This window comes from Nicotiana sylvestris, chromosome 1 (assembly GCF_000393655.2).
Source record: "Nicotiana sylvestris chromosome 1, ASM39365v2, whole genome shotgun sequence".
Lineage (NCBI taxonomy): Eukaryota > Viridiplantae > Streptophyta > Magnoliopsida > Solanales > Solanaceae > Nicotiana > Nicotiana sylvestris.
The window spans coordinates 180,993,165-181,111,187 of NC_091057.1; the positions used below are offsets into that span (position 1 = coordinate 180,993,165).

A 118,023-nucleotide genomic window follows, 5' to 3' on the forward strand; every position below is an offset into this window, starting at 1 on the left:
AGTTGGGGCTATTAAAGGACTATGATGTCACCATCTTATATCATCCGGGAAAGGCCAATGTGGTGGCCGATGATTTGAGTAGGAAGTTAGCCAGTATGGGCAGTCTTGCTTATATTCCGGTCGATGAGAGACCGCTTGCTTTAGATGTTCAGGATTTGGCCAATCAGTTCGTGAGGTTGTATGTTTCTGAGCCCAGTCGCGTGTTAGCTTGCATAGTTGCTCGTTCTTCCTTATTGGAGCATATCCGTGATCTGCAATATGATGATCCCCAATTGTGTATCCTTAGAGACACGGTGCAGCACGGAGGTGCCAAGCAGGTTACCCTAGGGGATGATGGAGTTTTGAGATTGCAGGGTAGAGTTTGTGTGCCTAATGTGGATGGGCTTCGAGAGTTAATTTTAGAGGAAGCCTATAGTTCTCGGTACTCTATTCATTTGGGCGCTGCTAAGATGTATCAGGATTTGCGGCAGCATTATTGGTGGAGAAGAATGAAGAAGGATATCGTTGCGTATGTGGCTCGGTGTTTGAATTATCAGCAGGTTAAGTACAAGCATCAGAGGTCCGGTGGTTCATTTCAGAAGATTGAGATTCCTGAGTGGAAGTAGGAGCGTATCACTATGGACTTTGTTGTTGGACTCCCACAGACTCAGAGGAAGTTCAATGCAGTGTGGGTTATTGTTGATAGGTTGACCAAGTTAGCACATTTCATTCTTGTGGCAGTCTCGTATTCTTTCGAGAGGTTAGTTGAGATCTATATCCGAGAGATAGTTCGTCTTCATGGTGTGCCCGTGTCTATAATTTCGGACTGAGGTACGCAATTTACCTCACATTTCTAGAGAGTTGTTCTGCGAGAGTTGGGCCCACGGGTCAAGTTGAGCATAGCGTTTCATCCTCAGACGGATGGACAGTCCGAGCAGACTATTCAGATTTTGGAGGATATGCTCCGAGCTTGTGGCATTGACTTTGGAGGCTCGTGGGATTAGTTTTTTCCTTTAGTAGAGTTTGCCTACAACAACATCTACCAGTCGAGTATCCAGATGGCTCCTTATGAGGCTTTGTATGGTAGGCGGTGTCGGTTGCCGGTTGGATGGTTTGATCCAGGAGAGGATCGGTTGTTGGGTACGGATCTAATGCAGGATGCCTTGGACAAGGTTAGGATTATACAGGATAGGCTTCGTACAGCTCAGTCCAGGCAAAAGAGTTATGCCGACTGCAAGGTTCGTGATTTAGCATTCATGGTCGGTGAGCGGGTATTGCTTCGAGTGTCACCTATGAAGGGCGTGATCAGATTTGGGAAGAAGGGCAAGCTTAGCCCTAGGTTTATTGGCCCGTTTGAGATTCTTGATCGAGTGGGAGAGGTGGCTTATAGACTTGCCTTGTCGCCGAGCTTATCAGTCGTGCATCCAGTGTTTCATGTGTCCATGCTTCGGAAATATCACATCGATCCATCCCATGTGTTAGATTTCAGCACTGTCCAGTTGGACAAGGACTTGTCTTATGAGGAGGAGCCGGTAGCTATTCTAGACCGGTAGGTTCGTAAGTTGAGATCAAAGAGTTTTCCTTCTGTTCGTGTTCAGTGGAGAGGTTAGCCTACTGAGGCATCGACCTGGGAGTCCGAGTTCAATATGCGGAGCTGTTATCCCCATCTTTTCCCCGACTCAGACACTTCCTTCTTCTGTCCGTTCGAGCACGAACAGTTGTTTTAGAGGTGGAGAATGTGATGACCTAAAACCTTTTAGGTCATAACTTGTTTTAAAAATAAATTTTGCATTCTGAGGCCTTAAAAACCTCTTTCGGCATCACCTTAATTTGCATGCACAGTCCGGGCACGTAACCGGAAAGCCATTATGTGAAAATCTGTAAAAAAAAAATGATAAATTTTGACTATAAAATGTATTAATTGACTCCGGTCAATATTTTAGATAAACAGACCTGGACCCGTGATTTGATAGTCCCAGAGGGTCCATAGGAAAATATGGGACTTGGACGTATGCCCGGAATCGAATTCTGAGGTACCAATCCCGAGAAATGAATTTTTAAAGAAAATTGTTTTCTGAAATTATTTATGAGATTTGGAAATGAATTGTGATTAAAACTTGATGGTTTTGGGCCCGTATTTTGGTTCTGGCACCCGGTACAGGTCTTATATGTGATTTAAGATAAGTTTGTGAAATTTGGTAAGAAACGGACTTGAAACGACGTGAATCAGATCGTTTTTGAGAAATTGGAGATTTGAAGTTCTAAAGAAAATTTCATAATTTTGATGCTAAATTCATAGACGTTGACGTTATTTTAGTGATTTGAATGCACGAGCGAGTTCGTATGATATTTTTAGGTTGGTGTGCATGTTTGGTTTGGAGCCCCGAGGGCTCGGGGTGAGTTTTGGATAGGCTACAGGGTGAATTTTTGGACTTAAGGAATTGCAGGCTTCAGCTATTTCTATGCAGGCATGCAGGCTTCGCATTTGCGAAGCTTGGCTCGCAAATACGATGTCGCAAATGCGAGGGCTATGTCGCAATTGTGAAAGTATCCCAGGCCAGCCTATCTCGCAATTGCGAGGATTTTGATCGCAAATGCGATCCCTCAGCTTGTGGCCAGTCGTCGCAAATGCGACATGTGGATCGCAATTCCCAGCTCGCAAATGCGAGCCCTTTTTCGCAAATGCAAAGGTCAAGATTCGCAATTGCAAACCCTGGTCGCAATTCCCATATCTGCAACCTGCAATTTTATAACTTAGCCGAAAATCTCCCATTTTTCACACTCTTTCAAAACCAAAACACTCTTGGGCGATTTTTCAAAGACAACGCTTCTCCCAAATTGATTGTAAGTCAATTTTAACTCATTTTCTTCAATCATTAACATCTTTTTACATGATTTTAACTCAAAATCAATGATTTTTATAGGGAAAATTGGGTGTTTTGGGTAGAACCTAGGTTTTTCAAAAATTGGGGATTTAGACCTCGATTTGAGGTCCGATTTCAAAACAAATGATATATTTGGGTTCATGGGGGAATGGGTAATCAGGTTTTGGTTCGAACCTCAGGTTTTGACCATGTGGGCCCGAGGGCGATTTTTGATTTTGGGTAAAACTTTGGAAAACTTGTTTTCATGCATTGAAATTGATTCATTTCGCATTTATTGATGTAATTAAGTAACATGTGGCTAGATACGAGTGAATTGGTGGTGGAATCAAGAGGTAAAGCGATAGTATAGACTTGAATTGTGTTTGTGGCATCGATGTAAGTGTTTGGTCTAACCTTAGCTTGAGGGATTAGGAGTCGAGTCCTATTTGCTATGTGGTTTTTGTTGAGTACAACGTATAGGCATGGTGACGAGTATTTATACGTTGGTGTCAAGCATGCCCGTGAGTCTTATATTGTGATTATTATGTCTTTGTTGTATTTTTCATGCTTTGGTGATGATTTCTATTGTTGGGAAAAGTTTGTGGAAGTAATTGTGGCATTTGAATATTGAGGAGCGTTAGCTCAAGTCGTATAATAAAATGTGAAAGTGTAAGAGGTAAATTGAACCCTTTTAGAGCATTGGCTCAAGTTGAAAAGTGAGTTGTGAAGTAAAAGTGAAAAAGAGGAAAGAATCACTATATTGTCTCCCTTGCCGGGATATTGTTGTTGTTTTGATGTTGTCCCTTGCCGGGACTTGTTGTTGAATTATTGTTCCCTTACCGGGATTCTTATTGTAATTTTATTTATTTCCTTGCCCTATTGTTTGTGATTGTTGTTTGGGTGAGGAAGAGAGTTAAAGAACCAAGGGCGATGTCGTGTATTGTTTGGTGAGAGAGTATTAAAGCACGAAGAGTGATGCTGTGTATGATTTGTGAGGAAAGAGTGTAAAGCACGAAGGGTGATGCCATGCTGCACGATGTACCATTCCATGCCGATTGTATTGATTATATGGTGAGGATGAGAGTAAAAGCACGAAGGGTGATACCGTGCACAATTTCATTACTTGATTGCTTTGGTGAGGACGAGAGTAAAAGCGCAAAGGGTGATGCTGTGCACTTATTGATTTCTGGTTCTTTGTTGATATCCGAGATATATTATTTCTTTCAATTACCTGTTGTCTTTCTATTCTGAATTGATATCTCCCCCGCAGCATGCTACCCCTCCCATACTTGATTGTCTATTACTGTTCTTCTTTTCCGCTTTATATAGTTGAATTGCACAGGTTTATTTGGTAGTCTAGTCCTAGCCTCATCACTACTTCGCCGAGGTTAGGCTAAGCACTTACCATCACATGGGGTCGGTTGTGCTGATACTACACTCTGCACTATGTGCAGATCCCGGAGCAGCAGTATTTGGACCGTAGATTGGGTGGCTGTCTTCAGTCCATGCGGAGATCCAAGGTAGACCTGCAGGCGTCTGCAGGCCCTGGCGTCTCCCTCTATCCCTTTATCCCCATTTCATTTCCTTAATTCAGAAATAGTGTGTCTCTTATTTTCAAACTTTGTATGTAGTATTTTTAGATCGTTTGTGGTATTGTGACAACAATTCTGGGTGGTCGAGGTTCAAATAGTTGTATTGGATTCATGTTCAGATAGTTTATTGCTTTTCTTCCGCTTATGATAAATTCCGCTGTTTAAACGTTATTGCTTTATAATTGTTAATAAGTATAAAATGCTTAAAGAAGTAATTTTCTCAAATAATTGGCTTGCCTGGCTCACATTAGTAGGTGCCATCACGACTCCCGAGGGTGAAAAATTCGGATCGTGACATTTTCACCTCCAAAATGCCACTCAGTTCCAGCCTGTTTGGCCATGAAAGTCGAACCTTTAGCTATAAAAAAACTCAGCTGAAAACAAAGCATATTTTAGCCCCAAAACACCAGCTAAATCGAACCAAAAAATTAGCATTAAACCATCCTAAAATCCCCCCAAAACACAGCTCTAAACAGCTCCAAAAACCGCCCTCAAACAACTACCAAAAGCTATTATTTTCCACCCAAAACAGCCTCAAAATAATCTCCCAAAAAATGCAGGTAACAGTCATCTTCTTCACTAGGAAGAGCTAAGCTAACAGCAGCCAAAAGATCTCCTATCTTCTTTTATTTGGACACCAAAAAATGTAGCAGCAAAAGACCTCTGAAAAACCAGTCCAAACCAGCCCCATCTTCCTTCCTAAATTGCATGAAACCCGTTGAAATAAGTTCAAAAGAAAATGCAGCTTGAACAGCTGCATTTGGATTTTTTCGTCACCGGTCGAAGTCGATAGTCTGAGGTTCCATTGGAGGTCCTGATTGCTAGCTGATTTTTTCCGGTTTCTTGTATTCAGAGATGGTTCATCATTGAAATTGCAATTTTGAGGTCCATTTCTCTTAACATGTTCTTATTAAAGATGATGCACTTTCAATGCCCTACATGCTTTAATGAAGTAAGAATTTTGACATTTTCTGGAGTGTTTACTTTACTGCTTATGTGTGTCAATATGTTTCAAGACTGGCAATTATCATGTTTGATCTTGTCTTAATGTTATTTCTGATTTGTTGGTTTTAATTTGTTTTACTCTTTACTAATAGCGTCAATCTCGAGCGGTCGTAAGTTTTTCTTTTGTTGTTAGGTGAAAAATCAAAATCTTGGGCAAAAGGACAATTGGGCTTGGGATTGTTTGTTAATGAAATAATTTTTGTTTCAATTAAATGAAGCATTAGCCAAGAAGTAACAGGTCACGTGAAGTCACTAGGCCAGGCCCAATCTTAAATCCATTATAATTGCCTAATCATATGCATTGAATTTAGTTAGGATTATCACTGTAATGAAGTAGCACAATTCACGTTACCCCTTGTCTTTGCTATAAAATTGTCTGCTGAATTTATTATTTCATCCACACTTCTTTTACTAGACTAATCCATTTCCTAAGAACTTCGTAATAATCTCAAACTTTAGGAAATAAACAATTCATGAACATTGTAGCTTGCTTTACGCGCGATTAATTAATTATCGTGACTATGAGTACAGTTTCTGTGACATAGTTATGATCATAATTCCCAAATTCGGGTGTGCATTTCATGTGACCCGATCATAACAACTTCGAATAATAATAAAATAAACATATCGCAAATCGCTGGTGCATTTCATGTAGTGTGCTTTGCAATGTGTTCCAAAACGGCAAGATTATGACAATCGTGACTTGTTCCAGAATAGCTCCATAAATAAATAAAAGCGGTTATAAAGTTAAAATGTACAATATGTTTAAAACATGTAATTAATCAGATAATTAGGCCAATTAATAATAGTTGAGCGACCGTGCTAAAACCACGAAACTCGGGAGGGCCTCGCACCTTCTCCCAGGTTAACAGAATTCCTTACCCGGTCTTCTGTGTTCGCGGACCATAAATAAGAGTCAATTTCCTCGATTTGGGATTTAAAATAAACCGGTGACTTGGGACATCATAAACTATCCCAAGTGGCAACTCTGAAATAAAATAAATAATTCCATTTTGATTTATGTCACTTAAATTGAAAAAACTCCCTTATACCTCCTTTCGGGTAAAAAGGAGGTGTGACAGCTCTGGCGACTCTGTTGGGGATAAGAACTCAGAATCTCTGGTTCAGGGTTAAGAATCCGAGCTTAGAATAATTGTTATAGTTGGCTTTTTTTTATTATCTGATTTTATGTGTTTGAGTCTAATGTGCTAAATGTCGCTTTTTACCGCTTTGATATTGTGTGAACTATATCTAAACTATTACGAAACCCTTTTTCTCTCTAAGTGTTCTAAATTTTGTAGGAAGTGCATGCTGGCATGCCTTCTTTTCTCTTAGAGCCATACCCTAATTTAGAACGAGGATCGGATCAGTTGTAAAGCTGGATGACCTTTTGGTTACCGGTACGTTGTCCCCCCCTCGGCTCGAGTTTCCGCTCGGGTAAGCCAGGTCTAGAAAAATACACCCAGGATTTAAACCTAGAATAACATAACTTCATGCCGGATCCCTAGTAGGAACGTTTATTTGCATCATGTGCATTTGACTTTGGGGACTCAACACAGGGGTTGGGTCTGTCTAGGACAGGTGTACTCGAAATAAAAAGACCATCCTGATACATTTTACGTGCTACTTGCGCATATGTTGTTTCGGCTTGCATGTTGACTGGCTTCTATAATAGACAAAGAAAATAAAAAAAAAACAAGAGTGAGGTAGGTATTTGAAAATCCTGAAACTCTACCGAAATTCTGGAAAAAAAAAATAAAGAAAAAGAAAGTCATTTCAAAATGAGCTAAAATTTTCATGTCCCATGTTTCCATTGTTCCGTCAATACTGACCGAACTACACGGGTTTGATTCTCATCGGATGTGAGATACGTAGGCAAACCTCATCGGTTCCTGCCCCAATTTTAAAAAAGTCAAAAAATACTTCCTTTAATTCCCTCCTTAGAAGCATTTCCTTAGAAAATTTAAAAAATAAATAAATTTTAAACTCAAAAAAAATAGTTTCCTTCTTTCTAAAGTCTGTCATATGGGAAAAAAGAAACAAAAAGAAAAATCAATAAAAAATCAAAATCCAAAATACGTGTTTCCTTTATTTTGAAGTATTTTTCCCAAAAATTCAAAAAAAAATCAAAAAAAAAATTCTTTTCCTTTTTAAAAATCTTTCTTTCGTAAACGACAAAAAAAAATGAAAAATTGAAGGCCAAAAATATTTTCATTTTTCTTTAGAAGTACTTTTGTAAATTTAAAAACAAAAAAACTCAGAAATCCAAAATATTTTTCTTAAAAAGTCCCTCTTTCGAAAATTAAGAGGCAACATCCAAAAGCCAAAAATATATTCTTTCTTCTTTAGAAAAAGAGAAAAAAAAAATCAAAAAAATATATTTTCTTTTTACTTTTGAAATTCCCAAAGGGCAAATCAAAATAAAAGGAATTTTTAGAAGTCTTTTTTTCAAAAAAAAACTATCAAAATCAAAAATCCAAAAAAATTATTTCCTTTTAAAGAATTTATTTCGAAAAAAAGAACAAAAACAAATTCATAAAAAAATATGTTTTTCTTTTTCTTAAAGCTTTTATGGTCCGAGTTTTATAAAAGTATACAAAATTAAAAAAGAAAGAAAAAAAGAGTTAGCTATTTACTCCATTCCTGATTTTTCCGAACTACGCAAGATCTGATTCATGCGGCGTCATGATACGTAGGCAATCTCCATCGGATTCGATCATAGCTATTAAATAAAACTGAGTGAAAAATAATTTGAATAAAAAGAGAGAAAGAAAATAATTGAGTGAAAAAGAAAGAAAAGAGCGACAAAAAAAAAGTGACCGACGAAAAATAAAAGATTGACAAACAAAAAGAGCAAAAGAGAGTGCCAAAAATAAAAGAGCGGCAAAAACGAGATGAAAAAATCAAGAGTGATTAAAGAGAGGCAGAAATAAAAGAAAAGAGGTACATACTTAAAGGGTTAGTTAAGGCCGGGATGAAACATGCAATCGGTCAAACACATGGTAGAAGCGTTTAACTGTTTAGGTGCATTGCATCCCAACATGCGATTTTCTATCTGTTAAGTGTCTCAAAACTAACAAGGTTGTTGGGTGTGCAAATTAGCCAGGTTCTGTTCAGGTGGTTGGTTTAGTTGGTAATCTGGCTTCCCATCCTTACTTCGCAAGATCCAAAGGAAAGGTTCTTATGGCCTCTGAAAGCCATCTACAAATCATCAATCCTTAGGATAGTCCAGCACCGGCTATTCCACAACCAAAATCAGCAACTGCTGAAGAGAATAGGATGTTGCGTCTCCGTATATTGGAAATGTGAGATGCCTGGTCTAATGGTAGGGAATCGTCAAGTGCAATTCCTGGGTCCCCTGAGTTGATTCCCTGGTTAGGTGAGGTTACCGACACCCTAGTGCCCAACCCGCTCATCCCATGCGGGCACCCTCCAATGCCATACAATGTTCCTGGCATGCCTTCTGTGGTTCGCCCCCAGGCGCCAGTTTCCTGGGAACCTCCAATATTGTTCTCTGCAGCACCAGTCTGCACCAGAGCACAACCGACTTTACCACGGCCGTATATTGAACCTCCAATGTTCACCTTTCAGGGCCCATAACTTCAATCAGAAATAACATATGTGGCCCTGTACTCTTTCACTCAGCCTCCACAGTATGATCTCTCAGTAGAGCAATAAAAGGTTGTTAAAAATCCCGAGCAAGAGGAAATGGCTCGGAAGATGAAGAGCTTATAACAAAGCCTGAAAAACATGCAAGGTCTGAGTGCCCAAAAGAGTGTCTCATACTTTGACCTCCATATGTTTCCCCATGTCCACTTGCCAGCTGGCTTCAAGATGCCAAAATTTGAAAAGTACGACAGGCATGGAGACTCGTTCGCTCACCTGAAGCGATATTGTAACCAGTTGAGAGGCGCTGGTGGAAAAGAGGAGCTGTTAATGGCCTATTTTAGGGAAAGCCTCACCGGAATCGCTTCTGAGTGGTATACTAATCAAGAAATTACTCATTGGCACATGTGAGACGATATGGCCTGAGATTTTGTCAGCCAGTTCTAGTATAATGTGACATCTGCCAGGGTAAAGACTCCAATGAACGAAATTGAAATGGTCACGGTCTTTCTACAGGACCTAGAGGCGGACTACTTCCATAACATGATGTCCGCTATGGGTAAGTCGTTTGCTGATGCTATCAAAATAGGGGAAATGGTTGAAAACGGTTTTAAAATAGGGCGAATCTTGAGTCATGTTGCTTTTAAAGCCACATCACAGGCTGCTCAGAATGGTTCAGAGGGTTTGATGAACAGAAATGGGAGTGAAGAGGGAGCCATGATGGTTTCAAGCTCGAAGGGGGGGGGCGCAGGTCATTCAACCAATCATATGTGCCTCCTATGGTCCCACCACACTATTATCCCTTTTAAGATGCTGCTTATGCCATGGCACCGCCTCCCCATGAGGTGGTGAATGTGCAACCTTACATGCAGCCACAATATTATACACAAAACCGAGCTCCACCTCCCAGAAATGCCCATCCTTACCAAGCTCCATATAATCCCCAATAAAATGTTCCCCAGTACAATCCTCGCCCAAACCGGCCAAACCCTGATTCCCCCTTGCACCGAGCTGATGCTAAATGTGAATACCACTCTGGAGCAGTAGGACACTGTACAGAGGACTGTTGGACCCTCAAGAGGGCAGTTGAAAACTTGATTAAAGCTGAAAGAATCATTCTTCGGGACGAAGAGGCTCCTGATGTGATGAACAATCAGTTGTCTGCTCACAACACCGGGTCAATAGTAGGAATGATTTGTGAAAATAAGGATTTTGATCCTTCATTGAAGGCCATTGCAGCCATTGCAGAGAAGAAGAAAAGCTAAAAAATGATCGCCAAGCCTGAAAGTTCCCTATCATACGGGAGTCTCGGTAGTCAGTCTTGCTATCATTTCTACGTCCGGATTATCTTAGGGTGTGATCCGGATGTTTTACTTTATTGTCTTACTTTCTGATGTAAACCCTTCTATATTTGAAATTCAAAAAAATCAAAAATCAAATGAAATTAATATTTCATTGTCCAGGAATGTCTTCTTAATCTTTTCACTTTTCTTATTCTCTTTTCAGTTCTGTTAAATGCAGATTTCAATTATATGACATGCTTGCGGACTTCATGACCAGATCCTGAAATGCTGTCAGACCTCGAAATAGTGAATCAAGAATTTGATCGCAATGAATATAAGTTTAAGGAAATAAAAGAAAGAGTTGGAACAACTGAAGGAAAATTGGTCCCAGATTGGAAAGGTCCATACATTGCAACAAGAGTACTGCCAAAAGAGTGCGTTGTACTTGGGACACATCGAAAGAAATGTCCCTGAGACAACTGTCAATACAAATGCAGTAAAAAAGTACTATGTTGGATCCTCTATATAGCATTAATGTTCGCCGATTGGGATGAAGAAGGCTTTCTTTCTCACTATCCAAATATTCAACCCTTTGCAAACCCTTTGAGCCGGCTCACATTCTTTGATTACCCTCTTTGGAACCTAGAAGTTATTATTGAAACAATGATGAATGAAAAAAAATTAAAGAAAAGAAACAAATATACAAAAAAAATGAAAAAAATGAAAAAAAAAAGTGAAAAAGAAAGGGAATAGAAAGAGAAAAGAAAACAAAACAGAAGAAAAACAAAAGAAAATCAAAAATAAAGTTTTCTGAACTACGTTCGACTTGATTCCGAAAGGATACGTAGGCAGCCTCTCTCCGAGGTTCAGTCACACCAAAATCAAAATCCAAATTCCCCCAAAAGTAAAACTAGGGAAGATGTTATAATGTTCGACGATGGTTTCGCCTGAATGGTTCCGAAATTATAATTCAATCCAAATTCTTTTTAGCCCAAATCCTATTCAAGTTCTTCCGATAAATAGGTAAAGATGTTCAAAATGAGAGGATACAGTTACTTGGATCTGATACAACCAAATGAGAGAGTCTTATCAGCGAAAACTCCCACGGGCACCGTAAGGCGATGGTAAGTAGAGAAATTAAAATGAGAGAGTCTTGTTAATGAAAACTGATAACTAGTCCCAAAAGGCTCACAAGTTGTGCTTGATTGTAGGTTTGATCAACAAGGTGACAAGATGTCAAAGATCAGCTCAAAAAAGAGTGAAATTTGCACAAGTACCAAGACAAGACAAAGCTCAGGCAAAACAGGGCCAGTGCGGCCGCACACCATTCTATGCGGTGCGAACAAGTGAAGTTCAGAGAGGCTGCTATTCAGGAACAAAGGCAATGCAGCCGCACGGGGCTTTGTGCGGTCTGCATTGGGATCAACGTGGCCGCAAACAATTTAGTAAATTGCGGTCCGCAGAGCCAAGGTTCAGAGATTTGCCAGTTCCAAGTTTGAAGCCCAATGCGGTCCGCGCTCCATTTCATGCGGACCGCACTAGAAGCCACCGCAGCCGCACTCGATTCTGTGCGGTCTGCATTGCCCAAGTTCAGAGAGCCGTTTATTCAAGTTCAGAGCCCTAGTGCGGCCACACGTGATTTTGTGCGGTCCGCACTAACCCCGCAGGGGTATTTTTGTTCAGATTTTTCAGCTTAGTATATATAGCTTATTTTCCCATTTTTAGGTCATCAGATAGTTTGTACTGAAGGTTGTGCTCGCGACTTCGATATTTTTAGCTGTTTTGAGTAATTTTAACTTTATTTCAACATTGAATCTTTAAGTTTAATTTAGCAATTCATTAATATGAGTTTTTCTTCATCTTTTTCTTTGTTTTCTTCTCTAATTATGAGTAGCTAGACCCATAAGCTAGGGTTGTGGCTCAACCCTAGTATGGGTAATTGATGGGTCGTGTGTTTTAGGGCTTGATTGATTATGGGTGTTTGATATTTGGACTAATTTCATGTTTAATTATTGAATTAGTGGTTGCAAACACTAGTTTGTGTTTAGTTGACTTTGGCTCCTCTTGAGAGAGCCCAAGTCTCTGAAATTGGTCCAACAAGGAATTGGGGCGTACTCAAGAGATTGATAGCCCCAATTAAAGGGTTAAACCTAGAGATAGTAATGCCAGACTTGAACCGTGATTGCTTGTGCAAATTTGCATACCCAATTGGTCTTGAAAAAGTCAATTCGGGCAAAATCACTCGAACTACCGAGAGGTGTAGAGTGAGTAGAATCGTGCAATAGTTATATCATACTCCCCTAATGTGACAATCATGTCTTAGATTCAAGTATCCGTCAATTGACCACCTAGGCGAAAGTCACTACCCTAGTGCCTTTTAATCATTTGAACAACTCGCAATAGTTTAAGCTTAGCCTATTTTAGTTTAATTGATCATTGTAGTTCTATACAATTAGAAGTAAATCAAAACCCAAAATGTTTAGAAGTGCAATTAAGAGCAAATACACAACTCCACTTTAGATAGACACCAGACTCCAACTTCTAGCTCCCTGTGGAAATCGATTCCGACCTTAATCGGGTAAAAGCTGCTTCGACCTCTCTCGCTACTCAATTGTAGTGCAGGGTTGGCCTCGATCACTTTTTGGCACCGTTGCTGGGGAGCTAACGATTTTGGCTATCTATTTAAATAGTTTTGTGTATTGTTCTTCTTTTCTTCTGTGTTACTAATTTGTTTGTGTCACAACTTCAGGTACAAAATGGCAGCGAACTTAAACAATGCATCTCTTGGAGATCTTCCGCTAGGGGAGGAAGTAGATGATAATTTTGAAGATGAGGTCCCTGTTGTGCCTTACGGACAAAGGAGAGGCCGCCAGGCCAATGATAATATTCCAGACCCTCCCCCGCTACCTCCAAGAGTGGCTCCTAGAGTGCTTCCGAACCAAGGCTATGCAAGTGCTATTGTCCCACCCCGAATCCGGGCAGGCATTTTTCAAATAACCAATGTGATGTTGACTTTGCTAGAGCAGCGTGGGTGTCACACCTCCTTTTTACCTACACCCCTGGAAGGGCATAGATACAAGGGAGTTTTCCCAATTAAAGGACAATCGAAACGGGATCATTTATTTATTAAAAATCAGAGTCGCCACTTGGGATAATTTAGGGTGTCCTAAGTCACCGGTTTAAAATCCCGAATCGAGGAAGTTTGACTCTATTATCGGCCCGCGAACATAGAAATTCGGGTAAGGAATTCTGTTAACCCGGTAGAAGGTATTAGGCATTCCCGAGTCCCGTGATTCTAGCACGGTAGCTTTGATCATACTTGGCTTATTAAAATGATTTAATTACTGATTTTAGATCCTATGTGTATTTACCCTTTACCGCTTTTAAATCACTTGAATATTCGTAGTTAAAGAGTTGAGTTACGCGTACAAATACACTTTTCCTTTGGCGCGTCAAAAATCATGTCACGCGAACGTGTCCATAATTAATAACGCTTTGTTTTAAAAAACAATTGGGCCGAAGTAGGCGAACGTATACGCGGTCATGATAGTGTATTAAATGTGCCTAGAGCAAACTACCAACATTTGTCATATTTTATCTAGGCTATTAACATGATGGCCATGAATAATTAAATGGCACACTTCGGAACTCTTAAAATTGATTAGTGGCCATTTAGCAACTGTTTCTATTGTTGCAGGGAGTTGTTCGAAGTTGCGCGAACGCTTATTCAAATTTATTTTTTTAGAAACCGTAATCATGTCACGCGAACGTGTCCACAACCACGATAGTATTTTTAAATGACCCTAAAGGTTTCTCTATGAGTATATGTTATTTTACATCTATATTATGAAATTAACACAAGAGCCATTTGTTACTAAGCGTCTAATTGTAGCTTGCCTCAAATTAATTACCACAAATAATTGAACTAACACGATTTAAGGCCTAGGTGTTCGACTATTAGGGAAGGGGGGAAAGGCGTTAGAAGTTCAGAAGCTGGGCCACCCTTATTAGTAAACATTAGCAACAATAAAACTTTGGGCTCAAGAACAAGCCCATGATAAGCGAAGACAGCTAAACCAAATTAAACAGAAGCCATCACTGCGAGGGATGGGCTAATACAAATTCTGCATTTACACTATCAAGCACTGATTCTCTTTAGCCTTATGTTCGCACCTTATTATGATAGTATGCAGAATCTAAAACTGAAACATTAGTCAATTCGTGGGAATAAAGCCTATATATTTGATGGAAACATGCTGCAAATTTTCACGACAAAGCATAATGATGCGTCCATGCTGTTATACTTAAAGAATGAATATCTCATAAACAAACAAACTAATTCAAAACTCTTGTTAAGTTCACAAAGGGCTCAACCGATCAAATAGGAGAAATTGGAAGCACACTCTGTTTTCTCACATTCAATATCAAATCCTTACATTTGCCAAAGCCATGAAACATACATTCAAACCAAACAAATTTAATTGGTTAAGCTAGTAGCCCCAGTCCATAATCAATACACACATAATCGATTAGTACTATGGACTCAATGTACTCCTGACAGTCCAAATCTAGCATAATGTTAGAAAATCCAGCTTTAAGTTTCACATTACATAGCTATCAAAGCAAGTAAGGTACCAAACCCCCTATTAAATACAAGAACCTTTTCTTCATATTCAGAGACTAGAGATTCAGAGGAAGAAAACAGAAAGAGATGAACTAATGACTAACAAACTAAGGCCAAGCTCATCAACTCCATTTCTATTTCACCTTTCAAGTCAAGCAATTCACATTATACAGGTTTTAGAGCATGTACCTGGAATTTGCAAAGAGGAAAAGAAAGGTGAGAAGCAATAAACAGCAGCAGCAATATGGCAGGATTCAATACTAACAGCCCAGTTTAACCAAAAATGATATGAAGCAGTCCAAAACAGCTCCCAATCGAACAGTACTAAGGCTAATTTCAAAAACCAACTTCCGAAGACCAAATTCCTCCCATTCCACACTCATATGAGTCCATATTATTTCAAAAATTGAACCAAATCAAAGATTTCTGAAGAAGTTCAATGAAGCAGTAAAAAGAGCTCAGTCATTTGTATTTTCTGTATTTTTTATCCGTTAAAATCTGAATTGAGCCCCAAGTAACAATGCCTTTATAGGCAAGCTACTAGGGCATCCTCAAAGAGTTCAAAATTTGCACTTAAAACCTTCTAAAATTTTCATTTTAGCTTAGAAATCCCTAGTGTAAACCTCAGAATTTCAAAATAGACCCTACCCTAACTTCTAGGAAGCTTCCTAGTTCAGTTATATAAGATTCTCCTACCTATACTACCCATATTACCCTTAACAACCATGTTTATTACCCCTGAGACCTTAACTGGGTCATGGGTCATATGATCCAATGATCAAATCAGACTTGGGCTCAAAAGAAATCCATTCGAACTTCTTTGGAATAACTAAAACAACTTTCAGAAAACTTAAACCTAAGTTAAGGGACTAAATTGTCATATAATCCTAATTAAACTAACAGCGCTAAACAAACAAAATAAAATCAGAAATTAATCGTGCTGTCAACAAAAGAACTAGACCGACCAAACAAAAAATCACAGAACCAACTTGGAACGGAAAACTGAGACGGAACAAAATGGACAGTACTCGATCTCAGCTAGAAAACTCGTTCAATTTTATTTTAATTAGCCGGAGGGAAAGAGAAGAAGAGAAGAGGAAAGAAAGATGAAGGAATCACAAGCGTAAACGAAAGGAAAGAAAGAAACTCACCAACTCGGGCTCGACCCTTCGACTGACTTTCCGATTTAAACCCTGAACATCGTCAACTACTTGTTCTTTACCGAATAATACCATTATGTGGTAGAACTGGCCCAGAACACTCATAAGAACTGGGAAAACACCATTGCATGCGCAGCTTTAGCTTTAGCTTCTGAGGCTCGAACCTTAGACTTAAGATTCGAGATGTTCTAGCAAAATTCGAGGGGAACGGAGTGTGGATTTGGTACCAGGGGGTCATGGCGATTCTATGGTGTCAATTTGGTGGTGAACAGCGGCGGTGCCGCCACCGGAGGAAATGAGGGCGGCGCTAGGGTTTGTGACTTCAACCTCAGATTCGAGGGATTCTGAGTGTGTTCGAACGAAGTTGGTTATGGAGTGGGATTGTGGAAGGAATGAGGAGTTTAAGGTGTGAATATGGTGGTCATCGGAGGTGGCACCGCCATAGGACGGTGGTGGGATTTTGGGGTGGCTACTAGGGTTTGGGGGTAGGTTTCTGAGGATGGGGTGTTGGAACGATGAAATGAGGGAAGGTAGGGTAGTGTTTGGACATATATATATTAACCACCCCCCCCCTCCGGTTCTGATCCGTTGGATTAGGCAATATCAACAGCCCAGATCAATCTTAATGAAACGGCGTCGTATGGTACTGGGGGGGAAACCGACCGGGTCAAATCATGGGTTTGGGCCGGGTATTGGGTGATTATCCGTTTGGGCTGGGACGGTTGGATTGGGCTTGAGCCCAGATTTAGTCTTCTTATTCTTTCTTTTCCTTTTCATTTTCACAATTCTTTTTTCTTTTTTTTCTTTTTTCCAAAATTACAATAAATCCTAGCTTAATTAATAATAATTTTTAAACTAAATTATCCTACCCAATTAGATTAATCACTCATCATGTTATTTACAATAACTAATTAAATCCTAAATTTAAAGAAAAATTATACAATTCAAAATTAAAAAGTAAAGTGCAAAAGGAATTATTTTTGTGATTTTCATTTTTTCCTAAAACAAACTAATTTGCTAATCAATCTAAAATATAAAATTAAATTCTAAATGCAGATGCAACATATATTTTTGTATTTTTCATGAATTAAATAACATAAAACGTGCACAGACAAATGCAAACAATTAACAGAAAATGCCACGAAATCCAACAAAATTGCAAACACTGAAAGAAATTATTTTGTTTTGAATTTGTTGGAGTAAAACATATAGGGCAAAAATCACGTGCTCACAGCTGCCCCTCTTTGCCCGAAAACACAAAGAGTTTTCGTGCAAAGATAAGTGAGCGGATACGAGCGACTTTTGCCCGTTTGAATACTCCGTGGGAAGCATTTTTGAAAGAGCTGACCACACCCTGCTTCTGAGGTTGCCTACATATCCTTGGCTAAAAAAGAAATCAGGTCAGTGTAGTTCAGGAACGTTTGGTAGCTGGGACTACCATGAAGCTGGGCTTTCACTGTTGTTGTTGATATTGCTACTGCTTACTGAACCCCTTATTACACCATGTCAAAAATAAAAGAAGCTAGACTATGATCTATGTTTTACAAAATCCTATCTAGGTCTTCAAACTTGCTCTCGTGTTTCTTGTTGCCTTGTTATCCTCTATTCTCTAGGTGATATCCATTTGTTGTCCCCATGAATTGTAGGCTGAGATGTCTTCCCCTTCTTCAGGTGGTTGCCTGACCGCTGAACTTGATACGTATTCTCATGCTATCCAGGCGGGCTCCTGACTTCAAAATGTGAACGTATTCCTATGCTATCCGGGCGGGATCCGCATATCAGCAAGAACTTGAAAGCTAAAACTTGAATTGTACTCCCTTGTTCTCCAGGTGGGCTCCTGATTGCTGACTGAAAATGTGTTCCTAGTTCTCCAAGCGGGCTCCTGACTACTGAACTTGAATGTATTCCCTGCTCTTCAGGCGGGCTCCTGACTGCTGACTTGAAATGTATTCCCTGCTCTCCAGGCGGGCTCTTGACTGCTAACTTGAAATGTATTCCCTGCTCTCCAGGCGGACTCCTGACTGCTAACTTGAAATGTATTCCCTACTCTCCAGGCGGGCTCCTGACATCAACATAAACAAAGCAAAGAATTTGAAAACTAAAACTTAAATTGTACACCCTTGTTCTCCAGGCGGGATCCTGATTGTTGACTTGAAAGTATTCCATGTTCTCCAGGCGGGCTCCTGACTTCAACTTGAATGTCTTCTCCCTGTTCTCCAAGCGGGTACCTGATTTCAACAAAATAGACAAAAACAAAGAAAATTTTCTGCCCCAGTTTGGTGGCTGGGGACAGATGTGATTGTAAAACTAAGTCATATTATCAAGTATTACTAAGGATTTGAAAGCTAGGTCCCATTATTCAGGGGGTCCTGACAACTATTAACTAAACGACAATTTTAAATCTAAATTATATCTTCTACAGGTGTGACTTCTGCTAAATCTTGCTATCCAAGAGAATCTTTAAACTACTCCCGATTATCCAAGAGGGTCCTGAAAATCAAAAAGTCCAATTTTATCTTAAGAGTGACAACTTTTATGGCTGAATTATACTACCCTACAACAGACTTTATGCTAAATGTTGTTATTAAATCGAAATTTTAAAGCTAAGTCCTATTATTCAGGAGGGTCCTGAAAACTTTTAATTGATTCTTATCTCAAGCATGCAAACTTCTAAACCAACTTATATTCCTTTGGGATACATTTATGCTAGATTATGCTATTTCTGAACTTTAAACTAGGTCCCATTTTCCAGGAGGGTCCTGAAATTTTACGGTCAAACCTGTTTTGGTGCTTGCTCTTTTCCCCTACGGAGAGCTTCTCCGGATCAAACGAATTTTCTGCCACTGTTTGAATCAAAGAAAATTTTGTCAATTTAAAGCAGTGGTTAGCTGATGGCATTCTTGCTGAAGATCTTTTTGCTGCAATGTTTTGTTCTGACTGGCTTCTCCGAACTGGCCCTGAACCACTTTAACTTTCTGACTGACTTTCAAACCCCATAACCTTTGATGAACCGAGTGTTCTATACCCATGTTGTTGTTTTACCACTGACCTTTTTGTCTGAACCTTTGCATCTCCCATGCCATTACCAATCCATTCCACCGATGAAGCTTCCGGCGATTCCTTGTACCCTCTCTTACATCATGTTATCCTTAGTGTGCTTTGACCACTCCGTGCTTTACAATTTTTGGAAGTCGGTAGTGAGCTTTGAAATACTTTTCACTTGATTTTGACAAGATTGATATTGAAACATCTTTAGATAAATACCCAAAAGAAAATAAAATGCAATAACTTTGTGGGTTAAGGATAAGAAGAATCCAAAACCAGATGACTGCTACAAAAGGAAAAGAAAAAAAAACTTATCTGAGTGGAACAGCTGGTACCAATGATCATGACATGCATTTCGGATTAATCGGCCCAATTTGTCCAACCAATCAACTTTCAGTTGCCATACTTCGTTGCCCCAGAATTTCCATGACCTGATTATTTTAACCAAACCTTGACTTTGTTCGTCCTGCGGTGCCTTGAAAGGCTTTTACCAGCAAACCTCTTTCATTCGTTCATCTCTCAACTCACTTTCGCCTTACGGTGCCCGTGAGGGTTTTCACCAATAAGACTCTCTCCTTTTTATTTCTCTCATCTCCCGTCGCCTTACGGTGCCTGTGAAGGTTTTCACCAACAAGACTCTCTCCTGTCGCCTTACTTGCTCGACTTGGCATTTCTCAAAGATTGATCAGAAGGTCTTTCTTTGGACCGTAATGTGGGCTTTTGGACAGGGTTAGAAGGAAAGGATATAAAAGGCTCAAAATAATTCAAATAGGTTAAAGTTACAACTTTCGGAATCAGGTTTCTCACAACAAACACGACTTCTGCCCCAGTTTCTTGCTTGGGGATTTTTGGATTTTTGTTTCGATGAGACCGAACCGTGAAGCTGCCTACGTATCCTTAAAAGGAATCAGGTCGAACGTAGTTCATGTCATAGAAATTACTTCGTTGTTGTGATTTTTCTTTTCTCTCTTTCTTTTCTTTCTCTCTTTTTTTTCTTCTGTTGTTCTTCTACTTTTCTTTTTTTCTCTTTTTCTCTTTTGCTTTTTTCTTTTCTTTCTCTTTCTTCTCTCTTTTCATTTTTCTTTTCCCTTTTCCTTTCTTATTCATTCTTTCTTTTCCTTCTCTTAGCTTGTGATTCGTGGGTTTTCGGGTCTTGAAATTAGATATTGGTTTTGAGATCTATATAAATATGGTGTACACCGAGCAGCACATTTAACACTGTTATCGCCTTATTTCTATTTTAAAATTGTTTTACTTCCGCAAGTTTTGGTTATCTTCCGCAAGTTTAGGCTTACCTAATCGTAAAGACTATGTGTCGTCACGATGGTTCACGGAGGGTGAACCGGGGTCGTGACATATATATATATATATATATATATATATATATATATATATATATATATATATATATATATATATATATTGAGAAGTGGTTCAACAATATATGTCTCACGAGATACAAAATTAAACCCTCTCTCAACTCCTCCTTTCCTTTACCCTTCCCTTTACTTAGCCACTAGTAAATAAAAGAAATAAAAACCACTAATTACAACATCACATTAATGAAAATCTTAGATAGCAACTTGCAGCTTCTTAAATGGAAACATAGTTCTAATGTTGGTTTCTGCCTCAACATTCTTCTCATCATCTTTGAGAAATTCTTCAACAATTTCCAAGCAAGGTTTCACCATTTCATTCCAAACATCATCAGCTTCTTTTCCAGATTTTTTGTGCACATTGGTCGCATCAATTTGGTGAATTGGCCACATTTTCTCGTTCCTCAGACGTCGAATTTTCTCAAGTTGGCAACACACTAATTTGCACGTATTCAGCTTAATTTCTTCACTGGCTGATTCAACGAGTACCTGTTTAGCTGCTTCATCAATATTTGATTTGTTTTCCTCTCTTAAATACCTATCCATTTCTGGAACACCAATGGATCGTCGGATTCCTTTGGTATAATCTGCCTCAGAAACAAATATTCCTCGTACCTCATCCACTAACCCTGCACCATAATTAATTCAATAATTATTTGATTAAAAACAGAAAAATTAAAATAAACTAAATTAATGCATATATAATTAACCATGGCACTAATACGTTTAAACAATGATTGTGCACGTTCCATGCATGCATGTAGTCAATACTTTTTCATATATGAGATAATTGCAGGTGAGATTAGATGACGAAAAGAAAAAAGTTTAGAACGTCTCAAATTTTATTAGATTTTTGATACAATAGCAATTTTTTCACATTGTAAATGTCAAATCTCTTAAAAGACAACTATTTATAAATTACGATTAACAACTACAAAAAATGGAATTAGCTATAAACTCCATTGCTAATTTGTCGCTAAATCATTAATAATTCGTCTCTAAATAGAATTAGCGACATATTTTTCTATTTAGCTACAGATTAATTTGTGCGTCGCTAATTCTTATTTTTTTAGTAACCTATACAAAAGGTAAATGTGTTAATGAACACCAAAATGAACATCATATATATAAAACGAAGAGAATTATAAACTGACCTGCATGGACCATGTGATCAACTCTTTTGGAAACAGAAGAGCGTAAAACAGGCAGAGCAACATCAAACCAAAGGAAGCAACAATTGTAGTTAGATTTAAACTTGAACACATATTCTAGGAATTATAGGAATATGGCCAGAATTCAACACATATTCTATGTAGTAAACAGCTTGATAACAGAAATCCTCAGCCGTGAAGTCAGCTTCGGGCTCAATTTCACCTAGCAAATAATGCAGAAAATTGAAGTTAAATTACTATTTATTCGTTTGGTGTAAATACTGAGTTGAAGATAAGTTTTTACCTAGCAAATGGTGCGGTACACCTTGTTTCTCAGCGTCTGTAATTTTGTTTGTAACAATGTCAAGTCCCTACTACACTTGCATTTTGTCAGAGTTGATGATTTCTCCTGGAAAATAAGTGGCGAGGTCAACTGAGAGACGAGATTTTCCAGCACCGGTAGCTACCATTATGAACACCACGTTATTGATGAAGGAGTTCATCCTTCTACATATGTAAAAAAATTCAAAATATAGATGTAAGATTAAAATATTATAGGTAAATTACATATATATATTTGAAAAAGAAACAACGATTGCTGTCGAACCCACGTTTCTATATATCTGCCAATGTTCATGAGGCCACTTCAAATTAAGTGAAGCATAATAATTAGTAGTAGTATAATTTTTCTTGCATAAATGAAGAGAATACTATGATCATGATAAAATGACATATATAGTAGGACACTACATATTTACGGCATCAAAGTAAATAAACAATTGATTTCACATAGAAAGAGAATTAATATATCTATTATAGAATATTATATAAGAGGTAAAAACCTTGTGAAAACGCAAGTACTAGTGTATGTTGATGTGTATCTTTTTGAAGCAAGATATATACTATATATGTAAATATGTTTTGCTTGAATGTGGTTAAAGAAAGAAATTATATTCAGCTTTTTATACTAAGATGTGGGTGTGGACTAATTAATAGTTGAGATATTTTAAAATTTTCTGGATTTGAAGATAATTCCTTGAAAATGTGATACATGGTCATAACATGACTTTATCCACTTTAATTTTCATCCTTATCTAGAAAATGTATATTAGTGGCATTAATGATCTTCCTTTTCTTTTTTTCTTGCTCCTAGTTTTATCTCCTAATTTGTTGTTTTAGTTAATTATGTGAGAAAGGGGTATGTATTTTAATTCATTCCCTTCGATTTTTATGATACTAGTCTTATGGTACGCGCGTTGCGCGTGTAATCTATCTAAATGAGTATAAAGCTTTTACAAAACCATATAAACGATATTTGAATTATAAAGTAAAAGTGTAATTTATATTTAAAAAAATATTGATTTTATATAACTGACTCAATAAAGAATATCGATTTATACCTTCTTTAATTATGTTTTCTTTTTCTCTTTTAACTGTTTCATTAGATTGAGCTCATATGTTGTTATATCTTAAGTCTTTGCAAAAGCTTCCAAATTCTAATCTTCAATTTTTGAAGACTTAAAATAAGATCTACAGTTTTATTAGCAGATTTCCAACGTACGTTTATATGCACTTTATCTAAGACATATATGAAAAAAGTCATAATTACTTTATATAATTCAAATAAGCAAAAGATTTATAATTAATTTTCTATTTGATTTTGAATTCCTAATAATTAGGTATACATATGTAGTTCGAATAAGGTAATATTTAATAACTATAATTTTAGATTATTTTAAAATCTTAAATATTAGGAGAATAACTAAATTACGATTATATCCAATATATAACCTATTTTTAAAGGGTAAAAAAGGCGAACGATATTTCGCTAAAGGCCTTCGTGTTTTTAATATAGTATAGATTATTACCCTAAATACCCAAATATTTAACAACGACATTAGGAGTCGGCATTTAGGTGCAGGGCATTTGTTTAATGTTTTTGAAATAATTTTCGGTTTGACAGTTTTTTTAAAAAAATTTGAACCAAAAGCTACGAATCCATTACTCATATGGTCACTGCACTAATAGAAATTATCTATGAAAGTCATTGTACTTTGTTTTGTAACTCGAAAGTCATTATACTTTTCACATTGTAACTCAAAAGTCACTCAACACTTTTAAGGCATTATTAAACATTATTTTCATATTTCTTTTCAGCCCAACCATTTAAAAAAAAAACATTTAAATCAAACTCGACTGTTCCATGACCCGGCCTATTTTCTTTTGTTTCTGTTATAAAAAACATAAATATTACTTTGTTGTAGTATATTATATTCGTTCTCAATATAGTTATACTGAACGTATACATTGGTTTAAGAGTATTAAATAGAGAATAAGAAAATAATATTAACAAACTCGAGGAGTTAAATTTGACAGTGAAACAAGAAAATTAGCAGCATTGAAGTGGAAGAAAATAAAAAGGAGGAAGGAAAACTGAAAAAAGTTATTTATGCTTGAATTTTGATTGAGAAATATTAATATAATAATATATTAAAAGACAATATTCTTGATGTTTTAGAACAAGAACGCGCATTGCTTGTAGTAAAGATAATGTTACTAGAAGACTATTTATAGTCAAACTGATTTAATACTTTGCTTAAACCATGAAAACCAAGATAATTAAACAGCAAAGTAATATTTACATTTTTTGTAACAAAAATAAGAGAAAGTGGATCGGGTCAAAGAGCGAGTTGAGTCACGGTTTAAATGGGTGTCTTTTTAAAATATTTTTTAAATGATTGAGTTAAAAACAATGTGAAAAATATACCCTAAATGTATTGAGTGACTTTTGAGTTACAATGTGCAAAGTATGATGACTTTCCGGTTACAAAATAAAGTAAAGTGACTGAGAAATTGACTCCAAAAGCTACTATTCCTATTTTCACATTTTCTATCTGTGAGAGTAAAATTTTCTATCTGGAAGACGGCGGATCAACCACTTTTATGATCCAGTGGTGTAAACTGCAGATTAGTGTTAATCATATCCCAGATATAAGTCTACATCATGCATGAATATTTTCGTGACTAAGAGGATACATATGAGATCAAATCTATAATGAAAATTCATGCTTTTAGTGTCCTTTTACATTTATATATTACCGATGGAGTACGACATAAGTATCAGTTATTATTCTATCAAAACCTCGCTACTTGATCTTTACAATGCTTAATTGCATAAAAAGCACTATGAGTTAACATAATTAAATATTCAAATTATTTAAAAAGAGTTTGACAAAGTCGTAATTACTGAAAAACTATTTAAACTCCCTAAATAGTACTAACACATACACATAAAATAGGGCGGAGAAAATATTTTTTTTCTTCTTTCTATATAAGACACAAAATAACCATCCAGCTTCATAGAGATAAACCTTAAATAATTTTATAGAATTTAACCCACAAAGAAAATAATAGAATCATCATGAAATCCCGGCTAGAAAGAAAAAAAAAAGGGGGGGGGGGGGGGGGAGGATACCAAGAGAACTTAGAAATCCCTAAAAATTGCAAATTGCAGAGAAAGAGTAATCTTTTCAGAGTTACCTTTTATATTTGATGAATAGATATTGCAAATTGCAGAGAAAACCTAAAAAATTTATAGTTAGAATTTTAAGTTTTTTGAAATAATTCAATTTCAGAAGAAAACTGTTTATCGTCACATTGAATTAGTTTTCCTTGTCAGGTAAGACGACGTCTATTTTATGGCAGAGAAAGTTACAGAAAATTAAAACACACACAAGCAAGGTACGCAGAATCGAACACGAGACCTCACTTTTAAAGTTTTTGCCTACAATATGCATAGACATATTAAGTAGATTTTCCAGGCAAAGACGCCGCCTTCATGTTAATATCGAGTGCTTTCTTCGTTTCGATTATTTGAGACTACTAATGTGGAGAACGTAACAGTTTTTCTCCAAATGTGATATTTCTAGCACTTTATTATATTTTCAACTATTTATAAATTTATTTCTCAAAATTAGTGTAAGTTTGATATAAAAAGGTTGAGAAATGATGCCTGAATATATCAAATAGACAATTAGATAACTTAATCGTAACGATCCGACTGGCCGTTTTGAACTCTAGCGCGTCGTTCAGCAGTTTGAAGCCATGAGCAACTTCATTTCAAGTATTATGACTTGTACGCGTGGTCGGAATTGAAATTCGGGAAGTTCGGAGTCAATTTGGAAAGAGAATTTTCATTTCGAAAACTTTAAGTTGGAAGAATTGGCTAAGGTTGGAATTTTGAGTAAACGACCTTGAAATCGAGATTTGAAGGTTTCTGGAGGTTTGTATGATGATTTTGGACTTGGGCGTATCTCCGGATCGGGTTTTGGATGACCCGGGAGAGTTTTCGGCGCCCATGGTGGAAGCTAGCATTTTTGGAAGAATTTCAATAGTTTGGGTTGAAGTGCCTTTCGGTGTTATCGATGTCCGTTTGGAATTTCGAGTCTGAAAATAGCTCCGTATGATGATTTTGGTATTGGGGGCGTGATCGGAAGTGGATCCAGAGGTCCGTAGGTCATTTTGGGAGTCATTTGACTAAAGTTAAAAATTTAAAGGTTTTAAGAAGTTGGACCGGAAGTGGACTTTTTGATATCGGGGTCGGAATTCGATTCTGGAAGTTGAATTAGGTCTGTAATGTCGAATATGACTTGTGTGCAAAATTTGAGGTCAATCGGACGTGATTTGATAGGTTTTGGCATTGAATGTAAAAGTTTGAAGTTCTAAAGTTCATTAAGCTTGAATTGGAGTGCATTCATGGTTTTGGCATTATTTGATGTGATTTGAACGCTCGACTAAGTTCGTAATGTGATTTGGGACGTGTTAGTATATTTGGTTAAGGTCCCGAGGGCCTCGGGTGGGATACAGATGGTAAACGGATCGAGTTAGACTTGGAAGAAAGACTGAGGGCTGATGTCACCTGGCGCAAACGCACCTGCGAAGTTTTGGCCGCAGGTGCGGAGCCGCAGAAGCTGCCGTGAGGGTCACAAATGCGATTTTGGCTGGGAGTGCTGGGACCGTTGATACAGTCATCTCGCCGCAGAAGCGAGACCGCACCTGCGGAAGAGAAGGCGCAGAAGCGGAAATGAGCTGGAGCCCTGAACCGCATAAGCGGTATATTGTACGCACCTGCGGAACCGCAGAAGCGATCAAGTGACCGCAGGTGCGAAGAATCGCTGGGCAGTGTGTTTGTTTAAAAGACGGGTTTTTGGCTCATTTCATCTCAAATCTTTCATGGTAGCCGATTTTTGAAGCAACTTGGGAGTGCCATTTTCATCACCAAGCATGAGGTAAGTGGTTTATGCTAGTTTTGAGTTAAATACATGATTATATATAGATTTGAACATAGAAATTAGTGAAAATTGTGGGATTTTGGTAGAAAACCTAAAATTTGGTATTTTTAGATTTTGACCACGATTTTGGGCATGAAATTGAGAGTAAATTATATATTTGAGTTCGTGAGGTTATGGGTAAAGTTTATCTTCAAAAAATTTCGGAATCCGGGCAAGTGGGCCCGAGGGCTATTTTGTCAACTTTTCGAGCGGAGTTGAAAATTTATCTAAATTAAATTGGTGTGAGTATTAGAGCATACGTTTATGAATTTTCTCATTTATTGACTAGTTGTGGGAGCGTTGAGCATTGATTTGAGTTGATTGAAAGGGCTTGGAAGCCGGTTATGAAATTTCGAAGCGAGGTAAGTCTTCTTTCTAACCTTGTAAGAGGGAATTAACCCCATAGGTGAACTAAATTATTATGTGCTTCTATTTGTGGGAGCTACGTACGCACGAGGTGACGAGAGTCCGTACATAGCTACTAGTTATGCATATGTCCGAGTAGTTTTAGACTTACATCATGCCTTGTTGATATTGTTATTGATTTATATTTATTGCTTGCCTTGAGAGGTAGCGAAATTGAGTTTGCTTATTAAATGTTTTGAAAGGAGTGAAATTGAAGAATATAGGATTTAAAAGGTTTCATTTGAACTTCGTATTTTCGAAAAGAATAGAGAAATATTATAAAACCCAAAAATCGTAAAATAAAACCCAGAAAGTTAATGCAATGTACCTGTGATTAAATCGATCTCGGGCCCGCATGGTCAAAATACGAGGTTCAGACCAAAACCCGATCACCCATTCACCCATGAGCCCGAATATGTAATTAGTTCCAAAATCTGACCCAAAACGAGGTCTAAATCGGCTGATTATACAAAAAGCCCTAACTCTACCCAAATCCCTAATTTTTTACCCTTAAGAACATGATTTAGGCCTATAAATCTAATAGTTGTTAATGGAAATTGAAGAAAATGAGTCTAAGATTACATACCTATGGATTTGTGGTGAAGTTCTCTTTCAAAAATTGCCCAATTTGGAGTTTGGAAGAAGAAGTTATGAAATTTTTGTTAAATCCCGTTTCTGTTACTGTTTTAAATGACTGGTCAAAAATAAACTACGCGATCGCGAACAAGCTTATGCAATCACATAGGTTTGACTCTCCTGACCTACGCGTTCGCGAGCTAGGGGCAGCGTTTGCATAGGGTTAAAACTACCCAGCCCCCAGGCCCCTTCCTACTTTGTGCATTCGCGACTGACCCGGTGCATTCGCGTAGAGTAAATTCCCAAAGCTCCACATTCGCACCCAGGTCTATGCGTTAGCATAGTGAAAACCTGCCTCCTCCCAATTTGTGCTCTGTGTTCACCAGGGTTACCACGTGATCGCATAGAGTTAAAAACTCAGACACCAGCAACAGCAGAAATACCGTATTTCTAAGTCCAAAAACACTCTGACGCCTATCCGAAACTCACCCGAGCCCTCGGGGCTCCAAACCAAACATGCACGCTACCTCAAAAATACCCTACGGACTTACTCATACGATCAAATCGCCAAAATAACATCAAAAACTATGAATTTAGCATCAAAATCATGAAATCACTTAAGAACTTCAAATTTTCCAATTTTTCTCAAATACTGTTTGATTCACGTCATTTCAAGTCCGTTTCTTTTCAAATTTTACAAACTCGACTTAAACCACATATAAGACCTGTATCGGGCTCCAAAATCATAATACGGGCCCGATACCATCAAATTTTAAACACATTTCATTTCCAAAACTCATAAATAATTCTAGAAAACAATTTTCTTTAAAAATTTATTTCTCGTGCTTAGGACCTCGGAATTCGATTCTGGGCATACGCCCAAGTCTCATATTTTCCTACCGACCCTCAGGGACTATCAAATCACGGGTCCGGGTCTGTTTACTCAAAATGTTGACCGAAGTCAACTTAAATTCATTTTAAAATCAAAATTCATCATTTTTCACAGATTTTCACATAATGGCTTTCCGCCTACGCGCCCGGACTGTGTACGCAAATTGAGAGGATGTTGAAAGAGGTTTTTAAGGCCTCGGAACGCAGAATTTATTTCTAAAACAAGTGATGACCTTTTGGGTCATCACATGCTCCACCTCTAAAACAACTGTTCATCCTCGAACGGACATAAGAAAGAAGTACCTGAGTCGAGGAAAAGATAGGGATAACGACTCCGCATGTCGAACTCGGACTCCCAGGTCGATGCCTCAGCAGGCTGACCTCTCCACTGAACAGAAGGAAAACTCTTTTATCTCAACTGACGAACCTGCCGGTCTAGAATAGCTACCGACTCCTCCTCATAGGACAAGTCCTTGTCCAACTGGATAGTGCTGAAATCTAACACGTGGGATGGATCGTCGTGATACTTCTGAAGCATGGACACATGAAATACTAGATGCACGGCTGATAAGCTCGGCGGCAACGCAAGTCTGTAAATCACCTCTCCCACTTGATCAAGAAACTCAAATGGGCCAATGAACCTAGGGCTAAGCTTACCCTTCTTCCAAAATCTCGTCACGCCCTTCATAGGCGACACTCGAACCAATACCCACTCACCGACCATGAAAGCCAAATCACGAACCTTACGGTCGGCATAACTCTTTTTCCTGAGCTGTACGAAGCCTATCCTGAATAATCCTGACCTTGTCCAAGTCATCCTGAACCAGATCCATACCCAACAACCGAGCCTCGCCCGGCTCGAATCATCCAACCGGCGACCGATACCTCCTACCATACAAAGCCTTACAAGGAGCCATCTGGATACTCGACTGGTAGTTGTTGTTGTAGGTAAACTCTGCTAAAGGCAAAAACTGATCCCACGAGCCTCTAAAGTCAATGACACAAGCTCGAAGCATATCCTCCAAAATCTGAATAGTCCGTTTGGACTGCCTGTCCGTCTGAGAATGGAACATTATGTTCAACTTAACCTACGTGCCTAACTCTCGCTGAACTGCCCTCCAAAAACGTGAGGTAAACTGCGAACCTCAGTCCGAAATGATAGACACTGGCACACCATGAAGACGAGCAATCTCCCGGATATAAATCTCAGGCAACCTCTCGAAAGAATAAGAGACTGCCACAGGAACGAAATGCGCTGACTTGGTCAGACTATCAACAATAACCCACACTACGTTGAACTTCCTCTGAGTCTGTGGGAGTCCAACAACGAAATCCATAGTGATCCGCTCACACTTCCACTCGGGAAGCTCAATCCTTTGAAACAAACCACTAAGCCTCTGATGCTCGTACTTAACCTGCTGACAATTCAAACACCGAGCCACATATGCAACGATATCCTTCTTCATCCTCTTCCACCAATAATGCTGCCGCAAATCTTGATACATCTTCGCGGCGCCTGGATGAATAGAGTACCGGGAACTATAGGCCTCCTCTAAAATCAACTCTCGGAGTTCATCCACATTAGGAATACAAACTCGACCCTGCAATCTCAAAACTCCATCATCTCCTAAGGTAACATGCTTAGCACCCCAGTGCTGCACCATGTCTCTAAGGACACACAAATGGGGGTCATCATACTATCGATCTTGAATACGCTCTAATAAATAAAAACGAGCGACTGTGCAAGCTAACACATGGCTGGGCTCAGAAACATCCAACCTCACGAACTGATTGGCCAAAGCCTGAACATCCAAGGCAAGCGGTCTCTTACCGACCGGAATATAAGAAAGACTGCCCATACTGGTTGACTTCCTACTCAAAGCATCGGCCACCACATTGTCCTTTCCCAGATGGTATAAGATGGTGATATCATAGTAATTTAATAGCTCCAACCACCTTCTCTGCCTCAAATTCAACTCCTTCTGCTTGAACAAGTATTGCAGACTCTTGTGATCCGTGAACACCTCACATGACACGCCATACAAATAATGCCTCTAAATCTTCAATGCGTGAACAATGGATGATAAATCCAAATCATGGATCGGATAATTCTTCTCATGAATCTTCAACTGATACGAAGCATAAGCAATGACCTTACCATCCTACATCAACACCGCTCCAAGTCCAATACGAGATGCATCACAATAAACTGTATATGGCCCTGAACCTATGGGCAAAACCAACACCGGTGTCGTAGTCAAAGCTGTATTAAGCTTCTGAAAGCTCGCCTCACACTCATCCGACCACCTGAACTAGGAACCCTTCTGGATCAACCTGGTCATCGGGGCGGCAATAGATGAAAACCCCTCCATAAACCGACGATAATAGCCTGCCAACCCCAAAAAACTCCATATCTCTGTAGCTGATGCTGGTCTAGGCCAGTTCTTGGCTGCCTCTTCTTCGGATCAACCTAAATACCCTTTGCTGATATAACATGACCCAAGAATGCAACTGAACTCAACCAGAACTCACACTTTGAAAACTTGGCATACAACTGACTATCCCTCAAAATCTGAAGAACCACTCTAAAATGTTGCTCGTGTTCTTCCCGGCTGCGGGAATAGATCAAAATATCATCAATGAAGACTATCACGAACGAATTCAAGTAAGGCCTGAACACTCGGTTCATCAAATCCATAAAAGCTTTTGGGGCATTTGTCAACCCAAATGACATCACCAAGAACTCATAATGCACATACCAAGTGCGAAAAGTTGTCTTAGGGACATCGGATGCCCTAATCCTCAACTGATGGTAGTCAGATCTCAAGTCAATCTTCGAAAATACCTTGGCACCCTGAAGTTGGTCAAACAAATTGTCAATCCTTGACAATGGATACTTATTCTTGATTGTTGTAACCTTGTTCAACTGCCGGTAATCTATACACATTTGCATCGATCAATCCTTCTTCTGAAAAAACAACACCGGCGCACCCCAAGGCGAAACACTAGGTCTAATAAAACCTTTTTCAAGCAAGTCTTGCAACTGCTCCTTCAACTCTTTCAACTCAGGCGGGGCCATACAATACGACGGGATCGAAATGGGCTGAGTGCCCGGAGCCAAATCAATGTAAAAGTCAATATCCCTGTCAGGTGGCATACCCGGCAGGTATGAAGGAAATACCTCAGGGAACTCACGAACAACAGGCACAAAATCAATAGAAGGAACCTTGACACTATAATCATGAACATTTGCCAAATAGGCCAAACACCCCTTCTCGACCATATGCCGAGCCTTCATATAAGAGATAACACTAGGGGTAGAATGACCAGGAGTCCCTCTCCACTCTGTACGAGGCAAACCCGACAAGGCTAAGGTCACAGTCTTGGCATGACAGTCCAAGATAGCGTGATAACCAGTCCATCCCCAATATGACATCAAAATCAACCATGTCCGGAAATAATAAATCCACACGAATCTCAAGACCCCCAATCACAACTATACGTGAACGATGGACTCGATCTACCACAATAGAATCACTCACCGGTGTAGACACATATACAGGAACACTCTAAGAATCACTAGGCATGATCAGATATGGTGCAAAATAAGATAACACATAGGAGTATGTAGACCCTGGATCAAATAAAACTGAAGCATCTCTACTACAAACCAGAACAGTACCTGTGATAACTGCATCGGAAGCCTCAGCCTCAGGACTGGATAGAAGAGCATAACATCGGGGCTGGGCCCCACCACCCTGGACTACATCTCTGGGATAGCCTGCAGTTGGCTGGCCTCCACCTCTAACGGCCTGAGCTCCACCTCTAACACCTCTACCTCCACCTCTAGCTCCACTACCCCCCTAGCTAGTTGGGCGGGCTATGGAACACTCGGTGCCTAAACCATGGCATGGAAACCCGAATGCTGAGAGTTGTTCGATGCTTGAGGACAATATCTAGCAATGTGCCTCGTGCCGCCACAAGTAAAACAAACCCTCGGTTGTTGGGGCTGACGACTCTAAAAACTCTGAAGCGACAGTGTACTGATAGGAGCTAGTGGTGCACTGTAGGACTGCTGATCAGAATACTGCATATGAGAACCACGGCCATCTGAAACACCATGAGAAACCTGAAGTGTTGACTAAAAAGGCCTAGGAGGATGGCCTCTACCATACGAATCCCTACCTCTAGACGAGGCGCCAATGAATCTGCTTGAATGACGAGGCCTCTTGTCGGACCCCTAACCATCTCCCTACAACAGAACTATCTCCACTCTCCTGGCCACATTGGCCGCCTCCTGAAAAGAAATCTCACTCCCTGTCTCCCTAGACATCTAAAGTCGAATCGGCTGAATAAGTCCTTCAATAAACCTCATCACCCTCTCTCTCTCTCTCTATGGGAAGTTTGATAAGAGCATGACGTGCCAAGTTGATGAATCTGGTCTCATACTGAGTAACGGTCATAGAACCCTGCTGGAGACGCTCAAACTGCCTCCGGTAGGCCTCTCTCTGAGTGTTGGGAGAAACTTCTCTAGAAATAGCTAAGTAAACTGCTTCTAAGTCAAAGCTGGTGATTCGGCTGGTCTAGCCAAGCAATAATCTCTCCACCAAGTCTTGGCGGATCCCGACAAGCGAAAAGTAGAAAAATCGACCCTATTGGTCTCCACGATCCCCATGTTCCTGAGAATCTCATGACAGCTGTCTAGATAATCTGCTCTCCATAAGGCCCACTAGACGGGACCAGAGCATCCTGGAGTACTAGGGTAGCAATAAACCCCTCTGGGACCTGAGCTGGGCCCACTAGAACTGTCTGGTCCGGAACCTCATCATCAAAGTCCACCTGAGGCTCCACTGCTGGTGCTGCTGCTCTGGGCTGAGCACTGCCCTACCTCGTCCTCGCCCTCTGCCCCTCATAGGAGTCGCTGCTGGGGGCTCGGGCTGCTGGTCAGTGGATGAGGAAGCGCGTGTTCTCGCCATCTACAAAAGAATAGAGTAGAAATTCGATTAGCATTAAGAAACCAAACCGAACGACGGGAAGGAATAAATGTGAAGTTTTTCCTAACTCTGTAGCCTCTAGGGATAAATACAGACGTCTCCGTACCGATCCCTCAGACTCTACTAAGCTTGTCTTTGAACTGTGAGACCCATGTAACCTAGAGCTCTGATACCAACTTGTCACGACCCGGATTTCCCACGCTCAGGAGTTGTGATGGCGCCTACTCGTGGAAGCTAGGCAAGCCGAATATTGCAAATTTATCTCCCTTTTTTTTATTTAAACATATTAAACAATGTAAAATACTAAGTAGTTAAACAACGGAATAAGATTAAACAATCGAAAATGCGGAAGCCAAAACTTAATATATTCCAACCAAATACTGCTACATAAGTTGAAGTACAATACTACCCAAAACTGGAGTCACAGCTTCACAGACAATCTAAGAATACTACAAACAAAGTCTGAATGAATTACATAAGTCTATCTCTGAATAAGTAAAAACAGAAAGAGAAAAGATAGGAGGAGACGCCAAGGCCCGCGGACGTCTGCAGGACTACCTCGGATTGCCTGTGTGGACTGAAGACAGCACCCTCACGGCGGTCCAAGCGCTCCGGTATCAGTATCTGCACACAGCGCAGAGTGTAGTATCAGCACAACCGATCTCATGTGCTGGTAAGTGCGTAGCCTAACCTCGGCGAAGTAGTGACGAGGCTAGGACCAGACTACCAAATAAACCTGTGTAGTTAAATCATATACAACGGAAATAGAAGCCGATAATTACAACTAAGTTGGGTGGGAAAACATGTTGCGGGGAGTAACGGCCAACAGGTAACAACAGAACGACAATAGAGAAACATAAGGAATGTCATAAATCAATTACCAGCAAAATTAAGGAAATAGAAGAACAGGTACACACGTAATATCGTTGCAGGCGTGTAACCCAATCCCATTTCATATAATATTGTTGCAGGCGTGCAACCCGCTCCCATTTCTTATATTACCATTGCAGGCGTGCAATCCGCTCCCATATCACATATTACCGTTGCAGGCGTGCAACCCGCTCTCATTTCATATATTACCGTTGCAGGCGTGCAACCTGCTCCCATTTCACATATTACCGTTGCAGGCGTGCAACCCGCTCCCATTTCTTTTATCAACACCAATCATAAAAGGATCCCGGCAAGGGAACAATAATATCAAAACAAATATCCCGGCAAGGGAATAATAACATGACAATAACATTCCGACAAGGGAACAATAATGATAATAACATCCCGGCAAGGGAACAATTTTAATAATTTTTTCACTTTGTCATGTCAAATCTCTTAAACGACAACTATTTATAAATTACGATTAACCACTACAAAAAAAAATTGAAGAGAATTATAAACAGACCTGCATGGACTATGTGATCAACCCTTTTGGAAACAGAAGAGTGTAAAACAGGCAGAGCAACATCAACCCAAAGGAAGCAACAGTTGTACTTAGATTTAAACTTGAACACAGGATTCTCCACAAGTGCCTCAATGTAAGTATTAGATCCTCCAACAATTATAGGAATATGGCCAGAATTCAATACAAATTCTATGTGGTAAACAACTTGATAACAGAAATCCTCAGCCGTGAAGTCAGCTTCCGGATCAATTTCACCTAGGAAATAATATATAAAATTAAAGTTAATTAATATTGATCGTTTCGTGTAAATACTGAGGTGCATATAAGTATTTACCTAGCATATGGTGCGGTACGCCTTGTTTCTCAAGGTCTGTAATTTTGTTTGTAACAATATCAAGTCCCTTATACCCTTGCATTTTGTCGGAGTTGATGATTTCTCCTGGAAAATGAGTGGCGAGGTCAACTGAGAGACGAGATTTTCCAGTTCCAGTAGCTCCTATTATGAACACCACTTTCTTTTTGTTCAATCCGTTATTAATGAAGGTGTTCATCTTCTACAATTAAAAAATATACAAAATATAGATATTAGATTAAAACATTAGATAATCTAATTAAAACTAGTCATGCAAGGTAACAAATTCAAAATTTAAATACCATTAGTTCTAAGTTAAAATGCGAATTTAAAAAGAGAGTATATATTTAATTAATTATAATTATATTTATTTTTGACATATATAAGTATTTTTGAACAAGAATCAATGGTTTTTGTCGAACCCGCGATTTCTATATATCTATACTGTTCATGAGTCAACTTCAAATAAAGTGAAGCGTGATAATTAGTAGTAGTATAATTTTTCTTGCATAAATGAAGAGAATACTATGGTAATGAAAAAAATGACGCATATAGTAGGACACTACATATTTACTGCATCAAAGTACATAAACAATTGATTTCATATAGAAAGAGAATTAATATATCTATTATCAAATACTATATAAGAGGTAGAAACCTTGTACTAGTGTATGTTGATTGTGTATCTTGTTGAAGCAAGATATATACTATATATATATATATATATATATATTGCTCGAATGTGGTAAAGAAAAGAAATTATATTCAGCTTTTTATACTAAGATGTGGGTGTGGACTAATTAATGCTTGAGATATTTTAGAATTTTCTAGATTTGAAGATTATTCCTTGAAAATGTGATACATGGTCATAACTGTTATAAATATATTATATTATGGATGTTCATTTAGTACTCCGTTGTAAATAAACTTCCTGAAGAAGCTTATCCATATGGAAGTCCACCGTAAATATGTTTATCTATTTAAGTACTCTATTGGAAATAAGCTTCCTGAAGAAGCTTATCACTTCGATACCCGGTTATGGATAAACATTAACCCCGGTAGAAGACTATCCATACCAGATATAATAAGCTTATCACTTCGGTACCCGGTTATGGATAAACATTACCCCCAGTAGAAGTTTATCCATACCGGGTATAATAAGCTTATCTTTTCAGCACCCGGGTATGGATAAACATTACCCCCGGTAGAAAATTATCCATACCGGATATAATAAGCTTATCCATTCAGTACTCCGTTATGGATAAATATTGCTCTCAGTAGAAGATTATCCATATCTGGTACAGCAGCAGCTTACACAGCAGCTTGTAGCAGCTTACACAGCAGCTTGTAGTAGCAGCTTACACAGCAGCTTATAGTAGCTTACACTGCAGCTTGTAGTAGCAGCTTACACAGCAGCTTGTAGTAGCAGCTTACAGAGCAGCTTCCTTTCTTCTATAAATAGAAGAGATTTCAGTTCATTATGTACATCAGTTTGAGTTCGAATAATATATCAGTTTCTCTCTATACTTGTCTTTACTTTACAGTCTTTGTTTTATAACACGTTATCAGCACGAAGCTCTACCATCTCGAGCAAATATTTTGAAAGTATCTGAGGTAAGAACTTTCTTTTCCTAAATAATGTCAAATCTTTCTAAACTTGAATTTGTAGCCCTGGATATATCAGGCAAAAACTACATGTCTTGGGTGTTTGATGCTGAAATTCATCTTGATGCGATGGGTCTGGCAGACACCATCATGGATAATAATCAGGCATCGAACCAAGACCGTGCCAAAGAAATGATATTCATACGTCATCACCTTGATGAGGGCCTGAAAATGGAATATCTCACTATTAAAGATCCAGTCATACTGTGGAATAATTTGAAAGATAGATATGACCACCTGAAGATGGTCGTTCTTCCACAGGCACGTTATGATTGGACTCATCTAAGGCTACAAGATTTTAAATCTATCAGTGAGTATAATTCTGCTATGTTCAGAATTATTTCCCAATTAAAATTATGTGGTGATAATATTACTGATCATGATATGTTGGAGAAAACTTTCACCACTTTTCATGCCTCGAATATGCTCCTGCAGCAGCAATATCGAGAGATGGGATTTAAAAAGTATTCTGAACTTATCTCACATCTTCTTATAGCAGAGCAACATAATGGGCTATTAATGAAAAATCATGAAAGCCGACCTATTGGTTCTTGTCCATTCCCTGAAGTGAATGAGACGAACTTCCACCAAGCTAAACGTGGAAGAGGTCATGGCCCCAGTCGTGGTCATGGCCGTGGTCGGGGAAGAAACCCCAATCATGGTAATAATAATGCACCAAAGAAGCCTCCTCACCACCAGCTGTGGAAAAGGAAGGAACAAAAGCATGAAGCGGTGCAAGCGCCAAATGTAGAAAATGCATGCTATAGATGTGGAGGAAAAGGGCACCGGTCACGTACTTGTCGTACGCCAAAGCACCTGGTTGAGCTTTATCAAGCCTCCCTGAAGAAGACAGAGAAAAATGCTGAAGCAAATTTTATTTCTGAAGATAATTTAGACTTCATGCATTTGGATGTAGCTGATTACTTTGCACTCCCAGAAGGAGAAACAAGTCATGTAATCGGTGGTGAATCTGTAGAAATGTAAATATTTTAATTTTTGTTATTTGTAATAGATAGTATGGTTATGTAATTGTTGTACATAAAGAAAAATTATGATTTGATAATGATGTTTACTATAATATATCTTATTTATGTCATTTTAAAGAATATGGATAATATTATTAGATCAACTTAAACTCTAGCAGAGTTTGCAAGAAATATACAACCACCAGAAGTAGTTATATTTCATATATCTCATTGTAATTATATTTTGTTAACCACCAGAAGTGGTATATGTCTATGATCACCAGAAGTGATAATTTAGGCTTTCTATAGTTACAATTGAAGATAAGCTACATAAATATTCTCTATATTAAATGCACGCCTCGATTTGCTCCTGAAGTAGTAAATATTTTAAAAGAGGTTGAGGCATCACAATTTGATGTGATTAATGCGCATTCAGATAATTATGTTCGATTTCCTGAAGGATGAGAACTTTTGATAATATTAATCCATTCCCTGAAGTGAATGTGACAATACTAATAAGTCGGGTAAATATGAACGCGCTCTTGATGTGAATACATTACAATTCACCTCCAGAAGAGTTAATATAATTGAGAGAATATATACTCAATATTTCGTATTTTAAATTTGCTCCTGAAGAAGTAACACAGTTGAAATTGCCTCCTGAAGTGGAAAAATATTATGAAGAAGAGTTTTCGTGTGCTTAAACAATTGTTTTACATTGTTTATTTGATTGTGATTTTCTCTCATGACACCAGCAGTGTCTGAGCAATATTTGATAGTACAAAATGTATCAATAACTCCTGAAGAGCTAAATGTTTGCCTAAAGAATACATGACACCAGTAGTGCCAGATAAATATTAGATTGTGGATAATAAATTAAGGCTCTCGAAGAGCTTATATACAAATATGTCATTCATATTATATGATTATGGTCAAAACATATGTTGTAGTAAACCTGAAGTTTACTAATACAAATGGCTATCATATTGAGACTACAAATGATTGGAAGATTGATAATCTTCATGTTTCCACAATCATAGGGGGTAAAATAATATGTATGTGAGAAGTTACCTGCCTTATTCTTTAATTTGTACTATATCATGTATCACAGTAAACCAGAAGTTTACTAAAGCAAAAGTTTATGCCATAGTAAACCAGAAGTTTACTAAGAGATAGCACATGACATGATAAACTTGAAGTTTTCATTTGCCATTTTTAAATGAGCTATTTGAGAATTCAGATAAGCATATACTAAAGAACTAGAAGATTCTTCAGGAATTCTCATGTGTTGCTTGTTCTCATAATGAATTGATTATACCAGCTAAAGTTGGGACTAAGACCCCTGATTCTGAAATATATAAAAGGTGAATATGGGCCCGTTCACCTATCATGTGAACCACTTATAGGTGCATATATGAGATGGTTACATGTGTAATTATTGTCAACCTGCAGTTTGGCATTTGGAATTGCTTTTCTCGATTAAGAGCATAATTTTCAGATTATGAAATCAAGACAGTTCATCTTGATAATGCTGGTTTATATCCAAGCTGGTTTAGCATTGAATACCTCCTATTAATGTCTAAACCATTGCTTATGAGAACAAAGCTTCATGTGTTGGTCTAAGATTTTCTAAATTGCATATAGCAGCACTTGTATGCATCAGATCAACAATATATGATAAGTCCTCCCTTCACAATTGGTTTAGGATCAGAAACCAAATATTTTTACTATCTTTTGTTGCGTGGTATATGATTAATTTCTCTACCATAATACACAAAGATATGTTTCCCAAAGATGATTGGGGATATATGTTAGTTTTTCTAACATTTGGGGGATGGAATAAGCAGTTGAAAAATATGCTATATGAATCGAATTATCATGATCCTCACTTAGAAGATAATTCAAGTCGAATGTCAGAAGCATTTGCTGATCTAAAATTAAATATCATATTTCAGCTACAAATGCTCCTATTAAAATTAAAGTCCCTGAAGGATAGAGTTTACTGTACGCATGAAGCGTGGTAGACCAATCGGTTCCAAAGGTAACAATCCTTGAAAAATAGTAGGAGCTAATGATCAAAATGATCATAATGAGGAGGAAATAAGCTCTAGAAGAGCCCACGACATAACATTTCATGAAACTCCCGAAAAAGTTCAGGTACCTGAAAATAAAGAAAGTGATGAGATCTCCACAAGTTATGTCGCTTCGGAACTGACACAAAATGATCGTCGACGATACATTTAATACAATATAGTGCACAATATTGTAAACGATTGTGAGGATCGGACTAGCAGTCCAGACACTTGAAGATGTCGTACCATTTAGATACAAGTCTTAACCTATATGACTTATTTGGCTAAATCTATATGAAGATCCTTGAAGGATTGAAAATGCCCGAAGCATATAATTCAAAGTCTTGAGAAATGTACTCGATCAAATTATAAAGATCTTTGTACGGTTTAAAGCAATCTGGGCGCATGTGGTATAATCGCCTTAGTGAATATTTGCTGAAAGAAGGTTACATAAATGATGTTATTTGTCCATGTATTTTTATAAAGAAAATGGCATCAGAATTTGTTATACTTGCTGTTTATGTTGATGACATAAATCTTGTTGGAACTCCAGAAGAGCTTCAAAAGGCAATTGAATATCTTAAGAAAGAATTTGAGATGAAAGATCTTGGAAAGACAAAACTTTGTCTTGGTCTGCAAATTGAATATTTAGCAGATGGGATCTTTATCCATCAATCTGCCTATACAGAAAGGGTCTTAAAACGCTTTTACATGGACAAAGCGCACCCATTGAGTACACCAATGGTTGTTCGATCACTTGAAGTAAATAAGGATTTGTTCCGACCTCCAGAAGAGGACGAGGAACTCCTTGGTCCTGAAATACTCTATCTCGGTGTAGATGGTGCACTTATTTATCTTGCTAATGCTAACAAAAGTGGTGCAGATCATATTGGTAATGCAGGTTATTTATCCGATACCCATAAAGTTCGATTTCAAACTGGCAAGCAGGGAATGCATATGATTGAGATCAGTGATTCATTCGAGAAACATGTGGGTTGGAATGTGATAAAAGACCCACAATATTATACGAAGACAATGTTTCATGCATAACACTATTAAAAGGAGGATTTATAAAAGGAGATAGAACGAAGAACATTTCACCAGAATTATTCTACATACATGATCTTCAGGAAAATTGTGACATTGATGTGAATCAAATTAGTTCAAGTGACAATCCAGCAGATTGTCTTTACCAACATCAATTTTTGAGACTATGGTGTACAAGATTGGAATGCGGAGATTCAAATATTTGAAATAAGGTTTTCTTCAGGGGGAGTAAAATGCGCGTTGTACTCTTTTTCCCTTACTAAGGTTTTTCCCACAGGGTTTTCCTTATAAGGTTTTTAATGAGGCAGCCAGCAATGCGTATTACTAAATATGTGTACTTTTTTTCCTTCACTAGAATTTTTTCCCACGTGGTTTTTCCTAGTAAGGTTTTAATGAGGCACATTATCTTTTAATGAACATCCAAGGGGGAGTGTTATAAATATATTATATTATGGATGTTCATTTAGTACTCCGTTGTAAATAAACTTCCTGAAGAAGCTTATCCATATGGGAGTCCACCGTAAATATGTTTATCTATTTAAGTACTCTATTGGAAATAAGCTTCCTGAAGAAGCTTACCGTAAATATGTTTATCTATTTAGTACTATATTGGAAATAAGCTTCCTGAAGAAGCTTATCACTTCGGTACCCGGTTATGGATAAACATTACCCCCAGTAGAAGTTTATCCATACCGGGTATAATAAGCTTATCTTTTCAGTACCCGGTTATGGATAAACATTACCCCCGGTAGAAGATTATCCATACCGGATATAATAAGCTTATCCATTCAGTACTCCGTTATGGATAAATATTGCTCTCAGTAGAAGATTATCCATATCTGGTACAGCAGCAGCTTACACAGCAGCTTGTAGTAGCAACTTACACAGCAGCTTATAGTAGCTTACACTGCAGCTTGTAATAGCAGCTTACACAGCAGCTTGTAGTAGCAGCTTACAGAGCAGCTTCCTTTCTTCTATAAATAGAAGAGATTTCAATTCATTATGTACATCAGTTTGAGTTCGAATAATATATCAGTTTCTCTCTATACTTGTCTTTACTTTACGGTCTTTGTTTTATAACAATAACATGATATTCTCCGCTTTAATCCTTATCTAGAATATGTAATCTGAGTGACATTAATGCCCTTCCTTTCCTTTTTTTCTTGCTCCTAAATTTATATCCTAATTTGCTGTTTTAGTTATGTGAGAAAGGAATATGTATTTTAATTCACTCCCTTCGATTTTTATGACATTATCTCCCTAAATACCCAAATATTTAACAACGACATTAGGATTAGGCATCTAGGTGCAGGACATTTGTTTAAAATTTTTGAAATAATTTTCGGTTTGAAACTCTTTTTGAAAATTTTGAACCAAAAGCTAGCTAGTCTCTTCTATTCCTAATTTCACGTTTTCTTGAAGAATCGTTTTACTCTCACTGATAGAAAACGTGAAATTAGGAATAGAATCTATCAGTCAATTAACGCATAGATTCTTCAAGTATATTAAATTAAATCTTACATATATCTTGTCAACATTTTTTTGGACACAATTCGTACTTTCCAAAATTACCGTTACTCCGACATTTTTCCCCTCGGTCATGAACCTCCTTTGAATTTTTAATTTATTCAACTCTCCTATTTTGGATTCAAAACGAAGAAGGATAAAATAGAAATTACTAACTTGAAATCCAATTCTAAAAATAAAAGATTAAAACCAAGAAAATAAAGTAATGCAATTAGCATTTCTTCCATTGTGACATAAGTATGCAGTTATTATGTTAAAGTCTAACTATGCCTTATAAAAAGGATTAAGCGGTCGGCAAATATATAATCCGGTTCAAGTCCGGAGTCGAATCCCACAGGAAACTAACCTATTTACTACAACTTTTAACACTGCTAATAATAACCTCGAACAATTCCCGGATGCAAGATTTTTTAATGGATAATGAGTAGAATTTAGTTAACTAAGGAAAAATGACAATAAACCTAGCAATAATCAAGAATAAAGTTGAATTCAATGGTAAAATGGTCTAGGGTTATTGATTTCCCCAATTATCGGATTAATTACTGACACGTTAGCTATAATCTCGTCGTAACACTCTATAAGAAATATGAGTTGTGAGTTACCGCAATTATCTCTCGATCAATTACAATAATTTACTAGAAGCATTCTCTCGAACTACTCTAGCTAACAATTTATGCAACTCAGAATTATCCCACCAAAGCTTCGTTATCTCTAACCTTGCTTTTAAATTCAAGTAATTAATCTCTTTAACTTACCCGAAAGTGGTGTTGTTCAACAACAATCTAACCGAGTGTTCTTTCTCAAGCAACACAAGATAGCTAGACACTATTAATCAAGGGCCCTTTCAATTAATCACAAGACAACACGTAGTTGAACAGTCATAGAGTAAAACCGACTCAATTATATCAAAACAGAGTCAAGACTTCATCCAACAATTAGTTCCATCAACCCTAGATAATGGTTTAGCTACTCATACTAATAGATAACAATTTACTATAGAAAGTCATAATTAACAATGGAATTAAAAAGAAGAAGATGAAAACTCTAAGGAAATTCTCTGTCTTCCTTCCGTGTTCTTGCCTTCAAAATCTCTCTAAAAATAGCTCCTCCTCTTTTTTTGACGAATTAGGCTTCATATAGGTTTAGGTTAGTCGCCCTGGAAATTACATATTATTGGCTTCCATCAGCTGGTCCGTGGTCGCGGATCTGACCGCGGATTTTGCCCATGGTTTTGTCCGCGACCGCGGATTGGACCGCAGATCTGACACTTGCTTTTCTTTCTCCTTTTCGCCCGTGCTATCCTCCGATTGGCCTTCCACGCTCCATATTGACTCCAAAACACTCTTTAGCTTCCTCCTAGCTCGGAGTGGCTCCTGCAAAACGTAAAACTCTTAATTAGAGCATTTTGTTATCTTTTAACATTCAAACATTGATAAAGTGCGGCTAAATTAGAGTGTAAATAGTATTTAAATTGCATAATTATCGTCTACTATTATTAATTCATAGTGCTTTTTATGTAATTAAGCATTGTGAAGATCAATTAGCGAGGTTTTAGGCAAATAAAATAATTAAATATTAAAATATATTTAACATATATATATCAACAGAAGATACAGGTCAACTATTCTTCTCTCATGTTGTCAAATATTGGGGCCTACCTAAAGACATCGTTAGTGATCATGGCTCTCGCGTCACTAGCAACTTTTGGACTCAACTTTTTATGTGTCTTGCATCCAAGTTGAGTCACAATTCAAGTTTCCATTTGTAATCTGATGGTCAGACAGAGCGGTTCAATGGCATACTGGAGGAATACCTCCGTCATTTTGTTACCGAATCGCAGAAGAATTGGGTGAGATGTCTTGATACTGCTCAATTGTGTTTCAATTCAATTTACTAAATGAAGCGACGATTTAGTGAAACGCCTAACCAATGGATGACCTAATAAATATAATTAGGGGGGGGGGGGGTTCGGGAAGGACCTAATAGTCATTTAGTGAAGCGCCTAACCTATGTAACAATCAATTGTAGATTTACCATGTTGTATCTAGTGATTTTACAACTCCAATATTTACTTTGTTTGTAAGATGATACTTTCTTCTTCATTTTTTATACCTTGTTCATGAATCATGATACTACCTGGCTCTATCTTCTTTCCTTTTCTCTTAACATCACGTGTTTAATCTATAATCTGGTGTTCCTCTTGTTTTAATCTTTGGTTTTTTAATTAATTCCCCAATTAGATACTGTCAGCCTAATTTTTTTTATTGTGATTTTTCATATGTCTTTTAGGTATTTTGATTTTTTATGTTTTTTTAAAATATATAAATCTTATTTTAAAATTTTAAAGATTTTATGTTCGAATTCACGATCAAATTAAGAAGTTTGACTTTCGAAATTCGAACAGTGCCGCATAAATTGGGGAAGAATGACACTATTTTTTTATCTATTCATTTCAAAAAAATACATGATATATCTATATTATATTTGGAAGCAATTTAATAATAAACTCTCTATTTTCTCCTAAATGACATGCTTTTATTTATACTATATTAAAAGCACGAAGGCCCTTAGCGAAATGTCGTGTATCTTTTTTATCCTTTAAAAATATATTTTATATTGGATAAAATTGTAATTTAAATTATTTTCCTAAATTTTGGATGTTAATTATTTTCTACTATTTAGGTCTTCAAAATTTTAATATTTAGTATGGAGTAAGATTTTGTTTATATTCTTTCCTTATTTGAATACAATTTAAGACTCCAAAAAGACATATACTTGAAATTATTTGATGATTTTACTTATTAATTTGGATGCCTACAGTAAAGTTATTGCTCTTTGAAGTTGATTTCAACGTATCGTGCTTTTTCCTCAATCATTACAAAATTGACACTCAGACAAATATATTAAATTTTTATTTCTTTCAAGTGAGTAACCTGTATTTATACTATATTAAAAACACGAAAGTACTTAACAAAATGTCGTTCGCCTTTTTTTTATCTCTTTTAAAGTAGATTTTACATTAGATAAATTTGTCATTTAAATAATTTTTTAATATTTAGAACTTTAAAATCAACTAAAAGTTTATTTATCAAATCTTTCCTCATTCATCTAGAAGTTCTAAAATTTAGGACTTTAGAATCAAATAAGATTTTATTATAGGTAGATTCTTTCTTTATTTGTAGAGCCCAAGCAAATTAACACTTTAAAGCCAATACTACGTTACATACTTTTAGAGTCCGAATTAGGATCTAATATCAAAATTTAAGAGAGTTACTATATTTACACATACTTTTAGAGTCCGAATTAGGATTTAATATCAAAATTTAAGAGACCTACTATATTTACAAACCTTTCTGATACTATTTAAGGGATCAGATTGTACTTTTCGGGCTCCAATAGAAGTATGATTTTTCAATTAGACATTTTTTTGCAAGTAATGCGTTTACATTCTAACACTATTCATACTGCATACTAGTGATTCTTATATAATGAAATTTTCGAATCATTAAAATCTTAATTCTTGTTATGTTTTGCAGGTTAACACGATAAACGATGATGTTTTACGTTAGATTTCGAGTTTATGTTACCTGTGTTATTGTCTATGACTAGATTCAAGTACTTGCTTATGATGTACATATAATATACCTGGTGCAAGTTGTTTTCTCAATATGTCTACGCTGCAGGAGCCTAAAGAAGGGTAGAGAAGGCAAAGTTATGCTAGAGTACATTCTTGAAATTCTTTTACACGTGAATACTCTTATTTTGCGAATTTATTTTTTCAATTGTTTTGAGTATAATTTTTATTTTCACCTTTTTTGTCTCTTTAATAATAAAAATGAGTGACACAAACTACTTGTTTCACAAATATCATGATTAGGAGGTATTTCTCGTTATAATTGTTTTAAGTATAATTTTTAGTTTCACCTTCCTTCGGCTTTTATGATTCTAGCCTATAAATCAATTGAGACGAACTACTTGATTCACAAATATCAAGATCAACGGGGTTCAAACTTTCAATTTCTCTTATCTCGTGTTCTTTTTCTTATTTCTTAGACTTCCTCGTTGTTATTTTTATCTATTGATTTTCTATCACATGAATACTAATGCTAATTATAATTTTCGTAATTACTTTGTTTGTGCAGACAAAAATTAATTCCAAGTATAAAGTCCAACAGTTATGACATATCTCCTAATTTCCACTTTGGTTGAGCAAGGTTGACCAAGCCAACCAATTGGGGAGTGAAAAGAAAAGAATAATAACTTATGTGTTGAGCTTAAAAATTAAAATGCATGTGTTCCAGAATAATTTTAAAAGAAAATCAGAATACCTTCTTTGTAGATAATCATTGTTTGTAAGTTCGTAATTTTTTGTTAATATAAATTAGCTTAGCCTAATTAATATTCATAGCTACTGTAAGATACTACGTATGGAACATTTTCATAGTAAATTTGGAAACATTACATAATTAATATTGTAATCATAAGATTTATAAAAAAAATACATATTTCAAGAGACTCGATATGCATCTACAATTACATCTACTTTATTAATTTATACAATTATAAAAGCACAAGATTTTAACTCGAAATGTTGGTTGACTTTTCTACACGTGCAATGCACGTATCCTAAAACTAGTACTTATTAAAAACACGAAGGCCCTTAACGAAATATCGTTCGTCTTTTTTGCCCTTTAAAAATAGAGTTTACACTAGACAAAACAATCATTTATATTAATTTCCTAGTATTTAGGAATCATAATTGAATTCCCTAATATTTAGGAATAACCATTTAATTATCTCCTAGATACTTAGGATTTTAATTTTAACTAAAATTTGGTTAATATTTTTTTCCTTATTTGAAACAAGTAAAAGTTTTTGTATTTAGAAATTCAAATTCAACATATCTCTACTTACAAATATGGTAGTCAATATTTGTGATTTGAAATTGAATAGGCACGATCAGAGAAATGCACTTCCAATTTCTATTTTTATATTCAGAGTTTATTATTAAATTAAGACAAAATGTTGATTGCTAATCTTATTAATTTCTAAGTCAAACAAGCTAACAAAACTATTAATTTGTTTCTTTTATCAGTAGACAGGACTTTTTTCCAGAATTTAAGTTTTCTCCTAATATTTAGAAGTTTTTATATCAACTAAATTTTATACATTAAATTCTTTCTTAAATATTTATGCAATTTTTGCTTTTTTGAATTATGTAACATAATAATTTATAAAAAAAAAATAATACAGAAAATAAAACATTCCGCATAGAATAAGTAAAAAATAGTTATTACGTGTTATATGTTTGAATTACTCTTTGGTACAGAGTTATAACCAATTAATTCTATTTTAGTAAAAGTAAAACATAAAATTTAGAGAAAGAGAAAATAAAAATTATACCTAAAGTCGATCAGCAATTCACTAATTTTCTTATTCTTAATTTTAGATTTATAATCGATCATAAAAATTAAACCCATAAATTTATGTAATTTAGTTATCTTAGTAAAAAATAAGAAATAAAAAAACACTTTGCGTGAAAAATTATGATTGATCTCTGGGGATATAATAAAATATCTATTATCCTTTAATCATACGCGCCTTCTATAAAATTAATGTACCAAAATATAAATATATATTCTAATAAATACTATAATTTGATATAAACAACCTAATTTTCACAATAATGATTTTTTTTAGCTCAACATCAAATTCAATAAATACTTTCAAAATGACAAATAACAATTATATGCCAAATATATACTATGAGATAGATGCACAAAGCGTCTATTCTAAAAATATGAAAAAATGTTCTTTCCTTGACGTAGAAAGTCCAATTTTGTAGGACTTTAAAATCTATAAAAAAAAAACAATTAGAAATAGTTACTTACTAAGTAGAAAGTCCTCTTTCGACCAATATTTATCATTTTCAGGAAGTTATATTTTTATTTTATAATTTAAAATATTTGTATAATTTTTAATATTATATACTCATCAATATGGGTACACGCGCCTAAGACTAGTACCCTAAAAAATTCTCATGGCTTTTTGAAGATCACAAGTTTAAAAAATATTCTTTAAATTTCACGTCCAATCAAATCACAATATTTGAAACAAATATAGTACAAAAATATTTTATGAAATTGTTGCATAATTTATCGCGTAAAGTAATTTTTATTTTGGTATTAAGTACGTTAATATGAATCTTCATCCTCAAAACTTAATTACATGGTTCTTTCTTTATTTGGATACATAGTTTGTACCAAATTGGTTCGGATAAAACGATTGAAGGGAGTATGAATGTATATATAATAGTCAATACAGAAATAGTTGAAACAACCGGGGCGAAAAGTGAATATGAACAAATTAAGGGGTCAAAATGAAATCGGCGTTAGGGTTCTGGTAGTATTTCTCATTTGATAACTATATAAAGCATAGCTCGCTGCACATTACCCATTACTAGCCGTAAGGTCTCGACAGACAGCAGCTAAGGTTTCATGTCCGCATTTTCTGTTTTGTCCATTATTTTTGTTTATAGTTCTTGATTTGATCTGCATTAGTGTAAATGGCCTTCATAATCCCAATTAAGCTGAGATTTGATCAGTGCTTATTTGATTCATGGGAGGCCTAAATCAAACTCACAAAATGGAGGTTTCGCTGATAACGCCTTTTCTCTTTTTTCAAGAAGGCGTTTACTAGTAACCATTCCCATATATATTTTATCTCTTTTCTGCTCCTTTTTTTCCTCATTCTATTTCTGTTTGAGATTGTTTTTTGGTTCCTCGTCTAAATCCGTTGTTTGCAATGCCGAGTAAATGCTTAACTATCTGAAAGGCGTAAACAGACTGAACATCTATCTTACTTTTCTTAATAAGAGAGAAATTCACATACATCAATGTATTTAGAATTGCTTAAGAAAGAAATTCATATAGATGTATTTTGGATAGATAGATAGATACATTTAGCATTACTTTGTTGCTAGTGGCTTACTTTTGTTGAGAAGAAACGGCAAAATACATTAGATACTCTATTTTAAGTTAGCATTTTACAATAAATTTTTAAATTTGTTTTAAAAACCTGATTTGGATTTAATTTGGTTCGAAGGTGAAAATTTGTTCATTTTTTAAAACATATTTAACTTTTTTTTTCTTTTCAAAAAGTATGAAATGTGACTTATACCCATAAGTTTTAAAAACAATAAAAAATATCCAATAATATCAAACAAACAAACTTGTTAATCCTGTGTACATGTAGAACCTTCGTTGATGTCATTCATTGTTATTATTATCACAAATATAGTTATTATTATCACAAATTATAGTCTTGAACGTAGATAAATTTGGCACAAAATAATTATAATAAACTACATAATACACTATCCTAAAAATTTAACTTGATATTTTAATATAAATTGCTAATATCATAATTATTAGCTATTACAATTTGTCACATTGTAATAATATTATAACATTTATTAGTAAAAAAAGTAAAAAAATGATAGTAACTAGCTAGTGGATTAGTTGGGCCATAATAGATGGTGAACTTTTTTATAAGATACAAAAGTTTGGGTGATTTTTTAAATTGTTAGAGAATTCGTATAGTTAGTTTTGCGATTTGGAAATTTTGTTTTCAAATTTGCCAAAATATGGATAAATTATAAAAACAAACAACTTTTGTCAAATATTTTTTGCAAAAAATTTATGGCCCAAAGGGCCTAAGTATATTTCATTTGAACACTTTAATTAAGTTATTAGTAAGGGTGTTCATGGTTCGGTTTGGATCGGTTTTCTTTAAAAAAAAACCAAATCAACCAAGTCGGTTTTTCAAATATTAGAACCAAACCAAACAAGTAAGTCGGTTTTTTTCTGGATTCGTTGGTTTTTTTCAACGATCACATTTTCAACGGAACACTATTAAATCAATTGCCCTTTGAGAAATATATTATTTACCAAGGTATATTGATGATAATTGAATCAAATAGTGATGAATAATTTAAGAACTCAATTAAAAATTTATTATTTTTAACATGAAATAGATTCTTACACTTAACAAAAGAAAATTATCAATTAAATTAGAATGTAAAGGTAAAGAACTGTACTAAAAGTGCAAACGATTAATATTTACTATAAATTTTTTAAAACTTTGTATAAAAATATACATATATATATAGGTGTAATAATAAATTTAAAATATCTACTTCTATATTCGATTTGGTTCGGTTTTTTTTAATTAAAATCAAAGTCAAACCAAATTTGATCGGTTTTTAAATTTTAAAACAAATCAAAACAAAAAGTATCTTTTTTTTTGGTTGGTTTGGTTCGGGTTTTCAGATTTTTATGAACACCCCTATTTATTAGTGTGTCATTTAGACACAAAAAACTGACTTAGCAAGGTAAGTGTTTCTCACATTTTTCGAGTGGGTAAAATGGTCCGAAACAAACTTCTCACCCTTCTCATTAATTTTTTTTCTTTTCTTCCTCTCTTGCCTCACCCCTCTTCATCGAAAATATGGAGTAACAAGTGAATTTTCCAGCAACTAATTTCTTCAATTTTTTTTAATCTCCTTCCCCCTTTCACTCTCTCTCTCTAGAGTCGCACTAAAAAAATTGCAATGCAGCATGAGCCCAAATCTGTAAAGGAAAGGAATGAAAAACATGCCAAACCTAGGTATTCCACCATCACCACCAATAAAGAAACTAAAACCCAATTTGTTTTCTTTTCGAGAAATCTGGGCAAGAAGCCAAGAATCCCCACTATCACTGGGAACAGTATAGAACAATACTCACATTCATCAGATTCGCCAGCGAAAAAAATGTCTCAATCGACGAAGACCTCTGTCTCCTCAACAACAAGAAAAAACAACGTATACCATAAAACTCTGGTACACAAAATGTTCAAGGTCTTGAAAACAATTGTAAGAACATTTCTTCTTCCAAGTTGGTAGAACCTATGGCTGAAAAAATAGCAAAAATGTGGCTCAAAAGTTGATTGAGAATTGCTGAAAATGGCAGAAATAGTTTTTTGGGAATTGACGAGAAAATGTTTGAAAAAATGAGTTTGGATCTAAAAGAAAGAATTGGACGGCGTGAGGAAGAGGATAGTATTGAATCTATGACTTAAAAATGGCAAGAAGAAATGAGTGTGGAAGACATGACGGAGCAGAACAGACATGGCTGGAAAATTGATTTTCCTTTGATTATGTAGTGGTGATGGCTTTAAGGTTAAATTGTAAGGATTCAAATAAACTACCTGTCTTGTGCCGAAGGTGGAGGGCTAAGACCAGGTTTTGCAACTCCTAAAGCTGCAAACTGCCTCATTGCAGTCAAGGTCCTTAATGGAAAATAACTTTGGGGGGGACATGAAGATAGGCTACACGGACTAGTTTGTTCTATTACTCTCACATGATCCTAAGAGGAGGGGGACTTTTCTAATAAACAGAGGGGCATATCCCTTAATTTGACGATAAATTTCTATATCCCACTATGAACTTAAACTTTAAGAGGATGCACTGAATTAAAGGCTTGACTTGAATTCTTTAAAATAATATATAAATTGACTCATAAGTACAAAGCAACTAAAAAGCTATCAAGCATGGCATTAGCTATGCTAGTTTTACTGCATGAATAACTCCCTAACCAGCAACTGTGCATGTATAATGGAGATAACTTCATGGCAATTATGACACAATGGTAAATCATCATAGATCCAAAGAAACAGGAAAAAGGAGCCAAGAAAATGTATTTGGACGCATATAAAATTGTTAAACTAAAAGTTTTACTGCTAAGAAACGTAAAACTACACCTTTTTTGTTTCGAAAAATACTACAGGCTTGAGACATCATCTATTTCTATCTTGGAGGTTAGAACAAAATCTGCACTTGATTCTTCAAGTACTCTTAGTTCCAGCCATCTTGCATCTACTTGTGGTAGAGATATACCAAGGAGAAGAGGAAGAAACCACCCATCTGTCATACAGAAAATAGAAATCATATAAAACATTCTTGTGGATTGAAACAATCAAAATATCTTAATAGCATAAATTTTTTAATATCATCAGAACCACCAAAGTGTCGTAATAGCACTTTTATGTTAATAATTAGAACGAAAGTATCTTAATAGCCCATGATAGAAAGAGATTAACACTGAATCTTCAGGATTAATAAGATCATAAAATCAGAAAGGGAAAACCTTCTCACATAGTACGTGGGTACTTCACTTAGGTCACCTTATCCAAATACCACACAGCGGACAAAAAAATTACCCATCAAGCACTCGGCAAACTGTTTTAGAAGCAATACTATCAAATTCACATTTTTCTGCATCTCTAAATAAAACTTGTAAAGTTAACTAGTAAAACTATTCAAAATATATTTTCACAGTAGGACACCTACTGCAACAAATTTCTGATTAATATTCCTAACAAAATCAGGTTGAACTCACCATCATATATACAATTGTTTTAGTTGTTATAAATTTGGTTACATGCCCTACTTAAACCAGATGACATGGCTTCTTATTTTCAAGTCTCAGCAACTTCAGGAGAAATTTGTCTAAACAGAAAAGCATGGGTTATAACTATTTTTTCCATAATACATAGCAAAGAGGGAGGGAGGGAGATAATGTACCATAGAGAAGGATGCTCCATAATAAGGAAAGGCAGTTGTTATAAATCTCTCATATTCGTTGTGTCTGAAGGGGCGAACAGGAATCTGCAAGTAAGTTTTCGCCAGGGCATTAATGCAAACGAGTATACAAAGTGCCGTGCAATAATCTTCTTTTGTTACATATCATTAAACCGAAGGATGACGTAGCTAACCGAAACTAAGTGCAGAAGCTGTTAATCTTGCACTTCAAAGCTCAAGCAATATGAAATAGCTGTCAATTAAGGCCTAACTGGGCTTTTATAAATCAACCTCTGAGACAAGTAGTATCTCTTATGAACAGCAGGGCACTGAGGGACAAATATATGCATTGTTTCATCCAACAATGTCAAAGAACTAGCGCAATAAAACATAACAACTTGTTTGGATGGTTGTTACCTATTGTATCGTATTGTATTGTTACTTTAAATACGATGTTTGTTTTGATTGTTACTTAAATTTTATTGTATCATATCGTAAAATCCGTCGTTACGTAACGACGAAATGTGCCACCTTATGTAACGACCGATTTGATGTGGTCGCGTCGTTACCTTGTCTTTTTCTCTCAATATCACCCTTCATTATAATTAAATAATTTTATTTTATCATTTATCCTATATTTTCATATAATAATTTTACCCCGTATCATAATTTTTTTTTATAATATTGCAAGTTTATTCTTCATATTGCTGGTATGTGATATCATGAAACGACGTCAAATGATATAATCTATCCAAACATTGTATTCATCAAACACAACCATCCAAACAAGCTGCAGATACATGAATATTTTCATGATAAACTTATCAAAAATAAAAAGGAATGTCTTCATAATAATTTGCATGCTGCTTCTACAAATATCATTGGTAAAAGGAAGCATACAAAATACCTAGTCTAAGAGAGAACCAAAAGTTAAGTATCACTTTGTAATTATAAGAGAATTTTAGTAATTATCTCACCAAATATGTGGAAAGAAAGTGTCCTAATTATAGCTATGTCCAGAATGACTAATTCATCATATATATCAACTCTTCACCAATATCTATTAAGTATGAAAATAATGACCACATCCTACCTCTTCAAGCAAATAAAATGCTTGCAATATGACTATTCTAAACTTATAGATGCCCCTATAAGAGATAGTGCCTGCAGATTTTAAAAGGGAGTACCTGTTTTGCAAGGCTCAAGCTTGTGAATCCTAATTTCTCGTACTCAACCTTAAACTGGAATACTCCATAAACATCTGGAACCTTGAACGATGTATAATAGACACCCTGTAGGAAGTGGAATTAGCAATGCTAATCTAAGTGATGGAACAACTATCTTACCATGTCAATTCTGGAGCACTTAAGAGTACCTTCTGATTGGTTGACAGGGTTTTCAGAACATAGGGGCTCATCATGTAAAACTGAACTTGAACATCATCTGCGACATAAGGTTCCCAACTTGTTCCAGACCATTCATAAATCTCAACAGAATATTCCTTCAATTAAAATTTCGGTTTCAGCACACATCCAAAAGTATACATTATATAAGAGTGACAAATTAGAACAAACTTATGGTGTAGCTGTACCAGGTCATCATTGATTCTGTATATAGAAGGTTCCTCTGCCTCCTCAACTTTGTGATGTCTTACATTCACAGCCTATATATGAAAATTTGTATAGACATAAATACCAATTCATATACTGAAAACGGCAAATATGAATGCTGAAAATGCAGCCAATTGACTAGCATTCCTTTTACATGACTACAAGGTAAAGATAAAAATGGAGAAGGCGTGAATGTGAATTAAGAAATTAGTTCTGATGCTGCACCTTGAGATGACCCCTTTCATGGAAGACCCACTTGCTAGTCTCAGTCACAAACTGCTCATTGCCAGATTTATCATGGCTGTGATCATGGGAGAAAATTTATGGTCTATCACGTCAGAAGCATAGAAAACGTAGAAACGGACAGTAAAAGGCGCATTGGCTTCAAGCTGTTGCTTCTCTAGCATTAAGTGAAAAACAAGGAAATCAAATAACAAGACATTACATATCAAAGCAACCTTTAATTTTATTATTATCCCTTTATACTGACTTACTTCTTCCAGTCCACATAATCATGCAAAATTGAGCAACACTAGCAGGTTGCACTCATATAGCCTTTATAGGACCAAGGCACCCAATTTGGAAAGGACAGTCAATTTCTAAATTGAGCTGCCCTCAAGTTTTGTATTTGAGGAATCTTTAGATCATTTTCACATGCTTCTCCAAGATGCATCACAATAAAGACAATGGTTTTTGGGCCAAAGGGACCTTTAGGCTAAATCACTTCTTAAAATCAAGTTAGAGCAACGGAGTGCTAAATACCAAGGCAGTCGCTTGACAACAAAGTGGACAATATGAATCCAAATGAATTCCCCAGTCATTAATTAATTTATTAGAACAAAATGCAAGATGGAACTGTTACTATTCCAGCAAATATGTTTAGCAGTCAAAATACTGGGCGATTATAAGTACATAATGCCCACTATACACAATAAAGTATCTAACTTCTAGTATAAGAAAAGCTCAGTAAGAAAGTTAATCCAACAAAGATCAAGTTAGGCAAAAGCTACACACAAGTGACTTCTACCAAACGAGAAAGCATGTATTCAACAAGATCAAATGTGAACATGGTTTAGGTTGTCAAATACTTTATGAGACACATGCAAACTCAAAACATAATCCAAATGCAAGGTGAACCACATGTTTCCCTGTGCCACCAGTTTGAGGTTTTCCCATTCCAACCCGAGGTCATCTTTATCAACAACAAAATGTCTAAATCTACAACAAGTACATCCTAGTTATTGTTCTTATCACTTTCTACCAATTTAAACAGTGATGGACCTCCTAATATAAAAAGCCAAATACTGATCCAATTCAGGACACCAATAGTTGGGAAACCTTTTCCTAGATGATGGATATCTTACTGCCATATTAATGATGTTCTTAGCACCTGCTTCAACTGGAACACAAAGTCTTAGAGAAATTCACCTAATAGTATGGCTTTTAGTTTTTGTTTCTTTTTCCTTCTTTTAAGCCAATTGATGCTGAGGCCTCAACACCCATCACACTCAGGGTATTATCATTTCAACAAACAAAAGCAACAGAATATCTACAATTGCTTACTTGATTGTGCTTCCAGCCTTTTGCACCCCAGATCTGAAGAATCTGCTCATAAGAAAAGAAGAGTTTCTCAGTTCAAGCAATTCAGAGTAGATATACTCCACCCAAAGTCTCAAAAGGCACTTACCGATTGCCAAACATGCTCAAGGAGCCAGATATAAGAATTCGAGCATTATTTCTTGCCTGCAAATGGACACAATTATCACTAATTTATTTACAAGTTGTTGATTGTATCTTAAACAACATCATTAATGTTCAGCTACAAAAAGGAAGAAGGAAGATGGACCGAGGGTGAGGGTGGGGTTGGGGGGAGCATTATGAGGCGAAGATTGTCAGCAAGGTATGCAGTGCATTACATACATCAATGAGATGGTCCGACACCTATTGCCTACACCTTTCCATCTCCTACTGTTTTTTTTTTTTTTTAATTTTAAAAAAGCAATTTGTGATTCTTTTTCTGTTACATGTTTATGCACACATTGTGCATGGTTTCATTATCTTTAGAAGCTAAACAGCACCCATTGGACAACTTTTGAGAATCAAGGTCAACAATCTGAAAGAACAGAGAGAAGAAAGAAGACTGAACAGGAAGAAATCAAAGAACACGATTTGAAATATCACACATATTGGATGAAACACCTGCACGACTGAAACGAGACTGATTGCGGATCCAGTGAGTGTTGGCGGAGCTGATAATTTGGATTTAGGATTAGCTGAATATGCTGAAGGAGAAGCTGAGAGGATTTTCATCACCTGCAAGCGTGATGTATGCACCCTTTTGACATTAAATAACTATACAGAATGTTTCTTCCCTTTTTCATGTTCAGAAATAAATAACTCACAGAAACTTACCAAGCTATTGGCTGGATTTATAGAATGACCAATCCCCTTGAAGAGTACAGGAGCCTGAATTGATTTCACATAAAAGTATAGTTAAAAAAATGCTGCTTTTATCACAGCAGGACATGAGAGCTATATTCTCCTATATACAATCACATATGCCCAATGTAAAAGGAAAAAAGAAACAGGCGAAGTTTGTGCATAAAATTTATGACCCAACATATATCAAAATAGCACCATAAATGCCTCAAAAAATGCACATTGTGAAATTCAACGATAAAATGGTACGAGCCTATAGGACACATCATGTTCAAGGTAAATAACACGTATGATCGTCCTAAGCTCACATCGGTTGGAAGGTTCGACACCTAGATACTTCTTCCCCACTTGGGCTTGGTCTGTTCCTCCGCCCATTAAAGTGATACTTGAATTGGGTTCTACGGTCTATTTTGGATCCCTCTTACTAACACAAAACAAAGAACTAGTAGTCTATTTATTGATTATGTTCACTCAAAATATGAATGGGCTACGATTATGAACTAATATAGTTTATTTACCCCACTTGTGGGATTACACTGAGTTGTTGTTGTTGTTGTTGTATAGTTTATTGATCGAATCAATTAAGGATTAAAATAGAAGAGAAAACACAAATATCATGATTAATAAAAATAATCCTCTGATGAAATATAGTGCTTTACCTTGATCTTTTCTCCGCCCAAGATTACATCAGATTGTATGAAATTATCACCAGCAATCAAGGTGTGGTCCCCTTCTGTATCAGAAACTGCATAGCTTGTATGATCGACGACCATAGCTGCCACATCCTATTATGCATAATATAGAGTGTAGAAGAACATGAATCAGCATTTCATGTTTAACTTCACAAAAGTATGAGTACACTTATCATAAGGAAACAATTAAATTATGTCCATAATTTGTTTTTGGAATACAGACACAGTTAGCAGATATTTGCAGTCGCCAATGGTGAATCACATCAAATTCACTTGACCATAGTAAAGAAGAAAATAGGCAAACGGACAACTAGTTCGGGATTGAGGTGAAGTTGTGACTAATTGATTGAACAAAAAATGTAAGCTACCTCATCAAAATCAACTCCACACTCAGAAGCAATCTCACGAATCAGATCAGAAGCAGATGCATCAGCCGCAAGAATCAAATCATGACCCGCATCAACAAACTCCAGTATAGCTGCCGCATTAAGTGATCCACCAAAACCTGAAGCGAAAAAAATAAAAGAATTAAATTAAACATTTATTCAAACACACTAATCGTTGAGATGCTGATATAGAGACTTACTATCAATGGTTGGAGAAAAGAGAATTAAGGCGTCATATAAATACTGGCCGTATCGTTGTAATGCGATCTTGGGATCATCGGCGAGCTTGAAATCGAGATCGTAACCTCGGGTTTGGAGAGAATTGAAGTAGAGAGAATGTGAAGATTTGATGGAGAAATCATCGAGCAAAACTAAAACTCTCCGATCTGTGGGGTTTTCAGGAGAAAATGCATTGGAAAGGAGTGCGAGAAATGGAAAGGAGCTGAGGAGCGCGAGCAAAGCTAGTGCTCGAGACATCTTCAAAATGCACTGCTAGGGTTTTGCCCGATTTGAAGCTTAAAGATGCCTTCAGTTTCAGTCTTCGTCCTTGGTTTCCAACGTGGTATTTGAGTCCAGTGAATTAAGTTACACACACAATTCAGGTAAAACGCGCTGCTGTGTTTGGCACATCGATATTAACTCAATTTATTGCACTAAATTTATTAAAATATTTTTTATAATAAAAAAGTCCCTCAATCTTAACTAAGTAAATAAAACTCAATAAATTATAATTTTTAAAATAAAAAAATCGCTTAACTTTGACTAAATAACATAGGAAGAAAGTACTGGCAAAAAATAATGAAAATGTATTAGAGAAAGTTGTGATTTTTGGTATATAAAAAATAGTTGAATGAATGTGATGTGTCACGACCCAAGACCATAATTGATTTATCTTTTTTGGGTCACGCTACCTGGAGCCCCAAAAGTGCAAGTTGTATATGAATTTGTGTCGTGCCTTATAAAAATATATCCATATTTGTATATAAATTCAGCTCTGATACCATATTTGTCACGATACAAGCTCATGACAATTGTTCGCTTTGGGCCTAAGTCAACACAAATTTTTTTTTAACTATGCCACCTTCAAAAGCGCGCTTACCATGTGAATTTGTGTCATGCCTTATAAAGTTCTTCACTTCCTCTCCCATTCCGATGTGGGATTCGCCTAAGGTGTTATGTGCACCCCTTCTTTATAAGCTTGCCAGCCTAGAAGCCTACCAGTCCTGCTTGACCCGCCCTCATCGGTTCGCCCTCCGTCATGGCATCACATAATGCAATAAAGCAAAAGTTGAGTAACTACTCCCGAAATTAATCCAATTAATTAACGAAATATGAATTATGATTTATCCACTCGGTTTTTAGGTTTTGAGCATTATATTGAAAAAAATTACCTACTTTTTTATTTATCTAATAGAACGATTTTGTTTTTAAAAAAAAATTTAACGTGCTTTGTCTTGAAGCTAATTTATAACCAATCAAGGCACTATCCATGAGCCAGATATACTCTGCTCATCAAACACTTCTCTTTCTCCCGTTATCATAAGCAATTTGTATTTTCTAATGGTCAAATTTTTGAATAGAACTATTGGATTTATTTTCAGATTTTAGCAACAAGCAATGCCCATTTAGATGCCCTAATGCCTTCAAATGACCAAGAGTTCGCTAGTCCCCTTCAAAACAAGAGGCAAAAACATATCAACAAATGGATCAGAAACCATAATTCAGTATTTATAGCACATCAACTCTCATCCTCTCCACCCCCACGTAGGATCTAAAGATCAAATACAAATAAATGAAACGACATGACTTTCCAGAGACACACAGATTTTGATACATACAGTGTAGAAAGTGTTTTCAAGGAATGTACAAATATTACATGTAGGGTGTTTGTAAAGGGAAACGGATAAAAAACACCTCTACTATATGGAATATCTTAATTATCTCCTATGTTATACTTTGGAGCCATTCATATCCTCGTTGTTATCAAATCGTCTCGTATTTGTCCTCGACTCTAGCAACTCCAACCTGAAGTATAACATAAGGTAATCTTGACACGTGAAATTCACCATCTCTATGTTGGAGTTATATTAAAAGCAAGGGCAAATACGAAACATTATGCTAGTGACAAGGGTTATGAATGGCTTTCACAGAAGGTACAGTTAAGATATTTCATATAGTGGAGGGGTAAATTTGGACCTTTTCCCGTTTCTAAAAGCGTCAGCAGCTGTGATTATCTGGTGGTAATGAATGGTGCTGAGCCATTCTCCTAACTGTCATTGCCATGTACTTTCCCTGGTGCTCGGCCAGCGCCAACTCCTGTTCACTAGGTTCCCTGCTACCATCTCCTGAGAAAGTTCCAGCTCCATATGGTGAACCTCCTCTTATTGAATCCATTCTAAACATCCCTGCTCCAAATGTGTATCCTATTGGAACATAGACCATCCCATGGTGAGCTAATTGAGTAATTGCTGTCCAGCTGCAATACGAAAAAAGAAACATTTGAATATGGACCACTGGATTTAGCAGATTGTCGTCGACCAAGCTCTGTCCCTCAACTCACTTGCATGATTGATGTTGGAAGAAGAATATAAATTAATCATCAGAAAGAAGAAAAGAGAACAGAAGATAAGGAAATAGAGATTGCATAAGAGTACAGCTATAGTCCTTCATAGACAATGTCAATTTGTGGAGAAAATATCATGCTTAAAGATTCCACGGCATCTGTGGAGGGCAAGTTGCGGGAATCGAGGCTGAGATGGTTCGAGCATGTGAAGAGGAGAGACATAGATGCTCCGGTCAAGAGATGCGAAAGGTTGTCCATGGCGGATATGAGGAAGGGAAGAGGTAGGCCTAAGAAGTATTGGGGATAGGTAATTAGGCAGGACATGTCATTGCTTCAGCTTACCGAGAATATGACCCACGATAGGAAGTGTGGAGATCGAGGATTAGAGTTGTAGGTTGACAGATAGTAGTGTGTTCCTCCTAGGCTTACCGATAGTACTAGGACTATTTTTGTAATTTCTTATTCATGGTTCTTTATTATTACATGTTGTGGAATTCGCGTCCATTAACATATTACATTGTTGTTACTATTCCTTGCTACTTAGTTGCTTTATCTCCAATGTTCCTTGAGCCGAGGGTCCATCGGAAACAACCTCTCTATCTCTATAAGGTAGGGGTAAGGTCTGCGTGCACACTAGCCTCCCCAAACCCTATTTATGAGATTAAACTGGGTCTTTTTTTGTTGTTGTTGTTGTTATATATACGAGCAAGCCATTTTTATAAAATAACTAATAACCATCCAATTCATCTGTAGATCCTGCAACCATCCTTCTACACTAAATTCAGGAAGCCACTCAACCAGAAGTCATCGCCATCAACCTACTACTATCGGCATCTTCAGTCATCTTCTCAAGTCTTAACCCACCTGCAACACACAGAATTGAGAGAGGGGAGAAGGGAAAAGAAAAAAGAATCATTCAATCAATCAGCCACACCTCAATCTCAATTGTACAAATCCGTTTTAATCATGAGGCTTTATTTGTGCCCATTCCATTCAACAAGGAAAAAGGTTAAAAGACGAGAAAAAGAACAAAAGAAGAGAACCAGCATCTAATTTCCCTCTTTGAGTTTAAGCTCATATATCCACTAGCACCATGACTTCCCAAGGTTGCAAATTACGAAATGATAATTATGCTTCAATAACATTATATTAATAGGAACCACAGAAGGGCTATTTCCCTAGGAGAATAATAACTTTCAAGATTTAAGTAATTTTGATATATAAGACGTGTTATTGTGATCTTATGTTAGCATGCATATCAACATCAAAATTATGTATAGTCATCATCTGTAAACATAAAATAGCCAAGAGACCTATTAGTCCAAGGGAGGTACTACAATTATATCAAAAATATCAGATTCCTATTCCTCCAAAATGATTTCTGACCTAATATGGTTGGATTGACAGGTAGATGATGTTCTGATGGAGTAGTGGCTAGAGCTACAGATCTCTGTCACTATAATGGATAGTTAGTACAGCAGCCAACAAGTTAGCTAACTGATTCTGTACTGACAATTGGTAAGTGATTTTGATGCCTTAATAGGCCTACTAGAAGATCAATAAACTAAATTTCTCAAGTATTTCAGCCATTTGTTGGAGGATTAATCAGAACTGTATTTTTGGGGTTTCTAGAGCCTTCCTCTTCAATGATTCCGTGCAAGCCAACATTGAAATCACGGGGTACTCTAACATTATCACTACTAGTTAACGATAATACTTCGGGAACTATGGAAAGCTACATGCAAATTTTGTAGGGCGGGCAAAATGAATTTTAAGACTAGTCATTAGTATGCACTCCAATTGATTGGGTTGTGGTAAGGAGGTTCAAAATATAATATATATATATATATATATATATATATATATATATATAGGCACAAAACGAATTTTGCCATATATGTATATGGTGTAATTTTCTGGTGAAGGGTGAACCCCCTTCCGCGCCCCTAAATCCGCCCCTGCTGCTTGTGTTCTCCATTTCTTTTGTCTATTCATCGGCAACAAGGTGGAGCAATTATCTGAAGGGTATCCATCATTTTGTGTCACCTTTTGTTGTCTCAAACTAGAAATTACTACTCTATTCTTCTTTGTTTTACATATATGTCATATACACCTTTGACATTGGCCAAATACATTAACATCCAACTGAAAGTTGCAAATTCAGCTCACACAGTTATCAAACATCATCAATGACAAAAGAAATGATCAATAGTATAAACACAACTAAATGAATGACAGAAGATTAGACTTACGCAGTGGTCTCCTGGCCACCTCCTTGTGTACCAGTACTCACAAAGAAACCTGCAGGCACTCCAGCAAGTTTTTGTGCTCTCCACAACTTCCCCGTCGAGTCGAAAAATGCCTTCATTTGAGCTGCCATACATCCATATCTTGTAGGAAATCCAAACAAGAATCCATCAGCCTCAACTAGCTCATCCACAGATATTACTGGAATCTCATCATCTTTTTGTGGGACTTTCATTTTTTCCAAAACATCTGTTGTCAATGTTTCAGGAACTCTATAAAGAACCCCTTCAACACCTTCAATCCCATCAACCCCTTTTTTCATTCTCTTTGCCAAGCTTTCAATATGTCCATACATTGAATAAAACACAATAAATATTCTCAATTTCTTGGACCCCTCTGTTTCTGAGCCTGTAACATCAGTTCCTTCAGTTTGACTTGCTGGTCTCTCTGCTGATTCATTTATAGGAAACTTCTTCTTGCTTGGCATACAGCCTCCTCCTTTACCCATAATCAAGAAACCAAAAATTGTCACAAACTCACAACCCTTTATCTAATTATGACTTGTGAATCATCTGTAATAGACTAAGTTATCAGTTTTTTCTCCAAACAGATTGTATGCAATTCTTGAATAGAGGATTTTAGTAAGCACTTTTAGCTATTTGAGATTATATCTTGGGTTAATTTTTCCAATTGGGGTTATCAAAAGTAGAGTTGACTAGAATTCCTGAGGTTTTTTGGAATTTTCTTAGATATCTGAATTTAGAATTTTCTGATAGAAGCTTCGATGGCAAGTGCTGACTTGCTGTCAACCTCGAAGTGGATTCCACGATTTAAATGAATTTTGACACTTATCTCCCAGGTGACAAATTCCTACATAGTACTGGGCATCTTTGATTATGACATAAAAGGGAAAATGATACTACTCTATAGCCGTTCTTAAAAAAAATTATAGTAATATATATATATATATATATGTATATATTATTTTTTAGTTCTTATGTCATATAGTAAACTATATGAAATAAGAATTAAAAGTTTTGTTTAGTAAACTATATAACCCTAAATGTTCATGTTTAGTAAATTACCCTATATACACAAGTTTTGTTTGCAAAATATATACATTCCACCTTAAAAGGCTCACAATCCATTATTAATGTCTTCAGTTAAGGAATTTAGTTACACCATTTTTCTTTTTCTTTTTCTCCTCTCTCCCCTTTCTCTCTAGATCTTCCATTATCTTTTTATACAAAATTACTAGGAGGTTGTTCCTTTTTTGTCTGGAGCTAACTCCTAGAAACAACCGCAGCTTTGTTCGTTCTTTTTTTCTTTCTGAATTTTGAGAACATTCTTTTCCTTTTTCACCCAGGAATTTTTGAAGCTGCTAAAAATGAAAAAAAAAACTCTTCTTTATTAACACTGATTTTTGTTAATAGAAACTATGGTTACTTATGTGTAATGTTAGTGTAGTTTTGAGTTAGGCGTACGTCTCCATAAGTTCGCGAGGACAAATGAATGGATTTGAGTTTTCATTAATGAATAATGGTCCCTCTCTTGGTTGTATTGTATCATATCTTCTACTACCATTTACTTAGCAAATACGAATAGAATAGCTAACTTCACTTTCAAAGTTCCAACAGCTATTACGACGTGTTTATTTTTATACATTATTTCTACACAATTAAATACAACTTAAATACAATTTTTATACAAAATTTATACAATATGTCTTTTGTATATTTTGTATCTGATTTATACATAATAAAAAATAAATTTCATACAACTAATTATATATTATACAATTTATCTACAACTTTCACACATTATTTCTACCTAGTTAAATACAACTACAATAACGTACAACTTACATACAAATTTTATAGAAAATTTATACAATGTCTTTTGTATATTTTGCATTTTTTTTATACATAGTAAAAACAAATTTCATACAACTAATTATATATTATACAACTTATCTACAATTTTCATACATTATTTCTACTCAATTATATACAACTACAATATCATACAACTTAAATATAATTTTTAAACAATATTGTTCAACTTTCATACAATAGTTAATAATATATATATAATAGAATATAATTTTTCTACAATTTTTGCAATATAATATATGTCATGTCGTCGTCTTCTTCTTCTTCTTCGAGTTTCAATCTGAAATTCAGCCAAAACCAAGTCTAATCTTCACCAAACTCCATCAAAATTGAGATATAAACTCCAAACAATATTCTCAATTAGTTGCAACAACACTCAATCCAAACAAATAATGATTTTTGAAAGCCCAAATTCGAATTCAAAGCTTCAAAGCTTTTTAATGGCTGTCGACGGTGGAATTGCTGCTCTCTTTTCCTTTGCTTTATATTACTTAAATTTGGGATTGAGAGATAGAGAGAGAATTCTCAATTCTTTGCAACAACATCAAATCCAAACAAACAATGTCCTTTGAAAACCCAAATTCGAATTCAAAGCTTCAAAGCTTTTTAATGGTTGTCAATGGTGGAGGGGTTACAGATTTTCGCTGGTTTTAGAAGAGGAAATAATGGGTGATTGAAGAGGAAATCGTGAGGTATGGTTTGATACGTGGGTGAGGGGATGGGATTTGGAGAGAGAAACTTGGGGGGAGTGGGAATATACGGTAGAGTTAAATTAAGAGACTAATTAATACCATTAAAACCCTTAAAATGTACATAAATGGTAATTAGGTATATAAAAGGTAATTATATTAAAAGTTAAGCATGTAGGGTAATATAGTCTACTATATGACGTAGGAATGTAATTTTATATATAAAGGTTATACAAATATTTGATACGCTACCAAATGTAAATAATTTATGGCGCGGGGTAAAATAATAATACCCCGACATATAATTACCTTATTTGGCACTTGTTTTGAGGCCCAACTTTATATATATGCTCTAAGGGGTCGTTTGGTTGGAAAAAAGTTACCTCGGGATTAATTATCCTGGGATTAGTTATCTCGGGATAAGTTATTCCACCTTTTCATGGGGATAAAAAATATTACAATCCCGGGATAAGTAATCCCGGGATTAATTATATCACAATTTTCTCCCAACCAAACATGGGATAAACTCTTCATAAATTTAATCTCGGGATTAATTATTCCTTATCTCTCGTACCAAACGAGCCCTAAAAGTGTTATATAATTAAAACAATACTCTCTCAAAGTCGAACTCAAAACGTCTAAATTATGAATTCGTGAGCGCTTGAGGACTATAGTGCAGGATGTCAGTATTTTCCAAGGCTCCATCCATCTTTACTTAACTGAATATTCTTTTAATTTTTGAAATGTAATGGATCAATTAATTATGCATCAATATCCAAATTAGACTTAAGTTGGACCAAGTTGTCCGTTAACTCAGTGCAATCCTCTTCTCTTAATTGGTCCAAGACCAACTGTGCAATGATTATTAGTAAACAATTAACTACATATAACTGAGTCAAATATTTCAGAATTCTTACAGCGAAAGGGCATCATAAAGGGTCGAAAACGATAACAACTAAGTATTTCCTATTATGAGCCTACGACCAAGTTGCCAGTTGCCAGCTTAAATGGTTGCGATAATAAGATCAGCAATCACTCATGCTGAATAGAACAGAATTTCAAATATTTTGTTTTGATACGCTTATTTGAAGACAGCTAACGTTTTAGAGTATGATGAACTTGTAGCACATGTTCTACATCAAATTGATAGTCCTTTAATTAACTTTAGCTGGCCATATGTCTTTCCTCTTATAATTGGAAACACTTAAAATAGCTGTACATTACAGGGCATAGACGCTGTAGTTGCAGTCTTCACATAATCTTCTTTTATCTTATGTGATCACATATTTTAGAATTCTTATGTGAGCTTAGACCCAGACCCCACTTGTCGGAAATTACTGGGCTTCTTGTTGTCCCTGTCTAGACATGCATCAAAATCTCGCTACATGGGCGAGATATATCCAGTCAAGTATAGCCAATTTACTAGGGATATACAAGGTTATAATGATCAATTTACTAGAAACTGAAAGAGTAACCACTTAATTTTTTCAAGCTCAAAATAAGCTAGTCTCTCAGTTGTGTCTTCCCAGTATAGTTCATGTTGCAGTGATAATAACCTTCAAAATCCAAGAGTAAGAAAAAGTTTTGCAAATTGCTCCTACATTTCTACACCAGAAAAAACAAGAACCTCTCTGTTTTCAGTATCAAATAAGAAAGTGGCTGAGAACTAACAAACAAATACATTTCTGTGACTCAAGATGCTGACGTAGCGATGTGATCTTCCAGCAGGATGAAAATGTGAACTGGATAGCAGAACTTGTAACACCAGAATTTGAACTCAGAGAATGGCAAAAATCAACACCGGCAAGCCAAATGAAATCTCAGCCAACAAGCACTATGTGCGACTTTGCCATTCAACACACTCACAGATGGCAATACGTAGTAATATTATGTTAGTATTCACAATGGATGTGCATATAGAGAATAACAAAGACCTTATCCTTCCTTCAAAGACCTGCTTCTAGATTTTTTGGATTCCCAAGGTGGAAGGCAGCCTTTATAGTGAGAGTGCAAGAACAGCGATGACATTGATACTTCTCTCTCACCTTGACGCATTGAGATTGAAGACAAACAATTGAAAGAGCTTCTTAGTTTCCTCTTCTCACTGTCATAGTTTTGCACATTTGTGCCATGTTGTACCGTGGAAGTTTTGAGGGCTTCCGGAAGAATGCAATTGCACAACGAACCTATAGGAATACCCCCAAAAAAAGTTCGTTTTACTTTAGAAGACAAGAAATATATAGTTTTATTAAGCATTTGATTATTGAGAAGTAAAAAAGAACTATACACACAGTGAAGATATTAAATTACAGACCTACTCTTGCTAGCCGGTTCACCCATTTAGGTATCCGCTTCCCAGTCAACCTGTAACAGATATCATCGGAGAAATGATTACAGTTCTTGGCAATTAAATGATATGAGTCACCATTGTAGTTTACTGATTGGCGCTCAATGAATTCTCTAAGCTGGATAGGATCCAAATATGTTGTTCCTATGAACACCGACTTTCTGAATTTAAAGCCAGGGCACTGACGAGGTTCAAGCTCAAAGACACCACTTGTTGGATAGTCATGTGCTCCGAAAGCATATTCAACACCATGAACTGCACATATGATAAAAGCATTTGAAAAAATATAATATTTCATTTATATAGAGCATTTGAGAAAATATTTGTACCAGAAAATACTGTTGCCTCATCATCTCAAGGAAAAAACAAATCAAATTTGAACTTCCTAGATAACTAATACTCCAATTTTTTGCAGTGCTATACAACATATGGCTAGATGCATTCTCCCTATGTATGTCTTCTATTATTTTTTCAATAAGTAATTGATTCTTCCTATGTCGGTTTTTGAGCATGATATGTATGCCAAAGACCAAGGTCAACCCAACGTTCCAGCGAATTTTTGAAAACTGAAGCACCTCAAAATCAAATGACTAATGAATTTAAAGCGTTGCACTGAACTTTTTCAGCCTTTCATAAATTATGGATCCAACACCATGTTTTCCCCTTTATTGAGAGGAGTATGTTTCAGCTTTGACTCTATGACATGCAATAACTTAATTCTATTGTAATATCATCACTATAATTGTCATGCCATTATTTCATCAGTGTTTATCTTAATTGTCAGTGTGTGTAATCAATGTGATAAACACATGCTATGCGCGTGCACACACACAAGAGAGAGAGTTGCAGTGAGCTACCACTTCTGTTGTTTCACTCGTCATTATCACTAATACTTTTGTTGTTGCTCTAAATTTTGATAACCATTTAAGATTCTGAGTTTGCCAGGGATGGCTCTAGCACAGTTTTTAGGCCAACGAGAAATTAACATAGAATAGATGCTCCAAACAAGAACAGATAAATGTCCTAGAAGCAAGACCAGAATAAGGTTTTGATTTCAAAAACATACATATAAGAAATTAAGCGTGAACTCACCTTCCACCCCTGTATGGAAGACACCTATGCCTGCCCAGTAGAAATAGCCATTAACGGGTGTCAAGTCGTATACATTAAGGTAAACAGCTGTGTTGCCTGGACTACAGCAAGCTGACTTCACTTTGGGGAACATGCAAAAACGTGTTGCAGATTCACCTTGTAAATGAAGAGGCACCACAGAACATAAGCCATTCTTTAATTTTGATTTCATGTTCAAGGCAAAACTAGGAATGCTTCAATACCTAGTTTCTACCTGCAACAAAGAAAATCAAGTGTCAACTACTTCTAGTTCAGCCAACATAAGATGTGCATATCCACAAAATTGACACACAAATGTTCCATAAATATCTTCTTCCTTCTTTTTTGGAGCTAAAATATGCCCGCATTCATGATCCTTGGGAAGATAAAGTGGTGAATCAGGTTCAAATTAGACATAGAAAAGGTAGATGGGCAAGTTCACCGAAAAATTTGTTGAAGGCTTCAGAGGATGAATTCTGGTGGATGGTTGCGGAACTGATGGAACTAAAAACAAGGTTTGCTGTGCCAAAAGACTTCCTAATTGATTAACGTATTCTTTACAAACTTCTAATGTTGGGGTCATCGTTATTCATGCTACTTGACAACATGACACATGTGATATTTGAAAGTGTTTACTACAGCATTTTCAAAAGATATAGTAATTGAGTCTCAAGTTGGTTAAAGTGATAGTCGTGCTCGTCTTGGACATGGTCATGCATGCTCATGCGTCGCCGACGTCAATGAGGAATGCCCCCATACCCCACTTGTGGGATTATACTGGGTATGTTGTTGTTGTAGTAGTCTCAACTTGGTTAAAGGCTAGCTGCATTTTACTCAGTTTGAGATGTCCAATTCATATACTAGTAAAATGACATATTACAGAACTTAGATCTATGAAAAGTTAACTTCTAAACGAATTACCTTTAAAGATGAGATATCTTAGGATATAATGGACAAGAAACTCAAAAAACAATAAATAGAGTTGAAACCAGTCACCTTCAAAGAGGGATAGCAAGTCCTACTCCGAAACACAGAACCAGATCGTGAACCTTTTCAAATCTATGTTTAGGATTCAGCCTCTGCAGTTTCAGAGAAGGAGAAATAAAATTCTCGAGGCAGAGCTATACTAAAGGACTTAATTATCAAATAGGTCAGATGAATCTATGCACCTCAATACTGCTCAAAGGTAAGGGCTTAATAAGTACATTGCATTCAGCAATTTGTAACACTGTTTTAGGAGAGGGATAAGCTGGCCCGGACACCACCACCAGTCATAAAAAAAAATCAGAAAGGAGAGCACTATACTATAAGTGAAGAACTATTTCTAATTTAACACCAACTTAACAAGAAAAAAGAGCTTGGTGACAAAGAGAGTTCATTGGATAGTGGTGGTGGTTGTGTGTGTGGGGGGGGGGGGGAGGAGCTCATGCGTTCAGCAATTTGCAGTAATTCCACGAGGCAAACAAGCATGATGGGGTTACTCATTGTCAATTTTTGTTAAAGAACCATAGTTGGATCTGGACAGAAAACTTAACTATACTGAGCTGATGAATCTCTGATGCAAGTAGATCAGATTGGCAAAAGAAGCCCAAAACGACAATTTTTTCCCAAAAAAAAAACAGCTCACCATATACATTAATGCAATAAACAAGAAGATACCTTGAGAATTCAAGAACCCCACAAAATAGAAATAAAAAACAGATAAACCCAAATACCTTTTCTGGAAATGACACTCATCACAGCAAAAAAAGTGGAGCTTGAAGGATAGCCATATTCAGGGGAAAAAGTGGAGAATTTGAGCTTGAAATATGCACATTGTTCTGCGGTTCCAGCCTGTAGTGACTGATTGACAAATACTAAAGCTGCGGGAATCAGACAGGTAAAAGAGTCTAAGGGACTGTTGTGGTTTTGTTCAAAACCCTTCAGTGAAAAAGGAAAAGGTAAGTGAAAGGTTGATTTATAAAGGATCCAAAGTTTAATTCTTTTTCATTTTTCATACAAAGACCTGCCATTTTACAGGTCCAAGAAGTGAGACTACGATAAAATTCTTTTCATGATCATTTTTTTGTACCTTTTGACAAAAAGTTAGAAACTCCATTATGACAAAGACATCAATTTGCTTAACACAAAAGATTGCTGACATTTAGAATATTATTTATTACTTAAAGTTTTTAATACAATTCCTTTTTAGCGATCACCAATTATTATCATAATTACAATCGAGAAGGGCCAAACCAGTCCTTGTACTATACGAAATTGAACAATTATATCCTCCGTTTATAGTTTGTGGTAATATTGCCCTGCCATGACCAATTGGCATCATCTTTACCCTTCGCCACTAACGAATCAGTTTTCAGAGAATTTTTAAATCTCAAAAATTATATTTTTCATTTTTTAAATCCACGTGGCATTTAAAAATATCCATTCCCCCAAGTCTTTTTCATACCCCCACCACTCCCCCACCCCCATCCCTTTTACTTTACCCCATGTTTCACATATATGAGGGCAAATTTGCTCATGATTATATAGTACAGGGGTATAAATGATCAAATTAATACATGTAGGCGCATATCTAAATAATAGAAGGTGCCACTATGGACTTGTTGCTAATGAGAAATTGCAGGATGAAGACTTTCCTATGAGAGTTGCAAGTCTCATATGTAGTTTAAAGAATAAAAAAGAAGCTCTTATTCGTGAAAGGAATACTTTCCAAAGGAAAGTTGTTGATCTTGAAAATATTATGATTTGATCGTGGAGGAATAGAGGCTTAGAAATTGGAAAAAAATATTTTCGATGACAAAAGTGGTTGATTTAGAGTCTTAAGATGTGATTGATACTGAAAAATAGCTAATTTGAGAAAAAATGGTCCCAATGTGGATATTCATATTTGTGAAATTGGGCTGCTTTGTTGTATTTTTTTTGCCTCAGGGAGATTGATATGTAATGATAGCGTTAGTTGGTGGGAAAATAATACTATGTAATATAAGTGTTAGTTTGGTTTGTTTTTTCGACTTTTGTTTTGTGTTCAAGCCTTGTGTTGTTGTTCGATGGTTCATTAAAGATATTCCTTTTAGTTGAATGTTGTGTTTATGCTTGAGCTTCTCTGTTGGGATACTTTGATTGTTAAATATGTGTCTAAGAAAATCATAAATATTGTTAGAGATACGCTTACAAATATTAATTTGGATCATTTATAACTCGATACTATACGATCAGGAGTAGATTTGTCCTCATATATGGGAAATAGATCGGTATAGTAAAATAGGGGGGGGGGTGAAGTGGTGGGGTATGAAAAAGAAATTTGGGGTGGATATTATTTAAGTGCAGGTGGATTTAAAAAATAATAATTTGTGGGATTTAAAAATTCTAGAAAAATGATTCGTAAGTGGAGAAGGGGCAATACTACTACCAACTTTAAAAAGGAGGGCATAATTGTTCTATTTCGAGTTATACAAGAACAGTTTTGGTCCTTTTCTGTAACTACAAAACAAGAATTTTAGGCGTTGTTTATTAATAAAGGTTGTAGTAAATACTGTTGGATGCATGTGTATCCTACTCCTTTTAGTGCTTTGTATTCATAATATGACATGGACGATAGTTTAAAGATTTTTTTACACTATCGGTATATTTTAATTTAGTGTAAAAATTCTTATCCATTTTTTAAAGGCTATCAATTACTTTTTGCGTAAAGAATTATTTGCCTTTGCTTTTTAAGGTGCATCTAAGTTCAGCGACGTGACGGGGAAGCAGATGTGGAAGTCAGGTTTGGCTCATATGTCATCCTCAAGAAAGAAAATTTTTAGGGTCAATTATCCAGGGAGATTGGGAGATCGACGGGGATGTTACGCATCGTATTGGAGTGGGGTAGATAAAATGGAGGTTAGCGTCTGGAGTCCTGTGTGACAAGAATGTGCCACCGAAACTCAAAGGTAAGTTTTATAAAGCGGTGGTTAGACCGGCCATGTTTTGTATGGAGTTGAGTATTGGTCAGTCAAAAATCCACATATCCAGAAGATGAAAGTAGCAGAAATGAGGATGTTGAGATGGATGTGTGGGCACACTAGGCTAGATAAGATTCGGAATGAAGATATTCGGGAGAGGGTGGGAGTGGCTCCCGTGGACGACAAGATGCGGGAAGCGCGACTTAGATGGTTTGGTCACGTGCGGAGGAAAAACCTAGATGCACCGGTTAGGAGGTGTGAGCAGTTGACTTTGGCAGGTACGAGAAGAGGCAGAGGGCAGCCTAAGAAGTATTGGGGCGAAGTGATCAGGCAGGACATGACGCAACTTCAGATTTCCGAGGACATGACTCTTGATAGGAACATATGGAGGTCGAATATTAGGGTGGTAGGCTAGGGGATAGTCGGGAGTTCTTCCCTCTTTGTACCGGGTAGTCTGATAGAGTTTCGTTTAGGTTTGTTAGCGGTCTTTGTTGTATTCACATTGTTGTTTTGTATAGTTTTGAATTATTATCCTTTCACTTATTTGTTGTGGTTATTTTCTTTCTGGTATCTTTTGTTGTTACATGTCTTTTCTCTTGTTTCTTTTCTGATATTATTGTCTCTCCTGTTGAGCCGAGAGTCTCCTGGAAACAGTCTCTTTGCCCTTTTCGGGGTAGGAGTAAGGTCTGCGTACACTCTACTTTCTCCGGACCTCACTAGTGAAATTTTATTGAGTATGTTGTTGTTGTTGTTGTTGCTTTTTAAGGTGCATGATGGTGTAAATCTTTTTTTATCTACGCATGCAACGTTACATTATGTAGTTCTAGTGTAATATATTAGTTAAGTGAGTATTTTTAGTGTACAGTATAAAGCCCTCAAATAACTTCAACGCCCTTAATTACAATGTGAAAGATCTAAGTCCAGGGATCGGATTTTTTTTACCAAATTTCAAATAAATAATATATTGTATCGCATTACAATCCATATACATGTAGTTTAGTAGTTGGTACGATAAACGAAATGTTGGAATGTGATTTACGTATATTTATTCTCATGTCATAATTTTATTAGTATATTTATTAATTAAATAAACAACCTCTCCGCCAGTTTAGGGTAGGAGTAAGATTGCGTATATCTCACCCTTCTAGATCTCACTTATGAAAATACAATGGGTAATTATTATTGTTATTGTTATTGTTGTTATTTATTAATTAAATGTTGTCACAAACACAGAAACACTTACCTAGTCATTTGAGCGCTACAGCTACGGATGAATCAAAGGATAAATAATATTTTTCTCCACGAAATTATAAATAAGTTGTAAATAGGAAGAACATTTCACTATTAAAGAGCTGTAGCAATTTTTAGTTCGGCCACTAACTTGATAATACCCCTCCGTTTTAATTTATGTTAACCTATTTTATTTTGGTTCATGATAAAAAGAATAATTCATTTTCATATTTGAAAATAGTTACTTTTATGCAATGTTTTATTGTGACACAAAGTATATGTCCCTTATTGTATACACAAATTTAAAAAAAAAAAATAAATAAATTTCGTGATCAATCAAATAGGTTCACTTAAATGAACGGAGGAAGTATTAATTTTAGCGTCTCAATCAGATGCTCAAATTCAAAAAAGAACAGAAAAAGGGACTACTATAAATAAAAATAGGAATTTTTTGTCTATTAATGGAATTTAATTTGCTCTTGTTTGTTCCTATTTTTGTCTTTTTGTGTTGACCCTAGTCCATAGGTACGGAGTCCTGACCAGATTAATAAAGCTCAAGGCGTGGAATCTTGGACTGGTCCGTATGACCGGTCAATTACTAAAGGGTGGATTAGTATTCTTAGTTTTTTTTAAGGTTTTTCTCTTTAACATAACCTTTATGCTTTAAACTAATACGGCAAATTTATTCTACTCAATCTCGAAATTATGTCTCTGTTTATTAATCATATAGTAAGATTTATAAATGCCAAAGGGATGATCATTTGAGGAACTATCAAAATATCAAAAGATCCTATTTTTATGAATTATTGTCACATCACTAATATCATCCTCTACAATTCGTAGTTTCAATTTAATTAAACTATAAGGTCATTTATATGCTACCAAATAAGCGAAGTCACCCGTGAATTTTCTATTAAGAGCATCCGTCACGATATTGGTCTTCCCTGAATGATTTAAAATGTCAATCCGATGTATATAAATTAGAATTTTACTCCTCTCGTTTGTCTTTTAGTTTTCTTTTAATCTTCAATGACTTGGTTGCTTCATGGGTTTATATTTGTAATTTTCAAATTATGTATGTATCTTGATCCTTATGCTTTAGTTGCTTGTATTATCGTCAGATGCTGATCCAAAATTTTAAATTTTATGGGTTCATCTTTTAAGGTTTTTAACATTAAACTCATTATATTTTTAAAATTATAGGTTCATATCTACTATTTTTACAATTTTAATGAATTTTTACATAATTTTTTTTTACTTTGTATCGAAAATTATGAGTTCAACTGAACCCGTCATTAATACAATACATACGCTCTTGATTACTACTAGTATTGAAAATTTACTTTAGCTTATGAGTTTTGTGGTAAAACCTTGAAAAGCTTCATGACATTCTTACAATACTATTGGTAATTTGTTTTCATTTTGAATTTCTTTAAATATTCCACAGTGATTGAAGGTCATATTTGACCTTTTGAAAATACTAGCAATGTCAGGTTAATTTAGACCGTTAATTCAAGATTAAAGGAGTACTTTTATATTCCAACCAATAGGTGGAAGGAATATAGTTTCCCAAATCCCAAAGGATTATGAGATTAAATGGGATTTACTCCTTAAAAAATAGTACTCCTATATCAGAATCCTTCAACTCTATTTTTTTTTAAGAATCCTACACTGATCAAACAACTAATTATATTTAACGGTTAAAATTTGAAATCGAATATGAGTTGGAAAAGAACTCCTTGTGCCGCGCAGATTTCATCATAATTCTTCTTCCCTTGACGCCATATATAATGCAGCCCTTTAAATTTCTGCTCTTTAATTCTTCGGTTCACTTTATACAAAATTTTGCAGTTTATTTTTTCCAATTAATAATATATATATATATATATATATATATATACTGGTCAGCTCCGCAGAGATTTTGAACAATGATCGCCGTCAAGATTCCGGTAGCTCACGGCCCTTTTACTCTTACAAAGCTGCTATATATTTCTTTGTTTCTTTAACTTTTCAATTTCAAAAAATATATTTTACATTCCTGTTGTGTTTTTCCTTGAAAAATTAATGTTCTTCTTCTAGTTGTTTCTTTTCCATAATCTGTTAAATTTAGTATCTTATTATTGCAGTGAACATGATATAACCAAAAGTTTGTTATGGTCATTAAACAAGGGTCAAGTGGCAAAGTTGGGATTATAAAAATTTTCCTTGCATAGTTAGGTTAATTTCACGTGTGATTACTGAAATTTACATATTGTATCAATGAAATCCATTATTAAAGTTACTAAACTTTACCCGTTGAGTATCAGTAAAAAAGTAGTAAAATTTTATATGCTTACTGATATAACGGGTACCAGAACTAGTCTTGTGACTTTACTGATATAATTCCGTAGAGTTTAGTGATCACGCATAAATTAACCTGGCAAAGTTTGTATTTTTTGTTTCTTTGCCGGCGAATTAATCTGCAAAGAAAAAAATTACCATCAGTGCATAAAACTTAAACACGATGTAGGATTTTTGAACCTCTATCAACGTTTCCTTTTTTGCTCTCTAAGGATGCAGCGGTGAAAACTGGAAAATCTGAACAAAGTGAATTATTTCTGAAGTTGAAATTGAGGAATGAAAGTGAGAGAATTCATGAAGATGCAGAACGTGTTAAGACAGATACATGTCCTGCAAATACTGAGAGTTCAAAAAGGTGCAGTTTTAGACAGATAGGAATTTTTTTAAAATTTATTCATTCAGTTCCTTGGTTATGCACTCTTGGTAATATCTCACATTTTCTCAATTAATTCTGAGTTGGCTTTTTGTTTTTTTAACAGTGAGAACGATGATCAATCAGCTGCTGAAGATATTTCAAAAGCTTACCAAAGTGTAAGTGCATGCTCATGTGAATTACTCATATTATAGGTCAATTTAACTCGATATTCCAAAAAAAATAAAAAATTACACTGTCAGTGCACAGAACATAAACTCTATCAACATTTGCAAAAGCACAACTCTCTTTGAAATTTAACCATATTTCCTTCAAAAATCTGACCCCAACTCCTTTTTTCTTATCATCTGTACTTTAGACACATTGGTTCATTTTCTTGAAAAAAAACAGAAATAATTACTAGTTTTTCATATCTTTTGTAGTACTTGTTATTGTTTTCTTATCGATTGTTTTCACCCTTGCAGGAGAATGTTGATGCTTTAATAGCAAAGATACAAGAATTGAAGAAGGAAATTTGCACATTCTCTTGTGTATTGAAGAAGAGTGCAAAATCTTGCATGCGACTTAAAAGAGAGAACAAGAACTTGCTGGTCAGTTGTCTATTCATTTATTTATGATTTTAAGTTCTATACACTAACTATATAAAAACATTTACTCCTTATAAGGTAGTTATGAACAGATTTTTATAAGAAACTTAATTGATAGCCTGAGTTAACATGCTATGATATGTTAAACTATATTGATTGTGTAAATATTTTTTAATGGAGCAGCAAGAATTGAAGCAAAAATATAGCAAGGATGAAATCTCAAAACTTGAATCAATGAACCCTGATGGGAAATCACAATCTCTTGAAGATGACGATGAAGAACAGTACCAGACTAGTTCAGAATCATCGAGCGAGTTCAACTCTTCTCCAGATTGCTATTCGGATGATGATGATGATGATGGAGATTCTGATTCACTCCCACTCTTGCAATTGAAAAGTAAACAAACAATACCTGTAAATGAATGATGTGTTCACAGAATTTCAAATACACTGGGGAAACTATTCTTACAATCTGTAGAAGGTTTTAATTTATCCTTTTGGATGAAACTTTCTGTGGCGACTTGTGTCATTAATGATTTTTAACACCCCCCCCCCACCCACACACAAACACAAACCACCCAACAAATAAATGGTGATGTCCAGACCATCTTGCACACACCTCACTATTCAACAGCGAATTGGTATTGTAGAATTAATATGCTAAGTAAAAGTCCGGGACAATTGGTAGATAAAAGTCTTTAAATAGATGAAAACTGCTATCATGTTTCATTGAACATTGTACTTGGGTGGAAATAGTAGTGTTGCGAATAAATAGGAAAATGACAAAAAGAAACAGAAGATTTTTCCTGGAAGAATGGACGAAACTGGAATGTAAAGAATTAAAATAGTTGTACATTGGCTTTTCTTTGAAATAAGCATCGCTGCTCTTGAAACATTGGAATGTTTGATCTGCTTTAATTGAGTAAATTCAAAGTAATCCAGGGGGAGAAAAAGATGAGGGCACAAATCCAAAGATTTGTTATTTCATTCAGATTACAGCATCAACATGTGATAAGATTACAACAATGGAATTCACAAACTTCAGTGAACTACAACTTGGACTGACACAGAAGCATCGTGGCACCAGAGTAGACAGACCTTGCATCATCTGCAAGATAAGAACACCTGATGTTAGCCAATATTAGCATAAATAGACCTTCTGAGCATAAAGCTTACTGCAATCCTTTAAATATGCGTTGTATTTTTGCATGTAAGGTCAATGGAGAATGTGAATAATGTCACACATACAGGCCTAACCATAACGTGAATTATACCTGCTAGTCTGGCCAAACAATACTCTGCAGGGACATTGCTTTCTACTTCAACAGCAACTTTAGCAGCTGCAATCCCAACTGCTACACTTTGCATGACATCCAAACCAGCACACAACGAAGCTATCGTCCCACCAACTAAGCAATCTCCAGCACCTGTAAGCCTCACTACTGATGCAGAAAGTGCAGGAAAATGGACAGCAACAAGATTTGAGATCGGCCCACACTTTGAAGCCCCAAAAAACTGATTCCTTGGGCAAACTGTATTAACAACTTCATATAACTGTTTACTGAAGTGAGGAGGTTGGTTTTCTTTGAAAGCAAGTTTCTCAAGATTGGACTTTGCATTGGAGCATAAGAATACCCCATGTGATCCAAGCGTTACAACAACTACCTTAACACCTTTGTCTAGCAAAAGCCATATTGCAGGTTTAAGCATTTGGAACAAACATTCCGTGGACAGCTTTATAGTACCATGATCTTTCCGAATTGGATGAAATATGTCTCTGCCAGATATGGCATTTGCCATGGCAATAAGTTCATCTTCATTAGGTGATGCAAAACTTATCTGCAAGAACCTTATTATTTAGTTGCTATAACAATGATATTATAGTAATTAAATTCAAAAAGACTCTTCCTGACTCATGGAACTTCCCAATGCTAGAACAATTCAACATCATCATTTTCTGCTAAAAGTGTTTTACGCCAAATCGCTATGAGTCGCCTTTATGTTTGAAGCTTCATGTTCTAATATTCAGCATGATAAAGAATATTTTAGCAAATTCTTCAATAGAACATGAGTATAATAAGTTTTCTCCAGAGTTTTTTGCCTCTAGAATGTAAAAGAAATCACCTCTATATGACTAATTCTTGTTCCAACAAATTCAAAATTGCTGTGCTCAAGTCCAATGTAAGCATCCACAAAGATCCAGATTTTGGTCTAACAGAAATGTCTACACATGTTGTTTGAGAAAACACACTCCAGATGGATCTACACATTCAGAAGGTAGAAATCTGAAAGTACAGCTGAAGGGTTTAGGATTTAATTTCATATACCAGCAGAGCTAGTTCTTCTAAACAAACTTTTAATAATAAAAAGATGCAGTAAACTTTCCTCTTGTTAAGTCTGAAATTCAAAATCCAGATGAAAAGGCATATACACAAGATCTGAAGAACTCACATACTGGACAACTGAAGCAACTCTTCTAGATTTGGCGACTGATACAGGCTCAAACCAGACTGGAGTATTAAACTGAGCAGCCACTGAGAGGAACATATTTGAAATGGTTCATAAGTATCTACGCATGTTACAAAAGTAGCAGATAAAGACAACAGCGACACTGAGTATCTTATGCCATTTACAAACAAGCGATATTAGCCTGCAAGCAGTAAGCAGGTCTTCGTTCTTTCTAGTTAGAATGGATTGGTTGCACCTATCCAATAGATACTCTCACTGAAGAAGATGACCATTCAAGACAAGACTCCAAATACTCAGAGCAGATGAACATCCAGTAAAAGTTTTAATGGATTAGTTAAGAAGTTTGCAAATTAATCATAACAATATTATGCAAAATTTTCTTTCTAATATAGATAAACTTCATATATAATCCAGCGCTTATTTAGGCCAAAGTTCCTATAGACATTAAACACACGTACGGAACTCAGCCAGAAGTAATTTTAAGTACATTTTTTACTATAGATACATTCCTTGGGAACCATTAATGGATCGGTAGTAGAGAGATAGATTGCTCGAGCAGAAGAAAATATGCTTTGCAGTTTTAAGCTTCAAGAGTATTTTCGAAGAAGCAACTTAAGCGTGTGCATCCACTTTATCCATATGTGTGATATGTTCTTTTTGGTCAATGAAGAGCATATATGTGATACCTTGAGAAGCACTAAGTTTTGCTATGCATATCACGACTTGATGGATAGTCGTATATACAATGAAAAACTTAGCATCTCCCAAACAAAGAAATGCAAATTGTGTCACATGTATAGAGGAAGGTATTTACTTTGACAAGATGCTTCAAGAGAAGAAGAAGTCAAATTTGCATCCACCATCAATATTGGAGCAGAACTTATTTTGCACTTGAACTTTTCAATCCACCTTGGTGTGAGAAACTTTTCCTGTTTTGGAGGCATTAAACGCACATCAATAGTAGGTAACAGCGAGTATTACCTTTTAACTGCTTGATCTTTCGAAATCAACTCACAATTGATTCTACCCTAGCTACGCCAGCTGCCACTTCACCTTTCTCATCAAAGATATAGCAAACAACAGCAGTCTCAATATTGCGATTTCTCTGAATACCTAATCAGGATGAATGATCAGATTCTGCAGATGATCTTTTCAACATTAGGAGACTCCAATTTCAAGACATGACTAGTTGTTTATTTACATGGTATGCAGCTAGCCTTCTTTTGTTAGAAGGCAATTGTTTCCATTAACTGAAAACATCGCTCCAGTCCAGAGTGGGCAAAATTATTTCCCAAGCACTCGGGAATGTGGTATGGGGAGGAAAAAGAGGTAAAAGGTTAAAAAGGTTACCTTCTGTGGATAATCCAGCAGATTCCCAATGTCCCAGTAGCAAATTTCCTATAAAAAGAGGATGAAACTCCTCAACTAAATTGTTTGCTGTTCTAGAAAAATGAGATAGAAAAGCTTGTACTCACAGGAGAATTGGAAAATTCAACAATAATATTGCCAAAAGATAAAAAACTAGAAATAAACTTTCTTTATAGACTATCTGAAAACATGATGCTATCCTATTGTTAAAGTAGCAATGTCAAGTTATATCATTTAATCCACATATATGCCTGTAAAACTGCACTCGAATGAAGATGATATAAATAAGGTAATAGCAATAGATTTGCCTGTAACATTCAGAAGGTGGAAATTCAAATTAATTTGCTTTTGCAGCCTTTGCTTTCAATTGACAGGATACTTCAAGTCATAAGATGGGGGAGGACATAACTTGCTTATATTATTCATGCTAAATGTTGAGGTTTCTTGGTAAAGATGACATGGATAAAACCCTTCTGAAAGTAGACCACAAATCCAATTTGTGAGGAATGACAAAAGTGTGTAAGCATCATGTTGTTAAGAACTTATCAGTTATTACCAATAAAGACCTACTCAATAAAATGTGGGAAGAGTTGCAGCAGAACAGCTCTAACCATATAGAGAACTCACCTGCCATGTCAAATCCAACGGCGCTTATCATGAATGGTCTTGCTTCAAGCTTTGAGATGCAATCAGCAACATTCCTTGCCACACCACCCAATGAAAAGATAACCTGAATAGCAGAGTCGCACAATAAAATATGAACCTTTTTGCATGTTGCAGAGAGGCTGGTAAAGAAGACTAGTTGTAAACCTATTTTTACAGATTGGACTTCTGTTTGAATTTAAATACTCTGTGCAGCAGTGCCAAGCGTGAGCCTTATTGAAAACGGCCTAGCTAACAAACAATCTTTCTAAAGCAAGAAGCAATGGCACAACAGTTGTACAAAATCTCTCATGAGTGTTTCCCATGTGCTCCATTCTCTTTTTCCTTTTGATAATCGTGGTGTCCACGCCAGATTGTGTGCACCTCAACTAATTCTATGGGTACTTGCTACCTCCCACCAGCACATGTACTGTGGTAACTTTGTCCACCAAGGCTTTGACTACTTCATTTTCTTTCATTCATATTTGAGATATTAATTCCTCTATAGTTCATCGAAACCAAAGGATGGCTAGTTTAGTTTCTCTAAGATAGAGGGAGAGATTTCAAGTAATAAACTCATGATAATATGATGGTCATTATGTAACTCTATCACAAAGACACAAATTAGGGACTATTTTACGCATGATTGATTTGCAATAAAAGAAATAAGAAACCTTTCCTTTTGCCTCATATGAGTATATATGAAGTAATTGTCTTTCATTTGTTTTGTCCATTGTGTTCTTTATGATCTCTCTTTCTCTCTCTTTTTTTTTTGTTAGAATGAATTATGACCTCTTTTTTCTATTATATGAAAGAATTTTTACAATTTCTGATCATCAAGCATTACACTTATATACTAAAGCAGTAAATTGTTAGTCATTAATATATTTATGATCCAGAAAAAAGCATTAAGTCAAAAAGTTGATACCTTTCCAGGAGTAGAGGTCCCTGGATTAGCAGGCATGGAAGATGTGGCATTTACATCCAACACCATTCCCCCAATCACTACTGGCTCTACTATTAAGTTTCTAGCTTGCCCCTCTTTGCAGGAACCCTAACTTGAGCACAGTTGAAGTACGAATTACGAACCAAAAATATGTTGAACAGTAATTGAAAGTGACCAAATAAAGATTTTGTAAAAACATTCTCACCGATTGGATGCAACTAAGGGTTTCATTTTCCGGTGAATTCTTATCGGGAAAACGATTCATCTGAAAATGTTAATCTCCGTTGAGGTTCGCAAAATTATTGGACTCCCGTCTGATATTGGGCCTTCTGTAATCTATTAGCGTTTTGGGCCCTTTTCTCTTCTATTGTAATTGTACTAGAAATAGAGGGGAGAAATTCAAAAATAGTCAGATTTACAAATGATCATTCAAAAATAGCCATAGTTTCAAAAATAATCGAAATTTATCCATTTTTCATGTAAAGATAAATCTGAATGATTATATTGTTCAAAATCCGGAAAATACTCCAGCATAATATACTAGAGTTTCAGTATAATATATCGGTCCAGTATAATATACTGGAAGTTCATATACAAATGGTCCATTCTCTAGTATATTATGCTCGAACTTATGCTGGCCCGTGCTATTTTATCGAAATAGAGTGCTATTATTGCGCTTCAAAGTCTAAGATCCTGATAAGCACGGATAATTTACAAGAATAGCTTTTAAAGTGGATTGCCTTAAAAATTTAACCCTAGATGCCTCATGGGCAAACCTTCAAGTTTAAAAAATGGGCAAAATGACTTTAGATCTTGAAGGTTTGTCTATAGGACAAGTGGGGGATAAAAATTCAAGATCATCTTACGGTGTAATATTTCTACAATTTTTTTCGATTAGCACAGTTTTTGGGCATATTTAATAGAAATAGTGTCAACTAGTAACTTTACTGTCCTATAATTGAAAAATATGCAACATTATCGTGGAGACTATGGCTATTTCTCAATTACATAGACTAAAAGGTGGATATTTGTACAATCTACCTGATATATTAGTAGAATCGCCACCAGGTAGCCACTCCAAATAGCTGCTAAATAAGAATTAGACAGTGCGTCCTGAATTTTAGTTTTTTAGCTTAATTTTTCGGGACAAAATTATTCTGAAGTCTGAACTGTCCTGAAGTTATGATTTTGAGTTTAAAATTTCAGGATAAAATAAATATTGACTAATCTCTAAATAGCATCTCTAAAAATAGCTATCTGTGCAACCCTGATATTACCATGATTTTTCGGCCCAGTTGGCGAGCCTTTTATTGGGATTCAAAGTCTAAGATCCTGATAAGCACCGTTAATTTACAAGAATAGCCTTGGAAATGGATTGCCTTAAAATTTTAACCCCAGTTGCCTCATGGGCAAAACTTCAAGTTTAAAAAATAGGCAAAAATTTTGACTTTAGATCTTGAAGGTTTGTCTATAGGACAAGTGGGGGATACAAATTCAAGATCATCTCTTACGGTGTCATATTTTTGTAATTTTTTTTCATTAGCACAGTTTTTGGGCATATTTAATAAAATAGTGTCAACTAGTAACTTCACGGTCCTATAATTGAAAAATATGCAACATTATCGTGGAGACAATGGCTATTTCTCGATTACATAGACTAAAAAGTGGATATTTGTACAATCTACATGATATATTAGTAGAATTGCCACCAGATAGTCACTCCAAATGGCTGCTAAATAAGAATTAGACAGTGTGTCCTGAATTTTAGTTTTCAGCATTATTTTTCGGGACAAAATTATTCTGAACTGTCCTAAAGTTAAGATTTTGAGTTTAAAATTTCAAGACAAAATAAATATTGGCTAATCTCTAAATAGCATCCCCAAAAATGGCTATCTGTGCAACCCTGATATTTACCCAAAAATAGTGGTAATTAGCTATCTATAGATACCATTTGTTATATTACGGATTGTAGATACGTTTTCTGTTGTTATAAGATGTATTAGATGTATTTAAGCTATTGTATTCATGAATACAGTAGTAAAAATAGGCGTGAATCATGTCCATCTAATCAGTTGTTGTATTCGAGTGTATTTGACTGTATTCATGGAGTGAAACATGGGATTACAGCTGGACAGATTATTGTATTCGATTGTATTCACGGTGTGAAACAGGGGATTGCACTATTTTTAAACGGAAAGTGAATCAATTAACATAATAGACTCCTAATATAACTCAACAAACTTAATTATAACACACAAATTTTGTATTTCCAGTTATAAAAAAGATTCTCAACCGAAAAATACCCCAAAAACATAGCAATCTCCAGAGAAATTATATAATACATATGAATACATAAATTATATTAATTAAAAAAACATATGAATATATTCATGGCATATAGTGAGATAGTGAATACAATAAAATACATAGAATACAACGGGATACATTGAAATACAATGAAAAAAAAGATAGTGAATACAATGAAATACATGGAATACATCGAAATACATTTAATTACAATAGAAAAAAAAAGACAATGAATACAACGAAATACATGAGTGCTCATCAAATTGATACCATTGTGGAACGACGAACTGCTATAGAGCCTATTATATATTCCTATGAGATAGAAAATGGAAAATAAAGTGAAAAATTGGAAGTCGCTGGATTTGAAACAAGCTAATCTGAATATGATTCTTTGTGGTGCATTACTAATTGAAGCAAAGAGAGAAATTTGAACTGGATAAACTGGAGTTGCAGGTTTATGGAGCCGCTGATCTCAAGAGTTTCGATGGTGGTTATTGAAGGAAACCATGAGATTGAGCCTCAAGTAGCAGGCCTCACATTCCAGTCGTACTTGACAAGATTTGATGTCCTTCAAAGGAATCTGGCTCTAACAGTGACTCGTGTTTTCAGGGAATGGAGGAAGAGAATGACATGTATCAAAGTAGAGAGAGATAGAAAATAGTGTAACTCAATAGCACATTTAGTGGTTTAGGGGTAGGAGGTAACCAAAATTAAATATTTTGCTATAAACATTAAAAGATATCTATATAATATAATTTTTTTACAATGATATTTATTTTAAATAAATAAGGTGTTAAAAGGCACATGAATAACAAAGTCAAAGAATCCTTAGAGCATGGCAATAGACTAATCCCAAAAAGTGTAGTGTGGGTGAGCAATTAAGGGATATACAGCACACAGCAGTCAACAGTATGGACTTCTGCATTACTTGTCCTAACCAAATTGGATTTTTGTACATCATCTGACTTTGACTCGTAGACTTAATATATAGTGTAACCAACAAAAATAAAGATTGAGGACCTCACATCAACATTTGTTTTACCTTTAATTCACAAAAGAAAATTTTAAAAAGGGTAGAGTAAACAAACAATACTTCCTTCGGCTTTGTTTTCTACATTGTCCAGTTATTCATTTGGCTCTTAAGATAAGTACAAACGTTATTTTTCTACTCTTTGCATGTTCTGTCGTGTGGTCATATTCTCATCGTAAAAAAATCTTGTACAGTCTAGTTCAATAGCGGAAGCAGAATTTTTTTCATCGAGAGAATTCGAAAAAATAAAAAAAGTAAAGACACAAAAAAGCTAAGGGGATTCAACATCTAATATATATATATATAGTAAAAGAATTAACCTTATATATACAGTGTTATTATCGACGAAGTGGGTTCGAACCAGAGGCGCGAATCAAGGATTTAAATCCTATGGGTTGAAGCTTTAAATTTTTTAGCGTTGAACCCATTATATTTTTAAAGTTATGAGTTTATATATACTTTTTGTACAATTTTAATGAATTTTTGCATATAAATTTTTACTCCTGTGTCGAAAGTTATGGATTCAGTTGAACCCGTCGGCAACACACTGCATACGTCTCTGGTTCGAACCCCTTTCGCTCGCCTAGCTCCGCCCCTAGTACTGTCTATCAAGACGGATTTAGACATTTAGTCCTTCAAAAGATACAAGTCTCTTTTAGTTTTATTTTGTTTTATTTTATTTTATTTTTGTAATTTTTAATTTGTTGTAGGCAGTCCAAATCAAGGCCCCAAATTGGGGGCTGTTTCTCATGGTAGCATATGACAAGTTAATAAAGTTGGCAACAAGACTTAGAAAATCAGCAACAATATTCAAAGGCACGTGAAGTGGACTTTGGACTATTTTCTGGTGATTTATTCAAAAGATCTATAGCCCATGTAAACCACAAAGTTCGATACGTAATTAATAGTCACATACCATCATTTTCTATCCTTATCCTCAATTAATTGAAGCACTACTTAATTAGGGTGGAAATGAATGAATTGCAGCTTCATTGTATGTGGCTAGTTTAGTTGGACGAACTGATGGTCCACAATAATATATAGCCCTAATATGTATTTAATTAATCTTAATGAAACAACAGTTGTACAAGTACAATTGGTCGTGTTTCTACTTTACACATGCCTTGAAAAAACATGAATTAGTGAGGGTTTTGACTATATTACCTTTATTTATATCTTAAAATATAATCTTTATTCATTGAATATTTACTCTATTTTATGTGGCATTTTCATTTTTAAGAATAATTACCATTAAGGGTAAAATGGGGACAAATAATTACTTTTTTCTTGAACTTCTAAAATGACAAATAATTTAAGACAATTACTTTTAGAAATCACGATAGATAATTTGAGATAGATGGAGTATTTATAAAAAAACAGATACTAAAATTAATTCTGAATTAGAATTAATACTGTGGGTAGGCAAAACTGGTGAGACTCATTGCATATAGCATTTCATTAAATAAAACTTTTAAAAATAATATATAATAATCACACGTCTTTGTTAAGACATTGTTTAATTTAACTTAAGCATGGAAAGGTTTGGAATTTCGACATCAACTTACAGTTATTAATGCAATTAATTAGCAAATGAATATGATTAGACGAGTTCTAACTCCTAATAATTAATGTATTAAACTTTGGTGCGTTAAATCAGAGTATTAGTCGAATTCCTACCTACCATCAGTTTATTATCTGTTATCATCATCATAATCACCATTAAATGAAAGATCATGAACATCTCAAATTGATGAGTTCCAATAATAAGTAATACTTGACTTTAACTTAATTAGGTTATCAAATAAGTCACGAGTATTATTGGATTGAAAGAATCATTCAGCTATGTCAAAGACGTGTTTGAATCATCACATTACGATAAATTAAATATTTCACTATAATTTAAGACATATTATACATAATTCTATCAACAACATATTGTTGAGGATTTTAAGATGGAAAAGTCTTAAAAGGAGGGTGAATGAGAAATGGAGGGAAAATGAAATTTTTGAGTAAAATTTTAAGTTTTTCTCTCTTGAAACATTGTCCCATAGTGGAAGAGGAAAATGATTTTGGTGGATATATATACAATTGCTCTTCTTGTAGCTCTTAAAGAGTTAAGAAGAAGGCAAGCCTCGCGTCGTCATCGTCGCTGCTAGCTCGGCTTCAGCTTCGGCTTCGGCTTTGGATTTGGTCAAATGATCGATTGATTAATTGATTAATTTTTTGGACCAAATTTATTTGTTAATAGTAAATATTAACGTAATATTATCCGTGTTTGTAACGGATATGTTCCAATCCGTGGATTTGTTCCAGCAGGCTAATGCGTCTCCCACCATTGCCAAATGCTTGCTCCCTAATAGCAAGTTATTGCTCCATTAGTCATAAGACTTGTGCTACGCCCACCATGGCCAAGTGCTCCACTAAATGAGGGGCAACGGGTCAGTGTTTAGCAGCAAACTGCACTATAAATAGATGGTGCAAGCAGCTTGTTAAAAAAACACAGAAAGAAATCGTTCATCTTCAGTTTACACAGCTACTGATTTCCTCTTCGGTTTACACTCAAAGTTTGGCTATACATTGCAGTCCTTCCTCTCAGAATTTTCATTCGACTTCTGAGTTCTTGATCACGCTCAACTGTGTCTATTAAAAGACTAAGCGGGCTTTGCAAATATAATCCGGGATATTATGCACGAGTCGAATCCCACAGGGAATTAACGTATCAAGAGAAGCCTTTAAAGTATTAAATTCTTATGAGTCAACCTTCTCAAACTTTGTAAATAACAAGTGGTGTTATGGTCACTACTCCAACTAACAGAATCGATAAAACGAAGATTAACTACTACGCAGTTATAGACAATTGGAATAAAGATCTAAGGTGATGGTTTCCCCCGTTGTTGAATTCCTTAGTCGTATGTTTCTTATAGTTATGAATTAGTTGCCTTTATCGATCATGAACTCTCCAGCTATCATAACTCTCTCTCAAGTAATTAAGATAATTTACTAGACGCACTCTCTCACGCTACACTAGCTAGATTCGCATTACAGTTCACTTAGATCGCACCCGAGGTATCGTTATCTCTACTCCAACCTCTAAACTATCGGTTATGACTCTCGCCTATACTCCGGAAGTGATGTTGTTCAAACAATTACCTAAATATGCACTCTTTCTCAAGAAGATACATAATAAATAGGAATGACTAATTGAGGATCCTTTCAACTAACTAAAATCAAAACGTAGTTGAACAAATAAAGATTAACAACCAATTCAAACTATATTAATATAACAACAAGTTCATCCACAACAGGTTCACCCAAAACCTTAGATTAAAAGAGTTAGCTACTCATAACAATGATGTTCATCACAATAATTAATTTTATTACAAATCATAAAAACAAAAGGAAGAAGAGAAGAACTTGATGTAGAATACTCCTCCTTGCCTCTTGCCTTTCCTTTTCTTGCTCTCAGATATCAAAAGCTGCACACCCACTCCTTGGGAGAGCTTGACCTTCTATAGGTTAAGTGAATTTGCCCCTCAGACTTCCAAATTTACGCCCAGGAATAATTTTCCGGAACTGGGCTAGCCCGGCCGCGCTAGTGGGCGTGCTAATGGCCGCGCTAGTAGCCTTACCATTCTGCCTCGACCATTTGGGCTAGCACGGTCGCGCTAATGGCCACGCTAGTCCAGGCCTTCATTTGGTCGATTCTTTTTCTCGTCGTCTCGCTTACTCAGCTCCTAGGGGTCTTTCTTGCTTCAATGCAGCTCCAATCACATCTTTAAGGCCTTATATAAGCTCCTCATTCCTGCAACACAATTTAGGGCTCATTTTTCATCATTTGATTATATTAGAGCATTGAAACATAATCAAGCTGGGGCAAAACAATCATCAAATGACATAAATCTAGCCTAATATCAACACCCCACACTTAAATCTTTGCTAGTCCTCGAGCAATCCACCACCTTTTATGAAGGTTCCTTCACTAAGTATTCTTCCCTAACGCATTACACCACGAACAGATCACATGAGTTACACCTAGTAGTGAACAATCTTAGCCTCAAAAGTTGACTTTCACGTGTCGTGCAATATTCATACTTTCTCAAGCTACTCTACAGAGAAGTCAAGACGTGCCTTTCCTTCATGAATCACATGCCCTCGCCTACACACAAAGAGAATAGTTTCATATATAAGGATATTTAGAACAATTAGGAACTTAGATAGATGAACTTCACTCACTCTCAAAAAGAACATTCACATGTCACAAAGCTGCACCATAAGCTTGCCCGTAGTGTACTACTCTACTAATTGAGCCACTCAGTCTAAGATCAATAGGACTTCATTTGGTTGTAATGTAGGCTAAGGGACGGGTAAGATATATTTGGTGTAGTAACTAACCTCCCTAAGCACTTTTTAATACAATTACATTAACATTCAAAACCATACTTCTGTCAACCAAACATTTCACCACCGTTCTTTTATTTACCACAACCCCATCCATTAGGTGCAATTATAGCAAACCACCACTTCTCAACCACTATATTATTCTCTCTTTTTTTTATGGTGGTGGTTCATTTCTTATGCGACAAAATTCTACACCTTTTTTCGATTTCCGTGGTTCCACTCAAAAACCAAACCCCACCCCACACCTTTGCCTTTGCATAATTCTCAATACCATTCAAGTGCTTATGTGAGGAAAGAGGGTTCAAATAAAAGGCTATTCATACAATTGGGTAAGATTTGCAATGTGGTTGCCAAAGAAATAGGCTTATAGGCTCAACGGGGTTAACTAAGATGTATTGCAGTTAGGTGGGTTTACTTTATAAGTCTGGCTCAACAAGAAATTGCCTATATCACTTCTAAGACTGAATGAAGCTACTATTTCACTTTGCAAACACACAGGGCAAGTTCTAGGCTTCAGGTGAATCATGGAATACAGTAAAACTCACACATATGGCACATGACTCAATTCAAGATTGGCTTATCAAGACACTCTCTTCTGAGTATTCAAGTCAGTGACGAATATACAATTTAAGGCACTTTAGCAAGAATCAACTACTAAAAACAAGCATTACACTCTAGTGTCTATTGTGTTTAGGTGTAATAACGCTAGAGGTTTTTCTTTTCGAATTCAGCTCGTTAGCCCATTAATCCTAATTTAAAAACTAAAAATCAAACAAAATGAATACAAAACTACCTATACCCGGTTCAAGTTAAACCCTTGGAAAAGAACCGTGGACCAATGAAAAACCAAGGGGGAGTTACTACACTACCTAAAAAAACTTTTTATAATCTTAAATTGTTTTTTTTATATACTAACTTCCCTCAAGAAAATTATCTAAAGGATCCGTCATCAGGAAAAGTCTTCATTTTCATTTTTTTTATGCTCGACTTAGTCCAAGCTACTTATCTATTTTAAACTAATCAACTCCTACTTAATCATCAAAGCAATCAAAGCTAAACCACCAAAACAATCAAAACAAAACAAAACCAACCAAAATCAACTAGTCAAAGGTTACAATTACATATATACAATGAAGTGTCCCCACCCCACACTTATAATGAAGACATGTCTCCATGGCTTTAAAAATTAAAGAGTAGTGAGGTAGAGGTACTTCCATGATGGCTCACTCTTTGTCGGAGACGGTGTCTGGGTTCACGTTGCACGCATGTCCCAGAGCTCTCAACCAGCCCAAGAACTTCTTTTCAGACTTCACCTGTCTGTCAGCCACGTCCTCAACACAGGTACCTAAATCTGTGACTGAAGTACGTAACCCAGCCATCTCTTGTTCCAAATTGGTCATGCGGGTGCTCCTGCGTGGCTGTGAAGATGTGGATGCCCTAGATGGCACTGCAGCTGCTACAGGGTGCTCCGGGCACTGGGGTTCGGTCCTCACATTCTCCTCTTCTTCATCCTCATCGTCTGAGTCGTCAGAGCTACCACTACTCTCTTCCTCTGCTATTGCTGGCTCCTTTCCCGTGGTTACTTTGTCCGCTCAGAACTTGCGGTCCTTTTTTACGAGCCCATCCGCAGCTAGATTTTCGGGCACTCGAGCATACCTGCAAAGTTGAGTTATTAAAGAAGGGAAGAAGAATCCATACCTTTTTATTCGGCTCCCGATGAACATCTCGTCATGTATTACTTTAGCGACGTCGAAGTTGTACCCATTGACGAAACACCAAATCAAAGCAGCTCTGGGCCCATTTACCTCTATGGTATTGTGGGTGTCGCACCTCCTTTTTACCGTGCCCGCGAGAGGGTACAAGGGGAGTTTTCTCCAATTAAAGGACAGTCGAAACGAGATTTATTTAATTATTTCAGAGTCGCCACCTGGGAATTTTAAGGCGTCCCAAGTCACCAATTTTAATCCCTGAATCGAGGAGAATATGACTCTGTTTATTATTCTGCGAACCAGAAATCCTGAGTAAGGAATTCTGTTAATCCGGAAGAAGGTGTTAGGCATTTCCGAATTCCGTGGTTCTAGCACGGTCGCTTAACTGCTTTCATTCTTGGCTTAATTATCTTGATTTTATTAAATACATTTTTATTGCATGATTTTACTACCGCTTTTTACTTATTGTTTATGACGAATTACGCGTACGTATATTCGTATTATATATCTTTTATAATTACCGGGGATTGTGCCACGCGTACGTGTACACAATAAAATCATCCGTGTTATAGTTTTTATAAAAATATATATTCAAAAATTAAAAATAAAATCAGGAACATCATCACCCTTTTTATTTAGATAATGAACTGCACACCTCGGATTATATGAAATTATTTAATATTTTTTTTAAAGAAATTCGTTTTATTAAATATTCGCTCGAAATTGCGCGTACGCATAATCCGAATTTACTTTTAAAATATAATCAGGGTGCGCGAACGCATCCCTGATTGCGCGAAATCTTTGTTAATAGTATTATGGACTTTTCACAAATTATTTATTATATCATACATTTTTTATATGAAAATCATGAGAACTCCCACTTTAGAGGCCTTTGAATTCTTTGAAAAGAATTCACAATCTATTAAAGGTTGTCCGTCGATTATAATTTCCGAGTATAAATTATATTCATCCCGCTATTCAAATTCGAAGAAAAGAATAAAAATATGATTCAAACAAATACAACATATATATGCCAAAGGATGAATTGTATATGAAACTAACAAACATGATTTATGAAAGGAAGAAGTATTTTGGAACAATTTTTTCATTATTTAATTAGTGCAAATCCCATTTCTAATTGTCATTGACTTAAAGTGTTGCAATTTGTATATCTCATCTTATTCTCATATACTTGCTTTTAATCCAATAGGCCTAATTACTTATTTAGGATGGTAAATAAGCATTAAATTGATAAGAAAGGGAATTATTATACAAAGTGATTAACAACATTGCCTTACATGCCATATATTCATATTTGTATGTTTTGAAACATTCGTAATACTTTAACATCATAATGAGCCATAACAACTCAACTTACCATCCACTAGTGGTTCTATAAATACCTGTTATAATGCCACATATGAACGTACAACTTATATCATTCCTTCCACAACTAAATTAGATTATCAGAATAAACTAGCAATATGGTCTTTATATTTTTTACGCTATTTTTAATTCAACTAACAATGTCACAAGGCCTAGTTAATGGCCAATCTTTATATCATGTTTCCTACCTTGACAGTTCAAACATGACAAAACTAATGAGATGAAGAGCTAACATTATTACAAAGCCTTATATGAATTTCAAGGTAAGACAATTAACTCATAGTTATCAAATTGAATTCACTACTAATTAACTAACATAAAAAAAATGAAATTTAAACTGATAAACTTGGACAAATGGAAAACAGAATTGCAATCCAAGCTTCATTGATTAGTCATGTTGGATCTCTTTCCAACATGAAATTTAAAAGACATGTACCTGAAAATGAAGGTGGAAGGAGTAAATTCCAGCAGTAGCAGCAGTAACAAACTCAGCAAAATACCAGTATTCCCACAGATTTGAGCAATAATAAGACCCGAAGAAAACAGATGCACAATATAGTTATTTTTAAAAGACACTTCAGATGTTAACTGAATCAGTGGAACCAAATAAAGTTGAACAGATTCAACAAAAGAACAATATTTCAGATTTCAGTTTCTTTTCGGTTTCAAATTTCCATTTTTCTGATTTTCTGTTTCTGCTGTTGTATCTGTGTGTGTGTGTGACTGTAAGCCTCCTTCAAATTTATTATGACTGTAACCCTTCCGGTCACATTAAGCTCTATCTTTCTGTCTGAAAACTGTATCTTTTCAGATTTTTTCTCTTCCTCTCTAAATCTCTTAAAGTCTGTCTAACTTCTCCTAACTTCTGTTTTTCTGTCTGAAAAACTCTCAAAGTCTGTCCAAAGCTCTCTTCTAAATTCTCTCTAAAAACTCTTCAAATCTCACACTCTCTTTTTCTTCTTAAAATCTGCTTTCAAATCTGATTTTTTTTGTTGTTTTTCTTTCTTTTTAAGCTCCCTTAAATCAGTCCCAATCCCCCTCTATTTATACAAGGTTGTCCTATACCCTTCTAGTGCTGCCAGGGCCCTTTTCTCCTTTAAAAATTAGAAAAGTTCCATTAAAACTACTTTTGAATACTTTAAATCCTATTGAGTGCTATTATCCTGTTTTTCAGCAGCCCATTATCCCTTGTTCTCCATTAGTATCTTAAATTATAGCCACTAACTTCCACTTTCAGCACATTGCTATTAACATATTATCCTCATTGTTCTATCCCAGAAATGTCTCTGACCTACTGTTTTCTACTGGTATTACTGTCTTAGATTTTAGCAAGTTATCTGAATTAAAACTTGTCTAGCAGCTAACAACCAATTCCTAATGATTAACCTCCTAATACAATTGTATTTACCCAACCTTTGTGAACTTGAATTCAGAACTAACATCATAACAACATTATACTGAATTCAGCCTAATAATTCAACTGAACTCAGCTTTTGAACTAAGATCAAACAAACAGGAGCATTGTCAATATATTGACAATGTTCTGAACTTAATGTTCAGAAAACAACACACATATAACGTCCATTTGATGGATTTATTAAACAAGAACCAACTGATTAACAATAACTAATTAACTGATTATAGCAAAATAATCCATCCAAAACAGGTTATTTCAGTCAACATTTTCAGAAGCAGGATTTATGATATAACTAATCGACGAACTTAGTCGAGTCGATTACACACATTGTACATAATCACAATCAACAGAAACAATTCACATTTAGAATCAAGTTGACGGGTAGGGGACAGTATAACAAAATTTGACTAGAAAATTATGAAAAATTAAACAAACTAATGAAACGAACATAGAATACACATAGAATGCACATAAGAAACAGAAATTACCTCTGAACCTTTAAATTCAACTGAACTCAACTCGACTTGGATTTGGACTTTGTTTGAAATCAAACAGACCTTAGTCGAAGTATTTTCCACTGAAAATACTTCGACTAAGGTCGATTAAACCTCAATCTTTATTCAATCTGGACAGAATCCAAAAGTCTGGTATTTTTAGGGTTCTTGAAAGTTCGATTTGGGATTTACTCATTTCTGGTTAGATTCGAGGGAAACCAAAGATGTTCTAGGCACGAGGGAGGTCAGGGGGGTAACTGGTGTGAGTTTGAAGTAGGTTGGGATAAGGTTAGGTTGTACTCGAATCTTCAAATGAAGATTCGAGTAGTTCCAGTATGATTCGAACCATGCAACTAACAGATCCTTGGTGAGGGAATTTAGGAGAAACTGTGGTGTTATTTTGGAGGTCATCGGAGAAGATAAGGTTTTCAGGCCAACCTTCGATTTAAGATTCGAAGAGTTGGGGCCTGATTCGAAGGAAACCAATGTTAGATCTGTGTAGAGGATGTTCAGGGGATTCTAGGGTGTTATTTTGGTGACCGGCGGCGTTGATGCCGCCGGGTTTCAGGCGGTGGGATCCTAGGGCGGCTAGGGTTAGGATTGGGGGTTTGGGGACGATGATGAATAGTAAGGAAGGGGGGTGTTTAGTTAGGGGGCCGGGGTAGGGGTCTGGAACTTATATAGGGGAGGGGTGGATTGATCTTGTCCGTCCGATCAAGTAAGATTCACGGTCAGGATCATCTCACTTAACCAAACGACGTCGTTTGGTTTAACGTTGGGGTCGGACTGAATCGGGTCAATGGGTCGGGTTACGGATTACGGGTAAGGGTAGGGGATATCAGCCGTTGGATTGATTTAATCCAACGGTCCTTGATGGAGTGTGACCAAACGTCGTCGTTTGGATTTACTCATGAGTTGGACCGGACAAGTTGGTTTGGATTGGGCTGTGAGGGGGGAATTAATTCGATTTGGGACTGGATTTTAATCCAGGTCCGATTTTGTGTATATGTATTATATTTTTTTTTCATTTTTTCTAATTAGATTTCTAATTTTAATTATAAAACAATTTTAACTTCACAAAAATATATTAATTATTCTATAACAATTATTTAACACATAGATAAAACATCAATCACACAGTGGAATATTTAAAATAGAATTATTGCATATTTTTTGTGATTTTGTTTAAATTATCTTTTTAATTACATAATTAAATCCTATATGCATGCAACATGTATTTTATTTTATTTTTTCATTCTATTATGACACCGTAAAATATTTACGGACATAAAACAAATATTTAACATCACGCAAATTCAAAAATTACACAGTAAAAGAAATTTATTTTATTTTTTGATTTATTTTGGAGTAGTTTTCATAAGGCAAAAATCACGTGCTCACAGCTGCCCCTCTTTGTGCGGAAACTCGAAGAGTTCTCGTACAAAGATAAAGTGAGCGGATACGAGCGATTTTTTGCCCGTTCAAATACTCCGTGGGAAGCATTTTTTTTGAAAGATTTGACCGAACCTCTGCTTCAAAGGTTTCCTACATATCCTTGGCTATAGAGGAATCAAGTCAATGTAGTTCGGGAAGTTTTGGGTAGCTGGGACTACCATGGGACTGTGATGTTACTGCTGCTTTGTGCTGTTTTTACTACTTGCTGACCTCCTTATTACACCTTACTTCAAAGGAAATACAAAATGTTAAACTAGACTATGGTACATGAATTATAAAAATCTTATCTAGATCATGCCCTTGCGTTTCTTGTTGTCTTGATATCTTGGTGACTCTTGGGCATTTGGCTTATTCCGTATTCCTTTTCATTGTGTCCCGTATTTCTTTCATCTGTTTGGGACTCTTGTTGTTTCTTGCTGGGGATTTTGTTGGATTCCTCTGCTTTATTGATTCTAAGTGTGCTCCTTTCTTATATGAGCGGGCTTTTGACTTCAATACTTCAATTGTATTCCCTTGTTCTCCAGGTGGGTGCCTGACTGCTTCTTTTCTTTCTTCATCCTCATTCTCCAGGTGGACGCCTGACTTCTTTTTAACTTCTTCATCCTCATTCTCCAGGTGGACGCCTGACTTCTTTAATTCTTATCCTCGTTCTCCAGGTGGACGCCTGACTTTCTTTTTAACTTCTTCGTCCTCGTTCTCCAGGTGGACGCTTGATTTCTTTAATTTTTATCCTCATTTTCCAGGTGGACGCCTGACTTCTTCAATTCTTTGTCCTCATTCTCCAGGTGGACGCCTGACTTGTTCAATTCTTATCCTCATTCTCCAGGTGGACGCCTGACTTCTTCAATTCTTATCCTCATTCTCCAGGTGGACGCCTGACTTCTTCTTTTTCTCATCCTCATTCTCCAGGTGGACGCCTGACTTCTTTAATCCTCATTCTCCAGGTGGACGCCTGACTTCTTTAATTCTTCATCCTCATTCTCCAGGTGGACGCCTGACTTCTTTAATTCTCATCCTCATTCTCCAGGTGGACGCCTGACTTCTTCTATTCTTATCCTCATTCTCCAGGTGGACGCCTGACTTCTTCAATTCTTTGTCCTCATTCTCCAGGTGGACGCCTGACTTCTTTAATTCTCATCCTCATTCTCCAGGTGGACGCCTGACTTCTTCAATTCTTTGTCCTCATTCTCCAGGTGGACGCCTGACTTCTTCAATTCTTATCCTCGTTCTCCAGGTGGACGCCTGACTTCTTCAATTCTTATCCTCATTCTCCAGGTGGACGCCTGGCTTCTTCTTTTTCTCATCCTCATTCTCCAGGTGGATGCCTGACTTCTTTAATCCTCATTCTCCAGGTGGACGACTGACTTCTTTAATTCTTCATCCTCATTCTCCAGGTGGACGCCTGACTTCTTCTATTCTTATCCTCATTCTCCAGGTGGACGCCTGACTTCTTCAATTCTTTGTCCTCATTCTCCAGGTGGACGCCTGACTTCTTTAATTCTCATCCTCATTCTCCAGGTGGACGCCTGACTTCTTCAATTCTTATCCTCATTCTCCAGGTGGACGCCTGACTTCTTTAATTCTCTACCAGGTATTTCCTGACACAAATATTGTATTTGCCCCTGTTTTAAATCAAAGAAAACTTCGTTAGTTTAAAGCAGGGTGGTTAACTGGGGTATTTTTGCCGATGGTGAGGCTTCTCTTCGTCTCTCTTTATTGCCTTGGAATGGTTGAAAAGACTGTTTTGTCCTCGTAATTGATTCTTGACTATAGGATTCCCCTCTGTATGTTTTCCTTCAAACCCTTTTAACTGTAATCATATGTCCCTTCTGACTTTGCTGATCCACTTTTGATTTCACCTTTTTTACACCCATATCTTTTATCTCCCACCTTTCGTGGCCGTATTTTGCATCATGTAACCTTGAATCTTGGTAGTATACCTTGACATTCCTTCTTATTTGTTTGGAATAAAACTTATCTCAAAGCTTTTAGAAAAGTAAGATTTATTAGTGGCGAAACACGCTGATTTCGACAATTATAGAATGAAAAGAAAAATCCAAGTTTGGATGACTGTTGGAGAAAGAATAAAAACTTATCTGATTGGAGTTACTGGCACCAATGATCAGGGTATGCATTTCGGATTAATCAACCCAGTCTTTTAATCAATCTCCTTTCAATTGTCTCATTTTTGTTTTTGCCAAAATTCCCATAATCCAACCTCATTTTTCATTTCACAGACCTGTTGGACTTGCAACGTTTCAAAGAGTTTTCACCGATAAACTTTCCTCATTTGTTCATTTCTCACTTCCTTTTCGCCTTATGGTGCCCACGAAGGTTTTCACCAATAAGACTCTCTCATTTTACTTTTCTCTCAACTTCCGCCGCCTTATGATGCCCGTGTGGGTTTTCACCTATAAGACTCTCTCATTTTTACTTTTTTTTTTGTTTGTACCAGAGTATTATGAACCATCTTCATTTGCTTGACTCAGCATTTTTCTAAGATTGGTCGAAAGGTCTTTCTGGTATGGGGTTAGAAATGGAAAAGGTATTAAAAGCTAAACAGTTTTGGTATGTGTTTAAAATTACAACTCTTGGAATCTTTTTCTTATTTCCAATACAATTCTTGCCCCAGTTCCTTGATTGGGGTCGCTTGATGTTTCTTTTTGTGCACATTTTATGTATATTGTGCACCCTATGACCGAGCCGTGAGGCGCCTACGTATCCTTCTTTGAGGAATCAGGTCAAACGTAGTTCACTAAATAATAGTGATGTTTTTTTTTATTTCATACTTGATTTTCATTGATTCCAAGAGAGGGTAGGAAAGAAACAAGTATGGCTCAAAGGGGAAACAAAGGGTATAGTGTTTCGGATAGCAGAATAAATTGCCTTTGTCATTCCAATCTTCGAAATAATGCTAAATACAAACATTCAAAAATTCATGCATAATATCTCTTTACCGCGTCAGAATTGATCGCGATGTCTATGCACTTGCCTTCAATGTCTGTTAAGCATAGTGCACCATTCGATAATACTCTGGTCACAATGAATGGTCCTTGCCAATTCGGGGCAAATTTGCCTTTTGCTTCAACCTGATGTGGAAGAATACGTTTCAGCACATGCTGACCTACTTCAAACTTCCGGGGACGTACCTTTTTGTTGTATGCTCTTTCTATTCTTCTTTGATATAATTGACCATGGCATACTGCGGTCAATCGTTTTTCATCAATCAAGTTTAACTGTTCTAGACGGGTTTTGACCCATTCATCATCATCAATCTTTGCTTCGGCGATGATCCGAAGGGAAGGAATCTCAACTTCTGCAGGAATTACTGCTTCAGTGCCATATACCAACAAATAAGGAGTGGCTCCTACTGAAGTGCGAACAGTAGTGCGGTATCCCAATAATGCAAATGGTAATTTTTCATGCCATTGTTTTGAACCTTCTACCATTTTCCGAAGTATCTTCTTTATGTTTTTGTTGGCTGCTTCTACTGCTCCATTCGCCTTGGGCCGATATGGGGTAGAGTTGCGATGTGTAATCTTAAACTGTTGACATACTTCCTTCATTAGGTTGCTGTTAAGATTAGCACCGTTATCTGTGATGATCACCTTCGGGATTCCGAATCGACATATGATATTTGAGTGGACAAAATCGACCACAGCTTTCTTGGTCACTGATTTGAATGTCTTGGCCTCAACCCATTTGGTAAAATAATCAATAGCTACCAGAATGAACCTGTGCCCATTGGATGCTGCCGGCTCAATTGGTCCAATTACATCCATGCCCCAGGCAACGAAGGGCCATGGTGCCGACATTGTGTGCAACTCGGATGGTGGAGAATGAATCAAATCTCCGTGTATTTGGCATTGATGACACTTGCGCACAAAACTGATACAATCTCGCTCCATGGTAAGCCAATAGTAACCAGCTCGGAGGATTTTCTTCGCCAACACATATCCACTCATGTGGGGTCCGCAAACTCCTGAATGTACTTCAGACATGACAGTTGTAGCTTGTCTGGCATCTATGCATCTTAATAATCCAAGATCTGGTGTTCTTTTATACAAAACTCCTCCGCTTAAGAAGAATCCATTTGCCAATCGCCTAATGGTCCTCTTTTGGTCTCCTGTGGCTTGTGCGGGATATATCCCCATCCTGATATACTCCTTGATGTCGTGGAACCATGGTTCACCATCAAATTCTTCCTCAACCATATTGCAATAAGCGTGCTGATCGTGGACTTGAATATGTATTGGATCTACATAAGCTTTGTCCGGATGGTGCAACATTGATGCCAGGGTAGCCAATGCATCGGCAACCTCATTATGGATTCTTGGAATATGTTGGAATTCCACTGATTGAAACCGCTGACAAAGATCATGTAGACATTGTCGGTATGGTATGAGCTTCAAGTCTCGGGTTTCCCATTCTCCTTGAATTTGATGTACCAAAAGATCCGAATCTCCCATGACTAAGATTTCTCGGATACCCATGTCTGCGGCTAGCCTTAACCCCAAAATGCAAGCTTCATATTCAGCCATATTATTGGTGCAATAAAATCGTAATTGAGCCGTAACAGGATAGTGATGCCCTGTTTCAGAAATGATTACAGCTCCTATTCCGACTCCTTTCATGTTGGCGGCTCCATCAAAGAAAAGTTTCCAGCCAGGCTTTTCAATTTGCTTCACCTCGTCGATATGCATTGTTCTCATCGACCGGGTTTTCGGCCAAATGATCGGCCAGCGCTTGAGCCTTCATTGCAGTTCGAGTCACATAGATGATGTCAAATTCTGTGAGCAATATCTGCCACTTTGCAAGTCTTCCCGTTGGCATAGGCTTTTGAAAAATGTATTTCAATGGATCCAACCGAGAAATGAGGTAAGTAGTGTAGGATGACAAATAGTGTTTCAATTTTTGAGCTACCCATGTTAGGGCGCAACATGTCTTTTCCAGATGAGTATACTTAACCTCATAAGCTGTGAACTTCTTGCTAAGGTAGTAGATGGCCTGTTCTTTTCTGCCAGTGAGGTCATGTTGCCCCAATACGCAACCAAATGAATTTTCCAAAACCGTCAAGTAAAGAATCAAAGGTCTTCCTGGCTCTGGCGGGACCAACACGGGTGGGTTTGACAAGTACCCTTTTATTTTATCGAACGCTTCTTGACACTCATCGGTCCATTTGACCGCAACATCCTTTTTCAACAATTTAAAAATTGGCTCACAGGTTGTTGTGAGCTGAGCAATAAACCTGCTGATGTAATTTAACCTCCCCAACAAACTCATTACTTCAGTTTTGTTTCTTGGAGGTGGCAGTTCTTGGATGGCTTTAATCTTTGACGGATCTAGCTCAATGCCTCGTCGACTGACTATGAATCCCAGCAACTTTCCGGATGGAACTCCAAATGCGCATTTGGCCGGGTTAAGCTTGAGGTTGTACCTGCGAAGTCTTAAGAAGAACTTCCTCAAATCCCCAACGTGGTTGGCCTGATGCTTTGATTTTATGATCACATCATCCACGTATACCTCAATTTCCTTGTGTATCATATCATGAAACACTGTGGTCATTGCTCTCATATAGGTTGCTCCGGCGTTCTTTAGACCGAATGGCATTACCCGGTAGCAATAAGTTCCCCATGGTGTGATGAATGCCGTCTTTTCTGCATCTTCTTCATCCATTAGAATTTGATGATACCCGGCATAACAATCCACGAAAGACCCTATATCATGCTTGGCACAATTGTCGATCAAAATATGGATATTGGGTAATGGGAAATTATCCTTTGGACTTGCTTTGTTGAGATTGCGATAGTCGACGCATACTCTAATTTTGCCATCTTTCTTTGGCACAGGAACGACATTAGCTAACCAAACAGGATATCGAGTGACTCGAATGACCTTTGCTTCCAATTGTTTGGTGATTTCTTCCTTAATTCTCACACTCATATCAGGCTTGAATTTTCTCAGCCTCTGCTTGACAGGAGGCACCGTTGGATCGGTGGGCAATTTGTGGACCACTAAATCAGTGCTCAAGCCCGGCATGTCGTCATACGACCATGCAAAAACATCTTTGAATTCTATGAGTGCTTTAATTAACTCCTCTCGGATCTTTGGTTCGAGATGGACACTTATTTTAGTTTCCCGGACATTACTCGTGTCCCCTATATTGACGTCCTCGGTATCACTCAAGTTAGGTTTGATTTTTTCCTCAAAGTGAATTAACTCTTTACTAATCTCTTCAAAAACCTCATCTTCATCATATTCTGATTCATAATCACAATATATTTCTTGAATTATTACTTCGGAACCAGATTGATTTTTAAGACTGGGCTGAGGATTCCTCATGCATGCCATATCACTAGAGCCAGCGTAAAAGGAACTGTACAGGAAAGAAGAAAAAGAAAAGAAAACTATCAGGAATGATAATAAAAAGGAAACTGCTTTTTATTGGATGATGAAAGATAACAAGGTTTGCACACTTCAAACAAACTGTAAGATAAGCTTTGGGATTACAACCCTGAAGTAACCCAAACAAACTGAAAGAAAATCAAAATAAACTACCAAGACTCCTTTCGAATTGGGAGAGGAGTGGCTTTCCAATTATTGAGCTTTGTTTCTGGCCCAACGAATTGAACTTCTGCGTTGCTACACCCTTCTCCGCTTTCCAACATATTCACATCACTAAACAATTTCTCGAACCTTTCAATTAATTCCTCTTCAGGATTGACCCGGGATTTAGGAATTGTTGTTATCGGGCGATTTTTAGCACTGGTCTTGACAAAAGACTTTGACAGATGTGGTACTGGTTTTGGAAGAACCCATGCTCGGTGTTTCAACTTCCTGGCCCTTATCACGTCATTGGCGGTGGGTATGAACCCTAAACCGAATGTTCCCCAGTTCTCGGGGAGAGATACTGGTTGTACAATTCCTTGCAGAGATAAGCCCAGACCTTTGCCGGGTATAAAGCCATTCTTTAACATTTCATAAGCTACCATGACTGATGCAGAGGATATCTTTGGATTCGGAAGGTATTTCCCTTCTGGAATTTTCTCTACCGACACCGTGTCGGACACTTGGTATACCCATGGTCCTTGGTCAATTTCTGTTCCCTCGACCGGTACAATGGTACTGTTGTGAGCATTTAAACTTTCTTCTCCATGCACGACTATTTCTTGATGATCCCATTCAAACTTGACAGCCTGATGTAGTGTTGACGGGACTGCTTTAGCAGCATGGATCCATGGTCGACCCAACAACAAGTTGTAAGAAACAGTCATGTCCAACACTTGGAATTCCATTGTGAATTCAACTGGCCCTATAGTTAGTTCCAACACTATGTCGCCAAATGAATCTCTGCTTCCACCGTCAAATCCTCGTACGCAGATACTATTCTTCTGGATCCTCTCCTCTTTAATTTTTAATTTGTTTAAAGTGGAGAGAGGGCATATGTTTGCACTGGACCCATTGTCAACCAATACCCGGGTTACTACGGAGTTTTCACATTTCACGGTGAGGTAAAGAGCTCTGTTGTGCTCGGTACCTTCCACAGGTAATTCATCATCAGCAAATGTAATTCTGTTTGTCTCAAAGATTCTGTTGGCTATTTTTCCCAAATGATTTACAGAGATCTTTTCAGGAACATGAGCCTCATTCAGGATTTTCATCAAAGCCAGACGGTGCTTCTCTGAATGAATCAGTAATGACAACAATGAAATTTGAGCGGGGGTCTTTTTTAATTGATCCACGACAGAATAATCATGGAGTTTCATTTTTCTTAAAAACTCCTCCGCCTCTTCTTCCGTCACAGCTCTCTTTGTTGGCGTTGGATTGTTTTTAGTTTTTCTCAACTCTTCGGGAGTAAAACATCTTCCCGAACGTGTCAAGCCTTGCACCTCACACACTTCTTCCTTGATTTCTTTGCCCTTGTACATTACAGTCACCCGTTCATAGTTCCATGGGATGGCTTTGTTGTTGATGACCGGCAGCTGGATTACAGGTGCAATAATAACCCGATCTGTACGGGCTTCTTCCACAAATATAATGGGTTTGTTAGCAACCCCTGGTACTATCACTTTCGGCCTTTCTTGTTTTGCGGCAACTTTGCTCGATGATCCCTCCTCGATTATCATAGATGGTCCATCACCATTTCTGTTCTGCTTAGATACCGGCTTCTCCTCTGTTAACTGCTTATCTGGCTTGGTTTCATGAGATTTGATCATCATGACAGTTTGTGACGGCTTTTTTGTCTCCCCATTAGCTTGTATGATTTCTATCATATTAGCCTCTTGATGGGCTGGCATTGGATTTCTATTGATATTTGGGGCTTCGGGGGTTTGAACCTCGATTTTATTAGTATCAATCAGCTCTTGTATTGCATTTTTCAAATGCCAACATTTCTTCGTATCATGGCCTGGTGCACCGGAGCAATATTCACAGCTAATGGTGTAATCCAGATTCTTTGGAGGAGGATTGGGTAGCTTGGATTGTATTGGTCTCATCATGTCTAGCTGTCTCAGCCTGTGGAACAGACTAGTGTAAGACTCTCCCAATGGAGTGTAAGTTTTCTTTTTCTGTTCCCTTTCTCCCCTGAATGCTGGCCTAGGCCTGAAACCTGGTCCGGGATAGGCTCGTGGGTAAGTATTTGGTGTGACAGGAGCACGCCAATTGGTGTGAACAGGTGGCTGATTGTATGCTTGAGCATGGTTAATGGAAAAATGAGGCTCTGAAGGGTGATAGTAGTGTTGGGATGAATCATGGTGGTAAGCTGATTGGCGAGGTCGTGGTTGATTATAGTAAAGCGGTGAACCTCTGGGTCCCGACCAAATTCCTGAATCAACTACTGTTGCTTCCTCCCTCTTCTTTCTTCCGATTCCTCCTACCCCGCCTTGAATAGCTTGAGTAGTTGCCTTAATTGCTGAATAGCTCATGATTTTATTTGTCTTGAGGCCTTCTTCCACCATACCTCCCATCTTCACTACTTCGTTGAATGATTTCCCAACCGCTGAAACCAAGTGGGCATAGTAAGTCGGTTCCAAGGCTTGGAGGAAGTAGTCTACCATTTCACTCTCCTTCATAGGAGGATCCACTCTTGCTGCCTGTTCTCTCCACCGAAAACCATACTCTCTGAAGCTTTCATTGTGCTTCTTCTCAAATTTTGTCAAAGATAATCGATCTGGGATGATTTCCAGATTGTATTGGAAATGGTATGCGAATGCCTGTGCCAGGTCATCCCAGGTGTACCATCTTCCATGGTCCTGGCGTGTATACCACTCCAAAGCTGATCCGCTTAGACTTTGACTGAAGTAAGCCATCAATAATTCATCCTTTCCCCCAGCTCCTCGCATCTTGCTACAGAAACCCCTTAAGTGGGCTACTGGGTCGCCGTGCCCGCTGTATAGGTCAAATTTGGGCATCTTGAAGCCAACTGGCAATTGTACATTGGGGAATAAGCATAAATCTTTGTATGCTACACTGACTTGCCCACCTAATCCCCGCATGTCTCGGAACGATTGTTCTAGACTTTTGACCTTCCTGAACATCTCTTCTTGTTCAACATTTTTGGCTGGCTTGTCAATTTCGGTTGGGAGATCAAACCGAGGAGCAGTTGAATTGATTTCGGAGGCTTTGAAGGTGGGCTCCGGGGGGTAATATTGGTTGTCTTGGGCCTGGAATGTAGGCTCACTAGGAGATTTGTGAAATGTAGCAGGGGGAGGTGCTACGAAAACAGGAGTCATAGGTGGAGGAAAGTAGGAACTGGTTTTGGAGGTGGAGACTGTGGTGTCTGAGAGGTGGTGCCTCGGTAGTGCTGGTAAATGGGGAAATTTGGGGATAATTCAGTGGTGATATTATCCTGAGTTTGGGTCATTGATGGAGCAGGGTTATTTGGGTGAGATGGGGGTAACTGTCCTGTAGACCAGGCTTGGTACATCTCAGCCATTTGCTGCTTGAGTTTAAACATCTCTTCTTTCATTTTCCCGACATCCATCTCCTCTAGCTCCATACCTGTGTCAACATCTGGGATAGACATACTTTCGGGTATTGGTCCTTTTGATCTTGTGTGATAGTGATAATATGCCAGTATACTCTTTAGAGAAACTAACTGCTTGAATTCTGAAAATGAACAAACTTGTTAGTTTTGAGAGTTTAACACATATATAATCACACGTTGAGATGCAATGCTCCTAGACAAATAATCCCTTTCTATTATGCATTTGCTCGGCTGCTTGTGTCGTCCCAGCTTTCTTGAAATTTTTATTGTTATTCACTTTTATTTATTATATATATCTTTTATCGTGGTGGTCGAATCTTAGAGATTGCCTACGTATCATGCCTTACATGAATCAGACCTTGCGTAGTTCGGACCAAAGGCAATCATCTTTTTTTATTACACAAAGATGGAATTACATTTGAAAACTTTAAGAAAATGGCTTGAAAACACACACACTTAAATCAAAATAAAAGATACAATTCTTAACATTCTCACAACATGCCCCACTTTCCACTTTTGCTGTCAAATATTGGATTATCTGCTCAATGTGGGGCTTGACCTGGATGGCCTCCCAGCGTACGATACATCCTTTCCAACTCCATTGCTAGATGACGAGCAAAAGTGGGCGCATGCTCTGTAAACCTTTCATAATCCATTCCTTGGCAATTTACATAACTTTGAGATGTGAAGACTGCCAGGTCGTGGATTTGTGCCCTGAAACCTTGGAGACGTTGGTCTTGGTCTTGCAATTGCTGCTGACGAGTGGTGGCTATATCTCTGACACGGTTTTCACGATCTAGAGCTGATTCTAACAGAGCTCGGAGTCTAGCCTGCTCTAATCTTGCTTGCGATCTTTCCCTGTCGAGGTCTGCTTGTTGATGTTCTCTGTTGCATCTTCTTGCCTCTTCTAGTTGTGCACGAAGCTGGTCTTCTGATCGCGTCCAATAGTCTTTTTCCTTCTTGAATTGTGCCTTGTCTTTTTCGGATTGCCTATCCTGGCGTTCCTTGTTAGATCTGGCTTCTTCGTTTAATTGTTGGATCCTTTCTTTTGCTTTGCTCAACGCCCTTTCATTTTCCGCAAGAATGGAATCATAATCTTGCATTCTTTCAAAGAGATTGGCGATGGTTTTTTGATCCTTCCAGCTCCTCTTTGGCGTTTCAGAAACTCTTTTCATTTTTTGGAATCGAGCATGAAGATTTTCATTCTCACAAGCTAGACTCTTTTTCTCGCCTTCGGCTTCTTGTTCTTGCAAATCTTTCTCCAATCTGAGGCTTCTTAGATTTTCTTTTAGGGCATGGATAGTTGCTTTGTACCCTTTTTCCTTTTCTCCCCAGATCAACCGTTCTTGGATTTTATCATTGAAGTTTTGAATATGGGGTCTTTTTGTTGGCCTTCTTAGCTCAGGCTCTGATACATCATCCATGCGAGATCGTTTTTCAAACCACCTTGCATATCCAGGATTTATCTCACCCCTTGTAGTGTCTGGGACTTGAGTATCACTTTTCAAGTATCGACATCCATTCCACATATGCTGAAGTAGAGCTTCGGGAATAGTGGCTTTTGGGTGTAATTCGATTACTTGCATACTCAAATCTTCATCATCAGGAACTATTTGATATCTCCCTAGTTGTCTTAAGACTCTTAGTGGTGCATACGGCTGAATGCTTCTTAATCCCAATAGTAGTAGATAACTATTTGAGGTTGACATATGTATTACTTCCCTCATTGGGAGCCATCCCAAGGTCCATTCAATTTGATTTGCCGTTAAAGCCTTTAGATGAGATACCCATGCTTCTATCCCTTCTGACACCTGATGATTTTTTGTTCTTTCCTCATGGCTTTCGATGCAATTATCATTGTTTGACCCATACTGTATGATCTTGGGCTATTGTTGGAGATGTTCAATCACCCACATTTGCAACAAAATTTTGCATCCTTCGAAGACTTTTGCTCCTGATTTGCATAAAGTCAAAGCCCGATAAATATCTGATAGAATGATGGGGACAAGGGTGTGATTTTCTTTAGTGGTGAGGATTTGCACAACTTTCGCGGTGCGAATATCAATTGTTCGCTCTTTATTTGGGAAAACCATGACTCCTAGAAAAGCCACCATGAAAGCAAATCGACGGTGAATCTGCCAAGTGTCTTTGTTTTGCTTATTAGTAAGGCCTTTCTCATGAATTTCGAACCCATCTGATTTTCCGAACCTTGAATACAAAAAGTTGAAGGAACAACATCCATTGATGACATTGCTTTTCCTGATTTGACTGCTGATGTTCAGAAGACCGAAGAATCGATGTACCGAAGGAGCCTTTGTGAATATCAAGCTTTGATTTCTTAGACTTCCGTCAAAACCAGCATAGCCAGCTATCTCCTCTAATGTAGGAGTAAGCTCGAAGTCAGAGAAACGAAAAACATTGTGAACAGGGTCCCAGAAAGTTACTAACGCCGCAATCAGATCATCACGGGGTTTAACTTTCATAATGTCCGTGAGATTTCCCAAATGCTTGACGACCCATTTTTGACTGTCTTCGCCTAAATCATACCACCACATTTGAAGCTGACATAGAAATTCTTCCGTACTTGTGGATGAGGGACTTTGTGTGGTGCTCATTTTGTATCTGAAATTTAATTTTAATAAAGTCAAAATTCATTTTGGAAAATTTATACTAAAAAAAAATCATTTTCGAATTTTTTATTTATTTATTAAATACCTTTATTTCAAAATTTAAAACTATTTTTTTTTCGAAATTTTTTAAAACACCCCATTTTATTCCTTTCTTATCATCATGATTTTATTTAAGCTGGTCAACAAGCATGTTCGAGGCAAATGAATGCACAAGTAACAAGTAGGATGCATCATGATGGTCCTTTTATTTTGGGTTCACCTGTCCTAGACAGACCCAACCCCTGTGTTGAGTCTCCAAGGCCAAATGCATATGATGCAAATATTCGTTCCTACTAGGGATCCGGTACATGGCTGAGTTATTCTAAGTGTAAAACCTTAGGTTGATTGTTCTAAACCTGGCTTACCCAAACGGACAGTTTGAGCCGAAGCGGGGGCAACGTACCGGGAGCACGAAAGTCTGCCCGGCCTAGTTACTTGTCCCAACTCCGTCTTATTTGGTATGACTTTAACAGAAAGGTGGGTCACGCGCACGTGTACACCATAAATTCAGAAGACTCAGAAAGAAAGGGGTTTCGTAGCAGTTGTATATATTCACAATTCAAATAACGATAAAAAGCAACATTTAGCATATTAGCATATAAACAGTTGAAAATCATATAGTAAATAAAGCCAATTATTGCAGTTATCTTAAGCTTGAATTCTTTAAACCCTGAACCAGTGGTTCTGGGTTACAACTAAAAGTCCCCAGCAGAGTCGCCAGAGCTGTCGCACCTCCTTTTTACCGTGCCCGCGAGAGGGTACAAGGGGAGTTTTCTCCAATTAAAGGACAGTCGAAACGGGATTTATTTAATTATTTCAGAGTCGCCACCTGGGAATTTTAAGGCGTCCCAAGTCACCAATTTTAATCCCTGAATCGAGGAGAATATGACTCTGTTTATTATTCTGCGAACCAGAAATCCTGAGTAAGGAATTCTGTTAATCCGGAAGAAGGTGTTAGGCATTTCCGAATTCCGTGGTTCTAGCACGGTCGCTTAACTGCTTTCATTCTTGGCTTAATTATCTTGATTTTATTAAATACATTTTTATTGCATGATTTTACTACCGCTTTTTACTTATTGTTTATGACGAATTACGCGTACGTATATTCGTATTATATATCTTTTATAATTACCGGGGATTGTGCCACGCGTACGTGTACACAATAAAATCATCCATGTTATAGTTTTTATAAAAATATATATTCGAAAATTAAAAATAAAATCAGGAACATCATCACCCTTTTTATTTAGATAATGAACTGCACACCTCGGATTATATGAAATTATTTAATATTTTTTTTTAAAGAAATTTGTTTTATTAAATATTCTCTCGAAATTGCGCGTACGCATAATCCGAATTTACTTTTAAAATATAATCAGCGTGCGCGAACGCATCCCTGATTGCGCAAAATCTTTGTTAATAGTATTATGGACTTTTCACAAATTATTTATTATATCATACATTTTTTATATGAAAATCATGAGAACTCCCACTTTAGAGGCCTTTGAATTCTTTGAAAAGAATTCACAATCTATTAAAGGTTGTCCGTCGATTATAATTTCCGAGTATAAATTATATTCATCCCGCTATTCAAATTCGAAGAAAAGAATAAAAATATGATTCAAACAAATACAACATATATATGCCAAAGGATGAATTGTATATGAAACTAACAAACATGATTTATGAAAGGAAGAAGTATTTTGGAACAATTTTTTCATTATTTAATTAGTGCAAATCCCATTTCTAATTGTCATTGACTTAAAGTGTTGCAATTTGTATATCTCATCTTATTCTCATATACTTGCTTTTAATCCAATAGGCCTAATTACTTATTTAGGATGGTAAATAAGCATTAAATTGATAAGAAAGGGAATTATTATACAAAGTGATTAACAACATTGCCTTACATGCCATATATTCATATTTGTATGTTTTGAAACATTCGTAATACTTTAACATCATAATGAGCCATAACAACTCAACTTACCATCCACTAGTGGTTCTATAGATACCTGTTATAATGCCACATATGAACGTACAACTTATATCATTCCTTCCACAACTAAATTAGATTATCAGAATAAACTAGCAATATGGTCTTTATATTTTTTACGCTATTTTTAATTCAACTAACAATGTCACAAGGCCTAGTTAATGGCCAATCTTTATATCATGTTTCCTACCTTGACAGTTCAAACATGACAAAACTAATGAGATGAAGAGCTAACATTATTACAAAGTCTTATATGAATTTCAAGGTAAGACAATTAACTCATAGTTATCAAATTGAATTCACTACTAATTAACTAACATAAACAAAAATGAAATTTAAACTGATGAACTTGGACAAATGGAAAACAGAATTGCAATCCAAGCTTCATTGATTAGTCATGTTGAATCTCTTTCCAACATGAAATTTAAAAGACATGTACCTGAAAATGAAGGTGGAAGGAGTAAATTCCAGCAGTAGCAGCAGTAACAAACTCAGCAAAATACCAGTATTCCCACAGATTTGAGCAATAATAAGACCCGAAGAAAATAGATGCACAGTACAGTTATTTTTAAAAGACACTTCAGATGTTAACTGAATCAGTGGAACCAAATAAAGTTGAACAGATTCAACAAAAGAACAATATTTCAGATTTCAGTTTCTTTTCGGTTTCAAATTTCCATTTTTCTGATTTTCTGTTTCTGCTGTTGTATCTGTGTGTGTGTGTGACTGTAACCCTCCTTCAAATTTATTATGACTGTAACCCTTCCGGTCACATTAAGCTCTATTTTTCTGTCTGAAAACTGTATCTTTTCAGATTTTTTCTCTTCCTCTCTAAATCTCTTAAAGTCTGTCTAACTTCTCCTAAATTCTGTTTTTCTGTCTGAAAAACTCTCAAAGTCTGTCCAAAGCTCTCTTCTAAATTCTCTCTGAAAACTCTTCAAATCTCACACTCTCTTTTTCTTCTTAAAATCTGCTTTCAAATCTGATTTTTTTTTTGTTTTTCTTTCTTTTTAAGCTCCCTTAAATCAGTCTCAATCCCCCTCTATTTATACAAGGTTGTCCTATACCCTTCTAGTGCTGCCAGGGCCCTTTTCTCCTTTAAAAATTAGAAAAGTTCCATTAAAACTACTTTTGAATACTTTAAATCCTATTGAGTGCTATTATCCTGTTTTTCAGCAGCCCATTATCCCTTGTTCCCCATTAGTATCTTAAATTATAGCCACTAACTTCCACTTTCAGCACATTGCTATTAACATATTATCCTCATTGTTCTATCCCAGAAATGTCTCTGACCTACTGTTTTCTACTGGTATTACTGTCTTAGATTTTAGCAAGTTATCTGAATTAAAACTTGTCTAGCAGCTAACAACCAATTCCTAATGATTAACCTCCTAATACAATTGTATTTACCCAACCTTTGTGAACTTGAATTCAGAACTAACATCATAACAACATTATACTGAATTCAGCCTAATAATTCAACTGAACTCAGCTTTTGAACTAAGATCAAACAAACAGGAGCATTGTCAATATATTGACAATGTTCTGAACTTAATGTTCAGAAAACAACACACATATAACATCCATTTGATGGATTTATTAAACAAGAACCAACTGATTAACAATAACTAATTAACTGATTATAGCAAAATAATCCATCCAAAACAGGTTATTTCAGTCAACATTTTCAGAAGCAAGATTTATGATATAACTAATCGACGAACTTAATCGAGTCGATTACACACATTGTACATAATCACAATCAACAGAAACAATTCACATTTAGAATCAAGTTGACGGGTAGGGGACAGTATAACAAAATTTGACTAGAAAATTATGAAAAATTAAACAAACTAATGAAACGAACATAGAATACACATAGAATGCACATAAGAAACAGAAATTACCTCTGAACCTTTAAATTCAACTGAACTCAACTCGACTTGGATTTGGACTTTGTTTGAAATCAAACAGACCTTAGTCGAAGTATTTTCCACTGAAAATACTTCGACTAAGGTCGATTAAACCTCAATCTTTATTCAATCTGGACAGAATCCAAAAGTCTGGTATTTTTAGGGTTCTTGAAAGTTCGATTTGGGATTTACTCATTTCTGGTTAGATTCGAGGGAAACCAAAGATGTTCTAGGCACGAGGGAGGTCAGGGGGGTAACTGGTGTGAGTTTGAAGTAGGTTGGGATAAGGTCAGGTTGTACTCGAATCTTCAAATGAAGATTCGAGTAGTTCCAGTATGATTCGAACCATGCAACTAACAGATCCTTGGTGAGGGAATTTAGGAGAAACTGTGGTGTTATTTTGGAGGTCATCGGAGAAGATAAGGTTTTCAGGCCAACCTTCGATTTAAGATTCGAAGAGTTGGGGCCTGATTCGAAGGAAACCAATGTTAGATCTGTGTAGAGGATGTTCAGGGGATTCTAGGGTGTTATTTTGGTGACCGGCGGCGTTGATGCCGCCGGGTTTCAGGCGGTGGGATCCTAGGGCGGCTAGGGTTAGGAGTGGGGGTTTGGGGACGATGATGAATAGTAAGGAAGGGGGGTGTTTAGTTAGGGGGCCGGGGTAGGGGTCTGGAACTTATATAGGGGAGGGGTGGATTGATCTTGTCCGTCCGATCAAGTAAGATTCACGGTCAGGATCATCTCACTTAACCAAACGACGTCGTTTGGTTTAACGTTGGGGTCGGACTGAATCGGGTCAATGGGTCGGGTTACGGATTACGGGTAAGGGTAGGGGATATCAGCCGTTGGATTGATTTAATCCAACGGTCCTTGATGGAGTGTGACCAAACGTCGTCGTTTGGATTTACTCATGAGTTGGACCGGACAGGTTGGTTTGGATTGGGCTGTAAGGGGGGAATTAATTCGATTTGGGCCTGGATTTTAATCCAGGTCCGATTTTGTGTATATGTATTATATTTTTTTTTCATTTTTTCTAATTAGATTTCTAATTTTAATTATAAAACAATTTTAACTTAACAAAAATATATTAATTATTCTATAACAATTATTTAACACATAGATAAAACATCAATCACACAGTGGAATATTTAAAATAGAACTATTGCATATTTTTGTGATTTTGTTTAAATTATCTTTTTAGTTACATAATTAAATCCTATATGCATGCAACATGTATTTTATTTTATTTTTTCATTCTATTATGACACCGTAAATATTTACGGACATAAAACAAATATTTAACATCACGCAAATTCAAAAATTACACAGTAAAAGAAATTTATTTTATTTTTTGATTTATTTTGGAGTAGTTTTCATAAGGCAAAAATCACGTGCTCACAGTGGGATGGAATCAAACGGTTGTTGATCAGATACAACCAATATTTCGCTTCAAAAGTGAGCGCGGAGGAATGGAACTTCTCATCATATTGCATCCAAACCACATCTTTCCCCGGTGCACAGATTGTTTCAAATAATCTTTGCCACTTTTTCTGTGTGGGGTTACGGCCATACTCATAGAAGTTGTCATAATCAATGACAGGAGGGGGTAGCTGGTACGCCGTCCTTATCGCCTCAACAGAGGCATTCACCGCTTTTCGTCGTACTGTGATGATTCCATTGTCATTTTCAGGTGCGTTGGCATAAAATTCCCTCACAACCATTACATTACCCTCACCAGGCTCATTTATGAATGTTTGTGGCCCACGTCTCATCAACTTGTCATACATGTGAGGGTAATGTCGTTGGAGCGATCGGACGCCAATACCCCTCTCAGGAATGGGCTTTTTAGAAGCCTTCTCAGCAAAGCAGTCCTGGGCTTTAGCCGAGACAAATTTGGTATTATCGAAAGGGCATTCAGTGGTAGCCCCGCGTGTCCTAGATGAGCTTGCTTGTCTGCTAGAAGATGGACCGGTTGTGCGTTGTTTCTTCGTTGGAGCCATTGTACCTGAAGAACGTTAACAAATAAGTACTTCCCAACCCCAAAAATTGTGACGCACTGCGGTTACTCAGACTTTACACGTATACGTGGTCACAATTACATAACGACACTCACTGAGGCCTTTTTACAAACACCTTGTGGGCATTAGGCACTCACAACTTATTCCAAGCAATATACAACATAAACCCACCACCAATTCTTTCAAAGGTCCCAATTCAAGTAAAACAACACTCTACAATTCGCAACTCCACAAATACTACAATAATTATTACCAAATCTACAACTAACAAACAAATAAAGAAATAACCATATAAAAGAAAGCACACTTAAACACACAAAAATCTGCAAAGATTATGTGAAAACAAAGAAAGAAAATTGAAACAAGAATAACATACCTGTAGTGAGAGTGAGGAGTAGATAAGAGGGTTAAAGGGGAATGTTGTTGGAGACTTAGATGAAGATGAAAATCTTCTGGAAGAAGGGAGTGGAAGAAGAAAAGAATATGAGTTGTGAGAGATTGGGAAGGGTTTTGTGAATTGTTTTAGGGCGTGTGTTTTGGTGTGTGTGTGTGGGGGGGGGGGGGTTTGTTAGATGTGGGTTATTTGATGTGGGGGGGGGGGGAATTTTGACTGAAGAAAGAAAAAAATAATAATTGAATGATACAAAAAAAATAAGAACAAGTGTAAATTTACGATTAAAAAAACTTCCCTGAGTAGTGCGTTCAGATGCGCGATCGCGCTAGTCTAGCGCGTCCAAGGCAGAGAGTTTTGCCAATTTAGCGCGTTCACTAGCACGACCATTAGTGAGATCGCGCTAGTAGCGTGGCCAGTAGCGCGGTCCAGGCAGAAAGTTTTGTCAATTTAGCGCGGCCGCGCTAGGAGGCTTCAATTTTTTTTTTACAATTTTCACCTGATTTTTCCATTTTTCGATTGCCTTATCGCCCGCCCATTGTCACCTGCATTGGTTAGCATTTTCAAAAACTCACAATTAACCACTACTACTACTGTCAGGTTGCCTCCCGACCAGCGCCTTAGTTAACGTCGTGGCACGACGTAGATCAATCGCATTTAAGGCTCGCTCGACCTTTGTGGTTCAACGAGAAGTATGACAGATAGCTCTTTCGGTTCATCCATCCCCACATACAGTTTGAGTCATTGTCTATTAACCTTGAAGGTGTTAGTGCTATCTTCACTGGTTATCTCCACAGCCCCTGACAGGAACACTTCGGTCACCCTGAATGGCCCAGACCATCGGGACTTAAGCTTACCAGGAAAAAATCTCAACCTCGAATTGTACAATAATACCTTGTCTCCGAGTTTGAAATTTCTGTCCACAATGTGTTTGTCATACAACATCTTCATTCTTTCCTTGTAAAGTCTCGTGCTTTCAAAGGCGTGATATCTGAATTCCTCCAACTCATGTAACTTTGTCAGTTGATTTTCTCCAGCCTTATCAGGGTTCATGTTCAATTGCTTTAGTGCCCACCAAGCTCGATGTTCTAACTTTAAAGGCAAGTGACAGGCCTTCCCAAATACCAACTTGTACGGTGACATACCGACAAGTGTTTTGAATGCAGTCCTATAGGCCCAGAGCGCAGCTTTTTCGCCCAATCAGTTCTTGTGGCGTTTACAATTTTAGTGAGCACACTCTTGATCTCACGGTTTAAGACCTCTACATGTCCGCTTGTTTGAGGGTGATACGGGGTTGCCACCTTATGGTGCACGTCATATTTGGCTAGTAACTTCTCAAAGACACGGTTGCAAAAGTGCGTATCTCTGTCACTAATGATGGTCTCGGAATCCTGAATTGGGTGAATATATTCTTCTTCAAGAACCCAACCACCACCCTCGAATCATTGGTGGGGAATG

At 36.6% G+C, this 118,023-nt stretch overlaps 5 protein-coding genes and 1 non-coding gene across 9 annotated transcripts; 1 reads left to right on the forward strand and 5 right to left on the reverse strand.

Annotated features, from left to right (window-relative positions):
- Nucleotides 1–20,729: 20,729 nt before the first annotated feature.
- LOC104231356 (adenylate isopentenyltransferase 5, chloroplastic-like) lies at nucleotides 20,730–35,828 on the reverse strand. The gene is made up of 3 exons (XM_009784336.2): nucleotides 35,612–35,828; nucleotides 35,278–35,532; nucleotides 20,730–21,163 (listed from the first exon to the last, which is right to left on the reverse strand). Exons 1-3 carry the CDS (start codon nucleotides 35,826–35,828, stop codon nucleotides 20,730–20,732), a joined length of 906 nt encoding a protein of 301 aa, XP_009782638.2.
- Nucleotides 35,829–49,482: 13,654 nt separating this feature from the next.
- Nucleotides 49,483–49,623, forward strand: LOC138882030 (small nucleolar RNA snoR83). The gene has a single exon (XR_011403490.1). It is a non-coding gene; the product is annotated as a small nucleolar RNA snoR83 (small nucleolar RNA).
- A 2,914-nt stretch (nucleotides 49,624–52,537) lies between these two features.
- On the reverse strand, nucleotides 52,538–59,281 carry LOC104248945 (dolichyl-diphosphooligosaccharide--protein glycosyltransferase 48 kDa subunit). Its single transcript, XM_009805299.2, has 13 exons — nucleotides 58,854–59,281; nucleotides 58,636–58,772; nucleotides 58,235–58,360; nucleotides 57,549–57,602; nucleotides 57,336–57,449; nucleotides 56,824–56,879; nucleotides 56,700–56,741; nucleotides 55,362–55,437; nucleotides 55,118–55,189; nucleotides 54,902–55,027; nucleotides 54,714–54,818; nucleotides 53,530–53,613; nucleotides 52,538–52,869 (listed from the first exon to the last, which is right to left on the reverse strand). The coding sequence occupies exons 1-13, from the start codon at nucleotides 59,128–59,130 to the stop codon at nucleotides 52,822–52,824; spliced, it is 1,317 nt and encodes a 438-aa protein (XP_009803601.1). The 5' UTR covers nucleotides 59,131–59,281; the 3' UTR covers nucleotides 52,538–52,821.
- Nucleotides 59,282–60,442: 1,161 nt separating this feature from the next.
- LOC104248946 (probable NAD(P)H dehydrogenase (quinone) FQR1-like 2) lies at nucleotides 60,443–64,261 on the reverse strand. 2 transcript variants are annotated; one of them, XM_009805301.2, is made up of 3 exons: nucleotides 63,469–64,261; nucleotides 60,850–61,129; nucleotides 60,443–60,678 (listed from the first exon to the last, which is right to left on the reverse strand). In XM_009805301.2, exons 1-2 carry the CDS (start codon nucleotides 63,969–63,971, stop codon nucleotides 60,871–60,873), a joined length of 762 nt encoding a protein of 253 aa, XP_009803603.1. In that variant the 5' UTR covers nucleotides 63,972–64,261; the 3' UTR covers nucleotides 60,443–60,678; nucleotides 60,850–60,870. The 2 variants fall into 2 exon arrangements, with proteins under 2 accessions (XP_009803603.1, XP_009803602.1); XM_009805300.2 differs by having other exon boundaries at nucleotides 60,443–61,129.
- A 3,214-nt stretch (nucleotides 64,262–67,475) lies between these two features.
- On the reverse strand, nucleotides 67,476–71,628 carry LOC104248947 (deSI-like protein At4g17486). 2 transcript variants are annotated; one of them, XM_009805303.2, is made up of 5 exons: nucleotides 71,217–71,428; nucleotides 70,498–70,580; nucleotides 69,484–69,736; nucleotides 68,359–68,646; nucleotides 67,476–68,230 (listed from the first exon to the last, which is right to left on the reverse strand). In XM_009805303.2, the coding sequence occupies exons 3-5, from the start codon at nucleotides 69,692–69,694 to the stop codon at nucleotides 67,980–67,982; spliced, it is 750 nt and encodes a 249-aa protein (XP_009803605.1). In that variant the 5' UTR covers nucleotides 69,695–69,736; nucleotides 70,498–70,580; nucleotides 71,217–71,428; the 3' UTR covers nucleotides 67,476–67,979. The 2 variants fall into 2 exon arrangements, with proteins under 2 accessions (XP_009803605.1, XP_009803604.1); XM_009805302.2 differs by lacking the exon at nucleotides 70,498–70,580 and having other exon boundaries at nucleotides 71,217–71,628.
- Nucleotides 71,629–78,804: 7,176 nt separating this feature from the next.
- LOC104248950 (pseudouridine kinase) lies at nucleotides 78,805–83,744 on the reverse strand. Of its 2 annotated transcripts, none has more exons than XM_009805305.2 (9): nucleotides 83,603–83,744; nucleotides 83,380–83,505; nucleotides 82,437–82,539; nucleotides 81,792–81,839; nucleotides 81,457–81,554; nucleotides 81,256–81,370; nucleotides 80,424–80,506; nucleotides 79,247–79,811; nucleotides 78,805–79,080 (listed from the first exon to the last, which is right to left on the reverse strand). In XM_009805305.2, exons 1-9 carry the CDS (start codon nucleotides 83,660–83,662, stop codon nucleotides 79,022–79,024), a joined length of 1,257 nt encoding a protein of 418 aa, XP_009803607.1. In that variant the 5' UTR covers nucleotides 83,663–83,744; the 3' UTR covers nucleotides 78,805–79,021. The 2 variants fall into 2 exon arrangements, with proteins under 2 accessions (XP_009803607.1, XP_009803608.1); XM_009805306.2 differs by having other exon boundaries at nucleotides 83,380–83,509; nucleotides 83,603–83,699.
- Between the last annotated feature and the right edge of the window lie 34,279 nt (nucleotides 83,745–118,023).

What these genes read in the sequence shown, in the direction of transcription:
- LOC104248946 (XM_009805301.2), bottom strand. Translation starts at nt 63,971, where the DNA reads ATGGGTAAAGGAGGAGGCTGTATGCCAAGCAAGAAGAAGTTTCCTATA. An exon ending in GGTGGCCAGGAGACCACTGC is followed by an intron (nt 61,130 to 63,468) that starts GTAAGTCTAATC and finishes TTCGTATTGCAG; the next exon opens with CTGGACAGCAATTACTCAAT.
- LOC104248945 (XM_009805299.2), bottom strand. Translation starts at nt 59,130, where the DNA reads ATGTCTCGAGCACTAGCTTTGCTCGCGCTCCTCAGCTCCTTTCCATTT. An exon ending in GTGGAGTTGATTTTGATGAG is followed by an intron (nt 58,361 to 58,635) that starts GTAGCTTACATT and finishes TATGCATAATAG; the next exon opens with GATGTGGCAGCTATGGTCGT. An exon ending in ATGAAAGGGGTCATCTCAAG is followed by an intron (nt 55,190 to 55,361) that starts GTGCAGCATCAG and finishes TTTCATATATAG; the next exon opens with GCTGTGAATGTAAGACATCA.
- LOC104248950 (XM_009805305.2), bottom strand. Translation starts at nt 83,662, where the DNA reads ATGAATCGTTTTCCCGATAAGAATTCACCGGAAAATGAAACCCTTAGT. An exon ending in TCTTGAAGCATCTTGTCAAA is followed by an intron (nt 80,507 to 81,255) that starts GTAAATACCTTC and finishes TGTTCCTCTCAG; the next exon opens with TGGCTGCTCAGTTTAATACT. An exon ending in TTGCTTCAGTTGTCCAGTAT is followed by an intron (nt 79,812 to 80,423) that starts GTGAGTTCTTCA and finishes AGGTTCTTGCAG; the next exon opens with ATAAGTTTTGCATCACCTAA.
- LOC104231356 (XM_009784336.2), bottom strand. Translation starts at nt 35,828, where the DNA reads ATGAACACCTTCATTAATAACGGATTGAACAAAAAGAAAGTGGTGTTC. An exon ending in CGTACCGCACCATATGCTAG is followed by an intron (nt 35,533 to 35,611) that starts GTAAATACTTAT and finishes ATTATTTCCTAG; the next exon opens with GTGAAATTGATCCGGAAGCT. An exon ending in TGATCACATAGTCCATGCAG is followed by an intron (nt 21,164 to 35,277) that starts GTCTGTTTATAA and finishes ATTATGGTGCAG; the next exon opens with GGTTAGTGGATGAGGTACGA.
- LOC104248947 (XM_009805302.2), bottom strand. Translation starts at nt 69,694, where the DNA reads ATGAAATCAAAATTAAAGAATGGCTTATGTTCTGTGGTGCCTCTTCAT. An exon ending in CTTCCATACAGGGGTGGAAG is followed by an intron (nt 68,647 to 69,483) that starts GTGAGTTCACGC and finishes TCATATGTGCAG; the next exon opens with TTCATGGTGTTGAATATGCT. An exon ending in GAACCGGCTAGCAAGAGTAG is followed by an intron (nt 68,231 to 68,358) that starts GTCTGTAATTTA and finishes GTATTCCTATAG; the next exon opens with GTTCGTTGTGCAATTGCATT.